The 138814-nt window shown below is 47.9% G+C and overlaps 25 protein-coding genes across 25 annotated transcripts; 13 read left to right on the forward strand and 12 right to left on the reverse strand.

Annotated features, from left to right (window-relative positions):
• Positions 1–10133: 10133 nt before the first annotated feature.
• Positions 10134–10766, forward strand: EV420DRAFT_1279281 (uncharacterized protein; the record flags this gene model as incomplete). The annotated part of the gene is made up of 2 exons (XM_060468132.1): positions 10134–10273; positions 10355–10766. Coding segments are annotated over 2 exons (552 nt in total), but the record flags the coding sequence as incomplete, so codon positions are not given.
• Positions 10767–12001: 1235 nt separating this feature from the next.
• On the reverse strand, positions 12002–14499 carry EV420DRAFT_1135516 (uncharacterized protein). The gene is made up of 4 exons (XM_060466004.1): positions 14118–14499; positions 13744–14062; positions 12310–13688; positions 12002–12226 (listed from the first exon to the last, which is right to left on the reverse strand). The coding sequence occupies exons 1-3, from the start codon at positions 14135–14137 to the stop codon at positions 12324–12326; spliced, it is 1704 nt and encodes a 567-aa protein (XP_060323503.1). The 5' UTR covers positions 14138–14499; the 3' UTR covers positions 12002–12226; positions 12310–12323.
• A 478-nt stretch (positions 14500–14977) lies between these two features.
• Positions 14978–16738, reverse strand: EV420DRAFT_1486007 (uncharacterized protein; the record flags this gene model as incomplete). The annotated part of the gene is made up of 6 exons (XM_060470334.1): positions 14978–15121; positions 15175–15212; positions 15274–15414; positions 15449–15569; positions 15619–16243; positions 16515–16738. 6 exons carry the CDS (start codon positions 16736–16738, stop codon positions 14978–14980), a joined length of 1293 nt encoding a protein of 430 aa, XP_060323504.1.
• Positions 16739–19300: 2562 nt separating this feature from the next.
• EV420DRAFT_1486009 (uncharacterized protein) lies at positions 19301–21508 on the reverse strand (the record flags this gene model as incomplete). Its single annotated transcript, XM_060470335.1, has 7 exons — positions 19301–19739; positions 19798–19820; positions 19880–20367; positions 20426–20550; positions 20597–20744; positions 20935–21062; positions 21495–21508. 7 exons carry the CDS (start codon positions 21506–21508, stop codon positions 19301–19303), a joined length of 1365 nt encoding a protein of 454 aa, XP_060323505.1.
• A 1099-nt stretch (positions 21509–22607) lies between these two features.
• Positions 22608–24415, reverse strand: EV420DRAFT_1486010 (uncharacterized protein; the record flags this gene model as incomplete). Its single annotated transcript, XM_060470336.1, has 9 exons — positions 22608–22885; positions 22941–23013; positions 23318–23365; positions 23430–23456; positions 23482–23565; positions 23753–23835; positions 23970–24095; positions 24152–24187; positions 24355–24415. The coding sequence occupies 9 exons, from the start codon at positions 24413–24415 to the stop codon at positions 22608–22610; spliced, it is 816 nt and encodes a 271-aa protein (XP_060323506.1).
• A 605-nt stretch (positions 24416–25020) lies between these two features.
• On the forward strand, positions 25021–25946 carry EV420DRAFT_1752747 (uncharacterized protein). The gene is made up of 3 exons (XM_060480419.1): positions 25021–25121; positions 25241–25325; positions 25498–25946. The coding sequence occupies exons 1-3, from the start codon at positions 25029–25031 to the stop codon at positions 25749–25751; spliced, it is 432 nt and encodes a 143-aa protein (XP_060323507.1). The 5' UTR covers positions 25021–25028; the 3' UTR covers positions 25752–25946.
• EV420DRAFT_1582048 (uncharacterized protein) lies at positions 25947–27972 on the reverse strand. The gene is made up of 5 exons (XM_060474687.1): positions 27914–27972; positions 27814–27862; positions 27707–27764; positions 27309–27656; positions 25947–27255 (listed from the first exon to the last, which is right to left on the reverse strand). The coding sequence occupies exons 4-5, from the start codon at positions 27637–27639 to the stop codon at positions 26123–26125; spliced, it is 1464 nt and encodes a 487-aa protein (XP_060323508.1). The 5' UTR covers positions 27640–27656; positions 27707–27764; positions 27814–27862; positions 27914–27972; the 3' UTR covers positions 25947–26122.
• A 7239-nt stretch (positions 27973–35211) lies between these two features.
• Positions 35212–35506, reverse strand: EV420DRAFT_1650575 (uncharacterized protein; the record flags this gene model as incomplete). Its single annotated transcript, XM_060478472.1, has 2 exons — positions 35212–35378; positions 35431–35506. The coding sequence occupies 2 exons, from the start codon at positions 35504–35506 to the stop codon at positions 35212–35214; spliced, it is 243 nt and encodes an 80-aa protein (XP_060323509.1).
• A 1333-nt stretch (positions 35507–36839) lies between these two features.
• Positions 36840–37127, forward strand: EV420DRAFT_1582071 (uncharacterized protein; the record flags this gene model as incomplete). The annotated part of the gene is made up of 1 exon (XM_060474688.1): positions 36840–37127. A coding segment is annotated over one exon (288 nt), but the record flags the coding sequence as incomplete, so codon positions are not given.
• Positions 37128–37438: 311 nt separating this feature from the next.
• EV420DRAFT_1752751 (uncharacterized protein) lies at positions 37439–39350 on the forward strand (the record flags this gene model as incomplete). Its single annotated transcript, XM_060480420.1, has 9 exons — positions 37439–37696; positions 37818–37958; positions 37988–38134; positions 38213–38227; positions 38359–38375; positions 38431–38483; positions 38597–38655; positions 38945–39213; positions 39278–39350. Exons 1-9 carry the CDS (start codon positions 37661–37663, stop codon positions 39348–39350), a joined length of 810 nt encoding a protein of 269 aa, XP_060323511.1. The 5' UTR covers positions 37439–37660.
• A 459-nt stretch (positions 39351–39809) lies between these two features.
• EV420DRAFT_1582073 (uncharacterized protein) lies at positions 39810–40689 on the forward strand (the record flags this gene model as incomplete). The annotated part of the gene is given in 2 exon segments (XM_060474689.1): positions 39810–39846; positions 39866–40689. The coding sequence occupies 2 exon segments, from the start codon at positions 39810–39812 to the stop codon at positions 40687–40689; spliced, it is 861 nt and encodes a 286-aa protein (XP_060323512.1).
• A 292-nt stretch (positions 40690–40981) lies between these two features.
• Positions 40982–41571, reverse strand: EV420DRAFT_1769282 (uncharacterized protein; the record flags this gene model as incomplete). The annotated part of the gene is made up of 4 exons (XM_060481019.1): positions 40982–41202; positions 41260–41397; positions 41454–41493; positions 41544–41571. The coding sequence occupies 4 exons, from the start codon at positions 41569–41571 to the stop codon at positions 41088–41090; spliced, it is 321 nt and encodes a 106-aa protein (XP_060323513.1). The 3' UTR covers positions 40982–41087.
• Positions 41572–42052: 481 nt separating this feature from the next.
• On the forward strand, positions 42053–42679 carry EV420DRAFT_1650578 (uncharacterized protein; the record flags this gene model as incomplete). The annotated part of the gene is made up of 1 exon (XM_060478473.1): positions 42053–42679. One exon carries the CDS (start codon positions 42053–42055, stop codon positions 42677–42679), a length of 627 nt encoding a protein of 208 aa, XP_060323514.1.
• Positions 42680–47777: 5098 nt separating this feature from the next.
• Positions 47778–49020, forward strand: EV420DRAFT_1250426 (P-loop containing nucleoside triphosphate hydrolase protein; the record flags this gene model as incomplete). Its single annotated transcript, XM_060466720.1, has 3 exons — positions 47778–48134; positions 48183–48866; positions 48922–49020. Coding segments are annotated over 3 exons (1140 nt in total), but the record flags the coding sequence as incomplete, so codon positions are not given.
• Positions 49021–49210: 190 nt separating this feature from the next.
• On the reverse strand, positions 49211–49771 carry EV420DRAFT_1279251 (uncharacterized protein; the record flags this gene model as incomplete). The annotated part of the gene is made up of 1 exon (XM_060468129.1): positions 49211–49771. One exon carries the CDS (start codon positions 49769–49771, stop codon positions 49211–49213), a length of 561 nt encoding a protein of 186 aa, XP_060323516.1.
• A 3249-nt stretch (positions 49772–53020) lies between these two features.
• EV420DRAFT_1731251 (uncharacterized protein) lies at positions 53021–54668 on the forward strand (the record flags this gene model as incomplete). The annotated part of the gene is made up of 2 exons (XM_060479923.1): positions 53021–53351; positions 53403–54668. 2 exons carry the CDS (start codon positions 53021–53023, stop codon positions 54593–54595), a joined length of 1524 nt encoding a protein of 507 aa, XP_060323517.1. The 3' UTR covers positions 54596–54668.
• A 3102-nt stretch (positions 54669–57770) lies between these two features.
• On the forward strand, positions 57771–58678 carry EV420DRAFT_1752755 (uncharacterized protein; the record flags this gene model as incomplete). Its single annotated transcript, XM_060480421.1, has 4 exons — positions 57771–57842; positions 58003–58182; positions 58368–58453; positions 58600–58678. 4 exons carry the CDS (start codon positions 57771–57773, stop codon positions 58676–58678), a joined length of 417 nt encoding a protein of 138 aa, XP_060323518.1.
• A 2965-nt stretch (positions 58679–61643) lies between these two features.
• Positions 61644–64040, forward strand: EV420DRAFT_1582093 (uncharacterized protein). The gene is made up of 6 exons (XM_060474690.1): positions 61644–61698; positions 61758–61815; positions 61869–61921; positions 61982–62320; positions 62373–63843; positions 63902–64040. The coding sequence occupies exons 4-5, from the start codon at positions 61990–61992 to the stop codon at positions 63545–63547; spliced, it is 1506 nt and encodes a 501-aa protein (XP_060323519.1). The 5' UTR covers positions 61644–61698; positions 61758–61815; positions 61869–61921; positions 61982–61989; the 3' UTR covers positions 63548–63843; positions 63902–64040.
• A 6807-nt stretch (positions 64041–70847) lies between these two features.
• On the reverse strand, positions 70848–72418 carry EV420DRAFT_1136281 (uncharacterized protein). The gene is made up of 10 exons (XM_060466005.1): positions 72405–72418; positions 71976–72351; positions 71878–71926; positions 71691–71831; positions 71570–71638; positions 71469–71516; positions 71285–71340; positions 71133–71232; positions 71075–71082; positions 70848–71022 (listed from the first exon to the last, which is right to left on the reverse strand). Exons 2-10 carry the CDS (start codon positions 72231–72233, stop codon positions 70990–70992), a joined length of 762 nt encoding a protein of 253 aa, XP_060323520.1. The 5' UTR covers positions 72234–72351; positions 72405–72418; the 3' UTR covers positions 70848–70989.
• Positions 72419–83017: 10599 nt separating this feature from the next.
• On the forward strand, positions 83018–84116 carry EV420DRAFT_1582136 (uncharacterized protein; the record flags this gene model as incomplete). Its single annotated transcript, XM_060474691.1, has 2 exons — positions 83018–84038; positions 84095–84116. Exons 1-2 carry the CDS (start codon positions 83295–83297, stop codon positions 84113–84115), a joined length of 765 nt encoding a protein of 254 aa, XP_060323521.1. The 5' UTR covers positions 83018–83294.
• A 2889-nt stretch (positions 84117–87005) lies between these two features.
• EV420DRAFT_1650587 (uncharacterized protein) lies at positions 87006–90157 on the reverse strand (the record flags this gene model as incomplete). The annotated part of the gene is made up of 13 exons (XM_060478474.1): positions 87006–87644; positions 87700–87831; positions 87891–88096; positions 88148–88351; positions 88410–88510; positions 88563–88644; positions 88705–88714; positions 88766–89377; positions 89426–89735; positions 89791–89821; positions 89870–89938; positions 89986–89997; positions 90040–90157. 13 exons carry the CDS (start codon positions 90155–90157, stop codon positions 87006–87008), a joined length of 2526 nt encoding a protein of 841 aa, XP_060323522.1.
• A 19526-nt stretch (positions 90158–109683) lies between these two features.
• EV420DRAFT_1279273 (uncharacterized protein) lies at positions 109684–112334 on the forward strand (the record flags this gene model as incomplete). The annotated part of the gene is made up of 3 exons (XM_060468131.1): positions 109684–110402; positions 110473–110922; positions 110999–112334. Coding segments are annotated over 3 exons (2505 nt in total), but the record flags the coding sequence as incomplete, so codon positions are not given.
• Positions 112335–122581: 10247 nt separating this feature from the next.
• Positions 122582–124667, forward strand: EV420DRAFT_1650595 (P-loop containing nucleoside triphosphate hydrolase protein; the record flags this gene model as incomplete). Its single annotated transcript, XM_060478475.1, has 2 exons — positions 122582–122766; positions 122831–124667. The coding sequence occupies 2 exons, from the start codon at positions 122582–122584 to the stop codon at positions 124665–124667; spliced, it is 2022 nt and encodes a 673-aa protein (XP_060323524.1).
• A 1761-nt stretch (positions 124668–126428) lies between these two features.
• On the reverse strand, positions 126429–127040 carry EV420DRAFT_1731295 (uncharacterized protein). The gene has a single exon (XM_060479924.1). The coding sequence runs from the start codon at positions 127016–127018 to the stop codon at positions 126470–126472; it is 549 nt and encodes a 182-aa protein (XP_060323525.1). The 5' UTR covers positions 127019–127040; the 3' UTR covers positions 126429–126469.
• A 1153-nt stretch (positions 127041–128193) lies between these two features.
• On the reverse strand, positions 128194–129272 carry EV420DRAFT_1650599 (uncharacterized protein; the record flags this gene model as incomplete). Its single annotated transcript, XM_060478476.1, has 3 exons — positions 128194–128459; positions 128511–129079; positions 129133–129272. 3 exons carry the CDS (start codon positions 129270–129272, stop codon positions 128194–128196), a joined length of 975 nt encoding a protein of 324 aa, XP_060323526.1.
• Positions 129273–138814: the final 9542 nt, after the last annotated feature.

A 138814-nucleotide genomic window follows, 5' to 3' on the forward strand; every position in this document is an offset into this window, starting at 1 on the left:
ACCAAGTGGTAGTGATGCTGTGCAGTAAGAAGGAAGGAAACAACCTCAATTAGCGCTCAGAGGCCCAAACTGTTGAAACGTGACATTGCCATCAGCCGTGTTGCCGACAAATAGACGCTGAAAGATAGCGTGTACATTTAAAGCAGCAAGATGCATCTATGCGTCGTTATCCATTCACGGGTCCTATTGTCTCAGATAGGTAAACCTGAAGACGTGCGATTTGTCGGCACAACAGTGGCTTGACACTGACTCTCCTGAATTTTCTTTTTTTATTCGCTGCGGAAAAGTACGAAAACTTAGAGGATATTCCGAGTAAGCATGTGGTACCATGAATGATTTTTATAAACCTTACTCGCATGGGAAATAGTGGTCAATGACTACCAAAACGCCTCGATACTGGTCTATTTTTCTTTATTCAACGCCCATAGGAACGTTAAAGTGTAGAATATTTATGGTATGGCGGTCGTCCGAGACTTTCCTCCGGTCTGCGACACATAGAATTTAATTAACCCGTGTCGATAATAATCGCTGAACATGTACAGATATCAATGATGGCAACAAATAGGAACCGGTCATCGAATTTTACAATCAGTACGCGCTGTTCTGTACCAGCAGCATGCCGCAATTGGTTCTACACCTCGAAATGCAGTGACCAATCGAACAAGAATATTATGGATGCTTGTGGACGAATACTGTCTTTCAAAGCAGATATTTCCTGCGAAGCCGAGAGTGCTCTACCTTCGGCGGGAAAAGAATTCAGCACGCCATACAATCCAGCTGTCAAGATAACGTACCCTCCATATTCTGTAATCTTGCATTTACAGTAGCCTTCAGCCGTCTACTGCGAAGCGAGGAGGAAGGTGTTCAAGCCGGGAGGATCAGTATCAGTAACAAGACGAAAATGACTATGCAAACTGATGAGTTCGACAACTTTAGGGAGAAAATGAGCGTTATTCACGATGTGCCTCATCATTTCACATAATGCATAACCCTTGATCAAGTCCGTAATGCAGTCGGCGGACAAGAGATTGAGGTTGGGCGGTCCGACTACGACGGCTTTAAAATAGGATGGACCCTGAATATCCAGGGGTGAGGAAGAACAAAGGGAACGAAATAAAAGAGTCAGGACGCATTTGGATCCTTTGCGACACAAGTCCGGTGCGAGGTGTCATAGTATAACTGACTCTCGACTATCTCTTATTGCGTGTCCACACAGATTTTCTATTTCATCGACAGTAAGTGAATGTTAGGCACATTAACGGGAATAGATCTCGCTCACCGATGTGGCTTTCTTCAGCCGGGTCTGCATGACCGAAGACGATATACAGGTCATCCTGGTTCTTCTCCTCTCCTCGGGCACGGGGCAAATATGAGCGTAATGAAGGGGGCGACATGCGGCGTTTCCTCTTCATGGCTACTTCGAGCTTCCAAGACAATGCCGCAGAGCTGTGGGAGGTCATGTTAGGTGAATCGGACAGAATAAGGTAAGTAGACGCACTAAAGTTTCTTCAACAATCGGTAGCCTAGGTCGCAGATGTGGTGTTGGAATTCGAAAATTGTGGCCGGCGTTCAAGACGCCGAGGACAAGAGGTCGTTATCCTACGTCACCACAATGTGGTTCGAGCTTGATCCGCTCATGCAACGTCTTGATGATGATTATAGGTCTTCGAGGGAGCCGAGCATGCCGATGAAGTTGTTACAGCGAGATTTACATGTACCGAGTCAAACCAAGGCACATCGAAAAGTGTTAGATTCCTTGAGAGGGTTAACGTTAACAGCAGTATTAGACCCGCGCAGAGGAAGCAGGGAGTAGTCGCATCATGTCGAGTAGTGGGATAATAAGGCGGAGAAGAGTGAAGGTCCTTCGTTGATGCGGATGTGAATTCTTAGTTCATGGATGCAGGCGCATGAACACGAAAAATGGACGGCTAGGACTCGATAACGCAGTTGTTTTTAATTGAAAAAAATATATATATACAAACACGACGTAAACTGTCCCACAGTCAGACAAATCGTCGTTCAGCAAGAGCATACCAACTTACAGAGAAGTAGAAAAGGAGAGCTGGCATCGTAAACGACCAATCTTCGTCGAACTTGATTTTGGGTTCCATGAGTGAGATATGGATTAATATGAATGGAAGGGAAAACCGACCAGTAACAGGCTATTTGGCCGGACTTTGCCTGACCAATCCCTTGCACAGTGATCAATATCGGTCGTATTCATGGTTAGATCAGACGTCGATGGTTGTCTTTGTGACTACGTCGAAATGAGAGACAAAGGAGGGCTGTCGACAACTGCACAGTATTCTGTCCCAAAGTATTGAGGAAGGCAACCTGCGGAAAAATGAGGAGAAGACTTCGGAATTGATAATGACTCACTATCTTCGAGATTCCATCCCGGTTCAGTACCAAGGGTTCGTCCCTCTCCAACTCGAGTGGAAACCTCAGTCGTACGGGGCTAGCTACAATGATGACTTCCTGCGAGAATTACTGCCACTAACGTACAAAGGATACATCAGTAAAGAAATGGGAAAGAGCTCGACGACGCACCTGGAGTGAAGTCCCTATTGTCCCAGGCAGCAGAACTCTGTCGGCCTCTGATATTCCGGTTGCAGAGCGAAGCACAGTATCCAAGTCCCTGGTAGAGTCAGTGATGCTAAGGAATCCATGGCAGAGTTACGCAGGTTCGAGATTGGCCAGTAAAGCGGGAGCGTGATGGCGTGATGGTGGTGAAGAAGGAAACCACGCGTCAGACCCTCAATGACAGCAATGGTACCCCAGACACCTTATGTGCAACGGCCCGTAGCGCGATTCTGTGGGAGTACAAACACGGAAGTTCAAAATGATAGATACAGGTACAGGTAGAGAACGAAAAAAGGAAAGTCGGCACATCGATCCGAAGTATTTGGGATTATTTGGCGTGCTTCCTTCCCCACTACCACCATTGCGCTCCTGCTCTACTGGTCGATCTCGAAGGGCGTGGCTCGTTCTCATGGATTCCTCGACCGAAATTCTGCAACTGAATACCACACAACGCTCCGTCTTGCAACCGGTGTAAGGGAGGCCAAAAGAGTTCTGTCGTCTAGGAAGACTGGGGCCGTACGTTCTAGGTGAGTCTCGGAAATCTACAAGTCCCGTCCTCTCATGGATTTTCTTACCTGAAAGTTTTCCACGTGACAAAGACCTAGACGAAGGCGCTTCTCCCACCCCGAGAAGTGAACAGCCTCACTCTTCCTTCGTCGCGCACGTCATCCTTGCATTCGCTTGCCCTCCCATGTCATCAATCCCGTCCTTTTTTTTCCCTCTGGAATACTTTCAACGGTGGTCTGCGACTGCAGAGACGGTCAACGACGTATCGCTCTCGACTGGAACCGCTTAATACGAATATGGAATGTCCCACAGGACCGTCATCCTGCCGCTCTGTTCCAGGTGAACCTCCGTTTGCGGTGCTTTGGAGCGTTTGTGCCGAGATTGGTACGTGTATTGAAGCTGAACAGAATGTTGTGAATCTTACGCTTCTCAGATGTCTTAGCTCATGATTCGGCACGACTGTCGTCGTCAATAGATCTCGACAGGAAGGATTCATGGAACATGTATTCATTCTCTCAGGTCGGTCCCTTTTTTCCTCATGGTATCGTATAACTCACCTCCAGGATACAGAACCTGCCGAGAAGGACTCTTTGGGTGCGCCATCAACATTGCATCGTTTGCATCATAGGTGGGTAGTCCCTGTATTCTTGGACCACAACGATCAGGACAGGAAGAGACAGTGAACAGTGCCGGTAAGACCTTTCCCCTGACCGTTTGCTCATACTTAGATGTTGCAGATCCAGATAACCGAGTCTGCGGGGTCGTTTCCATCAAGAGTCATGCCCTCGTACTCGCTTTTCAATTTCTTTCCCAGTGGTTCACCTCCACGGACATCGCGCGCACGTAGGCTTGAGGTACTCGTTTTCCATTTCTCTGAGCCCAGTTTAAAATTTGACTTGTCACATACAGAATGCTCCGACTTCTATGTCACTAAGTATGGTGAAATGTCGGTACGGAGCCACCAACCACGAGCTCATTAGCTCCCAGTTCGACACATATATTGTATTCGTATGGCGCGTAATAAGACACTACGTTCTCCCATGCTAATTTTGCGCGACTGCTATACGATATGACAACAATGCAATCTGTGCTAGTAAAGACCATAGCTCCCTTCTCCACAAATTTTTCCCCCGTATGTCTCCTACCATTTGAATGATCCTGAGGCGCTGGGATGAAAATCGTGCATTTACCTTAACAATTTCCGGCACATTTACCGTCGACAGAGCACCCCTGCTCGGAAATACGTCAAGCTCGAACAACCCTCGCCATCCATGGAAGGCGTGTCCTTCCTCCCTCCGAACCTAAATCCCTTGGCGTGCCAGAACCAATTGCAATGGTTTCTACGTTTACGCATAGCAGTGTGGCACTGCAGAAGCCCGTCGCACGCCCGTGTGCACGTAGTGTCCGGGGGTACTGCTTCTCTGATCAAGCTTCGACGCGGGCTTCGCCACCTTCATTTCTGATGCCCATCACCATTGCACCCATCGCTCTCCGACACTTCACTGGTCCATCTCGCAACTCTCTTTCTCTCGTGGATCTGACTTTGACGCCGCACATGGCCTGGTACGCGTAACCGACCATAACCAGAATGATCCTTTCTGATTGTTTGTATTTAGTCATACAAAAGGAGCAGTAATGAACCAAAACAAGTGGAACGAGAGCACACTGTGGCCATATCGAAAAGACACGAAATATTTGCTAAAGTGGTCGCATATACCAGAGAAATCATGTAACATCGCAGGTCGACGGCAACGCAAGAAGACGAGAAGCGGCGGCTCGGAGGGGAAAGTCAAAAAATCGTGTCTGAAAACGCGTCCGCACACATGACAGGGTGATGTTCAGGATCGCAGCAATAGTTTAAACGAAATATGGATAGCTCGGCTAGTCTTCACGCTTAGATGACGCGTCGTTCAGCATTATCGTTGCGTTAACGAGCGCGTAGTCCTAACGAAAGTTGACGGTGGCTGGGCAATTCGGGAGGCCCGCCGCGCCGGTGCCGGCCACTGAGGACAAACATCCACAATCTTTTCATTCGACCATCCTGTCGTCTATTTTCTGCCTCTATCCCCGGTCTACTTTTCTAATTTGCGATACTCTTCTTTACATTGTCTTCGTATCCTGTCTTGAGCGGGGGCCTGGCTATTCGCGCAACCTGGGATGGAGGATGGTGGGAAGGAATGCAGCTCCGAGCTGAGTGGCGGTCGTTTCAAGTAGCGACGGAGAATTGTGCTGCTCCTCGATGCCCTACCATCAGAAGGCTCAAGGTACGACGCGCAAATCAACTATGCTGAACCTGCAACTTAGTAATTGTCTTTAGGTGCATACCAATGATGTGAGTCGCTTGAGCACGACCTCGTGGAAGGATGTGTACAAGCCCAAGCAGCGGTATGTCGGTCACCCCAAAAGATCATTTATCTCCACTGATATCCCTGCAGTGTTGTTTGTCATAGTCAAACCTTGTACCTCTTCCGAAAAGGCAGAAAATGTCGGGACTGCAAGTCATGGCAGACGTTATGAAGATTCGGTTCGCAATCCATGCCCCCACGCCGCATTGAAGCTCATCAACCTCGTTCCGCCGAAAAGTACGTTACTTGTACGGAGAGAGAGGACTACAGGAAGAGTGCTCGTAGCAGTGTGCTTACTAACTCAGGTGGGTGAATTTCTGTTGAGTCCGTACTTGAAAAGTCTCTTATTTGGTGACGGTAGCAAATATTACGGAAGCCGTCACAGTGGCCATCTTCCTATCAGAAATTTCTTGTCTGTCCACAGCAGATATCGTTGTTCCAGCCTCGACATGATATCCGCTACGCTTCTTTCCCGTTATTTTGGTATTCTTTGACTCATTTACGAAGGGCAAAGCAAGCACTCTTACGTCTCTCTTGATTGTATTGATACCATGTCTACAGAAGACTACATGCTTAGTCCTCACCCACAGGTGACACACAGACAGGGATTTCGAATGCCCCAGAGGTCGTGAAAGGATTTTATTTTGGCGTCAGTACGATTGCCCCGCATCCATGACTGTGCTATTCTGAAACAATAATAGGTGGATTATCATTGCCTGTGCCGACTCTTGAAGTTTCGTTGCGATGGACAACGAGGACGGAGTATCGTCGTGGCATTCTCATGGCTATGCGCCTCTTCAAGGTATGACTTTTTCCCACTATGCTGGGTCGTCCGTTGAGCAGGTTATCTAGGATCGTGGATCATTTTTCAAGACGTACCGCCTTTGGGAGTGGCTTGAATGCGGCAAAGGGAGCACCCATCGTTAGATGGAACGAGGTACGCTTGTCGTTCAGGAAGACGTCTCTCCACTACTGAAATTTATCCAGTATTGCATTGTACATTGCGATCAACAATGGTCACCTTTCATGTTGTACCATTTCAAAAATGGAAATCTCTGTCCAATTTCCATTCTGCAACTGTTCCGTGAGTCAGTTTCTGGCGGATCTCTGGTTTAAAATTTAAATCATCTCACAATCAAAAACAGCATCAAACGTCGCGGCCAGCTTCAGAAGATGCGTTTACGCTAGCTGGAGTGTCATTGGCGCACCATCACAGGTACGTTTATTACTACCTTCTGAGTGTCTTTGGTTGGCTTATGGAGGATCATATAGGTTTGCTATTGATAGCTTTCGCCGCGATGTACTTCAGAGTACTGTTGCGCCAATACAGAATATCATTGCCCTGCCTCGAACGTTAAGTGTTCCCCTCATTGCAAGCACCTGAGGGTTCCGTGGTACTGGTACTACATTCTGTGGGACACGCGTGAATGTATGGGAAATACCGTTGATAGTCCCACTCGCCGAACTCACTCACTACTTCACTCCAGCCGAGTTTCCCGCGGATAGGGGAGGATGTTGTACCGGCAACACGGTATGTTGCTGCGATTAGCATACTCGTCAACCGTGCGTTCTGTGAACGAAGCTTGCAAGCAAGTACACCAGCTTCTCACACTTGCGGAACCGCCAGATGTACACAAGTGACTGTTACCTCTGGAATCAATCTCACAGGGATGAACCCCCTTTCTCGAACTGATATATATGTAACCCCACGGGACGTCTTTTTCCTCCGTATACACCAAACGCCAACACTTCCATTTCCACTTTGTCCAGACTCCGTGGAACGTCCTTTCGTCACTATACATCCAATTTACGCTTTATAATTATCGGTCGAGTCTTTTCTGCACATCTGGGACGTATACTTGGGTGGCAGAGTCCAGATCATTGCATCGCTAAGCATTCTTTCCCTTACCCGCACCCCCCAACTTGACAGTAAATTCGTTCACTCCCTCTGTATTACGGACCGGCATGCGGAAGACGTTCAATGTCATAGTAGGAGGAAGTTGAAGGGGTTCCTGTCTTCTTGTCGGAGAGGGCGACCTTGCTGGCCTGGCGCGGTGAAGTCGTCTCGGAAAAAAACCTGGTCGAGCGGTGTTGCCAGGCTGGAATTCAGATCGAGGGTCTGAAGCTCGTCATCAGGCTTTCTTCGATTCCCATCAACCTTGCATTGCGATGGTACTGACTCAGTCTTCCTTCGGACCTACACATGCCTGGCGCCATCAAGGCTGACGCGCCTCAGGAGCAAGCGCCTATGCTAATGCACGCCGTTTTTTGTGCTCCATCCGTGGCTCCTCCGATCCTCCTCTCGTTATACAGGAATTACCTGCCTGACGAGGACGAGTCACTAATTGATGTTGGCGACTGTCTGGTTCCTTCGGAAGGAGAAAGAAACCCGGTAACAGTCATACGCTCAAACAGTCGCTTTGATACTCATCTCCTCTCAGATGCCGGATCACGAATCACCAGGCTGGTGGTTCTCATGTGCTGGATAATGCTTTCTGTATCCTTAGTTTCCACGGGGGAAATAGAATTTCCGAGTGAGTCATCGAGATGTTCTTTGTTCTCTTAATACTGACGTTCCCTTGTAGTTCCGGCATCATCAAATCCTGACACATGTATCATCCTCCACGTATCATGGGAATCCGTCTTACTCCCTCACCATCAGTGGAGGATAGTCCGAGAGTTCACGCATATATCCAGCTCAATGTCCTTATGCATGTGCAATATCCTGGCATTACACCAAAACGGCTTGTGGGTCTTGCGATGGTGATATGATGCTACGTCCGTCCGTCCATTCTACTGATTACTGTAAATCTTTGTAATGCCTCCCTGGCGATTAATTGATTGCACAGTAAATACTTCGTTTCAGTTATATCACAGATCTAATTCATTCCAGCCTGCCAATTGATAGTCGCCATGAAGCATTCTTTCTGACTCGGATGATCTTCGACGTGCCGCAGCAAATTCATTCTCCCCAGCCTACAACACCATTACTCTCAGAGGGCGGCAATCCTTTCTCAGTAAACGTTCTCGTCCCGGAAGATGATCAAGGCGTCTATCAGCTCCCGAAACAAGCGCGCGTGGGTGTCAGAGAATACTGAATGCTGTGCCTACATGCGTTCCGTCTTCTCGATGATCATCTTCGATAGGCAGTGCTCGCTCTTCCCTACATCTTTGGCCTACAAAAAGTCACATCTCGTATCATTTCCCCTCAATCCCAATGTACATGATATGGGATATCACAGGTACTTATTACCGCCCCTCTCACGCCGCCTAATCTGACTCTTTTGCAGTACTTCGAAGTGAGGGCCTCCATGCTCTTCGGTCAGAAAACTCCTGGAGGCCTGTTATCACCATCGAGGATGGCCGGTCGTCGATCGTACATGAGATGTGGCTCGGGTCGGATGGGCAGAATCCTGACCAGAAGGCGTCAGGTTTTCGATTGTAAGTTGTTTTTCTTTGTTCTCTGGGTATTACTTGACATTGATTGTCGGCAGATACGAAGACACTACGCCTACGATTATGATTAGGGCTTCGCACCGTCACCGTATAGTACGGTTATACGGGTGCCGTCATACGGATACCGTACCCATTCTGTCTGACAAAATAACTTGCCCAGAGACGGACGGTATATGGACATCCCGTATCCCGTTAGCAACCGTATAAACACGGCCGTCATACGGTAATCGACGGCCGTGTATGTATCTAAAAATAACCATCATCAGATCATGCTGTACGCGTGTTTGCTATACACTTAACATCGTACCACGATGTGCTGGCACCGCAAGCTCTTCAGCGCTACCACCCGATCTTCTTTCACTCGCTCTACTCAAGCTCTAATCTTACCAGCATAGAATACTTTCTATTTCCTGCTTCTGCTGCCTCTATTCTACTACTGTTTCATCCTTTGAGTTTGACTACCCGCACATATTGCGCAATAATTTGGCCCTGCTGGCCTGTGCATCTGTCAAATACTGCTTAATTTTAAGCCAGAGGAGTTCACGAAAGAGTCCTTTTTTTTCGCAGACTTACGACCGCATTCTGAGCATCATGACAGATAAGTGTGCCCTCGATGCCAACGGAAACTTGAAATCCCCCTCGAAAATCAATTTTATCACGATGCAGATGACGACGTGCCCATGGCAAGACCTGAAGCTGCTCCGAAGCCCCAAATATCAGGTATGCGAGCCTTGAGCCCAAGCCCGCTCAGGCTCAGGCCCGGCTCGGGCTCAGGCCTGGGCTTTGTACCCAACAAGAAGCAAGGGTTTTTTGGGTGCTGGTTTGGGTGAAAGTCTCTGAAAGAAAAGGTTGTTAGTATACATAGAGGATGTATCAACTGAATACTTGATATAGCATGCATCCAGAACGAAAAAATGAGTCGGAAATATATTACTTGATGTGTTGTACAGTTGTTGAAGTACCGCGACAGTGCTAGTGTCATCTTGATTGCGTTGATATGAGAAGGTAAGAAGCATGAGCAAATCCTCGAGCATTGATCAGGGAGTGATCGCCTGTTATCCCTCTCACATATCTGCGCCGAGACCATGATAATTTAGATCCAAGAAGCCCGGGCTCAGGCCTCAGGCTCAGGCTTTCAGATAATGAAGCCTGAGCCCGAGCCCTCACCAAGCCCACCCCCAGGGCCCGGCTTTTCAGGGCCGGGCCCTGTAAATCACTAAACGTGTGGTATCGGCTTTTACGATCTATAGGGAACTCAAGTGTGCTAGGCTCGAGAAAGACTTCGAGCAGGCGTTTGGGAAACAACAAGAGGAGTGGACTTTCGCTGGTTTGGTGGGTCGTTTGTTTTGCTTTGTACTAATTGCGGAATTAACACTTGTTCTGTCTCGTAGCTCCTAGCACTTGTCGCGTACGTTTCCATCCCAAATACTCTTTTTTCATCACTAACGCCTCCCCTCTCACAGCGTAAACACAGCCGTCTTCGCCATCACCCCCGATTCCAAATTCACTGTGCCCTCCTCCGCCCGACTAACCGTAGCTGCCTCCGCCACGACCTCAGGCCTCGGACTCGTCTGCGACATATGGTTTATCAGCCGATATCGGTTCGGCCCTACCTCGACGCTCACTCAAAGGTCCCTCGATTTATTCAGGACCCATTTCTTCTTTGCGTTCTCCGCAAGGATACCGATGATTTGCCTGCTGGTGTCTTCGGTGTGGTTGTTGGTGTTTTTGGGGATTATGGCGTGTGTGGTGAGTGTGGATGTTGTGCTGGTGGTCGGGCTGATTGTCGGGCTGGGGATGACGGCGGAGGTGTGGGTATTGGTGGGGTATTGGTGTGCGAGGAGGGTGAGGAGGGTGTTTGGGGGAGATGGGTGATGTGCGGGTGCAGGGTTTCGCATAGTAGGGCATATACGTACTGGCCTCTTTCCTGTAGTTAGTAATTTATCAAGATGTATCTAATACAAATGTATTCCAGAATACACGCATTTATCACATTCTATGACAAATGTTATAGTACGACTGCATTGGAGAGTAAGCAGGATATAGAACCTTTCCCTTTTCTAATGCCTTGCACCAGATTCTACCACTACCAAGCTAGGCAAACAGCTGTTTATTATAGAAGTCGTCGCCACTGGGCCCTTCCTGGAGAATCCATCCTGTTCCTATGCGAAGGTTCGATCGTCGAAGGGAATTTCGAGCGCAATTGTAAGCATGTGGTGGAGAACACGACATGGTGCTAATTCCATGAGAGAATGGAGTTGCAATGCGTTAGAAGTTTTGGCTTAGCCGGCAGGGTTCAGCGTCGTCCAAAAGCTTTTTGAAGAGACTGAGCGGAGGAGCTAAGAGTCGGATGAGGCTACAGCGCGACAAGAAAGACTTACGTCAGAAGGGTCGTAGAGGCCGAAAAGAAGAAACAGTCCAAAAATAAACATGCGTGGCACTACAAAGAAAGGGAAAAAACGTACCTGGCAGTTCAACGAGAGCGATAAGCGTTCTCGCTGAGACTACCAGGTAGATATAGTCCGGTAAAAAGAGAGACATGGCAAGGGAGCTAGAAGCCTGTTAGCTCTCGCGATACCTCAGGACTGTGGCTCGTACTCACTGGTGAGACGGCTGAGCCTCCCGAGGGGAGGCTCCCGTGGGGAGGCTGAGACCGCACATCATCGATATGGGAAGACTATGCGCTGTGGAGCGGCCGACGCCTGCAGAAAAGCATGAGAAGTGAGAGGAGGCCTCAAATGGCGAGATCTCGTACCAATTAGACTTGTGTAAATAAAATTCTTTAAACCCGATAAAAATCCTTCCATCAGGTTACACTGCATCGAATAGTGATGCTAACTAAATAACTCAGTTCGAGTAAGTTGCCTGTCGACATAATGTAACACCTCCAATGACTATAAGGGAGGACATTGGCATCGACAAAGAGTGCGATTCGAACTTTGCAATTCCTTCTAGGTCTCTTATTCCTTCAGCTCCTTTGCGTGCATTACCATGGTAGTGAGCAGACTTCTAACTTTAGGCATCATAATTAAGGAGTCTAATAAGTGGCCATGACTAACCTTATCCTGGTTCATAACGTCATTCTCCTTCTCTCGAAGTAAAGGAATCAAGTTACTTCATTCTACTAGTAGCACCATGAGAGCCACAACGCCGCACCGAGTCCATGGGAGCCAGGCCTAAGAGATACCAAGGCCTAGTCTCAAAGCTCTGTGACTGAGATATAAAAGCGATTACGCAGGGAACGATGTCCTGACGATAACATTGCAAGTACCATAAACCTATCAAATGCATAAACTTGGAATGTAGATTAAACAGCAAAATAGCAATTGAAACCGCTAAATAAAAAGGTATCAGAGTGGTAACCAGTCGGAAAAGGATCAACAGAAGCTCGAGACAAGGATGAAGGATCCACGTACACTATATCGTAATCAGTCATCGATGATCGCTACGCATCCTGTGGTCCAGATCCACATTCGTCAGCGCTCTCCCCATCCTTCTTCTTGCAATAATGGCCCTCTCTAACAAACTGACATTCAAATCCACGTCTCCACGGATACTCAGACTCATCATATTTGGCCATACTGGCACGTGATACCCATCATCTGTCCTCTCATCCACTAAAAGGCGGCAAAGCGCACTCGAGTAGATCCCGTTCAGCGACAGATGTGTCAACTGTGGGAAGGCTCGCACGGCACTCGAATCTACGGAGATTAGCCCACGAATGCACGACAGCCTGAGATGGCGCAAGACCGGGTACGATGTGCAGTTGACACGAAAGTACACGACAATCCTGCACCAATCCGACGAGGTCACTTCTCGCAAAGTGAGGCTCTCCAACGCAGGTATGGAGAATATCTGGAGGAAAGGACAAATAGTCGGTAATCCCTGGCTGAATAAGCGGATCTCGAGAGACCGAAGGGAGGGGATGCTGATCGCAGCACGACCGCGCCTGTTAAGAAGCTTAGCGGCAGTGTTGTCGATGTGGAGAACGAGATTCTGGAGGTTCGGCGAACCGGAGAGCATTTCCGCTAGGTGAGGGAAGGTCGGCCAGATGATGAAGCGAAGGTCGAGGGTCGTGAGGCCTTTAAGCGGGAATGCGAGCCAGGACAGCGAGACGCGGTTCAGGCGTACGTGGGACAGGTTGGGTGAGAGTCCGCCCCGGAAGAAGGAGGTGAGATTCGGCGCAATAGAGTCATGGTACTTGAGAGATGTAATTTCCAGCGTTTCAAGGGCAGGTGCAGGGATTTTTTTGAGACTGGATAGGGCATTCGGAAGGTCTTGCACAGAGGGTATAGTGATCACGAGACTGCGCCAGCGATGACTCTCCGGTATGAGCTGGTTAAATACGGATTTTATCGAGATGTGCCGACAGTCGAGGCTGATGTCTAGAGGAAGGCACTGCGACCGCATGAGGTGCTCGGTAACCCAAGGCATGGGGTTGCGAAAGTCTTTCACGCTGGGGAGGTTATCCAGCGCCTTTCGAGACCTGGAGATGTGCAAAGTGGTCCATAGTGCTGGCGTGTGAATGGCTACTTGCCGCCACCGGTGACAGACATGCATCACCATATTCATGAAGGACGAGACCTTCTTCACTGTGATAGGCACGAAAGGCGACTTCGGTTCGACGAGCGAAGGGTATGTGAGGACCAAGCCCGCCTCAAATATGAGTGTTAGAAGTTTATTAGGGAGAGTGTGTATGATATTCGAGGTCGCGACGTCTTCCATCTCCGGTGAGGCCATGCAAGGTTGACCCCTTGTAAATGAGGAGTTGCTGTCATACCGCTCTTCCTGGGCGCTCTATGCTCAGCGATAAGCCTTCCAAGTCAATACTGAAAATTTCGTCCCGACTCACCCTGCTTGTGGCCCCGAATGTACTGCTTCGCCGGGCCTTCTCCGACAATGGAGTCGACATAGACGCCCTCTCCGCTCCAAACTCCTCATCGTCTGATTCTGAATGGGCCAACGACCGAAAGGAATGATGGGTCTGGTGACCGATAGGAAGCGATGTCTGATGAGCACTTGCGACGTTGATAACGGAAGGCGAGATGACAGAGGCTGGGACGGACCGACGAGACTCCAGATTTCGCAGTGCTGTATTGGAAGCCTCGAGTCTGTCTTCTTCGTCCTTGAGGTTGAGCCGTCCGTTTCTGCGTTTCATTGTTGTTGACATGCTGGTACGAAATCATTTATGAAAAGTTACATCTGCAAGATGCCAGGATAACGCACCTCTTTTCGCTGCTCATCATCAGGATCCGTTACTTGCGCTGGCCGAAGTGCGTGGACAGGGCGTTTACTGACTGCAGAGTCCAGTGTGCTGGAGGAAGTGACGAATAAGGTACTTGCACGGCGGCAAGCGGTCAGCTATGACACCACCACTTTGTCGTACCCACACCACGTGTAATCGGAAGATCTCAGACAACAATCGTACATAAAAGATTCGGCTTTGACATTTGGATGGCATCCTCGGCCACCGTGATTGACATGAAACGTGATGGAAGAAATGTTGGATTCTGCGTAGAGCTGGCGGCGGCATTTTTAGAGACAGGACAGGCAAACTCGCATTTCAGTTCGATCGTGTGAGTGAAAGTGAATTGTTTGCCATCGCATACCACTCAACTGGTCTATTGTTCACTCTAAGCGCTCTATCGCCGTAGCAGGCCAGTCAACAATGACATGCGGGCCTCGAAAGTTGTATACAAGACGTGTAGCAGAAGAGTTGGCGGTGCGAACAGGTATCAGACGCAGATGCCATCGAAAGAAAAAAGCCTTACTTTCTTCTACTTCCGATCACAGCATAGCGGCAGTTGGAATAGGGCGACGTGCATGGATGAACAAATGACAGCATACCGCAGGACTCATCGAAGGGCATCAGTTGTGTAACCTTGCCCGAACATAGTCAAGAGAGCAGGTCATGGGACAGAAGGGAGATAAGCCTCCCGCATTCTTTAATTTCTCGTGTGACAGTGCATAGATGCGAAATTACGTAGAAAACGCTGAAATTGCAGCAGCGAGGGTGCAAGCTAATACTGTTTGGCACGCGTCGGTGCGCAAAGGAAATTACACCATTGGCAAGAGCTCACGAGGAACTACGACTTGTCTCGTCCCAGAATATTCCCACTCTCGCTCACCAACTTCTGCTTAACCCCAGCTAGAACCTTCTGGCGCTCCTCGAGAACAACGCCATGAGAATCAACTTGCATATCAAAGGTTGCAAATAACTTGAGCTTCATCTTGCGGCATCACAGGGTCAACAAAAAAATTGTATGGAACTAAGGAAGCGTACGTCATATGAGTCTTGACAAATTCGAGGATCTTTGAGTACTTGACCATAACTTGGGGGCGAATGAGGTGACATAATGCGTAGCGATACATGAATGCTTACCATCGGCCCCAGCAATCCATTCGTCCATAGTGCAATTCTTCCACTTCAACTCTATCAGGGCCTCGTAACTATCCATATGTTCTTCGACGAATATGTTGGCATCACGTCCAAGAAGTTTATCGAGGGCCCCTCGTTGTTGCCCTGCGACAAGTTGTTGGGGTCGTAGTCATGGAACGATTCGTTGTCCGCATGTTGACGATATCCACGATTTGAACTTGTAGGGCTGTTGCGGTATTCCGTGTGGCCCCGCGCAGCGGACTTGACAATGGGGCAGGGGAGAATGGACCAGGATATTTCTAGTATAAGACCTGAGAACGACACAACATCAAGAACGCTATGACGTACGTCTGGACCATCCATCTTGTATCTCTTATTCTGACCAGAACCGTAATCTGCATCGTAGGTATATGTTGCTTCGTCTTCGCCGAACTCACTTCTATGTTTATTCCTGTTTTCGTTCGTGCGCTGAGGACCGCCAAATTGAGGCTGAGGCATGTGTTGGAATTTCGTATTCAGCTTTGCAGGAGATGCAAAAGAGACATCAGGAACAGAAAAAGAGGCGGGTATATGCGCATCCTTTTCAGTAGGTGATTGCAGAGTATGAGACTGGGAAGGATCAGTTGGTTTAAGAGCGACATCAGCGCCAGCATAGAGTGGAGACATCGACAGAGGTGGAGGCAGAGGGTGCGAAGCAACAATGTTGGGATTCGAGGTCTGAACGCGCCTAGGAAATCCAGGTAAAGGACCTTTCTCCTTCTCCAGCACATGTTCTGAAGCCGAGGCGCGTCGTCCAGGTGCAGGGATGGAGTTTTTACCGGGTATGAGAGACTTCTTTTTCATCAGATTCTGGAGATTGAGAGGCGGAGCGTTGCTAGAGTTCCCATTACTGTCTGCGTTCGAGTGAAGCGGATTGGATTTGTCAGGAGCAAAGGAAGACTTTTGAGAGGAGATGGAGGAGGGGAGGTCAGTACTGGAAGAAGTGAGCGCGTGTGATTATCGACCCGGGTAGTCCCGGTGCGTTATTACTAGCTGTTCGTGTACAGCCCACTCAGCACCCTATTTTCTTTTATAGACCTGATCTCCACCTCGTTGACGCGCAAGAGGATGCTGGTTCTCGCGCGCGCTCACTGACCCGCTGTATCGGCTACTTCAAGAGGGAGGGTTGAATCCGTGTGGCGCGCACATCCCCGAAGACAATTATGCATGCAGTGACATCACCCTCTGCTTCAACTCCTGCTTACTGGACTCCAAAGCCATGATCTCCCCTTGGAGGTGCGGATGACTTCGGCACGCGGAATGTCTGATAAACTAATCCGAATCGGTTCCCACATCCTAGGGTTTGGCGACGACCTGCCCATCCACTCCCTACCAGCTCGAAGCATAGTGACCCGCCGACTACCCAACTCATCTCTCGCCGTTTATACCACCACCTCTCGTGGCCTAGCATGTAACTATCTATAGCCATGCTCCAGGTTCGATTCCTGGGGGTAAAATTATAGATGTCGTCTAGACTCTAGAAGGTTTTTGCTGCTCCCACCACCTAGGGAGGCAGGGTTCGTTTCCCTTTTGCGTTGTTTGATTCATGTTACTGTTACTGTTACGTCTCAGCATACTAAGCGGAATGGCAGGTCTTACCTTGAACCTTTCAAGGTCAGGTCATCAATGAGAAAAATGATTCTGAATCACTATCTCACATTTCAGCTGTGACCCTTCCCAACCATCGTCATCCCGGGCTCAACCTAGGCTGCGTGAATAATTCAGGCTCCTGCTACTCAAGACAGGTTACGACGACAAGTTTGAGAAGAGTATTGTGATTACGGAAGGCAGATCGTGTAGGAAGGGAAATGAACGACACGGTGGCCGTTGAATGAAATGATTGTGGGTATTTGCCACCGGCCCGGGATCGATGGACCTCGTGAATTGCACAGCCACTTTGTTTTTCTTAGTACGCATTTGTTGACGCGACGATGATGCTAAATGACGCGTCGTATAAACTTGAAAACTAGTTCCAATATTTATATTTGGTTTAAGCACCTGCCGCAATGCTGAAAATTCCCCTATCATGCGCCAGACACGTGTTCATTTTGACTTCCCCTGCCTCGTCTTCTCGCGCAACCGTCGAGTGCGATAATACTGTATAGGCCATGACTTTGTCAGAAATTTCGTGTTTTTTCATATGGCTTCTCTTTCAACTCCATTTGACTCATTACGGGCCATGGCTCCTCTTGCCAATCATGTATACTAATGAACGTACAATTTTCCCGAAGAACTCTCACAATTCCCAAAATCAATGGAACTATGGAAACACCTACCTCCATTGTGCGTAACAAGTTCTTTAAACGCATGGATACAGATGGAAAATGCAAGTATTCATGATCATCTTTTCCTTTTCCAGTTTTTTTTTCCAATATTTCAAAAACATAGTCTCTCCGTTCTCGATCAGCTGATTCCTCTGTAATCTTCTCCATCCATTGCCGCAAAGTACGCTTGCTGAACCGCAGTCAAAGCTATCAACCCCAGGCGATATACTAATACGACTTAGTAGATAATCAAGTACACGGTTGTTATACGAGAGTGTTGGCGTACCAACACCATGCTATCTACGCCAGGTGTCCAACGTGCCTACCTACCCATCGTAAACTGACCGAAGATTCCAAGGCGTACTTTGAGTGAGGGAAGAGACACTCTTACGCCTCGGACATGTATATTTCAAGAGGGGTGTTGATGCCGAGGATGAAAGCAGACAGCATGCTAGGTGACTGTTAAGGAACGGCTTGAGGATTTCAAGCGTGGATATGGGGACGGCAAAGACATCGAGGAAGACGGGATGGGTCACCCTCTCGGATTGTCCGTCGACTCTCTGTATGCAGGCGTTTGTTGACATTCTGGGATAGGGAAGAATTTGTGCCTAACGAAGAGCAACAGGAAACCCGGCAGAAAGAGCACAGTATTCAGTTAGTTTTCCCTATTGCTTCTGACCAGGTTTAATATTCTCCTACTAGAATCGAAGAGCCACCACGGAAAAATGCACGGAATTGAGGAGGTAGTTGAGAATTCCGTCCGGGAGAAGCTCGACACCCGATTCAGCACCAACAAGAAAGAGATGGCAGACGCTGTTAAACCTGTAGTCTCGCGTAAGTTTCAAGTCTATCGACACCTCGGAGCCATCCATAACTGTAACCCAGCTGCTGTTCGGAAGATCAGGCCCCCTACCTAAACGCGCCTGACTCAACAACGTCCGAGTCTCGGTTGCCATGACCGAAACGAGACGTATCGATCTAATACTGCTTCCTAGGCTGGCTCATCAAAAATCCATGTTTTATCATCCAAATGGTAAAAAGTGGAAAATCAAGGCGCATGAAATGATCAAGTTTTCGAATTACGAGAAGACGAATGGGCATTTTCCGTCCAATGTAATGCGTACGGGGGGCCCTCGACTGCAAGGAATCTGAGCCCATCGAGCGCGGTTTCAGGATATTTGCGCACTGGGAGCCTAAGGAGAGAGAGGGACAAGAATTTTGAGATTAAGATAGTGATGTATAGGTGAACCATTGCAGGAAATGTTTCTCGACACTCAGCATCGTAAAATTACCTTTGCTGGCAAGCAGACGTAAGTGCGTCGCGGTTCGAACCAAGGAGGGGTCGGTGCCGACACGGCAGGCACCACGCTTATCTATTTTTAGTTCCGGCCTCGACTACCCACTCTTTGTCTCATCTAATGTGCAATTGCGCCTGAAATTCCCGAAACTTCGCACAGGAACAGGATGGATTCTTCAGGTAGGGTCGAGTGTCGATGACTTGTAGAACAAATAGCCTAGTAGTCTAGCTTGGTGGCAGTGGAATCTGGCGGAAAGGGGCATGAGGCATTAGAAAAGGGAGAGGTTCTCTCTGTAGCCTGCTTACTTTCGATGGCAGTCGCACCACAACCCCCGTCATAGAATGCAAAAATGTGTGTATTCAAGGATCCGTTTTATAGATACATCTCTATAAATTACTATCTACAGGAACAAGGGCAATATAACCCCTACTACGCGAAACTGCACCCGCGCACGTCACCCACTTCCCCCCAAACACCCACCTCACCCTCCTCACACACCAATACCCCACCCCACACCCAAACCTCCACCGTCATCCCCAGCCCAACAATCACCCCCACCACAAGCACCACATCCACACTCACCATACACGCCATAATACCCAGAAACACCAGCAACCATACCGAAGACACCAGCAGGCAAATCATCGGTATCCTTGCGGAGAACGCAAAGAAGAAATAGGTCCCGAAGAGGTCAAGGGACCTCTGCGTGAGAGTGGAAGTAGGGCCGAACCGATATCGGCTGATGAACCAGACGTCGCAGATAAGTCCGAAGCCAAATGCGGTAGCGGAGGCTGCTATGGTTAGTCGGGCAGAGGAGGACACGGCAAATTGGGAGTCGGGGGTGGTGGCAAAGACGGCGGTGTTTACTCTGTGAAAGGGAGATGTTAGGGATGGAGAGAATGAATGAATGGAGGATGGGGACGTACGCGATGAGTACTAGTGCTAGGAGCTACAAGACGGAACCAGTGTTAATTCCGCAATCAGAATAAAGCAAAAGAATGGACGCACCAAACCAGCAACATAAGTCCACTCCTCCTGCTGCTTCCCAAACGCAACCTCGAAATCCTTCTCCAGCTTTGCACATTTGAGTTCCTGGTAGATCGTAAAAGACAAGACGACGCGTTCCGCGAAGTTGAACTCTGGGAGAGGCTCGTCTATATCGCTGTATTGGGGGAGCGGGCTGGGGACCGTCAGTGGGCTGAGGAGGGAGCTGGATGGTGAGACGAGGAGGGGCTCGAAGATGTCGTCGTAGCCTCCACGGGGAGTGTTGTTGCCGCTCCCACTGCCACTGCTCGGCGTCATCGAAAGTCCCAGGATGTTTGGGCTGAGATGGTGGGGATCTGGAGACGGTGGTAGGGAGTGGACGATGTCTGGTACTGGTAAGAGTTGGAGGGTATGCGTCGGGGAAGAGTCGGTCACGGGATTTAGGCGGAGGAATATGATAGGTGATGAAGCTGAGTCAGCGCTGATGTTGTTATGCTGAGGGACGAGCTCGACTTTGATTCTAGAGGTGTGTGATTAGGACTGAGTGGTAATCGTATGACCAGCACATACTATGTATCTCAGCATCGAGCTCGACCAACGAGTATGTAGCACTTCCAAGCAGTGTCTTCTTGCTCTTCCTCACGACGGGCTGATACCACGCCTCGATTGTAATGGCACACACATTTTCCTCGTATCTGACGACATTCAAAGTCAAGTCATACTCAAAGAAAGACCACTCACAATTGGAATCCTGACGCCTTCTGGTCAGGATTCTGCCTGTCGAACCCGAGCCATACTTCATGTATGTTCGACGAACGCCCATCCTCGATAGTAATGACGGGTCTCCAGGGGTTTTCTGAACGAAGTGCGTGGAGGCCTTCGCTTCGAACTACTGAAAAATTCAGATTAGTGTACTGATTTCCAGGATCGCGTGAGGGGTCCTATATCCTGTACATTGGCAAGACGGAACCGATGGGAAGTGAAGCAAAAAATGATTCATCTTTGATGTTAAGATGTAGGGAAAGGAGGGCACTGTCTATCGAAGATGATCATCAAGAAGACGGAACGCATATAGGCACAGCATTCAGTATTCTCTGACACCCAGGCACGCTTGTTTCGGGAGCGGATAGACGCCTTGATTTTCTTCAGGGCCGGCGTTTGCTGAGAAAGGATTGCCGCTTCGTGGCTAGGCAGAATAAATTTGGTGCTGAATGTCGCGCAATGTACGAGTTATGGCGAAGTAATTGATAGTATGTATTGACTAGTATGGTGGAGTGAATCAGATTCGTGCTGTGAATGAAACGGATCGCCTACCGACAACGTATTGATCTCCAGGGAGGCATTACAAGGATTCGCAAGAACAAGAACGAGTGTAATGGGTGAACAAATGTACGTAGTATCGTCCAGAGAAACATAACACGCTTTGAATTCAGCATGTCGGCGGACAGGTTGAGCTGAGTATATGCGTGAACTCTCGGACTGTCCTTCATTGATAATCGATAATCAATAGAGAGGGAAAGACAGCTTCCCATGATATGTAGGAGGATGACGAAAGTTGATTCCGGAACAGCAAGAGGCGATACTACATGGGAATATCGTTATTAAGAGAAGAAAGGACATCTCGATGACTCACACGTACCTCAGAAATTCCATTTCTCGCTTGGAACTAAGCTGCCGGAAGCATTAGAAATAGTCGAGGAACATCAGCCTGACAATTTCATGTTGTGTTCCTAGACTATGAGATAAGTGTAAAAGCAACCGTATGAACCGTTTGAGCCTCTTACTGAGTTTCACTCTCATCCCAACAGAATCCGAAATTCGCCAGCACCGGTCATGGACTCGTCCGCGTCAGGCTGTATAATGAGAAGCGAGTGTGATTTGATATTTGGAGAGCCAGAGGAAGCATGAGCAGAGCACGAAACACGGCATGCATTAGCATAGATGCTTGCTCTTGACGCGCACCTTGCACGTCAGCCTTGTTGGTGCTGGGCATGGAACATATAGTAGTTGTAGTGCCGAAGAGAGTGAGTCAGTACCATCACAACGCAACGCTGATGAGAATTGAAGAAGCCTGGTGACATAGATGATGAGCTTCAGACACGATGGGGCGGCGCGCCGTGTACTCAAGCATAACAGCGCCAAATCGCATCACACTCAATATCGCAATTCTCGCATTTTTCCGAGACGAATCCCGCAGGCCAGCAAAGTCGTCCTCGTCCACTAGCTCCGGCTCCAGCTACGGTGAAGAGGCCAGACAGGTACCCCCTTCAACTTCCTCCCAATTATGAGAATGGACGTCTTCCGCGTGCAGGATTCCCGGGTCCGTAATACAGAATTCGTCAAAGTTCGGAGTGCGGGAAAGAATGCTCATGCGATGGTCTTGACTCGACACCTAATTATACGTCCGGCTCCCTGTGCAGAAAATATTCGACCAGTAGTCTTGATATGGTCGATCGTTGTCTGGTCGCATTGAGTGCAGGTTCCGGTCGAAACGTTCGCTTTTTGTGTATGAAGGGGAAAGACATTCCTGTAGGGGTATATATTCGAGCTCGAGAAAGGGGGAGGAGAATTTGTCTCCATCTCTGTGAGATTGGGTAGTAGTTGCCGATCTACATTCATGGGTCCAGATGAAGGACTTGGGGGTCCGTAAGTGCGAGAAGCTGGTGTACGTGCTTGCAAGCAGCAAGGATTCCTTCACAGAATGCAAGGTGAACGACGGAGACGAGCATGTTAACAGGAGTAACGTACCCCTTCAGTGGTCTGTCTTGCCAGTAGATGCATTCTTCCCTATCCGTGATACCCGCGACTTAGCTGGAGTGAAGTAGCGTGTGAGTTCGGCAGATAATACTAAAAGCAAACTGAAATACTGTACCATCATGCGTGTCCCTTCGGCTTTTGCGCAGAAGCCGGTACCACGGAACGTGGCAGGGCAATGAGCTTCTATACAATCTTCGTCCGCTGCAGTAGCAGCAATCCTAACGTGTGCGTACTGAACCGCGGTGAAAGTTATTAACCCCAACCAAGGAGCACCTAGACAATCTTCGTAAATGGACAGAAGACCCCCACAATGCCGTAATACACGTACTTGTAATATTATACTGTCCGTGGTACGCAAACGACAATTCGCCTGATGTTACGGCATCCTCCTGCGACGATAGCTGTTTTGCGTTGTGAGATGACTTAAATCAGAAGTTCGTCGAAAACTTCCTCTGCAGCGCGCGCGCATAGCCCTCTATGCTTATCTTCACTGTAGAGGACGAGATAGTTGCAGCTGCAGATACAATGAATATCGAGGAGCGAGCAGGATGACGGGAAGACTTGCCGTAGCTGATCGCAATGTACAGTCTGATTCTGCTGATGAGAAATTCAGTGATGGCGAGACGTTTTCTTGAACAATGGGTGTTGGAATTACTGTGGCTGTACGAGCCGTCGGAATCAACCGGCTCCGAACCCGTTACGTACCGTACCCGCAGTTTTCTTTTCTTTACCGTTTACCACCATGTCGACATACTAGGTATAAACGAGTTGCTCATTTTCGTTCCCTCCCGTGCTCGAATCTCAACAATGGGCGTACCTCATTTCCATCTAATGATGGCTGCTCCTTTTTCCGCATTCAAGCCACTCACAATTGTGGTAGATCTTGAGAAAAGATCCAAGGTTCTGGATAAAGCGTTCAGTGGACGACCCAGGATATTGGAAGAAAGCCATACCTGGGAAGGGCGCATAGCCATGAGATTGCCACGATGATACTCGGTCCTCGATAGTTATCCCAATATAACTTTAAGCTTCGATGTGGACGATGGTTAGTCGCTGTGACATTTCAAAATAGCGTGGTCAAGGATGCAGGGGCGTATCGGCGACAAAATGAAATCCTTGCATGACCTCCGGGACGTTCACCTTTGTGTGACTGGCGGGTGAGGACTGAGCATTCCCAGGCGTAGTCTTACGTAGATCTAGGGCCAGTATAATCGTGAGATCACCTGCATTGTCCTTCGTAAATAAGCCAAAGAATACGGATAAAAGAGATATAACGAAAAAGACGCGTACCGGAAATCAAATCGAGGCTGAAGGGAAGTCGTTAGTAAGAAGCTGACAGATTTATTGACTATATTACCTTGTGAGAGAGACTTTCCAAGCACGGAAACCCATTCACCCGAGCTAGCTAGCAGAACATTAATCGCCTTTTCCTGCCTTCCAGAGGAATGCGGTAGAGCGTAGCAGCATGGATTGTGAGCAGAACCTTCGTAGCTTGTGGCATCACAGAATGGTCATGAGCAGTCATAATTCGTGGCTCACACATCTTCTGTGTTTGCCGGCCTTGCACGGAGAACACTATACAAGTCCAGTAAACAGGAGAATTCCGACCTTGGTGTGACGGCCATACCACATCATTCTTGAACCTGTATGCATCCTTCTACCAGAGTGATCCACTGAATCGGTATACACCTAAAGGAAATTCCTCAGTTCGAGGCTCAGCATAATCGAATGGCAAGTCGTACATTGATCCTTCCCACGGTAAAGCACCGAGGAGCAGCACAACTCTCCGTCGCTATCTGACATGGTCGCCAGCCTTCAGTCCTGAGTTGTGTCCCTTCCCACCATCCATCGTCCCAGTCCATGCGAATAACCAAGCTCTTTCCACTCAAAATGGGCCACGATTACAAGAGCCGATAAGATTGTCATAAATTGGAGGGGCGGATCGTGAGTCGAGGACGGGAGACGCGCGACACGGTGGCCGTTGAATGAAAAGATTGTGGATGTTTTTCCTTGGCCGGCACCGGCCCGGCGGCCCTTCTGAGTTGCACAGCCACTATGGGGTGAATCGACTACGCGCTCATTGACATGACGACGAAGGTGAATGACGTGTCATTTAAACGTGAAGACTAACTGAACTATACATATTTCATTTAAGCACCTGCCGCGATACTGAACTTCCACCCTGTTGGAAAACGGGGTATCGGTTCGTTCCCAGTGTCACATGCGCCGTAGCAAGCCAATAGTACTGCGCTTGGCTGAGCTCTGCAAACGCATGAGGATCTACCCTAAAGTACCTACTTTTATACTAAATGTACTTTTACTAGAATATTCCATGCTTTTCCTAAGACTTCTACCTTAATAAGCAACTTCGGCATGATGCCAGATTGCCAAATCCCAACACACCCATCATGTATTCATGGGGACAGACCCTTTCTTGGCTGTCATTGTTTTTACTTCCCCCTCTGAGCTGCTGCTCCTCGTTTTCTCGTGCTGCCATCCAGCCTCAATAGTACGAGATTTCTCTGGTACAACGTATTCCGTAGTACCCGCATTTTCGCATTCTAGATGTTACTTATAATGCGACTGCGGTGGAGGATGCAGAACCTGTTCATTCACTCCCTTTCCCAGTACCTCGTGTGCAAATCTATCATCATCTGCGAGTATCTCGTCTTCTACAACGAAAATAGGCATAGAGGGCTATGCGTTTGCACTTGTGAGTGAACTTTCGATGAATCTCTGATTTGAATCATATCATAACGGAGAACAGTAATCAATATTGCGGCCAGTTTGAGAAGACGTCGTTACACTATCTGAATTGTCATTGGTGTACTATGGTCAGTATAACAAGTACAGGAGTCGTCTGTCATTTACGGAGGATTTCATAGGTGCTGCTTCCCTTGGGGTTGACAGCTTTCACTGCGATTCTGTACGCGTACTTCAGCGGCGCTGGCATGGACGGAGAAGTTTTCATCGCCTTTCTACGAAGTTTGACGCATTCTCATCATTGTACGCACCTGACGTTTCCGTGGTACCTGCTTCTGCCAGTGTGCCAGTCGACAGGATATGCGAAGCATGGATACGCTATTGGTACATTGTACTAGGGTCTCGCAACTACGGAGGCACCAAGTCGCATCACTAAACCTTCTTTTCCGCACCACAACTTTGACAGGAAGTTTGTCCACTCTCTATTACTGAACCCACGCATACTGCACGTGGAAGACGTCCGTCTCGGAGTTGAATAAAGGATTGCTCTTGGTCCGGTTGATTGGAAGGCTTATGGAAAATTGAACGGGAGCTGGTACTACCCGGAGAGGTAAGCTCGGCCGTTGAATAACCGAAAGTCGTGAATGCCGGAGATGAGGAATCTATAACAACGTCGTTACCGGCGTCAAGATAGAATATGCACTACCTAAATAAAGCAGGAGGATCCAAAGGAGGAGATTTAAATACTACTTTATAACGAAGGAAATCATCAGGACGTGGAATATGGAAAGTGCAAAGTAACCGAAACTATATGTGAGGTATGTAATTCGTCCATTGTACTGTATGAAAGGCTAGCTGTGGTAGTGAACGTAGCTGTGTAAAAGCGAGGACGATCAGTATAATCCGCCCAACGATGTATATGATGCCGCCAACAGCTGATAATGAAAACGAACAGGGCTTCCAAACGGTCCCCCAGATAGAAGAGTCCATCCACCAATATGGAAGTAGACGTCGTAGCTTCAACATCCACTTGGGACAAGACCCCCGGACAATGAAAGCAGAAACGGCTGTTAGGACTCCAATCATGACTGCCACAGACGAAAATCGCCACAGTACCATTTCGGTGTGGGATGGAAAGTAGGATGACCAAGCCATGCAATGGAAGGCCCCGAATAATGATCCTACACAAATCCCGACCATAAGGCGTATCGGGCTATCATTGGAGGTACCTGAGGAAAGTGGACAGGCGCCTTCTCCAATGTTGCGATGTGCTTCTTCCTCTAAGAAAAAGAAAAAATCTGCAACCACCCAGCAAACCCATGTCAATGCATTTATTACCCCACCTATTGAATAATCGCCCGAGGAAGCCATTGGGGAAGCAGATTTTTTATGACTTTTTGTTGCCAATGTTCGCATGAGTTCACTTGAGTTCAACGGATCCAAAGATATATGATAACTAACATTGAGTGGTTTATGCCACCACAAGCAGTAAGTCATGATACTGAGGCAAGCAAATGCAAGTGCTGCCATTTCAAGGAGCGTGATCGGGAGACCCTGAACGCCTCGAGCGATGCATTGCACGATGAACCAGGATATTTGGAGGATAGATATAGTTTTTGAAAGTGCGTCGCCTTTGCTTTTGTCCTCTATGGTCTCTGCACTGATTGTTACCAGGGTCTTGGCCAGCCCTGGGTGGGATTTGAGCTGGCGGAGACCGACAATGACTCCTCTGATATTCTCAGTTTCCCAACTGCAGTCGGATAGGAGTAGAGAGTCCGAATCCGTGGTACGATTCAACAAGTCTTCGTAGACTGATTCCGGCATATGGGTGTAGTAGAACCCCCCCATGCTGAGAAAAAATCCATGAGCAAGTGTTGGCTTTGATTCATCTGATTTCTCTCTCCAAGCATGGATCACTGATGCAATAGAGATTTTCTCTCCTGTTGATCTCCACTGTAAATCTGGACAGCTTCTGAATATATGAAATACCCACCGTGACGCACCTTCCAAGCAACCATAAACTGTGCTGTAGCCCATGCAACAATCACCTCCGGTGCAAAAATTGCAGCAATCATAAGTCTCATGCGTTCAATAGCGCAGTAAATTGCTCCCTTAGTCGTGATGTTACGACCTGGGATGTTCGGGTGTATGGCAAGCCAAGTACATGCGAATATTGTTGCGAGACAGCTCCATATGATATTCAAAACTGTTCGTTGATCTTTCGAAGATGCAGGCATGCCTTGGTCATCCTCGGGAGATATAGGTTCTCCATAGGCATGAGAGGTGAAAAGGAGAAAAGGAATGGGCATAAAAATTCGGTTCATGGCAATGCTTCGAAGGACTTTGTGAGGCATTACGCTGGAAGACGACATGTGAAAAATCAGGACGAACCTTTTCTATATTGACGGAAGGAACAGAGCCCGAGAAATTTGTTGTCGCTACTCGAGTTCTGCATATAAGTTAGGTTGTTGAGTGGCAAATATGTTAAAGATAAATACCAAAACGTCAGGCAGATGATTACTTTCACGAGCTTGAGAATGTGAGATCCTTTGTCGAACGTTAGCTGAATGAATAAGTGATATGGAAAGATTCAAATACAAGGAATGCAATGAACGGGTCACAGTGAAAGGGAAGTACCGTGGAGAAATGGATGGTGGTTGTTAAGCGAGAGGAGAGAAAGCTGTATGCCCGTTTATAACACATGCATACCTGGACCACAGCATTTGATGTGGATCATCATTCCAGGGGTTTCACCATATCGATCCAATCAGGATGTTGGGAATTGAAAGAACATCACTCTTGGCAGGTGCTAACTTCGGCATGTCAAAATGCAATGAAGGATTGAAACAGATGTGATTTCGACACATTCAAAGGAGCCGAATGAACAGATTCCTTAGTCTGCTTATTTTCGACAGTGCTTCATTGATTTCCTGACAAGAACGTCAATGATGAAAGTTGTTCGCTTCACGCAAGGCTGTCTACGGCAACAGCAGAACGGATGTCGGAGATTGGCACTGGTTTCCAGATCAACTCATCCAATGCTCATCATAGTGCTGTTCGAAGGACCGAGATCCTGACGGCGATTTGAACCCGACACTTGCTCTAAGACCCTCGAAAACCCGTCAACGATGGAACATTCATGCACGAACATGATGGAGTCTCCAGGTAGTGCCGAGTGTCAACGACTTGTACAACAAACTACTATCTAGCTTGGTAGCGGTGAAATTTGAAATTTGGCGCATGTATCCTGCTTACTCTCGATGGCAGTCGCACAATAACATCCGTCATAGAAAGCAAAAAATGTGTGTATTCCGGGATCTGCTTGTATTAGATACATCTCTATAAATTACTTATCTACAGGAAAGGATGCAGTATATACTATGCGAAACAACCCTATCCTCCTCGCGCACTAACACCCCACCCATACCCACATCTCCGCCGTCCTCCTGTTAAGAACCAAGGTATTTCGAGCTAATACACAAAGTAATGAGTACTCGAGTAAAACCCAAGTCGTGAGCGAGGATATCCGTAAGCTGAGTTCCAACCACCAAGAGGGATCCGTAAGGGTGCTAACAAGCGCTAGGCGTAGTTAACGGGGCGTCAGCAAGCGCTAGGCGTAACTAACAGGGTTTCCGAAAAGCGCTAGGCGTAGTCGGGAAGCAATTGATTGGCAAGCGCTTGGCGTAACCGATCAGAGATGCTTAGTTCACACAGTTAAGTGGACTTCGAAGATGAGTAAAAGTAGCTTAAGATTCTAATACAATGGTAAAGACAATATTTATATGCTACTAGTAAGGAATTGAGTCATTATAATTATACAATGTTCCGTAGTATTCTAGTATCAGCAAGAAGAATAGAGAAAATACCGGTAGGCCGAGGTCAAGGCCGAGAAGGCCGAGAGCAGGCATATGTTGACTCATGCTCAGTTCGGAAAAGACCCCGATATCCATAACACATCCCCAGCCCAATAAACACCCCCACCAACAGCACCACATCCACACTAACCACACACGCCATAATCCCCAAAAACACCAACAACCACACCAAAGACACCATCAGGCAAATCATCGGTATCCTTGCCGAGAACACAAAGAAGAAGTATGTCCCGAAGAGGTCGAGGGACCTCTGCGTGAGCGTGGAGGTAAGGCCGAACTGGTATCGGATGATGAACGAGATGTCGCAGACAAGGCGAGGTCTGAGGTTGTGGCACAGGCGGCCACAGTCAGTCGGGCGGGGGAGGACACAGCGAATTGGGAATCGAGGGTGATGGTGAAGACGGCGGTGTTAAAGCTGTGGGAGGATAGGGTTAGGGATGGGGAGAAAGAAAGCATGTGGGATGTCGATGATGGACAGGCGCCGGACAGGAATAGATCATTCTTATTTAGGAACCGGGTTCATTGAACAAAGGGGGTCCTGGAATAGATTTTGCCAGGAATACGATAGGTGATGAGGATGTGTTCGTGTTCATGTTGTTACGTTTGTTGAGATTCGAGCACGGGAGGGAACGAAAATGAGCAACTCGTTTATACCTAGTATGTCGACATGGTGGTAAACGGTAAAGAAAAGAAAACTGCGGGTACGGTACGTAACGGGTTCGGAGCCGGTTGATTCCGACGGCTCGTACAGCCACAGTAATTCCAACAACGTTGAGGGACACGAGGGACATCGATTTCTAAAGTTGTGTGATTAGGAATGAGTGGTTAAAGTGTGATAGCACGTCCTATGTATCTGAGCATCAAGCTCGACCAGCGAGTACGTAGCACTTCCAAATAATTTCTTCTTGCTCTTCCTCGCCATGGGTCAATACCACGCCTTGATCATAATCACAGGCGAATTTTCCTCATATCTAATGACAGTCAACGTCAAGTCATGTTCAAAGAAAGGTCGCTTACAATCGGAACCTCGACGCCTTCTGGTCAGGATTCTGCCCATCGGGCCCGAACCGTACTTCATGTATGTTGGACGAACGCCCATCCTCGATGTTAACGATAGGCCTCCAGGGGTTCTCTCACCGAACTGCATGAAGGCCCTCGCTTCGGAGTACTGTGAAAGTCAGATTCGTGTAAGGATCGCACGAGGGGTGGGAGTAAGTACCTGTGATATCCCATATCCTGTACATTGGGATCGAGGGGAGGTGAAGTGAAAAATGGGCCGTCTTCGACGCTTGATGAAGGGAAACACGGGCATTACCTATCGAAGATGATCAGTGACAAGACAGAGCGCATATAGGCACCACATTCAGTGCTCTCTCACACCCACGCACAGAAGCTTGCTTCGGGAGCTAATAAACGCTATGATGTTCTTCAGGGCCCGCATTTTCTGAGAAAGGATTGCTGCTCTCTGACAATAATATCACTGCAGGCTGGGGAGAATGAGTTTTTCTGCGGCACGTTGCAGATGAATCAAGTCGGAACGAACACTTCAAGGCAAGTATAGATCCGCAGGCTGGAGGGGAATCAGATTTGTGACTTAAATGAAACGGAGCGCGTTCCGGTAATCTATTGATCGCCAGAGTGGCATTAGAAAGATTTACGGGAATGAGTGGAACGGACGGACATACGCAGTAGTATTGCTGTCACGAGAACCTACATCTCTCTTCGGAATATGCTTCCTGGCGTAATGGGATATCGCACAGGCGTAAGGGCGTCCAGCTGGGTGTATGCGGCAATTATCGAAGCATCCTTCGTTGATGGCAATCATTAGAGAAACTTGGGTTTCCATGATACGTAGAGGATGATGGAAATTGATGCCGGAACCGCAAGAGGCTATACACAGGCGGCTAAACCGTTACTACACAAGAACATCGGTATTGAGAGAAAAACGGACACCTCGAAGACTCACCTCGGAAGTTCCCTATGTCGCTTGGTGCGGCACTTGAAAACCGTCGTTTGGTGAGGTCGCAGAAACGCTTCATTCGTGGAACAAACAGCCAACAGTAATAGCACCTGCGGTGATGCCTGGATTGTCCTAACGAAAGAATACAGGAATGACGCGTATTGCATATCACATCGAGGTCGGAATAGCGATGGACACTGGCATAGTTACAGGATGCCGTTGCTGTGAACATTATTTGCTACTATTACCGTGTGAGGGACTCTTCGAGTAGGATTCGATGAAAGTTCACGCACCCGAGCTAGTTAGCAGCACATTGGTCAACGTTCTCAGTACAGGCTGGCACAAAGAGCAGGCGCCTTCCATTCGAGCGTAGCGGCATGGAAATCGGAGCAGAATCTTCTTAACATGTGGCATCACATAGTAGTCGTAGGCGGCGCCGACATCCTCTGCCTATAAGGCACAACAATCGGCCTCATGTGGAGAACGCTATACGAGCTCAGTAAGCAGAAGAATTAACCTTGGATGAAGGGCGTACCACAACCTGTTTGGACCTATAAATCCTTCCATCTTTTCACCAGATTGCGCTCGAGCAACTCGCGTTATTGGTATGCACCTAAGGGAAATCATTCAGTTCGAGGCTCAGTACAGCTGAATGGCAAACCATACCTCGGGCCTTCCTTCCAAAATCAGGCGTCAACGAACAGTATCATCCCGCATCGCTATCTGACTCGCCAGCCTCTTCCCAGCCTCTTTCATCCCAGGCAACGCGAATATCCCGGCTCCTCCCATTCAAGACGGTCCACAAGGACAAGGTCGAGAAGCGTGAATTGGAAGGGTAGGTTGTGGGTTGAAGAAGCGAAAAGAGCGAGATGGTGGCCGTTGAATGGAAAGATTGTGAATGTTTGTCCTTGGCCGGCACCGGCCCTCGTGAGTTGCACAGCCACCGTCAGCTCTCATTAGGACTACGCGCTCATTGACGCGACGATGACGCAGAAAGACGCGTCATATAAGGAGGATGAATAACTATAATGTTGAACTTTCATTAAAGCATCTGCAACAATAGTCAATCACTGGAACGGTGGCAAAACAGACCAATGTTAAATTTCATTGCACGTAATAGTTCTCAGAATGCATGGATACAAAGAATGGTGATGGAAGCTATATCAACCCCAAGCGAGGAGACATCCGTACAATCCTCTGTAAACTAACCCAAGACCAGTAATACACGTACTTCTTATACTGGCCACCGTACGCCAATGACAATTGCAACTGGTCTCATGGCATCTTCTGAAGCTGGCCGCGACAATTATTGCTGATTTCCGCTATGAGATAGTTTACAAAGACGATTCATCGGAAACTCCCTCACCGAGGCTAGTTAGCATAAGGCAACTGAATACCTCTCGCTATCTATCTTCGATGTCTCGGCTGCCGTGGTTATGGTGGCACGGCGCAAAGAGCGGATCCATGATCCTAGATAAACCTCCCAGCGAACATCCCAGCATATTGAAACAAAGACATACCTTGAAAATGCGCATAGCTGTGAGAACGCTGCCAGCCCTTGTTATCCATCGCAACGAAACTTCAGGCCTCGATGAAGACAATAATAATTCACCTATGACATTCCAGAATAGCACGATTAATGAGGCGGGGTGTACTGACGACAAAGTGAAATCTTTTTACAACCTCCGGGGCATTTGAAACCCTTTACCTTTTCGTCACCGGCAGGTGGGACTGAGCGTTCCCAGTGATAGCCTTCTGTAGGCCTGGTGTCATACAATCGAGAAACGTAGGATAATCTGTATTGTCCTTCATAAATGAGTCAAAGAATACAGATACAACGAAAAAGATGCGTACCGGATATCGCATCGAGACCGGGAATACAATATCTGTTATAGACAGATACCAGCGTACTGACTCAAAGTCGTTGCTACGAAGCCATCCGCGTTATTAACTTCTACTACCTTGTGAGAGAGAGACTTTTCAAGTACAGAAATTCACTCACCCGAGCTATCTAGCAGGCCATTCATGGTCTTTTCCCATTTTTCTGAGTAGGGCTGGCACAGATAATAGGTACCTTCCAGCAGAATGCACTCGAGCCTAGCTGCATGGATTGGGAGCAGAATCTTTGTAGCTTGTGGCTTGCGCGGTCATAATTGGCCGTTCACATGTCCTCTGCGTTTCAGCTCAAGGTAAAGGTCTGACCGTGATATAAAACGCTGTATGAATATCAGTTGAAAGCAGAAAAAAAAAATCTGGGACGTCCGACATACCACGTACTGCTTGCTCTCGTATACATCCTTTCACCAGATTCTACCAGATGCGACTCGCGTTATTGGTATTCACCTAGCAACATTCACTCAGTTCAAGAATCAACTTAGCCGATTTGCGAACGTACCTTCAACCTCTAGGGTTAGACCGTTGATAAGCAAGATAATTTTGCGTCCGTACCTTGGGTCAGCGACCATCTTCATCTTGGGCAGCGCGAATAGACAGGCTCCTCCCTCTCAGGATGGACCACGATTATAAGGTGGAGAGGAGTATCGTGAATTGAAGTGGTAGCTCGTGAGTCGAGGACGGGAGACGGGCGACATGGTGGCCGTTGGAAGAAAAGATTGTGGATATTTGCCGCCGGCACCGGCTTGGCGGCCGTGAATTGCACAGCCACCATCGGTCCTCTTAGGACTACGCACTCATTGACGCGACGATGGTGCTGAACGACGCGTCGTCTGAGCGTGATGGCAACTGTAATACTCATATTTAGTTTCTACAATGCTGAACCACTGCCCGTCACGTTCTCAGCCACCATTTTTGTATCAGTTCCCCCTCGCCGCTCCTAGTCTTCTCGCGCTGCTGTCGAGCTGCAATAATTTGATCGTCAAACGGGGCCGTCAATAAAATTTCGCGTACTCTCAAGCTGGCGTGATTCAACTATGTGTGGCAAAAGCTATTTTTATTCGGGGCTAAGCAACGAGCAGGATCAGAAAGGCTTGGAAGAATGCGCTTGATTTGTTTGCGCCCAATGGCCAAGTCAAGATGACGGAGGAACGCAGGTAAAAATTCTGACTGGAGGGAGATAGATGTGATTGACTCGGAAAGGTGTAACGCAAGTACGGGAGGTGCTACAGACCGGGAGAACAGGCTATCAAAATTGAAGGTCGGTTAAGTGTGTGATCGCTACGGAAGATACCGCTTACTTGTCTGGATAGATACAAGACGAAACCTAGAACGGAGAGCACTTTTCCGACGAAGTTACTGAAAGCCAGTGCTGGGGTCGGTGAAAGATGCTGGAAGACCAAGTCGCACTTGTATCGGTTTAAATCTGTGCCACGGAAAAGCCGAACTGATTGATGTGGCGTTTGTGCCAAGGAGGCTCTTTCCTAATGACTGAGAAGATGAGACGATATCTACCAGGGCAGTCAGAATCATTAACGAAATGAAAGCGAAGTAGCGGTAAATTTAATGACACTTAGATCACCACCCAAAATAGGAGCGTGAGATGAACGTACAGATCGACAGCACTGCCCACTGCCTGCGATCAAGACGCCGTTTTTTGGTGTTCCATTTCTAACAATTTCCTACTCGATTGCGGGGCTTGACTTCCTCTACGAGGGAACCAGGCTTTTCAGATAAATGCCAGTTAATTGTGTAAACAACACGGTGCACACATTGGTGTGAAGGCGTAACGACGTTCCCACAACTGCGGGAGAAGACAGAAAAAGAATAGCCCCAAGAGCCAAGACAAAAGATGGCCAACGGGGATGACAGGAATAGGTACCTGGGAAACAGAACGAGCCAGACGGGCTATGCTTCCTGCTTCAAGGAAATATTAATATCCTGATACAGAGGAGATGCGATGAAAGGTACTAGGTTATCGGTTATCTATCCATCGTATTCATCATTACGCAGTGATAGAAGCGTGGCGTAGAAATGCGCAGTCGACTTCGTCGCTTCTTTGCCCCTGGTAAATGATGTCGCTGTGAGGCTATTCCGGTAATTTGAACTTAGGCAATGGGATCAAAGGAGCAGAAGGGTCGCCGGCAGGAGCAAGCGCTTCTTCAAGCTCACTTCTGATCCCTTTCGAGCTTCTTCGATCCATCTCCTGGGGCACCTTTCGAAGTTCCAAATGCATACGCCGCAACGTCAAGATGGGTCTGGAGACGATGATGAACAGTAAGGTCCACATTGATATATCGGTGAGCTATTAACAGCAAGCGGACTTCAGCACGATCTGTCCACCATTGTATTGAGATAGTATACGGAAGAGAAACCATGATTCTTACCACTGTCTGGGGAAAGAGTGAGAAACAAGAGTGTCCAGAGGTTGGTAGTCGAATAATACCGGAAGACGAGAAACATGTGTCTGGGAAAGAAAGGATTATGTATGGCAGTATAAAACTAATGTGAGAACTGTTCGTAGTCAGCATCAATGGTAAATAATCAAAGTTATCAGAAGACATACCTTGAATATTTTACGTTCCCCGATAATTCCGTGTTGTAGAATTTGAGACTTTACTCGACGTTCAGAACGACGTCCCTCTCCTTGGTGTCTACCTCGAGGTATTCATCATCTGAGAGAGCTACACGTTAGTATATCGGTAGCAGAAAGTGAGAGGACATTCGCACCACGTGTTAGCAATTCCTTCCTCAAACGTTCTATGACGATCAGATATCGGCGCCTTCTGTAGCGAGATAGCAGTATAATTCAATATTCATGCTGAAATTATGGTAAAGCATCGGTAGGTTCGGTATGGTGTTGAAGATCCACTAGCACATCTGGAATATGTGAACTAGAAAGCGTAGTTGGAATGAGAACGCTTTTCGTGCTCGAAATGGGCGTACCATTGATTAGATAGCGACCGTTGCTGAAGCTGCTATGAAAGACTTTATCGGAAAGGGAGAAAGAATATAGGACGGAGAAAATAATCCCAGAATCGAAAATGCCATGAGCTGGATTATCATCGCGTAAGAAAGAGCCAGCAGTTTGATGACAGTCCGGAAGCGATTAGTGTGCGGTCCGGGATGCCGGATTCACGTTGATAGCTCCCGGATTTGTGCTGATGCCTTTCTTGCCTTACTACAAGGTCCGATTCATCATTCGAGTAAACCAGTGTCAGTCAAATGAGTACCGTGAGCTTGCGTTTTATCGTAGCTCGCTTATCATCTAATTACATGTTCGGCACAGGCCGACACTATAGCGAACTTGTCCTTCCAACGGACGTCAACTTGGATACACCGTTGGAATGTTATCTTAAGAAGATAGTCTTGGGCGCTTAGGTATGTCATGTATTGTTTGTTTACCACATTTCCGTTCAGTCGCCTGCAGCTGCAGTGTTGCCAGGAATCAGTCGTCAAGACACCATTATGCAGCCCCCTGGATTGCACGCAAAGAGACGAGAATAACACCGCACATCTGAATATTTATTCTTTTCAATGACTCGCTGCTCTCAGTCGTGTTGCTCTTGCTAACAATTCCATAAACAGACCGGCCAGAACATCCTTTCCTGGGCAAGTGCGGCCCTGCGCCAGTACCCACTTCTACAATCCCAATCCTCCGACGGTACTGATCCTTTCTCGGGCTTCCCCTAACCACGCGTTTACCTCGTCATTTCCCATAATATTGCACTATCCTGGCAATCAAGAACAAAACTGATCTACCTAAAGCCTCTGCAAGAAACCGATAATGTCCTTCAGCGGGGCGAAGAGAATTCTGCGTTCGACCCTTGCGTGCATGCGTTCAACTGCGTTTGAATGCGTTCAACTCGGATGCGTTTGCGTTCCTTCGATGCGTTCACATGCGTTACCTGCTAATGGCTACTCTACCTTCAAGAATAATACTATCATGTGTATTTACATGGCGCACTTACCTACTTTTGATGTATTTCCTGGACATGTATTGGCAGGTTTCTATGACTTAGAACAGTGTGAGACTCTCTTGGAAAGCCATAAAGGCATGGATTTTAATTGTTACATATCTTAGAATATAATCCTCCTACTTCAGTATCATTTCGCGTTGAAATAGTTGTGAACCCTTGCATTTTTTGGACTTTTGGTAAACCGAAAAACTCGTGTGCACCTCTCGAATCGACGCAACTCACTTACGCAACTCAAAAATAAGTCACGCATGCGTTAATAAATCGAACGCGAGCGTCGTTGTAATAAACGCATGCGTTGCCCAAAGTAACGCATGCGTTCGAGACAAAACGCAAACGAGAACGCAAATGTGACGATGGTTGTGACGGCATGTCACGTTTGCGTTAGGCTGCGTTGAACTCGAGTTGAACTGTCGTAGCTTCTGCCGTTGCACTTCATATGTGCTCGGCTACATTCTCCAAGCTTAAGAGAGATTCTCCAATGGATTTCTGCTATATATATCTCACTATAATTTGCGGAAACCTACCAAGATTTAGCTGAGACCCCTTGAACTGGTTCTCTTTCCTCCGATCTGTTTATATTTCTCATACTATTTTCATACCTCTAACATAGTCCAATATCCCTGGAAGCCCTCAAGACATGTTTTCCGGAGGGAATATCCACATGAGTGATCAGGTGGGTTCACACTTAGTCGGGGAGAGTGTCCTTCTATGGGATGAGACCTTGTTGGCATCAAAGTACGGTGCTGAGATCTTTTACGAGTACGTTATACTGTTACATTCTGTCTATTTTATAGCTAAAGTACATAGAAGTATTATTACGCACGAACGCATCTTTGTCAAGTTCGCACACGCAAACGCGAACGCAGAATTCACCGTGCCCTCCTTCAGCGTTGTTAAATCTCCTGAGCCGGGCTAACTGCAAGAATTTCACATTAGTCAGTTTCCGTTTCCATCGATTTCGTAGCGCTCGCCGATCGCCTTTCGATCCCTGATAAGCATCCATTCCACGACGGCTCGGAGGAGGAGAGCCTGGTATGGTGCGAGTCATGCGTGTAAGATCATGGAAAGTAGTGTGGACTATTATGACACGATGGCTGAGGACGGGTCCACTGTACGTTTTCAATCCGCCTACCTCTTTGATAGTTTACAAATCTCAAATATCAGACCTCTTTTGTGCCGAACTCGATAGCAATTCGCAGGCCATGTATGTGATGCGATGCGATATGAGAAGAAATCATTTGCGCACTGCGATCTGTGCTAGTGGAGGCCACGGCATTCCCACATCCCTTCTTCGCAGCTTTTTCTTCCATGTCATCTCCTCTGCTTAACTAATAGCTTGGATCTCAATTCTGGTAGGTTCGGATTCAAATCTAGAACGTGATTTCACAATCTGCCATGTGTTTACAGTTGGCGCAGCATCGATAGTCCCCGCGCCTTGATAAAGATCTTCTGGACTTGCGGTGAGAAGAACCTATCGAGCCTCGTTGTCGTCAGAGTATGCCGTGTCCCTTATCTTACCTTTCTTTGTCCCCTGATATCGACATTCCACTATCTCAACGATTGCTCTTTACAGGTCACTCATTGACAGATCCCGCGCTTGTGCATTTCTCTATAAATCCAGGGGAATATGAGGTCTGTATCTGCTCTTCGATAGGGTTATATGTCCTGAACTCGCAGATGCAGTTACGTATGGAAACGTAGGGCTGGGTCTATGATCTTGTAAACCCTCGCCGTTGCTCACTCCATCAGCAGCACTGGAAGCCTCAAACCTGGGTCTGAACCGGCACTCCTCCCCGATCACGATTGTGTGGATTACCTCCATTGATCCAGAATTCAGCTAGCCAGTCATAATAGTGATCACGCCGTCCTTCAACGTTCAACCTCGGTCCTTTCTTGTTGGATATCCCACCTCTCGGTGCAGTACTTAAACGTGCTAGAGCTTCGGGTTCACAAGAAGTGGGTGCTCGCCTCGGATGAGCTATCGGCACCAATTCGAATAAGAGAGCTCAACCGAGACAGAATAGGCGCCTTGCAAAGTTCCACTTTGGTACTAACCAGTCCATATGGCGCAATTGATAACGAAGAAGGCATTTTGGGCGCTACTTGCATGCGGAACTGCCTGCCATGTACATTCTTCCTGTCTTCGGTATTACTGGGCGTCGGAAATTTCTGTCTGAATTTCCGTGCAAGGTATGACGGCGACTTTCTAGAGTTAAAATCTGAAAGTTGGTCTGGCTCCCAATTGTGGATTCAGACGGCGCCTATCAATATACTGGGACAAAAGAATTGTAGGCTGTGGTCCCGATGTACGCATGTCAGAGTCCTAAATGTACGACAACCTTGTTTCGCACGCCTAACAGACATATATAATTTTGGAAGAATCCACATCTCGCGATTTTTCAGTATCAAATCTACTCGATATAAAGGTATTGAAATACGTGTTAGCCTGTGCACTGAAGGTGTAACTGCCTAGATTGAACTCACGAGGAAGGTTATTCTCGAGTGAGCGGCTATGTGGCTTATTGCCCTGAGATGTTTATCATTTGGCATTACGGCTCCTGGCGTCGGGTGATGCTTTTTAAGCGCGGTCAGAACGTGATTCCCATTCTATATCCTTGCTTCTTACCACCATGCCAATAGAACCGAAAATTCATCGCCCGCCTTGGATGGTGGATGTATCTGGGGATGCCATGATGTTTTGTATGTGTTGTTGCGCTCTTTTTTTGCTTCATACCCTCATTCTTCCATGAACAGGGGCACCAGAACAACTATCTGCTTATCGAGCGATGTTGGAGTACGAGGAATATGTAAGCACGCCAAAATGTAAACAGAAGGGCGATAGTTAACATATTTCAGTACAAGCTGGTAGAGCATTATGAGAAGCTCCCGGAGGTCACTCTCTCCGCCTTCGCTGAGACTGGAATCGAGGAATCAAGTATTCCAGTGCTAAAGCAACGGTCGTACACTGGCAAGAAGCCTGTCATATCATCGAGTCTTGCCGACACTCCCTGCATCGACATCGGCGTCGTCGGATTATTGGAGAAGCTCAACAATGTACTGGGCACGTCATACACTCTAGACCCAATAATCTTACAACCTCTTCTTGATTCCTATGTTACACAAGGATACGACTTTGGCACAGTCTTTGGTTTTTTGCGCCCCTTTTGGTACGATATCACCACCATCGATGAAAAATTACGTACCCGGGAGGAGAGGGGCCAGAAGTTGCGCGAAGAAGGGATTGATGATTGGAGCTTCTCAAGTGATGGGTCTGGCACTAGGGCAAAGACACCTCCCCGGCGCATTTGGGATCTGTACGCTAATCGGGTATTGCCGTACTGGGTGACCTATGAGAAGTTGGTAGCAATGTCCCATGCATGGATGGATGAGGTTGATCGCGTGGATGTGTGGACCCCTATAAACGGACGCGAATGGCCGGTGCCCATGCCGAACGATGCCGACCTTAATCTGATCCGCATCGAAATGTTGAGCATGAGAGCGGAGTATGTATGGTTGGACGTCCTATGTTTAAGGCAGGCCGGCGGACGGGGGGAGCATCTGCGTGCAGAGGAGTGGAAGGTGGATGTGCCAACGATCGGATGGGTGTATTCTACTTCACCTGTGGGGTGCTATTTCAACGGGCTTGGTCGGCCGCTGAAGCTCTGAAGATTCAGCTAGGGTACTTTGAGAGTGATCGATGCTGGTTCAACCGAGCATGGACGCTGCAGGAAACCAAGGCACAAATGGTCATTGCCGGGGTGACGGGCGATGCCACTATGGAAGCGGACATACGGAGGAGGTTCGACGAACAACTTGCGTCGTTGCAGCAGCTGCGGAGTGATAACTCAGCCCCAGTGAAAAGTCGGTCGAGCCACACTGAGCCAAATCAAGCCCAGGGGAATGATCGCTGGGGCTCTATTCCGCTCGCCATGGCTTCGAAATGTGAACCGTTTACCAGCTCAAATCGAGCTGTTTCGAGCTCGGTATGTCGTTACCATAGGGTTCCGTTAGGCTTCGTAGGGCTCGATTTCTTTGCTATTAATATGTATAGAACCACATCGCTACTACATACGCTGAGTAGCATAACCCTTTCCGTTCTGCCCACGGCTAGCCCTGCCCTGCTCGGATACCCCAACCGCATTTCGCAACGTGAAGATAAAAGTATCGAAATAGACTGCACTAGAAAATGTTAAATCAGTCTACAATGACGGAAAAGATGATTCAAGGGCTACTCACGAAGTCGAAGCCAGCTGGAATGGTGGCAAGCGAGACCTGTATAAGATTTGGCTTAGCGAGCTCAGAAATACACGCATATATGGAATAGAACATACCATGGCTACACCCATAGCGATGCCTAGACGGCTTATGGAGCGACTGTACACATGCTAAACATGAAAAAAGAAAACATACAAGAGCGCAATGAGACGTACCTCAAAGATATCCAGATATCCTGCAGCTCAAACCAGTCTTCTGAGGACGTATTGCTAATGCGGGTGTCCAAACAAGGCGCATATATCCACCTTGCGCGGCAGTTTCAGTCTGTAGCATCGTATCTGCAGGTCTTCGCATGTGCTGCCCAGTGAGAGACCAACAGTAAGAGGCTACGAAAGCAAGTACGAAGCCACATCCCAAGATAATACAGGATCTGGGTGTAGAGCGACAACGAGGACGGCGAACAAGCTCGAACACGATGGGTATGGTGGTGGTAGAAAAGAGAGAGGCGTTAATCACGTCACTGGATAACATGCACGTGGACGGAACCGTTGACTTTAAGTTTAAGTTTAAGTTGCCAATTTTGGCTCACGATATTCGGCGCGTTTCAGTCAATCATCGGATTCAGAGAGATTCTACTCTGATAATTCTTGGATGTGCGAATGGAAGAGGCGAAGGTTTGGAGTTCAAAGCCTTCTTGTATGACGCCGCTTGATCCGGCTCGACTACGCTATATGGTAATTTCTGCAGCTTGATTTGGCTCAAACCGGCTCGACGGAATTTTCACTGGGACTCAGCAGTAGGCTTTCTGTCAGAGATGCAGAAACGGGTGTCAACAAATCCTAGGGATAGAATCGCAGGTTTAGCGTACCTTGTTGACACAGTGGCTATCCCGACATATGACACCACACAATCGGAAGAAGACGCTTGGCTGGCCCTCATCAATGCCATGTCATTCAAGTCTCGAGCGGAGCTGCTCTTCCTATACCCTAAACCTGGGAATGGAAAGAAACATTGGCAACCTTCATGGGAGCAGGTGATGACAGAAATGCCCCTGCGTCATGACGAATTAGGAGCACGGATTTTTCGGAAGGACGAAACTGATGACGACTGCGTGTGTTATTCCAACGTTATCAACTCTGACGAAGTACGGGGACTTGCCAAAGAATCAAAAGGTGGCCCTCGACAGGGAGAGCTGATTATCGAAAAGGGCACTTCAACTAGGAGATCCTGTCCTCTGGAGATCATCGCTGACCATGGATATCCAATACCGGATGGCTCTTATACACTCCTAGCCAGCAAAGGATACAGCCATTGGGTCATTGGAGAAATGCAGGAGGGCAAGTTTAAGAAACGGTCAGTGTTTCGCATGGCGGACGATAGTGAAAGAGAGATGCTTGAGGTCCTTGGAGTTGGGGAATACGGTGACATATCTCTATGCTGATCCAACAGGGGGTTCTATACTTGCATGATGCAAGTCGAGTCCAATGGCGGTGAGTCGGGAAGCAGAAGAATGTTGTTCAGGCTCTCGAAAGGACCTTAAAGCATCGTATTTTCTGTGCATTCCTCCTTCTGTATTATTCGTATGACGTTGTTCCGAGATCTATAGTTACAAGCTGTTCATTTCCCAGTTAACGAGCTCCAAGTACAGTACGATGTTTGCTCCTAGTTTTTCTGCGACTGACGTCAGAGGATCCTCCAAGAGAAGTACAAATGGTCGACAGTCGACAACCAGTACCACACACCCTAGAGTTATACCTTCCATAGAGTCGCAAAGTATAATAGCATATCGATGAGTAGTGGTATAGTCCTAAGTAGTCTTAAGCGTACTTCGTGTCTTCGCCCAGAACGTAGCGTGTTGTGGGTTATCAATCCAGACCTTCATCATCATCGAGAGAAACCATGTCTCTTATCATCGTGAAGGAGACAAGAGAGAAAGAAAAGTACTGGTGCCGCGGTCGGTTTATTTTTCGAAGTCGGATAATACCGGAAGACAAGGAATACGCGGCGGACTAAAAGAGTTATGTATGTCCTTATAAAACTAACATGGGCACTGTTCGTAGTAAGCATCGATAGTAAATAAACGAAGTGACCGGAATACATACTCCAAGACTTCACCCGAAGGATGTCCCGTCCCATCCTCGAGATATTCATCCTTTGAAAGAGCAAAAATCAGTAAGAGAGGACATCTATACCGCGCCATAGTAATTCGTCAAACGTTGTATGATTGAGATAATACACTCAGATATAGGAGCCTTCAAAACCCAGATAACAGCAAGAGTCAATATTGGGGCTAAACGTATGTATGGTACAGCGTTGGTACGGCGCTGAAGGGCCACTAGCACATCCGTAATATGGGATCTAGACAGAGCTGTTAGAATTAGGACACCTTACAGGCTAGAAATTGGTACACCATTGATTACACAGCGATTGTTGACGAAAACTTAGCTAGGAAATATGGCTGAGCAAGGACACAATTAGCTTGCGGCCCGGAATCCCGGAATCCCGACTCGGTTGTCGGTCGGCATTCGTTGATTCCGATAACTGCCCGTCCCCGGATGCCTTACCACGAGCTCCGTTTCAACCAACCTGCCACGCCGGTCAACTGAGCACCGTGAGCGCACATTCTCCCGTCGCTCGTTTATCTTCTAGTTACATGTTCGGCGCAGGATGGCACTTCGGCATCCCAATCAGACGTGAAGGATACGCTGTCGGAATGTTGTCTTGAGGATATGATAGTCTTCGGAGCTCAGGTGTGTCATGTTTCGTTTTCTTACTACCTTTCTGCTGAGCCGTCTGCATCTGCAGCGTTGCTTTGGACCCAGTCTTCAAGACACGACACCAACATGAGGCCTCCTGGATCGCACCTATCTTCATGTTGCGCTTGCCGAAATGACAGGAGAAATGCACGTAGCCGATCGCAATGCAGGGTATATTTGCACATTCTACCAATAAGACGGAAGCGACGGAATTCTGGATAAAGTTCGGTAAGCAAGACACACCTCTTTACGCGACAGGCGTACCTGGTTTCCTCCTAACGATGACCCCTGCCTTCCCTGTATTCAAGACACTCATTGCACTGGCACATCTCGAACGACAATCCACAATCCTAGATAATCCGCTCAGTGGACGACCCAGCCTAATGAAAGAAAAGCATACCCCGAAAAGGCGCGGAACCATGTCAACACGACCAGGATAATCAGTCCTTGTTATCCGTCGCTGAGTCCTCAACCCTTAGTCCTCGATGCAGACGATGATAATTCACCTGTTATAGTTTCAGACTAACACAATCATAACCTGGAAGCAAACGCACTGCTCACGAAATGAAATCCTTTTACGACCTCCGGGTCTTTCGAGACCCCTTTGCCTGTGTCACCGGCAGGTGAGGACTGAGCGTTCCCAGGCATAGTCTTCTGTAGACCCGGTGCCAGTACCATCTAGAGAAACGTAAGAGTACCTGTATTGTCCTTTATTAATGAACCAAGGAATACATATGTAACGAGGAAGACGCGTACCCAGTATCACATCGAGGATGCAATAACGATATCCGCTGTAGACGGAAAAGAACGTCCTGATAGGGAGATGGCCACTGTAGAGATTTCCTCATTATTTGCTGCTGTCACTGTATGAGAGACTTCTCAAGTATGGATTCGACGGAAATTTACTCACCTGAGCTAGCTGGTAACACGTTAGCGCAAGCATTCCTCCTTTTGCCATATCGGTACGACCTGCCAAGGAGAAAGGTTGGCTTTCATCGGAATGGGATCGAGCCAGCTGCATGGATTGAGAGTAGAATCTTCGTAACGGGTGTCATCGGAGAATAGGTAGCTATGGCTTGCGGTTCGGACATCTTCTGCATTTCAGGTAACATCGGCCTTGCACAGAGGGAGCTATGTAAATTTCAGCAGAAAGAAGAATTGACTTTGGGCAACCGGCGTACCGTATCCTTCTTCAATTTCTATAAATCCTCGCACCAGATCGCGCTCAAGCAGCTCATGCTATAAGGACAGTGACTCAGTTTGAGGCTCAACATAGTTAAATCGCATGTCTTACCTTGAGACTTCCATCCATCCGGGGCTAGGCCGTCCGCGTCAATGAGCAGGGCTATGCGTCGCTACCTGGCTCGGCCTTCAGCTTCAGCCACCAGACTCAACCGAACTGGCATCTTCATCTCGGGCAGCGCAAATGGCTAGGTCTGCGCTCAAGACAGGTTGCAAAGGCAAGGCCAAGAAGAATATCGTTAATCTCAAAGATGGATCGGGGGTCGAGGAAGGGACATAGACGGCATGATGGTTGTTGAAAGAAGAGATTGTGCATGTTTGGCACCGGCACAGCCGGCCTCCCGAATTGCACAGCCACTGTCGGGTTTCTTAGGACTACGCGCTCGTTGCCGCGACGATGATACTGAACGACGCGTCATGAAAGCTTGAAAATTAGCTGCAATACTTATATTTGGTTTAAGCACTTGCAACAATGCTGAATATTCCCCTGTCATGCGTGTGGACCCATTTTCGTACACCATTTTGTGATTTCCCTCCTCCCAGCCGCCGCTCCTCGTCTTCTTGCACTACCGCCGACCTGCGATAACAGGAGATTTGTCTGGTATAGTGTCTCTTTAATCATACTGTCACGGTGCACTCTCATTCGACTCGCTTTGGTTCGTTTCGACTCCTTTTTTATGGCTGCCTTTGGGCCGCCTCTTGGATGGAAACTAATATAACGAGAACCTTATTCATGGTAGCCGTTTCAGTTTTCCAACTAGCACTTCCCCCTTTTCCTCATCAACAGCTTAATCTCTAGTTTGGATCCGTTCTCAATCAACGATTTCCTCTGTACCTACACATCTTCGTCTTCCATTGCTGTGGAAATGCTCCTGAAGTACGCGTCCTAACCACAGTGAAAACCATCAGCCTTGAGCGAGGAAGCACCTATAGGAGTCTCCGTAAATCGATCAAGGATCCCTGCAGGCAGGAATACGCATACTTGTTATGGCGCGTTGTGGAGATGTTGATGAACGAGGAAATGTTCTCGTGCTCGGGGACTTTGCGAGGGGGCCGGGGATCGAGGCTGATGACGATGAAATTACTGGTACTACGAGGAGGTAGGTTAATCGGTGTAGCGTGGCATTTAAGTAACTATGGCTGATTATTGTTTGGTTTTAGCCAACAGCTTGATGCAATGGAGCACGAGTATGGAGATGACGATGAACCAAAAAGGTCTTTGACCGAGACAAACGGCAGGCATAGGCCCTCCGGGGGACTGCGATGAGTCACCTCCCGGTATTTCCCTCTCCTTGCAGGCTTTTCTTGACTGGGACAGGGAAGAATCTGTGCCTAACGAAGAGGAACAGGAAACCCAGCAGCAAGAGCGGAGTATTTAGTTGGTTTTCGTCTCGCTATCGTTCTGACCAGATTTAGTTTTCCTGCTGGAATCGAAGAGCTACCGCAGAAAAGGCACGAAAATCTGATGTCTCGCCACGGATTAAGGAAATAGCAGATATTTCCGTCACGGAGAAGCTCCATATCCTATACAGCACCGACAAGAAAGATACAGTAGATGCTGTTCAGCCTGCGGCCGTTGCGTAAGTTTCAAGTCCATTGACGCCTTGGACCCACAACTGATAACACGTAATATAGCAAACCAATTCCTGTTCAGAAGATCAGACCCCTACCTAAAGGCGCCTGACTCACACCGACCGACAACATCTCGGTTCTCAAAACTGAAAACAAACTTATCGACTGATTACAGAGAAAATGCATCTTAGTCTAGCTCGCCAAAAACCCATATTCTACCATGATGGTAACGCATGACCGACTGTAGTTTCTCCAAATGCCCAGCATCGGTAGCGCAATTTTCGGCGTGTGGGTGTTGCATGGTCCGTGATCCTCGCAGTCCGAAAGGGTATGATTTGAGCCCAGTGTGGATAAGGCATAGAACGAGCAGCTTGAGTACAGAGGAACGGAGAGCGGGAGAAGATCTTGGAGTGTAGATTTGGAGTACATAATGATCTTGCGGTGAGTAGATTGACTATTTCTCGACACTGAACGTAAGACAAACTGTGTCCGGTCGTTGCTCGCACCAAAGAGAGGATGGTGCCGACACTGCAGGCGCCACATTTGTCTATTTTTAGACTATCTTTTCCTTTCGACCTCGACGATCACCCTATTATTTTATCTCGTCACCGACAGCTAGACCTGTAACCGATCGTCTTGAACGGGAGCTAAGCTCACGATCAAGACGACCTGTAAATCTGAGCTCAAATTTGGCTGATACATTTTCGCTTATCACATACCTTCCTAATTAGAATTATATACCTAATTGGGAACGCGCGCTCTGTATTGCTCTTCCACGTCCTACCATCGTCGCGTCGCGCTTTTCTCGCGCCTGGCTGCGACAACTGTACAAGATATTTATGAGTTCTTTGCCTGCATACTATGTCTGCAGCTGTATACCCTCGGACTGTCTCTGAAGCGCTTGCAGATGTCCGAACAGCATCTTTGGATCAACTTCTAGTTCTGATATGATGTCTTCCATGGCACAAGGTTCCTTATCTTTGGCTGAATACTCTACCGATATCGCGTCGCATCCTCGCTTACAGATTCATACTTCTCGGCTATTACGCATCTCGTGGATCACAAGTTCCTCGCAGATTTCAGATCGAGGCAGCAATGGAATCATATGAGGATCACGACTCTCTGGTCATTGCAGGCACTGGCTCTGGAAAAACTCTCATTATTGCACTTCTGATTCTTCTCAATGGCTCTCCGGACGGCCTGACACTCACGATTTTGCCTTTGAAACGACTCCAAATCACTCAAGTTGCTACATTTTGCCTTCACTACAGAATCAACACAATAGCAATCAACGATGACATGCCACATGATGATAACTACTGGAATGTATGCTGCCTATGTGCTCGCTAGTCTGATACTCATCTCGTCTGCCAGATGATGGTTCATAATTTGACGACACGCACAGCTGGCACTGCTCGACACCTCATTATTACGACTGAACAACTGTTCAAGTCTAAGACTGGACATCTATCTCGCCTCTGCCGCCTTGTATGTGATACTCGCTTTCAAAAGCGCATCGATCGTGTCAACATTGACGAGGTTCACTTTATCTATTTTGCTGGAATGAAGCGCCATGGACTCGACGCGTTCCGTCCCGCTTGGGGATGCCTGAAAGAAATCAAGGCCATTCTTCCTTCACGAATTCCATGGCAGGGACTCACGGCAACTTGTCCACCCCATGTAGAGTGCGTAATCAAGCAATCTATCTTTCGAGACGACTATTCTGTCACCCGACTTACTTCTAATCGCCCTAATACTATTTACGCAACTCACAAAGTTGTTGGCGGCCTCGACGTTCTCGATAACTATAACTGCTTCCTACGACGTTCGGATCCAGCATCGCAGCCTCGTGTCCTCTTGTTCTTTGATCTCACATCTCTCACGCGACGTGTTGCCTTGCATCTGACTTCGCTTCTTCCCATTGAACTTCGGGATAAGGGAATCATTCTTCATTATCACAGTTTGATGTCCCCTGAATACCTCGTTCATGCCCACGAGCAGTTCACCTCCAAGACAGGCAAGTGCCGAATTCTGTGTGCAACTTCGGCTGAGTCAACGGTATGTTAAATCCAATAACTATTGGTTGGCATGGATAATCATCTTTGTGCTTCAGGGTGTTGATTTTCCGGATGTTGACATCGTGGTTAAGGCAGGGCTCCCCGAGAGTCTGGCTTATAGTTTGCAGTGTGGTGGACGTGCCCTTCGCTGGGAGATCTATTTGCCAAGACTTTAATGGTATTGTATGCACCGGTAAATGATGTTGACAGGCTACATCGACTCAGAAATTCGATCGCCTGGCGAGAACAGCCACTAGCCCACGCAAAAAGGCCAACAATGGTTTGAAACTTGGCGCAGTTGGCAGAGCGAAGATGGAGGACCTGCACCGTAACAATTTTACATCCCTAGACGATGCAGTCAATATTATGGACAATGAATACAGTTTGTGAACTTGCCAGCTCTGGAGTTCGTATGTGGTTCTTCTCCGCCTTTTTACTTTGCGTCGCCGCCTCTAAAATCCTTGACCAAGTTGGAAATAGTCGCGTCATATTCACTGCAGAGAGCACATCCTGAATATTCCATGATGATAGAAACTCCGGCGTTACAAGGCTGGATGTCATACTGAAGTGCTCCTTCGCATTGTCCATCTCATCATATACATGGTCCAACACAAGACGAAGACCGCACGGATACATCCAGTTCATGAACTTTTCGTTTGCCTTTGGGTGCGACCACAGCAGGTCAAGCAGACCCTCAAAACGTTTAGATGAGGAGCGAAAAAGATGCTTTTGAAAATCCGTGAAGACGCTTCCGGAGTTCCGCGGGCTCACAAGAGCAGAAAAAAAATCCAGCGGTGTCAAGTCAATTGAAGACAAGAAATCTAATGTCTTCTTCACCTTCTGTTGAAGAACAGAAGCACTTTGAGCTTCGAATTCAGCCGCTTTAGCTTGACTCTGACCAGGCATCAAAGACGGTGCAAGCCGCGATGCTGTAGCATCTGCTAGCTGGTGTATTTCATCGAGAGTGGGACCAGACGTGTCTGGGAAGAAGGCAGGGGAGTCATCAGGTGCAGTAAATGAGGTCAATGATGGTGAGATGGGACTGGGTAACCGCATAGTCTGCAAGAATGTATCTATGGGATTGTTATCGAGTCGGAATGGTGTCAGGAATGTGCCTTCAAGGATGTCCCCAGATGTAGGGCTTGGTGGAACAAAGGATGAGGAGACAATACTAGGGGTATGTGGACTGGGGAGGGAGCTCGAACGGGTTAACGGTGTTGGGGGAACATGGAAAGCTGGAGCAAATGTTCGTCTTGGTTGCCGACGGCCAGGTAATGAGAATACTGTGCTAGATGACGCTACAGGGGTAACAGGGGAGGGCTCAAAGCCGAAACTGGTTTGGAAGACATTGGAGAATGAATTCGCTTCCTCGTTGGGGGAAGACATGCCTCTGTTGTTGGTGAAAAAAGAATTAACACGAACGCGACGCGGTTCTCGATCAAGGGACAGGCAGTTCCCAATTAGGTATATAATTCTAATTAGGAAGGTATGTGATAAGCGAAAATGTATCAGCCAAATTTGAGCTCAGATTTACAGGTCGTCTTGATCGTGAGCTTGCCTCCCATTCAAGACGATCGGTTACAGGTCTAACCGACAGCCTCATTGAAATCTTCTTTTGTCATTATTTGAAAAATCTCTCGATTGATGTCGATCCCTGCCGACCAAGCCGACAGTCAGGAGCGAGAGTATTGGTAAAGTATATCTCCGCTGACTTCAAGAGGACCCATGATTATAATTGGCATATCAAGCCGGAATTGGAATTATGTTACATGTAAGCAAATTATTTCGCCTTTGAAAAGCCCCAAACCATCGCCATGGTAGTCCGTTGCTATTATCTTAGGTCTTAAATCTTGCTCTTCCTCTTGGGTTCGCCGCTTCCACTATTCTCGTGCGAGGTAATTCAGCGTTCTCTTAATGTTGTTAGAATATGGATTACTATTTTTAGAAGAGCGAGCTTGCATGAATATTCTCGCTCGTTCTCCCCATATTCCCCGGGACGCTTACTCATTTTATTAGTGATACATTACTCATTTATTCTAGTACATTCTACGTATTCTGGTAGTATAAAAGCTGTGTAGTTAGTAGGGCATCGCTAGCGCGATTGCCGTGAACATTAGTTCCTTTGTGCTTACCTGTGAACCGCGAGTTCTTACACAAATGTCTCTTCGTATCTCTCACGCAAAAAATGGACACACTGACACAATCCCGCACATACTGAAGTCAGACGATGATTTACCCAAATTGCGGCACACCTCGGCATCTTGGATTTGCCGGAGGAGGACAGAGCTAATGAAAATATGTCGTCATATCCAACGCTTCAGCTGTGCAAATGGTACTTTGTTCACTCGAGTACAATCCAGGTCATTCTCCTTGGACATGCCTCGACATTTTTGAATCGTACTTCCGTTTAAAGGCGCTATTGATTCGGATGAAAAGACTGTTTCTCATCGCGTTCGGCATGGGATAATACCACATGTAAAAGTTTCCCTTCCATCTCCTCATTGATGCTGTCCTTCGTTGACTAATTTCTCAATAGTTGAATACAATCCAGTTTTGATGCAGGTCAGTCGGATGATCCAGGTTAGTAAGGAGTACGTTTTCTTGCTTTTTCGTCGATTCTGATACGGACTCGCAACTCCTAGTGGCCACGTATCTTACAGCAGAGCTCCACTGTCAATAACTCGTGAGCAATACGGCAGGCAATGCAGACTATATGGGATGACAAGGATAGACTTAAGATGGGTACGGGTGCAGCAATATTCTGTAAGAAGCACGAGTGGGAAGTTGAGATCGAGACTGGGACCCTGATAATAGATGACAGAGATGACTAACCTCGTGCTTTACGCATTAATAGAAGACCAAAGGGCACGACAAACGCACCACAAGACATGGAAACACGATGACCAAGCCTGTGGCTACTAACCCAGCACAAGGCCAACATGGGGGCTATTACGTTCCCGTCTATACCGTGTCCAAGTGCCGTCTTGAGCGGAAGCATTTTCATTGGGCAAAAGCTGTAAGAACTCGTGGTTCACAGGTAAGCACAAAGAGGAACTAATGTTCACGGCAATCGCGCTAGCGATGCCCTACTAACTACGCAGCTTTTATACTACCAGAATACATAGAATGTACTAGAATAAATGAGTAATGTATCACCAATAAAATGAGTAAGCGTCCCGGGGAATATGGGGAGAACGAGCGAGAATATTCATGCAAGCTCGCTCTTCTAAAAATAGCAATCCATATTCTAACAAAAGCTGCGTATTCCATACCAATGAGCATATCACGCCTACATGGCATGTTATATCCCCATATAGTACTGTTCCGCGTACTTTCAAGTCAGTGATGAAGCACGCATGTCGAACAAATGAACACATTTCACTTGACGCCAACATTTCTCCTATACATCCACATTAACACAAAAGCAACGCATCCAGGAAGCGTGAAATTCATCACAACCTTCAGTCAATCACCTACTAGCTACGGTACGTCTAGCATCCACTTCTGACTTTATTTTTTATTTTTCTGCTATTCAATAAAGTACGGGTGCACGGATGAGGAACTTGCCACAAAATCCCTTTTCGAAAGGATCCTTATGAAAGGATTCTGTAGTTGTTCCACGCATCCGTCCGCATCACAGAAAGTTAATGATCGTGTTCTGTTGATGTCCATTTCGGTTCTGTGAAACATCTGTATCGCATTCTGTCAATGTCCCCACACTGTTATTTGATCGGAACAGTGAAAAGCCCGGAATATGGCATAGTATACTCACAACCGACTTGATAGTGTCGTGGTATGCGACGTGCAGGCAGCCCGCTTTCTTCTCTCATAACTAGCCTCAATCCTTGATCCCCCACGATACGTTCCCATCAGCGCATCCGTATGTACATCTTTTTGGATGATTTATTCATTCTGCTAACTTTCAATGAATGCTTTCAGGTGCCGTGCAAAAGGAATCCTCTGCAAGATTTTTGGGTACGCATCTTGGTAAGTTTATTCACGACTCAATAATCTAAAATAAATGTAGGAGAATTCAAGTAGCAACAACCAGTTTCTGAGGCTTCGTTCCTTCGGTCAATATAGAATGAGTTCGTTTCAATCCTTCACATTTCGTCTTCTTGTTTAATGCTTCCAAAAGCCTTCCTGGTTGCCGCCATGAATCAAATTTTCATGTTTTCTTTCTTTCTCTCTTTCATCTCTCATGTCTCTGGGGCACCTATATATCTCGAGGATAACGAAGGCCTGTCTGCATCTATAGAAGATCGACGAACACTTTTGAATATAGTATGGAGCTGCCTTGCGACGATATTTGCATGCACTTGGCTTGCCGTACATCCCAACGTCCCGGGTCGTAACATCACCGCAAAGGGGTCCATTTCCTGCGCTATTGAACGGGTGAAGATCATGACTGTCGCAATTTTGGCACCAGAGGTTATCGTTGCATGGGCGGCAGAGCAGTTTATGGTAGCCAGGAAGTTGCGCCACGGTGGGTATTTCACGTCGTCAGAAGTTATCCGGCTGACAGTGTAAACAACAGACACGAATATACCGATGGCTCATGGTTTTTTTCTTAGTATGGGCGGGTTCTACTATACCGCAAAAGAGGATATCGTTCATCCAGAACCCGACGCCCATAAAGCTACATATATACCACCGTCTCCGTCGCCACCACCATCAGCCCGGGATGACTTGTCTGAGCAGACCATGTCATCCAACGCTCTACTCTCACCAAACGGTACACGTAGTTACGAAACTGTGGATGTCCCAGGAACACTTGTTGATATCTGGGCGCTGGAAGAGGAACCAAGCTTGGTGAACAACCTAAAGGCAATCAGGTCCGAGACAATAGAGGACAAAAACAAAGGTGATGCGCTTTCAAAAATCGTTTCTATCTTCCAAATATCCTGGTTCATTGCACAATGCATCGGTCGAGCTGTTCAGCATCTTCCTATCACGCTCCTTGAAATGACCGCACTCGCATTCTCCGGCTTCAGCATGATCACTTACTGCTTGTGGTGGTATAAGCCACTGAATGTCAAATATCATATCTCTTTGGACGGGTCAGTCTGGAGTGAATCCAGACTGACACCAGAAACAAGAATTCACGAAAAATCTGCTTCTCCCTCAGCCAAAAACGCTATGTCTTTCTGGAGCCGTCTTTCGATGAAACCAGTAATGAATGGGCTATTACAGTTTTTTGGGGGGGCAGCGTTTCTCGTTACTGGGCAGTATTCTTTTGAAGGGCATAACACCATTGGAGATGGCACCTTTCGATTTTCCTCTGGCGCCGACCATGACGAATGGTCGAAACGCCTTGTGATCATAGTTGGTGTAGGATTCTTATTGGGGGTCTTCCATTGCGCGGCTTGGTCATTCTACTTTCCATCACACGCTGAAATGGTACTATGGCGGTTTTCGTCTCTGGGTGTCGTAATTGGACTCTTTGCAGTAGGATTTTTCCCTACTATACATATGATGGATGTCCTGGACTGGGAATTAAAGCTACGACAGTCACTTCCACGTTCATGGATAGACTCTTGGTTTCCGATCGTCTGTGATGTCCTTGTTTCGTTCATTTTTTTGGTTGCGGTGGTTGCGTCGGCTTTTGGTGTAGTCGTATATATAATAGCGCGGATTACGTTGATCATACTTGCTTTCATGCAGCTACGTTCTCTGCCATCGTTAGCCTTCCATACCGTACAATGGTCCACTTACATACCTCACATTTAATTTTGATTATACTTTACGCCTTCCCTGCAGGCCTTGAAGACTTTCCTTAATATTAAATAGTGCTCGATTCTTTGTCTCCGGATTTCACAGCCCTCCACGGGCACTCGAGGAATGCAAACAGCCTCAAGGATGGAAATCGTATGACAAGTGTGCTGCTTGGCTGGATTGAATGTCTGTCAGTGATGTATCAACAAGAGGCCGGAGAAGAGCTCACATTAATTCATTATATAGCGAGACGTGTTAGGACGGGATACTTCATGTACGGTCAAACGGGAAACGTCCAACATTGAAGGTGTTTTGCGTAGGAACCCACAAAATGGAAATAAGAACTGGAAGAATTGTGAGCCTATCATGGAATCAACGGTCTTAGAGAGCAGACGATTCGCATGTCAGGACATGAGCATTAATAGAACATATCCTCACCGCGGGGTGGTATCTCTCCTATCAAGTCCTCGCAAGAGTGAAACACCACTCCGGCGTTGGAGCCTTCACAAACTGCCATGATTTAGCTTCGCTGTAGAGATCTCAAACATCTATGAAGCTAGCAGTGCGAAAAAGAGTAACATACCCTAACACCGTCGCTTGCATCGGGAAGGATCCAGATTCTAGTTGGAAATCAGCGAGACCAAAATAGTATGAAGGATCCATTGTGTTGCAGTAAAATCTGACCATATTGACCTTGGGCAGCGTCCGTATCACGAGATGGGAGCTACAGAGGCCTTCGAACAGAGACGGTGCAGGAGGATGTACTCCGTTGACAGTGAGACAATTTTGTTGCAGGACGATTTAGACGAGGTATCTGCAGGAGTATTACTACTGAAAAGTAATGCTTAGGATAGAGAATTTATTGGCGGAGTATCGGACAAGGAAGCGGGTGCAAGGTTACAGCATTGCTCTGACTCTGAAGACGGGGGATTCTTCCGAGGACAGACTGCCAGTTTGCTGTATATTCAAGACGGCTCAACGTTGGTTGATGGGAACTGGGAGACCAGGTTTGACCGGCATCGTACACAAATGCCGTAACCCTCAGATCAGGATGGGATAGTAACAGTTTTTAAAAACAGGGATCTTGACGAAGAGACCATTCTACGCGAGTCGGGAGCTCTAACATGCTCGTGATTCAACTCTGTAACCCACCTCATACAAATAAACTGCATGCAGGATTCTTTTAACAAAAGGAAACGTGACGCGACGCATCTAATCACATGCCCTCTGAGGCAGTGGGTTCGAGAGGCTTCCCCTCATCCATAGTGCACGCCGCCTTGTACCACAGCATCCATTGAATATGCAACACGTGTCCGGCGAGAGCGGTGACGTAGCATAAATAGACGGTCTCTGATGTCAGGCGCCTGAAAAACGCTATCAACAAGAAAAAACGATTATATCACAGTATATTCGTACCACTACTATAATAGCCATTACGAAGATCAATAAAGCCTGCGCGATTGAAATTCAGTGATGCATATAATCACTACCGAGGATATCACCTACTTTTCAGGATAAGCAACGCCCATGTACAACTGCACACCGAACGACGACCCGCCGCTCTTTCTTTTCCCGGAATTTAGCAAGCCAAGAAGTATGATATTGACCATAGAGATTACCGGTATAGGTGTATCGGTAGCTTCTACGTGTTATGCTTTAGCTTCGAAATATGCAAACGGACCACTTTAGGTTACCTGAATAAATAGCTGGTCGGTAACTCCGTTGGCGATACACGGCGGAGCTTGCAGCAGCTAGTATGGCTTCTCTAGAGCCTTGATAAATCATGCGTGTTTTCGATGAATGTCTATGCTGGCATCTACGGGTTTCCTGCGATTATCAAGATCAAAGTGAGATCGTTGTTTCCAGCTGGAGGAATAAGCAGTACGGAATGATAGATCCTGAGCCCGGAGCGGAGAACGCTGTTCTGATAAAGATGACGCCGTGATGGAGGAAGCTGGTAGAGGCCGATACAAGGTAACGAGATAGCGAAACAAAGAGTTATCGCATCATGTGATTATGATGCGTAGGTAGGGGCATCTACTGTGGATGCAGGCGTCTTCTGGATGTGTAGATGATGATTAGCGGAGATGAGAGCATCGTATTGTCGGTGTTGTAAATGCAGGAGCGTTATGCACCTGTTCGAAGCCATGCGGTGGAAGAGTAATGACTGACTGACAATCCTGTAAAAAAAGAGGTGAGACGGTATCCATGTGTAAGGAGTGATATTCACCTCGACATTGTCTTATTCCAGGGTAAGCAACAATCTCGACGCAGGCCGACTGTCCGAGAAATGGTGATTGATAGCTAGATCTGGACGGGAAGAGTAAGTCCGTGTTTGTCACTTTTCAAAGACTTATGCCATACCTGGGGTTCTGGCTTCATCTGAGGTTTCCGACACAGCAGCGCCCATTTCGCCTTGACCTTGACACTCGAGCTTTTATTGCCGACATCGCGGAGGAGAAGAGAGTGGCAGTTTCTTTAAAATCCTTGAACTAGCATGGTGTTCGAACATAAGGTCAGACAAAGCCAGAGACGACATCAGCGTGTGAGAATGGACACCGTTCACGTCAAGCTGACAAGCTATTTCTTCGTGATACATATGAAGTAAAGCGTCAGCAGAAGAATCTCTGTGAACTGTACTGATAAACGTCAATATTCATTTATATCTATCGCCTGAAGTGAAAGGTTTGAGGGATGATAGCGAATCTCCAGAAGAGATCATCCTCAACTGTGCCGTCATCGCAATTTGGGGAAAGATTGGGAACTGTCCTGTCGCTTTTGAGAGAGAGGTACGCAGAATTCAATTCCATAGCTCAAGCCCAACGGCGGTAAAAAGGTAATTTCGTTCAGTCGGGGGCAAAAAGAACACTTCAAGACGAGAATATCCAGTACTCCCTTATTCGAGGTTCTGTGTTTAACGTTTAACTATGAATAATAAAGCAGGACGAGACGTACTTTGACGACTGCAATATAACCACTCAAAGCACTGCACGTTCCACTTTGGTTCGATTTTACACTCCGTGCGATATGGTATACGGCTGGTTGTCCGAGCTAGTTTCATAATCCCTCTGCTTGTTAATGGCGCCGGGGCTATATGTATATATTGCATAAATTTGAAATAAAATGAAACAATACGAACATAAATGGAGTAGAGGATATTCACAGAAGTCATTCCCATCGGAATATCGTGATGTCTCTCTCTCTCTCCGAGTTCAGCCAGGTCTTCAGAGATTGGAAAGGACATGTAGCTCGCAGTGAGCTAGTGAGTCATACATCTGAGCAGGGATAAATCGGTCAGACATAGATGAAGTCCAAATTTGAGAAGACGTACGACGAGGAGGTTTAGAGGCATTGCCTTAGGAGGGGCGTAGCAACCGACACATGCCGAGGGTGCTGACCAACGACATAGCAAGACGACATAGATTCAAGTGCATCGAAGCTGTGGCGATGCTCCGGCGCGAAAAGCGAAAATACTGGTGCGAGTCAAAAAGGGAGGGAGGGAGCATCATGGTTCGGGCCAAGAAGGCGATGCCGAGACGGCACTCGCCTCATTCTATTTTTGGATCACTTTGATCTTTGACCTCTACTCTACCCGCGTCTTTGTACGCTGTACTGCATTGCCTCTCTGCGGTTCCCTATTCTCTGCGTATTATAATTCGTCAATATGTGCGCATTTTCTCACAGATATGCACTTCATGATTGACATATCTGGCCACAGTATCGAGCAAAAGGCATATCCAGAAGTGTCATCTCACGAAACTTGTATTGACGCGAATTCCTCCTACAGTTCATGAGATTCATTCCGCGACAGAAAGCTGAGACACAAATAACGGTGCTATGGCGACCTCTGCTAGGCTGGAACTGCAATGATAGGTATGTGATGGTGTGCAGGGATGGTTTACTAGCTTCTTCCTAATTCGACATAAAAGATGAGGCTCAGTTCTCCCGCACCACTTGACATCAGGAGCTAATAATTGTTGTCCTCAAGATCTGCTTTGTTAACTATCCTGCCTTTCCAGATCGTGTTTCTCAGAGATGTTGGTGGTAGCCATCAAAGAATCATTCTGGATAGATGCCCTTGCTCTTATTACTCATTAAAGGCCTTATTTCTCGCACTTCTGTTCTTTCGGTCATTGAGAGAGATGATAGTTTGGACACCACTCAGTTCAACTGTACCAAATGTAACAATTGTCGCTCAGAAGGTAAATGACACCTTCATCTTCCTTTTCAAAAGCTCAATTTCCGTTGAACAGCCATACCTCGTCATCGGAACATTTTCCCTTCTACCCCTGTCTCTAATGGAAAAGGTCAAATCTAGCAAGCTCTCCATTCTAGCCCAGTTATTGCTATTTCGAAAAATGATGAGATTTTCAAAATAAAATAAAAAAGTTTTGGTGCGACCAAAACTGTCAAATACCAGCCCGATCTCAGTGCGCGCCATCTGAGACGACCTATGACGTCGATCGTCATAAGCCTCTGGGTGCGGGTTCGGAGGTTTTTTAGTGTGGCCAAAACTTTTTGATTCTTTTTAGGAATCTCATCATTTTTCAAAATTGCTATAATTTGCGAGGAGCTAGGGAATGGTGGACGCTCTGTCGAATAGTTTTGCCACGCACTTAACAGTCCGTTGAAAAGGGGAATACCGTGAGTATCACAGTCTTCGATCGTCCTTCGTATTACCGCTAAGTTGAAAAACCAGTTCACAGGGTAGGCCCACGAAGAGGATGAAGGTAAAGAAAGGAAAATCCGTCCCACTTCATAGGTAAGCTATTCGAGTGACTTCAAACGCATGCTCATATTCGTCTCTAAGCAGCGCAGATTTTATTCACGGCCTCGAAAGCATCCCTCCATTGGAGAGGAGTCAGACGATTCCTTGGGATAAATGCGTTACAGTACGATCAAAACGATGCGTCGGTGGATGTGGAAAGGTTTTATGTGACAAACAGTCTGGTCCCTCCTGAAGATCGTGTACCTCCGTTGTCTTGCTGATGGAGGTGCTATGTTTCACTGGCTTGGAAGGTTTTGGAGAGTGCGGAGGTCCGAAAGCTGGGGCACTGTGTATTCAAAAAGACGAGTAGCACTGGTCGAGAGGAACTGGCAGGCCCGTTTCCTCGCTGATGATACGACCGGCATCAAACGAAGGGATCCACGAAGGGATTGGTCCGCCTCAGTTAGGAGCGAGACTAGGGTAGCAAAGCTTTAATATGCTCATCTTTGCAGTCAGGAAGAAACCCACCTCGTACAAGCAATATCATACACAGTCGCCTTACCCACCAGATATAAAACTTACATAGTTCAAAATTCCGGAAATGAATGGCTCGACACGTTGCGCCTCATCTTCATCTTGGAGGCTGCATTGGAAAGGAAAAAAGGAACTCAAACGGAATCCGGATAACGGGCGATTTGACCCTTAGTTGATTGTGAGTTCCGATATGCAGCTTCTTCGAGCAAAGAAGGATCGATTTCAGCAAATACTGTAGCGGTGTCAGCTCATATTTATTGCGCTTGACAGTATGTGCTAAGACAGTAACCGGTGTCGTAAAACCTTCTCAGCCATTAATGTACTGATATGGTCTCATGAAAATGTGATTACAATTATTCAGGATTGATAAACGATGCTGATACATGTATATCCAGTTGATACCTTGCAATGTTTTTAAACAACGACGCGAAAACGTGGGGCAACTGGGCTCACCTAATGATAACTGATAGCCTTGAAAAAATGGATTTCATGGCTGCTCAAAATGACGATGCGGCAATTCAGCCTCTGTCTACTAATCCTCCAATACCACGTAAGACTAAGAATTTCATATTTGTAGATTATCCTTCCAAATTTGATGGAAGTGACGGTAAATAACAAGCAGAGACCATAAAACGTCGATCACTGCATTAAAAAATGTGAGTGAGAGAACCAAGTAACAATACCTTGAGCAGAGGCACTACTTAAGCGCCCTCGAAGAGAACGATGTAACATCATTGCTAATCCTATGCGTAGCCGTTCCTTCTAGTTTTTTGTTGTTGGGACCTTATTCCCAAAATCTCCGAAGAGAGCTTTTGTTCAATGATCTCTGATAATGCTAGCTTCAATCAAGGAAGCGTGAAACACGACGGAAAGCAGGGGAAATCTTCTGAGAAACATGGACCTAACCGAAGGAAACAGGGTCGGAAGAGTGGGACTGGGCCTGGCGCTAGTGTGCATGGTATCCTCGTAGAAAGCTGAAATCAACAAGGTTGCCAGGAACTTGATTGCAGGATACGTACCTGGTCCCAAACAGTTCTCCAAGGGTGGTTCTCTTAGGTCGTAGTCCTTGAAACAAAACACATGCCGCCTCGCACAGCAGGGGTGACGGGGAGGTCGAAGCGGGAAGAGAATCGAATTGGAAATTGCTATCACCCAGTCACCCGGGCCACAGCGCATGGTTCGCCATGTCAGGGCTGTGGACCCGGCCGTTCCTTATTGGGACCTGGCGCCGGTAACACCACCACCCTCCGGTCCGGATGAGACTTTTCCCGCAACTCTTCCTTTTGCCACCTCGCAAAAATATTTACTTTGCTTGGTATTCCTCTTGATTCATTCCACATTTCCGTGAATATCATTCATTATACTCCTCAAGGCGTCATGGCCTCGAGCTCAAGCTTCGGGTTCTATCGTTATCCTGAGCTTCGAATAGACGCTGAGAACTTCTGAACTGCCTCACACCTCCTACACGTGTCTCATTTTCGACAGCACTGCACACGTTCACTCATAAAATAGCTGTTGTCATTCCGCTTCTTCCACCTCATGTTGTCCATTATTAAACTGCTTCAAATGATACGGGCTACACTAAGCAATAGCACCCGACGTTTTGGCATCCCTTCATTTATTCACGATAAAGGTCTTCCAAGAAAACTCTTGTTTTCATTGTGGTGCCTGTAACTGCGAACATCGCCTCTTCATGTCATCGTGAACAGCTGTGATGAAAACTCCGGAACACAGAATAGTCAAACACGAGTTGTTCACATGGCAATGCCGTGAGATATGCATGTCCTCATGGACGTCTCGTTTGAACCCATGGCGATCTCTGCTTCTCCCCGCTGTGGCAACAACAAGTTGCCCTCCCCGCATTCATGGGCCACTAGTTATCCAGTGCATCCGCTTGTCTAAAGAACCCATTATTTGACTAATTATAAATGAAAGCCCCTACTTGCGTTCTCAAGCTCAAGTCTAGAAAAGGAATCGTCCGCACGGAATTCTGGTGCGCATCTGAGCATATTTCATTCACCACTCATTAATCTAACACAAATATAGGAAACTTCGAGTACCAATAAGGGTTTCTCCAGGTCGGCTCCTTCCGTGGATAGGTGTGTCCCCAATGTTTCGCGTTCCGCCATGCATCTTAATATTTTCCGAACTCATTCCAGTTGCCAAGATGTATCAAATTTTCATGATCTTTCTTACTCTCCTGTGCATCACTCGCGCCTCTGAGGTGGAGATATCTCCCGATGGTCGTGATGGCGTACCCGTGTGTTTCGAAGATCGCCGAACGATTTTGAGTATCGTATGGAGCTGCCTTGCCACAATATTTGCTTGCACTTGGCTCGCCGTACATCCCAATGTCCCAGGTCGTAACATCACCACAAAGGGGTCCATTTCCTGTGCTATTGAACGCGTGAAGATTATGGTCGTCGCAATTTTGGCGCCAGAGGTTATCGTTGCATGGGCAGCAGAGCAGTTTATGGTGGCATGGAGGCTGTGCCACGGTGTGTATTTCAAGTTATCGGATGCTATCCGACTTACAGTGAAAACCAATAGGAATGGATATTTCTATCTCCTCAGTGATCCGTGCTTGGAGAGGAAAAAAAGCGGACGACGCCCCAGGTCCAACGAGGGGGGAAACAGAAGACGATTCCCCAGATCTGACCATGTCTCATGGGTTTTTTCTCAGCATGGGCGGGTTTTTTTATACAAAAATACGTTACACCGAAAGATCTGCCGACGATAGCCGCTCATACAGGATGCACAGTAATCTACACTTTCCAGGCGGCCCTTCTGATCGTCGCACGGTCCACAAGGTCGAAAAACGCCTCCTTACTCTACGTGATCTCAAAAATCAACCGGACTTGATGAAGAAACTAAATGCAGTCAGGGTTGAGACAATCGAAGACAAAAGTAAAGGCGATGCGTTGTCAAAAACGTTTTCTATCCTCCAAATATCCTGGTTCATCGCACAGTGCATCGGTCGAAGCATTCAGTATCTTCCTATCACGCTCCTTGAAATGACCGCACTCGCATTCGCTGGGCTTAGCATGATCACTTACTGCTTGTGGTGGTATAAGCCCCTCAATGTTAAGTATCATATTTCTTTGGACGGGCCCAATGCGAAAAAGTTACAACCAACACCGGAAACAGACCCTCTCCATCGCATTCTCGCAGAACCTTCTGCGCTGGGATTGGTGCTGCGTACCATTTTAGGGTTCGCTGTTACAGACGACTGTCTATGGGATATCGACATGTATAAGGACATCACATACGGCGCCTTCAGATTTTCATCCGGTACCAGCAATCAGTCGTGGTCACGTTTTGTGATCCTGGCTTGCGTAGGGTCGCTATTCGGGGCCTTCCATTGTGCGGCTTGGTCATTCTACTTTCCATCCCCCACTGAAATGATGCTATGGCGGGTTTCATCTTTGGCAGTCTTAATTGGACTCCTTGCAGCAGTACATTACCCTGGTGCTACTCTAATTACTGAGGGGCAACGTCCCGGGTGGATGTCGAAGGTACCACAGATATTACCACACTCATGGACAGACTCTCGCATTTGGAATCTGTTCTTGTGGGTCTGTGTGGTTATATTGTCAAGCGTTGGAGCAGTTGCATACATTATAGCGCGGATTATGCTGATCGTCCTTGCCTTCATGCAGTTACGTTCCCTGCCACCATTAGCCTTTCATACGGTACAATGGACCACGTACATACCGCATATATAGTTTCGGTTATACATTCTACGACTCGAACCTCCTTCTTCGACTCACGCTGTTGTGTTGAACGATCACCTACTTATCTATCTTACAGCTGCTTGTGGCATTGTTCTCGACTCCTTGTATTTAGCTTTCATAAGTCTTGGAAGACACTCGAGGAACGCAAGCAGACTCAGGGATGGCAAGTGTATGGCAAGTGTATTGTTTCGCTGGATCGAAGGTCTGTCAGCAATGTGTCTACGAGACTACGGAGAGGAACTCACGCTGATCTACCATGCAGCGGGATACATTAATATTAGGGCGAGGTGTGTCGTGGTTCACTTTGTGTGTTCAGACTGAAAAGGCTCAAAATTGCAAAAATATTGTATGGATGGGTAATGGGAAGATGGAAATTGGAAAGAAGAACAGCAAAAAATTGTTAGAGATAGGATTAAATGGAAACGGTAGTCGGTTGATAGGAGGATCCGTACACAGCGATCAGGTGCATAGAAATTTATCTGGCACAGAAATCTACCTAGATGATAGCACATATGGCCTCCGGCGCTATTCCGTCTCTGTATCCTTCCGCTAGTATATAATAAAGCCGGACTTGCCAGGATAGCGCGACGCGTTCGGCGCGTTGGGGTCATGTGATCTATGAGGGAAGCCGATTTCAGAGGCTTCACTTTGTTCATAGCGCGCGCAGTTTTGTACCAGGGCATCCATTAACTTGGTGCGTGGTGTACTATATATTCAAGGGCGGTCGGTGCTGGCCAAGGAGAACTGACAGACCATTTTACCTAGCATCGAGAACAAACCTAACGAACCTCAAATCCGGAGGGGTAGTAACGGTTTCGATATACAGGAACCCTAGCAAACAGGTTGTTCTGCCCAAGTTTGGATCAGGACTGGGGTATTAATGTGTGAGCATGCTTACCGCGGTAATCAAGGCGACAATCACCTGATACAACGCTACACTGTTCAAAATACTAGCCTGGAAAACCGGCTTTATTATATACTCGCAGTACTCATATTTGAAACTGGCAAATATTGGACCAGTAGCGAGTATGGCTCATCCGGATATTACGTTGGCAGCTTCCATAAGTCCTACGCGTTTCTTGTGTCGGCATCTGTGATCGCCAAGTTCAGGATGAGAAATTCTCTTCCATTGAGGAGAGGGTGATTATGATGATTATCACTTGATTTGTAGTCGAAAATATATGTACAAGCCTGCATTGTGTATATGTCAGAACAAATTGAAGAAGGCGAGCATTAAAACGTACTCATCTGGATGAATACGAACGGGAATGACCTCGCATGAGTGGGAACGTAGGGAAGTTCCAGTGGTATCCAGCTGAGAGAATCTATCAGCAAGAATGACGATCGTAGCGAAGTATATTCATATCATCAGTTACCAGGAACGTGTCAGGATTGGACTTGCCGAGGTACAAGGGTACACCGCAATGACCGTTGAGGAGCTGGTTCTTTTTCTCCAGTTAACAGGCCCTGGATACCCGTGCGAGCATAACGAACCAATGAGTTATCGCTTCATGTGATTATGACGCGTAGGTAGGGACATCTAACACGCACAGGCTATGATATGGGCATGTTCTGGATGCGATTGGCGTTGGAACGGGTATGGTATTGTTGATATTGTTAATTCAGGAGCTGTGAGCACTGGATTGAACCTACCTCTGGGCTATGATATCATGGTTGACGAGCTAGGGAGATCGATTAATGATTATGCTAAGGTTCTCCACTAAATGAAGAGATGAGACGGTATCCACGTGTAAGAAGGCACGATATTCACCTCGACATCATCTCATTTTAGGATAGCAATCGCCATGCAGGCCGAGTGTCCAAGGAGTGGTCACCGACAGCCAGACCTTGACGGTAAGAGTGAGTTCCTGCTCGTCACTTTTCGAAGGGTCATGCCTTACTTGGGGTTCTGGTTTCGTCTAAGGTTGCAGCTGCATGACCCTCGATCCATTGTCGTCAAATCGCTGAGGAGAAGGAGAGCTGTCCTCTCATTCCAGAACTTCGTGGCGAGTTGAAAGTAGAGCAAGCGAATCGTCATTCGAACCAAAGAGCAGACGACGTAGAGACAACATTGATGGCTGATTGAATTGAATTATGTTAAGGAAGAATATGGTATCGTCGAACTTGGTACTTACCAAGGCTCGACAGGATTACCGCATCAAAGCATGAAATCATATGCCGCGGAAATAAAGTGTAGGCTTTTATTCATTGACGGCCAGAGCGATGATACAACTCCTATTCCATCAGCTGCATTGCACTAATGCGAGGATAAGATAACTTCAATGTAAAAGAAGGGGCACTGTTCACCTCGACATCCCAAGTTGGACAAGTTAATTCTCCACGACACGGCTGGAGTGAAGTGCTAGCAGAAAGATCTCCTGTGAAAGGTGTCGGTGAATGGGAAGATTCACATATCGCGCGAATTGAAAGGCTTGAAGGATGATAGCGAATCTTCGGGAGAGATCATCCTTCACTGTGGCCATCATCCTAATTTGGGAAAAGATTGGGAACGGTCGGGGCGTAGAGAAGAATGCTTCAAGTCGAGGATATGCAGTACTCCATCCTGAGGGGTTCCGAGTTTACATAACTGTTACTGAATGCACAATTACGTCGGATGAGACGTACTTTGACTGCTGAAATACAACCAACCAGATCACTGTACGTCCCACTTTCGTTCGGTGATACACTCCGTGCGATGCGCTATATGGTCGTCGGTTGTCTGAGCCTGTTTCATAGTCCGTCTTCTTTTTTATGACGCCAAGGCTATAATAAACAAAAATAAAACAATACGGCATAACGGAGTGGAGGATACTCACAGAATGGGCACTAGAAATTCAGCGTGGTCACCTGCGTGGTACCACGCGTGCGTGGTGCGTGGCCACGTGGGCCACGCAAAGTCCATAGTTGAACTTGAGTTGAACTTGCCTTGACTGTACATATATACTGCGCAATGATAAGAATGCTTCATTAAACATATACTTGTATGTATTTCTTATTCATTGGTAAATTGTCTGCAAGAAACAGACCTTTGTTCGAAAATGTTTCAATGCTCAATTGTTGCCCATTAAAGGTTTTAAACCTTCAAATCTCGGATTTGTAGGTGCCATTGCATCTTCAATGCATGTATCTATGATTATGAGAAGGATAAATATCAAAATTTAGCTACTCTCTCATTTTCCCTGCATCAAGTCGTTAATCCAAAGATGTTATGACACTATGAACATTAATTCAATGTTGACATCACGTCAATTACTCCTTGAATGCTCTAATACTAACCAAATTGGTCATTTAATTCTCCCTAGAATTTTCGTTCCTTATGTACTAATATACCGTGACCACGCAAGTAACCACGCTGGCGTACCACGCAGCCACGCAACCACGCAGCCACGCAGGCACACCACGCAGGCTGACCACGCACTGCCACGCTGACAAACCACGCAACCACGCAGACCACGCAGGCACCTCGCAGGCACCACGCTAACCCATATAAGTTTGCCCTCAGAAAGTGTATCATTTGTATAATTGCCTCTTAATTCGCTTGTTTCTTTGGTGTTGTTCATATCAAGTGTAGAACTCCGTATTCTTCTCATCATGTCCGCTCAACTGGGAACCCCACATTGTGTACCTTATTACTTCTAGCTTGGCAGATCACCTCTAAGGCCTTTTTATACTGTTAGGATACTCATAAAATTATTTACTTCAGCTACAATACTTTTGATGTTCTTAAACTTAGCAATCCAGTTTGAATGATATTTTCATGATATTGACCATATTTTGAAGCATTTCAATATCACACTAAAGCTGTCATATTTAAACATTCAGGAATTCACAATCCAGCTGATTCTATGCAAGTACTAACAGAAAAGAACGGAACGCGTCGACTCAAGTCGCGTTTGATGGACTTGATCAACTTTTGATCGAAGTCCCGTAATTTGTCAACCACGCAGCCACGCACCACGCAACCACGCAACCACGCAGGCGACCACGTCGAATTCTTCTTGCCCTCACAGAATCCCCCCGGAATATCGTGACGTCCTCCTCTCTGAGCTCAACTAGGTCTTCTGAAATTGCAAAATGGTCATAGCTTGCCATGAGCTGAATATTTCTACGTTAGATAAGGGATAATCTATCAGACAGAGATGAAGTCCAAATTCCAGAAGACGTATTATGAGGAATTTTAGAGGCGTTGCCTTACGAGCTGTGTTCTAACCGACAGATGCAGAGAGTGCTGACCAACGACGTAGCAAGATGATGTAGAGGCAAGTGTCTTCCGATCTGTGGCGATGCTCCGACTCAAAGAGCGAAAATACTGGCAGGAGTCAAAAAGGGAGAGCGCGAGCATCGTGGTTCGGGCCAAGGAAGGGTGATGCCGAGACAGCACGGCACCCACCTCATTCTATTTTTGGATCACCATTATCTTTGACCTCTTCTCCGCCCGCGTCTTTGTATACTGTACTGCACTGCCTCTTTGCGGCTCCATGTTCTCACGGGTAGTATCACCCGTCGAAATATAGATATATCCATTGACAGTATTGACCGATTTTCGGAAGACTGGCATTTTCAAATCTTGAAGCTTTGGCAGGGGATTATCGGAGCACCCGATTCGGTTTCACTGCAGAAACAGATCTTGAACAGATCACTCTGTCAAGGCTTCATCATATCATGTCCATGACATCGTTCTCATCCCACGCTACTCGTCACTATCAATCCTTGCCTTAGCTGCCTTTGGTATCCTTGTGGTATGCCACGTAAATACCATATGGATGACTACGCTTTCTGCATCGAATTCGTAGCCATGCAGTTGCTTTCACATGCATTTTATAGCATGCCGACGAGTTGGGACTTGCAGAGAGGTATTGAGCCCGAGGCGGACTAAGGGATCCTGTATCGGCATTGGTCATCCCAAATCTTCGTCGTGGTGTTCAGTCTTCGGTGTATATCTCCTATCTCCTATCTAGCCTTCTCGAGATACCCATATCTCGTTCTTAGGGATGTGCACCGTATCCGTAATACGGTGGATACGTACGGCACATACGGATACGGGTCCGTACCGTCGCGAGTGTGAGACTGCAAGGTACGGTACGGTTCACGGTACGGTCAGTACCCGTAACAATCGTACGGAACAAGCCGTTACGGCCGTATACGGCAGCTGCAACTGATATCAAACCGAAGCCGCTTTTGATGGTCCATTCTCTCGCACTAATGTCGATAACGGTGCGTATGGTGTAGCTACTCTGGCATTCCATACTTCGATCCGTTGTTCGTCCCATTTGCATTGAAGGGCATCTTGGTCTTGTCTATACAGACTATTTGTACTCCCTTTTCGCTTTCTCATCTGAAAATTGCTTGCCACTGTAATCTGTCGAGTGTTTCAACTTAGTTCAACCTGGTACAAGGTACGCCAATTACATGCGTAGTCCCCCTCTCTCAATGACAATTTGCATTTGTCTCAGCAATGTGCAAGTTGCCGTCGTCAATCTGTTTTTTAGTATTTTATAAATGAAACATTACTGTATCACCTGGCACGATGCAATAAACTCTGGAGTATTAAATGTGCATACCTCACACATTCTTTGCTTAGGTTTCCATTGCTGTCCGCACTCACTGCCACTCTTACGATACAGATCACCAAAATGACTTTGCCCACGCAATTCATGAACACAAGATGTGTACGTCTCTTTGATTCCCTGAAAGACTTCGAAAGTGACTGTTTTTATAGTGGATCTTCTTTTGTCTACATGGAGACGACGATGATTATTAGTATTATGCTGCAGAGAACATGCAGGTCTTTTGAGTGTATTCTACGACCGTAATACGGCCGTTACGTCCGTATGTATACCCGTACGTACCGTGAACCTCGCTTTTCCTGCTCCTACGGTACGGATACGGTCCATCCGTATCCGTATCCATCCGTCAAGGGTACGGCCGTATCCGTAACGGTACGGTGCACATCCCTACTCGTTCTTAGCTCGTCTATAGAGGCCACTGTTCTCCATCGGTCTACTGGAAGTTATACATGCAATACAAATCAGCGCTGTCATGTACGTACATTTCGTAGCGTCCGTATTGTCAACCAAGTCGACGCTTTCTCGGGTATTGAGTTCTATTCCACAGCCTACTTCGTATCTCCTGTATTCAACAATGAGTAAGATGTATCTCTGAATTCGTGCCAACGCCCGAAGGGTGTAGGATTAAACTGAACCGTCGTCACTGACAAGATCACAACGGAAAAAACAACAACTCAGCAGACGAAGCACTCTACAGTTGAACTTTAATTGGTGGTAGCGTTCTTTCCCAAGTATTGGCTATAACAATGGAAGGAGGCTGATGCCAACGTGCGTGTAGGCAAATTAAACATCTAACGGCCGATCCGACGGTGATACAGATATGGACCAACGCTCACTTAGTAAACTGTCCTTTACAATGATGAACTGCTCCCTGACACTATTTACAGAAGAAAACCTGCCGAACTCCTAATTCTACTCTATGCTCGTTCCAAAGCATCGACGCTCTTCGACTTGGTCCCGGCACATTCGCATTCTCACCTGTCACATCGTCACTGAGAGTATTGATCAAATTTCGGTGTCATCCAGCTTTGTCAATGTGGAGACCTGGCGAAACGTCCGGAATAAGTGTACAGTTTATATCTGCACTGACAATGATGCCAGGTTGGTGGTAATATAGCCTACTCGGCGTCGTATCTTACTTGAACTCGTCCAGTTATACCGAGGAGAAATTCTTAGCTTCTGTTGCCTCTTCTTATATTGCGGCCAACGGTACCAATTCTATGCACGTGGCTTAGTTTGGAAATCCTACAGTTCGTGGATGTCGTGAACGAGGCATCGAATACAAGGACGTATCTCATTCCCGCTGGTCACCCCTATTCAACTTCCTAAAAGAAAAATCCTACAGAAGGGATGTTTGTTTGGCGGGTGCCATTGCCTATACGGTCCAGCCTTCTACACACGACTGACTGATTGCTTCATTTGGCTAGGTTTACTTCTGCAGAGGCGTTTGCAAGAGGTCGATCTTTGACTACCTGAACATTCTGAGGTACGTGGTTTTTTCTCGACATCACGTATTGCCGACCAGAGACTTCTTACCCATGTCAAATTTCAATGTAGGTTACGTGTGGTTGGGGTGTGATATTCCTTCGCGTCTCAGGTTTACCTTGACACTCATTGCTAGGAACGGCGTCACATACAGCCGTACTCAGAAGTCCCTGAACTTTCTCGATATTTCATGTGAAAGACCCAGTTGTCTCTCTACATAGTTGCGTCTTTCGAATCCCTACAGCTTAGTGATATTCGCTCGTGATTGTTCTCAGTCGTTGCATTACTCGCAAGGGAAAGCTATGAAATGCGTGATGGACGAGACAGTCATATCCAGCACTACTGGTTTACAGCTTTGTTTCCTAAACACGCGGAAAACGCTCAAGTCATGTGTAAACCCCCGTTCACAGAGATCTATGCGACATCCCGTCAGCTCTATCTCCTTTAAAAACATTACATCGCGTACCGTCTGCCCTGTGTCAACAATAAGCATCCCGATCAAACATAACAAAGAAACTGCTCACCAGTGATAAACCTCGCCTCTTTCGATGCGAGAAACGAGACGACACCAGCGACATCCTCGGGCGTACCGCTTTTCTGCGCTAAAGGTGTTCGGGTGTTCACCTAGGAATCGAGGTAGGTAGGGTACGGAGTACTTAGTAGAGGGAGGACGTACGAGGTTGGGAACGTCTAGCTGGGAGTTTTGGTGGATCTTCTCGACTGTGGTGCGATCTGTGGAGGTTAACGTTGAGCACAAGGTTAGGGGTTGGGGAGGATAGCTACGCTGTTCATTTTTGATGGATCCTTCCCAATGAAGATTATTGAGTGATATTTTAGAGGGGGGGTATAGCCCTGCCTACCTGGGGCGAACGCGTTCACTGTGATCGCGTGAGGTCCGAGTTCGAGTGCTTCGTACGCAAAACGTCAGCTCCGATAGCTATGCAAAACTAGGATACCTCACCGGCGCTTTGCGTAAGCCCGCGGATAGCAAAGGCGTTGGCGCAGAAGGAGGTGAGGTTCGGTACCCAGGCTATGATATTTCAATGAGCGTTGTGTGAGCAAAGGGGAAGGATGAGATTTACCTTGCAGCCCTGATGTGGCGGAAGAGCCAATGATACTCCCGCCGCGGCCTTGTTTGATCATCTGGATCGCGGCGTATTTGTAGAAAAGGAATGCGCTTCGAGTGTTGAACTCGAATGATTTGTCCCACGAGTCGATGGATGCTAGAAAAGCGGTGAGAACGTCGTATTAGATAGGGAAGACATCTACTATCGATGAGTGGCGAGACAGACGAAAAGTGCAACAAATTCGCGACCATCTAATTCAGATCAGTATCCAATGTCCAAGGAAATCATCAGGATACCTACGACATCGAGGCTGCCAAAGTGATTTACAACAGAGTCGATCACTCCCTTGACGTCTTCCTCGCTAGTAAAGTTTACGATGTACCCCCGGCACTGTACGCCCTTTGCGGAGACTTCTTGCTGAAGGTCGTCCAACAAGGCTTTGTGAGTTTGTGATCCACAGATGGCGATATCGAAGCCATCTTGTGCGAGGCGGAGGGCGATACTCTTGGAGTAACCGCCCTGGGCAGGGAAAGTCACAATGGCGGTTCTTTTTTGCATGGTGGACGGAAATTGGGGAAGAAGGGGTAACTTGGCACACGTTAGCTTAAGAGGTCATCGTGCGTGAACGAAGGACGCGTGGTTCGTCATGAGACTTCAATCAATGATCCGGTGCAGTCTAGAGATCACATTAATATGGTACGGAGAGGTGAGGCCAGGGTTTTCACTTGCTTCCTATCACGACTTCCCGGTGGAATCGATAACGTTCGAAAAAGGTGACTTGGACAGGAAGTGAGCAACAATTGAGTCTAGTCATTGGAGCACTTCACATGAACATCGATATTCAATCTAACTTTGACAGCGAAGACCTGTGGTTTGTCACGGTTGAATACGGTGGCTCGAACTTTGAAAACTGACGATTAGCAGCTGCCAAAGCAGTTGACAATGCCGCACATAGAGCACATCATTCTTCCGATATAGCGTTGTCCCCGGGAAGCGCAGTGATTCGGTATTCTCCCGCTCTAAGTAGCGGTTGTGATATTGCACTGAAGAAAAGTCGATACCAGCTGAGATACGTGTTTCTGGCGTATTTTCGCTTGATAAGCGCTGAGGAGTCATCCAGTTCATGCAAGTAGAAGATGGAAGTCAAAATTCAACTGGGCTATCCGCGGAGCTCAGTAAGCTTGAAGGAACAGTGGCAAACACAGGCGAAGTTGTGATAAGAGGGAAGAAGGGAAGAAGGGGAGTCCGAGTTGCCGTGAAGTGTGAATATGGAGCTTCAAAATAATTGTGAAGTTCATGATGTAAATTGGGAAGAAGAGAAGCTGGCGTGAAAGGCCAATGAGAGGCACGCGCTCGGCATATCGATCCGGAGTACTTGTGTTTGTTTGGCATGCGAGGGAAATCACGTCGCGGGCCCGTGCGCACCAGGTGTCCGGGGTACCGATGCCGTAACTGAGGGTCCGACGTGTGGCTTCCTTCTCCATCGTTACCTCCACTGCGCTCCCACTTTATTGCTCGATCTCGAACCGCGTAGGTCTAGCTCTCATAGATTATTCGACTGAAAATCTACCACGGACTTGGACACGACGTTTCGCCTTGCAACAAGAGAGTCCAAGAGAGTTCAGCCGCTTGAGATGACTGGGGACTCGGGAGTTCACTCTAGGTGAGTCTCGGAACTCTACAAGTCTCAATCTCTCATAGATTTTCTCAACTGAAGGTTTTCCAAGTCGCAAGAGCTTTGACGAATCACTTCGCCCTACGTGCAAGTACTACGAAAATCCGCAAAGTGGAGAGTCCGATTTACTTCCTTCTTCACTCATGCCATCTTTCTGCTGTCATCAATCCCATCCGTTTTCTTCCGTCGTGAATCCTTCTTCGGCGGTCGGCGACTGCAGCAATGGTCGACGACATAATTGCTCTCCGACCGGACGCATATGGAACGTCTTGCAGGACCGTCATTTTACCGCTTTGCTCTAGGTGAAATTTCCCAAATCTCTGCGTCATATGTACCTTATTAATTTCTGTCCTCTGATTTCTAGTAATACTTTTCTGCGACAAGACCGCATAAAATCCAGGTTGCGGTGCTTCGGCGCGTTCATGCAGAGGCTGGGACGTGTATCAAAGCAGGACAGAGTGTGGTGAGTCTTATGTTTCTCTGACGCCTTTCTTCACTCACGATTTGGCACCACAGTACCTATCTTCTGCTGAATTGACGTTCCCGATGGGAAGGACTGTCGTCGTCCATAAATCTCGATAGCAAGGATTCGCGTCTTTCCTAGCAGTTCACGTCATGGATATCATGCGCGCGCAGATTCTCCAGTTAAGAAGGCTTTTGGTGTTCGCTTTCTCTTGATTGGAGCAAAATTTACAATCTGACTTCTGAATCCAGAATGTCGCGTACTTCTACATCACAATACTGCCGTGGTTCTCAGTATGCGAACAGCCCCAGGCAAAATGGCGGTATGGAGTCCCCGACTACGAGGTCAGTAGCTCCTAGTTCAAAGTATACATTGTATTCGTATGGCGCGTAATAAAACAGTGCCTTCTCCCATGCTAATTCCTGTGTGACTGCAATGCGATACGAGAGTAAACCGTTGCGATCTGTGGAAGTGAAGACCATAGTTTTCGCACATCCCTTCTCCGCAGCCTTTTCTTCCGTGCCGTCTCCTCCGCCTTCGACCATTTGTTCACGTCCAACGGTCATCAGCTATGATAACATCTATCAACACTTTGAAAAGTGCTATCGTTTGCAAATCGAGGTCGACATCAAATTATATCGCACGGTTCGTAAGCCAATGGCGAAGAGCTAGGCTACGAAAAACGGCAATGTCCCCGGGTCCTTCCCGACCCCGTTGTAGCACCCTCTCTAATAACTCCAGGAATCGGTGTTGTTTACGTCTTTGTACATGCGTCTCGGCTTTGGCTCTTCAGATATCGTCGGGAACACTGATTACTGACACTGGGGTGAGCGGTCAGACTAACCCTGCTCTTCGAAGTCAGAGACATCCCGTGCGATCCCTACGAGTGGTTCTGAATTAATAGATACCCTCTTTCAACGGTAACAACTGTCATTCACAGATCGGATGCGCAGCTTGTCTTCCTTTTAAAAACTCAACAGTTATACCTCGTCGTCAGACCCTCTTTCCTGCCATACCCCTCTCTAGAAGGGGAGCTTCAAATTTATCAAGCTCACTAACCAGGTCTCCTTAGGCTAAAGACGCGAGCACGGTGAACTTTCTTCCGTTCGTCGAATGGTTCCGTCCTAACAGTTCATTCAGGAGGGGAATGCCGTCAGTATCACATTCTTCAATCGTACTCAGCTCGCAGGGCAAGATGAAGGCGGCAGATGGAAAATCCATCTCAGTCAAAAGGTAAACTCTCTAAGCCAATTCTATAAACCATCATTCCAAACAGCACCCACTCGAATGCATCTTTCTATCTATCCTGGCGAGCGCGTCTATCTTGTGTTCATGGGCCTCAGGCAATCTTTCAAGTTGGAGACTAGACGTATACTGGATACACCAAAATCTATACTCTCATAAAATAGGACCTTCGCTTCCCTTGTCAACGTCCGCTTGTCTAGCTCTATGAATGTCATCCTCGGTTTTCTCCTGTGATCCACCGAGAACGATAACCATTTGATCTTCTTCTGGAATTGATGACTTGAACTGAGATGACAGCGCCGACCGCTAACCATGGCCCTTAGTAATGAATCTGATAGCGACTGAGATGACTAGGGAACCATCGCGCTTATGAACACCGTCAGAAAGGATCCGGATAACAGATGTCCTGGCAGCAAAGATTACTAGATCGATAATCTACGAAGGATACAGAAATTCATTCACAGAACGTCCAGTCCGTTTACCCCTCAACTAATCGTCTCAGGAATGGGAGAAAATCAAGAAGTCTGTTTGCGTTGGTTCGAACCCAAGAATACGCGTTAGCGCCAGATATGCCTATTTCAGATCATCTTTTGACGTATCCGACCTCGACAACCAGTATTCTTCCCGTCATCTTTTGTCGCGCTCGTATGCAACCACCTTTTTGTGCATCTGTCCTTTATATCCGTTGATCCTAGGATAATAGATCGTGAATCTCATTCCTGGGTTGCAGAAGATCTCGGCATCTCCGACTCGACGCCGAAGAAGGGCACTGATGGGGCACCATGGGGTATTGTGGCCTACTCACCCTGCTCTATCAAACTTGCTAACTAGAGCATGCATACGCGATGTAATTCAGATTCCTCTCGTACTAAATTCAACGTACTGATCTTACTTCCGCTCAAAGGTGCCATTCAGTCAGGCGCAAAGAATGTGTTTCATCGAGCACGGCATGATATAATACCACATGAAAAGTATTTCCCTTCTATCTCCTAATCTCTCGCTGACTGACCTCACGATAGCTGAACATAATCCCAGTTACTATACGGCCCTGTCATCGGATGATGGCGGGTTGCGCTTTATGGCATCGGATAGCGTCATCGTCGATGATGTCTTTCAATTCTGTTACGGGCTCACAACTCCGGAGAGGCACGACGCTCTCCACCGTCGTATCGTTGGCTAGATCTATCTTACAGCAGAGCCCCACTGTCAATGTGAGCAATACGACACGTAACGCTATACAAGCCTTGATCAGTAAATGAAACGGTATGATGAACCCGCGTTGCTAGGTTAAAGAGCGAGGGTAGCGGATCGCTTGTAATAGTCGCGGGTCATGCTAGGAATACACGGGTTGTCCAGCCCTAAAACTCACGTGGTCGCGGAGGAGTGCAGACCCCAACGTTCCCAGGTTTCACAGACATTTGTCGACCAACATCCCCTGGTAGGTTTCGGTGCGAAATCTTTATTTTCATTCTCAAGCGTTGAATTGTTTGAAACTGAAGGTGGTTATTTACACTTTGGAAAGTTCGAAAACCGACTGAAATTTAAACGGATGTTCCCAATCGCTCGGTGATGGTTCATTGAACTCTAGTAAGCTGGATGGCCAGCCTACACGGACGATTCTGATAGGTTAGTCGGCGAAGATCCCCGCTCAGCGATGACTGTCAACTGAAGAAAGACAGGGTCAACAGAATCCAGGCAAGTGAGCCAATGTAATCTTCCGCGACAGCTGCATGCTTTGATCAAGGTACTTGAGCTCCTGGCTCTAGCTAAGTCGTTCATCCATATGCCCTACTGGTACCTGTCCTATCGTAAACAGCTGCGCTTCTCTGTGATTTTGTTTTGCAAGCTCTTCTTCCGCGACGGACTCGGAGGATAGTAAGCTTCTCATTTTCTTCGTGAAACATTCTACAGATCCCATGCGGGCCTGAGTGCTTGCACTCGCTACCTGTCATAAAATTGATGTACAGTAGTCGCATGCTGCCCATTTTAACCTTGCCGAGCGATTCGAGTCGTATTTCCTAGTAAGTGTCGCGTTTATCAGTCAGTTAACATCAGGTTTCTAGAAGGAAATGCTTCCTTATTTATTTCATTCTGCGCTCTAAAGACTTGACCCACTGCATTCCGCTCGAGACATGGAAAAGCCACTTGATGCGATTAGTCGTGGACATATATGCTGCGTTTCTCCGACGTTGCTGTAACGTAAGGTCAACTATTCCTACGATACTCGATTCCTTCGACGCCGAGAAGACGTTGAATATGATAGAAGGTTCTAACATGACAAAAGACCAATCGAGCCCTCGTCTCTCAGCAATCAGCAATCATATTGTCCTGTACGTATTCCACATTCCGCTCCTCATGGACCTCGGCATAGGAGGTCATAGGTCAAAGTGAATTTCGTTCTTCTATGGCACGTTGAACGGGTGAACTATTCTTCCACCAGGAACGAGTAAAGAAGTAGCTCGGGAAGTATCCCGTCAGAAAGAATAATATCGTACTTGTCATTCTCCGCTCCGAAAACGAAAACAATATGATTTTCGTCAAGTCGTTATCCCGTCTAATCAAGTAATGGACGTTTTCTATTGACTCTCACAAACCTCTCTCCCGAATAATTACAACTTTCTGATGCTAATATTCATCTTGCTTTAAGAATGCTAATTTCCTTATTGAAACAGATAGCATGTGTCTCCTTCCCACTGAATGTCCAATTCCGCAAATATCCGTTCTGATCTCTACTATTCCGGATTGTCAAACTGTAACATTTTAAGGGAGAACCCGTCGTGTACTAAGCCTGACTCAGCTCTAGGATTCGTAAGAATGCCGATTCACCGCGGCCGGGAATTTTGACCTTGAGAAAGGCCCAATACCTCGACAGGGCCGACGCTTCGATCAAGTGATGGTTGATTTTGGGTTGTACTCAAATTCCCTCGGCATCCTCAGGGACTCCCACGCAGCACCAAGTCGGCTGTCATAATTTCGTTCCGTCGTAGCTGGCGATAAGCAATAAAGAATATGGAGAACTACTTTTCCTTGCCTGGTCCAGAACGATCCCGTGTCGGGAAGCCCCCTCGCCTCATGAGCAACGATAGTGAGTCGTTCTCAAGGAACTCGCTGTTATTACAGTTGAAATCAATACAGGAGATGGAATTAACACCCGGTCATAGATGGCCGCATCGTGGTTCGAACCAACGAGGGTGGGAAAAAAACATATTGAAATCCCTCATGTGGTTCTCGAGTCCTCATTGTCTTGGTTTCTTCGAAGGAATCCCAATCCCGTCAAATTCCAGACCGTCCCTCCTCGTCCGACCATTTGAAGGGTCGACGGAATGTCCAGTGAATGAATTTCTTGACCCTTCGTAGACTGTCACTCTAGTAGCCCTTGCCAAGATCCGTATCCTTTCTGACGGTGCAACGGTTTCCTAGTGATATCATTCGCTATCAGATTCGTTACGAAGGGCCATAGTCAGTGCTTAGCGATGCCATCCCATGATTGATTCGACGAAAAGTTCAAGCCTTCAGAGATCAGAAGGGAGCTATATAGCGAAAGATCAACGCGCCAGTTCCGCAAGTAGGGGGGGTCCATAAATGGAGCGGCTAGAACCACCACACACATATTACCGGAGAAACGTGGGAATAGGAAAATCGACGTCGGGAGCGCTCGACACTAGGTAGGAATCCAAAGAATAATTTGTCCTCTTAGAAAGAGGAAAGCTTGGCGCGACTGTAGTAACACACGATGACTGCATCTTTGGGGGGTATAGCATTCGAGACAAAAATTAGAATGCTTAAACTGAAAAAAGATTCCTCCCGAAGATTTGTCTTCCTAGGTTGATATACACTCCTATGTCGCACATGCATCAGATGGCATTGAGCCAGACGTTCATTAGAACGTGCCGGTTTTGATAGATATGAGTAGAAAAATCCAATCTCGAACAAGAACATAGACGGACTGGGGCGTGATGCGTCCTGTCAGCAAAAATTACAGTCAGGATAAAGTGAGTATATACATTTTATTTACCGGACATGGTAGTTAAGTATCCTTTCCTCAGGGCAATGAAACTTATGTGATAGTCAGTGAGAAACTCTGCAGAGGATATCGCGAGCTTCTCAGAATGGGAGCCACGATGTACACAATGGCAAACTTCTCTTTGATTTTTTCCGAGATTTTCGTCCACGAAGGCGCATGAAAGGACACGTGCATCTCCGTTAATATTACCTTAACATAGATGAATACATTTTCCATACTTACAGGGGTATCCTTCCTGTCGTTTTGGAAGAGATGCGCACTGCCTGGCGTTCTCAATTTTTACCCAGAGTTTTCCCTTATTCAGGTTGCCGCATTTATATGTAATTGAATACTTCGAGACATAGAATGTAAAGGAAAGTACGGACTTTGCAACTGATTTTAACATCATCGTTCGAATCGCTCCGCCGTCCGATTTTGGGTTGCTCTCATTCCTGGAAGGCGGTGTATTGATATACGATGTAACCTGATGGCGTAGAGGTAGGTATTCCAAGCCGTGACAGCGCGAGTCAGAAATGTAGCGAGTTCATCGTGGTTCGAATTAAAGAGCCGACGATGCCGGCGAAGACCGATCTGACTTCTATTTTGGGTTCACCGATGACCTTGGCCATTCGCGTCCACCGATGTTCTCTGATCTCTCCGATACAGGAAATGCGCGTGTTTACTCACAGTTCCGCCTCGAATCTCTATTCTGAGCGTCTCATACTGGTTATTGTTGATGTCGCTATTCTACATTGTGGAATAGTGTATTGCTCTTCATTATTCTCCTATAAGACGACCTCGCAGGACTACTTCATGCTCCGCACTATGCAATACTTACCAGATCACCCAACCATAAAATAGGTAACACGTTCTGCAATGTTCGCCAACAAGCTCTCATTGGTCCCGCCCAAGTCTATTGGTTCCCGCTGGATTGTAAAAAAGGCCGATTCCGAAACCGCAGCCATAAATTCCTTCTACGCAGCAGGACAATCATCGAACCACAACCGCTGTCATATGGAATGACTATTGTTCCATTCAAGTTGGAAGGCGCCGTAGGTAACGTCACTGAAGGAGGGCCTTGCTGTACAGGACATGATGGTTGCGAACTCCAAGAATACTTCTTCTACCTCACTGCTGTCATGGAGCTATCCTTTCTGCGCTTTCTATTCACTGTTCCGCTGAAGATCACAGTCGATCAAGACCGCAGCTAAAATACAGATAAACAATCCATTTCTACGTCCCTCAAACCATTCCTAATCCTGGATTTGGTAGTCCTCTTGAAGATCAGTCGCAAGTCACTGCATTCGTTTGAATAGACAACCACCGCGTGTAAGTGTGGGTTTTAGGTCGAACGTAACCCTTCCGCTCACAATAATCAGTCAATGGTTCGTTTCACTCACACTTTTTTCGCAAAGGATTCGTCAATATGGTATGTTGCAAGAGATCATCATATGGAATGGAATGATATCACTTATAGCTTCAGGCACTTCGGCTCCGATCGAAAAGAAACCTAACCTAATTAATCCGATGCATAGCGGTACGATCACTTAATCTGGATGGAAGGCTTCATAATGATTTAAGTTAATCAACATACAGCACGAGCACATATTTGCAGTTAAAAGTAAACATTCAAAAAAAGAGTCGATCGGCATTCATATCCGCACCATTCAACGTTAGCCAACGCTTTGGGCTTACTTTGTTTGACTGCGTGACTCTCTTATTATGGCACCAGGATGTTTCGTTCTTCGAAATGTATAGTCTTCTTTTTATTCAAGGACTACAGTTTCTCCGAGATTAATGCTCACCAGACCAAGGAAGCCTTTCGGGTCTGGGATGTCCTCCCTCGAGTTGTGGGATGACTATCCGTATCTTACTACACAGAAGGATCTCTCTGCGCGTAATCGAGCTTATACTCTCATACTTGAATGCCCGGAGATACGAGTTCTGCGTGTTCCCGATCAGAATATGATGTTTACTCTTGGGTCTTAAAACTCCCTTGAATCCTCATCATGGCCGAGAACAATTCTTGTGCCAGGAACGAGTAGCTCGGGGGCCTTATCCGTACACAAGTCTATGCCCAGACGCACCAAGCTCCTATTAGTGGGCGCACATACTAGAATCTCCATTTTCTAGGTACGATCCTTGATGTACATCGAACGTTGATTGTACTCTTGAAACGTCAGGTAACATGTGCCACTTTCCCATTCATTGTTTTCTATTCTATTCGCCAAGTGAATTGCAAGTGAAGGGAGACCTGACAGGGAAAGATTAACCGCAGTTCCATAAGAGGATACGAATCTCCCGTGCCTTGGATTCTTTGCTATGAACAAGTGCGTCTTCTTGCGCGTCAATGTTTTGGCGACGCCGCCTTCCCAAGTAACATCGACGTGCCCTCCTCTCCGTATTTGGAAGCCACACCTTTATGGGGAATGAATTCTACGGATCCTCGCTGACTGGAAGATTAGAAATACGAGGCTTTAAATAAATTCTTCGATGTTCGTGAGTTCGAACCAAGGACGATTCCGAAACGGCCGGAGGCCGGACCGGAAGGCAAGTAGCGTGGTATCTTTTCGACTCTCACCTTGTTCAGCGCTGAATTGAAGAAGCCATCGACATAAGGCTAGCGCTATTGGAATTCCGTGTTTTGCCTACGATGTGGAATTGTATGATCTTTATCTTGTGACCAGTCCCAATCGTGACTCCTAATAAGCTTTTTTCCTTCGACCAATCCTTAGCTCTAAGTTCACGCATGGGCCATTCTCGGTGCACTCTCTCGCTCATAAGCATGTTGCTGTAAAGTGGCTTTATTCGACTTGCGATGACTGCCAGACATAGACCGTAAATCTCCAAGTTTTCCTTCACTCGTGTCCTGTTACGTGCTTCCAAGGTCAAACACAATTCTTTCTCTTCTTATACTCAAAAACTCACGCCAATATAGTACGATATGGACTACACTGCGATATCTTCCCTGACAGGGACGTGTCGTTGATTGCCTCGGTGTTTGCGGGTCGTTCGCATGTCGAAGAACCCACCGCACTGTAAAGTCTTAACAACGTCGCTGAGAAGAAAGATCTCTGGACGACTGATGGGGATACGGTGGTCCTGTACGCGCTATGGTTATTGTGTATCTTCGCCCCTGGTGAAGTTGGTAAGTTCAACAGTTCCCTAGTTACCTCGGTCTCTATCTGACTCGTTCCCTCCAGCTATCAACTACCCCTAAACCTACCTGCGCGCGCCATTCCCTCGGGCTAGATAACACGTTCCTCATGTGATCTTAGAACGGTACGAGAGAAGAAGATCAACTTGTGAATATGGTATATTCTTCTAACTCCTCGTTGTCGCAGTTCTCCGGTGGTCAATAACCAACATCTTCCGAGGTCGTAGTATCAAGATAACCTACGTACGTATGTTGGTATTCTTGATCTCGGCCATGCTCGCATCCTCCGAGTGGGCTATCGGGGTAAGGGTACCGGATGGTGGTGGTGTCACGTACTCCTTGTCGGTGGTCGATTGCTAAAGATAAAGATACTTTCCAACTCCAACCAGGTTGATTACCTATCGATACGCCACCGTATCACGCCCTGGCACCATCCATCTTACAGCAGAACATCACCGCCGCAGCTGGAGCATGAGTTACTTGGACGTGAACAAGGTTGTCTCGTCTCCCTCCCCAGTCCTCGTTTCATTTGTTCAGGCAGCTCCAGTTCTAGAAGCCGTCTGATCATCGTCAGTTGGCTGCATTCGGCTACATTAGTACATCTCGGTTCAGCAGCAGTGCACGGGACAAACGGTACGAATATTTGAATTTCGTTTCCGCTTCGCATCGCATTTGAATTCGACCGTTTTGTAGCTGGACAAAGGTTAATCAGGTTGATCGCCTCATGCCTCGAGGGTCCCATTCTCCTTCTGTTACAGCTGGAAATCTCCTTGGTATTTCATCCGAGATGAAACTTCGCGCTCGGGAATGGGCTCCACGAATCGTGTTTACTGTATAATCCCCTCGGTGACGCATTAGGCGTGTCTTCAGGTAATATGCTCCTACTGTAGTCTTGGGTCAAATTCGGCGACAATCTCCGTCTCTGATTCCCTAGCAACGCGTCAAGTTGCGGCACATACGGCAATCAAAGGAACGACTTTCGAATTTCCTTTTGGAGATAAGCCTTTGTTTCTCTGAACAGCTCCAACGGACCCTGTTTGTTATTTGCACCGTACCATTACTATCGACCACTTCGTATGTCAGTCTACCGTGCTTCTCCTTCTACGGCTACTCGACATCACGCACCCCAGAGCCGTGTTTCAGATCGAATACAGCACTTGCCTTCACATTCTCCCTCTCATGCGTCTTTCAAGGGTCCTCCAGCAGTAATTTCGGGGAGCAAAGTGGGGAGCTTTGTTCCGCCAGCACCCTCAGCTGCACCTTCCCATCATTCTTCGTCCCGTTCTCGTGCCTTCGCGCCGCCTTCGCATGTATCGAGCGCCGCATATCGGCACAGCTCTGCTGGATGGTCGATGGCACCCAGTACGGTTCTCCCCAGTGATAGCGCGTCACAGGTTGGGGGAAGCGTCATAGGTTCTCCTCCAATTGTTCCTACTCCATCTGTCCATCACTCGTCGTCACATATCTCTCGGTCTTTGTCACACAGCGTGTCGGCGTCGCCCGCTGTTGTCCCTGCGCCTATACCGAGCCACGTGTCGAGACACGTTCCCTCCGTAGCGCCCAGCCATTCTTCATCGCATTCACGCGCCCTGTCAGCCCCCAGCTCTTCCAATAACTCGAAGGGCTCAGGATACAGCGTTATCCATGCCAAACCTAGCCAGATGGTTATTGTCCCTCTCGCTCACGGAGGGTGTGTCATTGTTCCTCCGAAGGGGAAACGGGTTACGGTTAGCAAGGTATGGAATTTTTTCCCCTTCTTTTCCCATGGGGTGCTAGAGCTTATTACAGTGATCCCCGCAGGTTTACGGCCGTTGATATGGGTAACACGCACTTCATTAATCTCTGAGTTGGTGTATTTGATGACTCAAGGTTTTAGGGAAGTCGTTCAGCATCTTAATTATTATTATTATTCACACGGATTCCATTATTAGACTGTTAGATTGTCTCGTTTCCTTCTCGTCTATGGCTATATTCATTGCATCCTACTTTTTCTTCGCGATGTTCTGCAGGGCTAATCTGCCTTTTCAAATAATAGAATTATACGAGTTTTTGATAGTCATGCGTCATAGCGTACCGTGGTCAAAAATAACTCTGCGGTCAACCGCACTCGTCAAGAAGGTTCCAGGGGTATACACGTGAATGATGGGTGATCGAGGGCGGCACAACTTAAGTTCGGCCAGCGAAAGATAACTATCTGGTTACAAGGGGATGAAATGTCTCTTGGCCTCGTAACATCCATGTCCATGGGAACAAAATCAGCGGAGGAGAACACTGGCTGTTAATCAAGAATCTATGCTTACACATAAATCGCGAATAACAGCAAGCGGAAGGACTGAGGGAGATGGATTCGGGGTTTTCGTAAATTACAGGATCGCCGGCTCTAGACTGGCGTATGAGGAACCCCACAGAGAAGGGTTATCGCCGTACTCTTTCACGGAACAAGTGGGGGGGGGGGAGGGATGTGGGTTTACACGTAAGTTGCATGTTTGTGATCTTGACTGCCTATGACCTCCAATAGTACAAAGTTCCCATCGTAATGAGCGAAGCGGCTCAGCCCGAATCAGAATGAATGGCGGCGGAGGATACATCAGCCTATGAATAGAAGCTGGAGCGACGACTGATTATAGGCCGCCGGGAAACAATGCAGAACACGTAACAAAGGGGCATAACGTCTGAAGTAGTACGCATCTCTTAGTGAATGTGCCCTTCAATGGCCATCTCTAAAACGGCAGCAGTAGTAAGCTGCGATGCGCTCTAAATACCAGGACGATTCAATACAGTGGCTACCTCAGCGAACTTGAATACCATTCACAACATTGCCGTCATATCAGTCAGAGTCCCTCGTCGAAAGATGTTCTCAGGTTCATCAATTGTATTGATATTCTTATTGGTATTTACAGAATGAGTTGTGGTAATCACCCATGCGCACGCATGACCGAGGACGCACCTGTGGCGCTAGAGTCCTCAAGATCTAGTGATGGCGGAGGTATTTCCCTTGCGGAAGGGGTAAATATCGACTGTCAGTATTTGAAAATTCTTTCGAAACTTGTTAAGTGAATACAGAGTCATCTGAACAACAGGTTTGAACCACATGAGTGTTGTTTGAAAGAACCTTGGACGAAACGGCCTTGAGATATGAATTCTTCCGGGGTATCACGTTGATATCGCCGGTAAGGATCGAGGTCCAAGAGATTCTCTGGAGAAATCCGAATAGCATTTGCGTTCTTGACAATGATATGAGACGGAGAGATGCAATTTTTTTTAGGAAGGAGCGTGTTGTAACCTGTTTTTGGAAAGTCCAGTCACAAAGAAGTGGCTTGGCATCATACAACGTACCTCATGCTTCGGAATGCGGACCGTGATATCAGCGCTTATATGGGACAACATTCCCTCGCCTCGAACTTATCTTTCGTGATCTGTAGTCGAATTACTGCGCGGCCACCCTGTAAGACTCTGGATTTTAGCGAAATTTCCCCGCCTTCTTGAGATTAAGGCATCGAATAGGGTGACTGCGTAATAGGAACCATCTCGCTGAAAGGCGCGACACCTTTTGAGATACCTTTGTTGGAGTACTAGTGTGAGAGGTCCCTCGCACAATTCTTTCTGCTACCGCCGCTGCCATAGTTGTAACGGCATTTGCTTCTAATCGGTCTGTGCGGATCCCGTCGCAATAATAGAGCTTAATTCTGCCAGTATAAAACAAGCATTCGGATCAGTAGTCCATGCGCTTACGCTGGAATAACCCGCGAGGTCCAAGCATTTCTATTCAATTGGGCAACTTTGACGTCGCGGCGGCAATTATTCAGCTCGGAATCATATTACCGTTCAACTAATCATTATTAAACAATGCTTATCAATGAAGTAGGAAAGCTTATTAACTGACACCGTTGACCGACTACGGCGCTCCCGTGGAATATGTTGGGAATATGATGTTAAGTTGGTGGATCCTCCAGGTGATGATGAAGAGCAGATGGTGTTCCAGTACTCAAGGTCAGAACTCGAAAGCGCAGCCAAGGTACGAACGATCTGGTAAACGGATCGCGATCTTGTGATCGGTTCGTAATTCTAAAAGACTTTCTCTGGTGGCTGTTATTTTCATCGGAGATCCGTCTATCGCATACCAGCGCAGTTAAACATTGAATCGGTCTCTCGATGAAATAGAGTTCCCATTGTCATGGGGTATTTAGTTCGAGATGTATTCTCATAGCTAAGAATATTTGTTCGGTGTCGAGGGTCCAGATTGCGGTATTTCTATTGATCTGCGAACCTTAAAACAAGCAAGGTACATTTATGCTGAGATGGGGCGAGGGGTGGATATGGCCGCCACCACTAATCACAGGTACCATCCCAAAGGTGATGATAGAGCCGTCCTCGAAAGGCACGAAAACGAAGCACAGCGAACAATCGTGTAATTCTCTGGAAGCCGTGTTGAAGATTGCCGGCTGCACTTCAGTTGTCTATTGGTGGCTAGCGATTCTCTCACCGCGGGAGACCACTAGACCATCCAGTTTAGAGAAGCGTGATTCTCAAGTCACCAGCCAGAATTTAATTGAAGACAGAATATATTTCAAAGACCAGTATCATGTGGTGAAAACAAATGTGATAATTTAAATACCCTCCGCAAAGGCAAGGGCAATAAGTAAGCGATAAGAATACAAAACAGCTACCCGAGTACAAGCTACAGTTTGTATACTACAATCCGTCGTCCATGGTGGGTAAAGCGTCGCCAACAATATCTGAGAGATGCTTTATAATTACAACAATACATACGTGCGCCTTTGAAGATGTCAATTGAATGATTCGTGCTCCATTACGCCCGAGTTCTGGAGAAACGAATACCACCGCTCCTGAAGACAAGGCTCGGAAGGAACTGAAAATGTAGGGAGGCTAACATCCGTTGATGGAATATTGCCTAACGGAGACGACGGCGGCATCAGATACATCTCCCGCGGATGCTCGGGTCGATCTGAAGTCAGTAGCGGTCGTGATAGACGCCTGGGAGGAACACTCGACGTCGGATGAGGGCTCTGATGCTGATGCTCTTGTGCCCAATCGAACGCAAAGTTAGGATTCGACATGGTCGACGGTGGGCCGGAGGGCCGGCTCCGGTCGTAGGAATACGAATAATGGGACTGGGATGTATTGGAATGCTGGTATTCTGCGGTGAAAGGAGGCGTACGATCGGCGTCATAATAGTGGAATACGTTGGGGGGAGAAGAGGCAGACAAGTCGCGCGCCATCATCTTGCGCTTTGCCGAAAGGAACCGGGTATGTCCGGCAAATATCAGAAGATCTTCATCCGTGGAATCTTCTGCCTTGATAGGCCACAATGAACCCTCCCTGTCTCCTGAAGAAATAGGTGTGGCATCATTTTGCGCAGCTGCCAGGGCGTGATGGGCTTTTTCACTGAGTTTGGTGAGGACCGGCTGTTATTGAGATGTGAGAACAAAGTCTAACACGTCGGAAGTAAACCATCCGTACCAGTGCTTTTTTCGCATAAGAGCTGTGGACTGCGGCTTTCGAGAATAGAACACAAGCACGATTTAGTTCTGACATAGCAGAACCGGCAAGTGGAGACCGAGGAGCTCCTGTGACGACGGTACCAAAGACAACCTATTCTCCAAAGTGAGTAGAAGCCTACGGGACAGATACTTGAAAAAAAAAAAACACACAGCTGCGGAAAAGGCAAAAGTCCACATGGTCCAATATCTACCACAGGCGCTATTCCATTGGTTGAATTGGTCTCGAACGCATCTAAGAATAGTCGCAGAGGACCGCATTGTAACCAGCACGGATGTCGCGTAGTTACTCTTCAGCGGATTGTCGGGCTGTTCGATCAGGGCCTGAGCGAAGTAACTTCTGTGAACATACATCAACACTGCATGCCAGAAATTAGCTTCTGCGAATACAACCAAGAAGTCGGAAATACCTGACTCCCGAATATGATCAAGAATGAATCGTTGCCAAGAAGTCGGTGTATCGCCCTGCGGGTACAGAGACTCAGGTAGAGGATATTCGCGAACTTTGCGATCCAGCTCCAAAATGGTCGCATAAGTGGGAGCCTCTGCAGTAAGCGTATGTGATAAAACAGAAGAGACGCATTCTGATGCGAAGCGGAATTGGAAGATGCAAACTGAAGGACATCATCATTACACGGATAAAACACGGAGATAAGCGGCGGAGCAACTTACACTGGACGTCGTTGGGGCTTCCATGACTCGAGTCGTACTCGGGGAAATGGCAATCCGAATATGCCATCGAGAATGAGGGCGGGGCGACCGGTGTGAAGACTCTAAGAGGTATCATTCAGTTTGGGCGAAACGACTTTGTTCGGGGCGGCGTACCTGCCAGGCGTCTGCCACGTAAAGATCAACGAACAGGTTGCGACGACGTTGAACCATCTTGTTCGAAAGACCCCAGCGTTCGCTGTCGCGGTCTGAAAGGTGTTAGAGCCTAATGTTGGGGTGCGAAATGAAATTAACGTACGAAGACCAATCTAAAAAGGAAACGTCAGTGAATAAACAAAGAAAACGAAAAGAAGACTGACGGTGTGCGCCAAGTGGACAGCTAGGTGAGTCAACGACCAGGTTGTCTCCATAGTCGTACCATTTGCCGCATCACCGCCATTCATGGCATTGTATACACTCATGAGATGAAGGCACTGAACAGTGACAATTGACGGCTTCTCCAAGACTGACTGCAGACAGATCGCCGCCTTGGAAACTTGATGGAAGCGTGCCGCTTGTTCAGCGCCGCGTTCCCCATCCACCAAGGACCCAATTGCAAGTACAACAAAGAGAAGCGCAAGATCATGAGGACCCGTGTAATCCTCATCTGAAGACGGGACACTCTGCTTTCGGTAGATGACCGGCAGCATCTCGTCAATCTGATCGCGCGAAACGCCGTGGAATATCCAAGAAAATTGGCCAAAGTACACGTTCGTCAACATAAGCGCCTGGTCCCAGACGGGCAGATGGTCCCGGATGACCTCGTGAATATCGTCGCCGTTTCGTGTCACGGGGAAAGGAAAGCCTTGGGAAAGAACAGACAGATCGTTCGCTGGGGAGACCGTAGACGTTGGGCTTAGGGAGCCAAGCCGAGAGTCCGGACTATGGGCCTCGCTCACCGGTGACGTACAGGAAGATGCGAGGAAGTAGCTCTAGAAGACTGTTAGATGTATGGCGTGAAAAGAAAACATATAACTCACCTCCAAGCCGCCGGTAAGCCCAAAGAATCGAGATACACCATGGTCTGAGACAGCAAGGGTACCGTGCATATCCGGGACCTCGGTCATCGAAGCCATTTCCGAGACATCTAGAGGTACATCAGCGCAGGGTGAACCCTCGCTTTCTGCGAAGTCGTCATGCAATAACGGATGGGGAGTGTCGGAGAACTGCGCCTGTGTCGTCGATAAGGCATCTTCTAATTGGCGAATTCGCCCGGTAAGACGTGCAACCTTTCGATGAAGGTGCTCGGTTGCGGCTAGTACAAAGCGTGTGCCTTGGCCCGTCGATAAACTACCTTTGTTGAGACATCAGTATCGGAAAAGAAAGGGGAAATGCGGTGTATTACCGTTTGGACATAGGGACGCGCACCCTCGACGCTAGAGAACGGTGTTAGCACATACAGCATCTGCAAACAAGTGCCTCACCTGGCAAGACTGGCATGGTATCTGTTTGTCGCACTTGATTTTGAGTCTCCTGCATTCCGCGCAGCTCACCTAACGCTTTTCAGATGGCATAGAATAAGATCACGGCAGGTACACACCTCTCCTGGGAACTGACGTCAGCGAGTGATACTCAATAATGGCACAGGACGAACCTCTGCTGCGTTTGTCTTCGACTTCTCGAGCAAGAGCACTGTCAAACTTGTAGAAGTCTTCAGTACCCTTTCGTCGCGTTCGTCGTTTCATCTTGGAATCCGTCAATTCAGCGGGCATGAATAGTAGGAGGGTCGTCTAAGGGAGTACCTCGGAGGATTTGCATGGCATTTAAATAGTTGGGAAATTACACACGATGTCCCGATACAGTAATCGCAGGCGGCCGAGGAGTGATTTTTGCAATCAATGTCATCTCAAAGTGAATCTGTCAGTTTTCGTACCACCGATCACTGTTGTAACGAACCGTGGTTGCCATTCATTGCAATAATGCCCTCGTGTCCATCCACGTCCTCTGAGAAGACAAGACGCTACGTGGCCCTCCACGTTCCAGTGCCCTGTTATTGTCCAATTCCCTGATGCTTTCGAGCCTGTCTTATCAGAATAAGCCACCAAAGAAGCGTCACTCTGACCTACGGCAATAAGGACCGTTATTTCGAACCTCTCCTGTGAATAAACTGCCGGCCCTGCTCCGGTATTGTACGCGATTGGTCAACGGCTCCGAAAAAGTCGATCCATGTGGCCCCCCCGGCCTATGCTTCTTTTGCCCGACATTGCTCAACTTCAAATGTATGTACCTCTCATCTAGAATAGATAGATCTGTAGGGGCTGCGGATGAGATAATGCGCCGCTGGAAGTAGGAACGGAACGGAGAATTTCACTCGCCTTCGAAGGCGTTTCAACAGCAAATTAGTCCTGGATGTGCGGCCCGCGTGTACCACCCTGTGAATCGTTGGTCATTCTTGTCTGTCTCGCTTAGAAGCGGTTCGCCAGATCAAAAAATCCAGTCTTTCGGCGCTCTCCTTCTTCTCAGTTGGAGATCATTGTCCTGATTGGCTCTAAAGGAGAAGGATAAGTCATTTGTTCATCACAGCGTAACTTTCTCCTCTGTCGCCTGTGTTTAGTTGCCGCATAGGCACATCATAACGCCTGCGGCAAAGCAGTTAACAGCACAGCCTGGTCTTCGACTAGATCAATCGATAGCGGAGCAGACGTAGGTGGTACTCGCACTGAAAGACATCGTCACTGAGCTACCATCTCCCGAACGAAGGGATAAGCATATAACGTACACACACCTCCTTCACATGCATTCCACACCGGCGATGCGGCATATCAAGAAACACATCCGGAAGAGTACATCCAGAACGTTAATTCAGTCCTGCGGCGAGAGCAATGTGTCAGGATTGTCACGTCAGTGGGTCCTGAACGATGTCGTAACGGCTTACGATCACAAACGGCATGATCCATTGAGTGTACTGAATGAAACAAACGCCAAAGCATCAGCGGCTCTGATGCCTAGTTGTTAGAGCGGAGGAAAGTTACAAAGAAAGTCTGGCATGATATTTCGGAAAGTAAAGAGACGAAATCAAGGAGAGCACGATCTACCTTCCCCTGCGGATCAAGCACCGATAATACGCCTCGCAACCGATCCTGGGACCGATCGTGAAAGCCCCCTTGAATAAGAGCTAAGGGACGAGTAGGCAATATTCAGTCAGGTTGAGTAACGTACAAGATAAACAGGGATCCTTCAGACCAACAGTGGTTAGCATATTATGTCAGGAAGGGAGGTTACGATGAATTCGTTCCTTGATGAACGCCTCGAGATCACAATTATGGCGAATTTGAACTAGGAACAGTCCCTAATGAATATGGCAAGAAACAACAAAGGGAGACCCACCACCACGAGCGTCGGATTTCATTGATCCAGTGAACGGAGACGCACCCTATAATTGAGCGGCATAAGACGCTCAATGCATACTCCGATATCCGTATACCCGATAAAGAGGACATTCACTCAGACCACGGCGGCCATGGTCGTGTAAAGTTGGGGCCTGGTGTCGGTAAGCGTGAGACTCGCATATCATTAAATTAAGGTAGACGTCAGACCTTTAGACATATAACCCAGCACCCACATACCACGAGAAATTTCTCAAGGCGCCTCCCATGGACCCGGTACAAACTCCAGTGCTGGAAAAGAAAGAACCACTGCCATCCTGGGGGAATATCATCGTTCCTTAATTGGTGCATAGCCACGACCCTTCTCACGTAGAGCTGCGTTGGGAGCAATCGATTGCAAGAAAACTCCGATGATGTCAGGACAAGCCAATGTCGTGAGATTTTGGTCCATTAAAGATGTCAGACATCCACAAAGCCGATAGGATAGGTGTTTTTCAAGTTCATCAGATGCCACGAATGACGGAAAATTAGTCAAGAGGTCGGTCAGCCCAGGTCACGGAATTGCGATAGGAGACCGTACGCAGTCACGTATCATTAGTTATCCAATGGTACCGGCAACGAATAATGCAGAAGGATGAAGCTGGAAACAAGCAACGGTTTGTGTCTTGTTGTTTACTTGGGGGGACATCGGCACGTGGCCACGTGTTCAACGGCAATCATTCGGCGTCTTTCTTATTTTCCCTGTCGGAGGGTACTGTGGGTGCTTGCTTAATCGCTGAACTTCGCTTAGTGACAGCCACGCATTGCTACCCTTCCGAAATATCATGCTCTTAATGTAAGCACTTTCCTGGAACAGCGCTGGTGGTACAGCCTACTGCAATTTAGTACTAATCACTGAAACTTTCAACTTACTCTCCGCTGTACGAGACTCTCGGATGCAGAACTTCAACTTCAAAACCAGTAGCACGTCTGATTAAACAAACTTGCTTCAACAAGAATTTCTATTTCTAAAAAGATACTATTTTTCTATCTAACAGTTACGGGAAGTCCGCCCCTGGCATTATCCTAAAACAGTAGCACCGTAGCAGCTTCGTGTATTTTTATCAACAACGCTAGAAGCAATATTAAAGATCAATAGATATCGAATTCCACAACGTCGGCGCTATCTATCAAAAATTCCCATATGCCGATCCCGACAATGAATAAGATTAACGATCAGTGAAGGACAAGGTAAAAGTACCCGGCGATCTAACTGAACCCATGCTTATTTTGAAAGCAATGACTCGGATAAGGCTTACCGTCAAGGAACAAGAAGTGTTGAAAATAACCTACGGAGCTAGCTCGACCATTTCAAGCTGGGACTTCCCATGACGCTGGTTCAACCTGAAACGGATTCGAATGTATTGATATAACAGCATGTAAAGCACTCCTATCACTGTGTTCCCCCCTTTTCTGGCATCGTGGTGCATCTCTGTAGATGCCATTGTTTCTCTACGCATGAGTCACGTAGGCAATGGCACGGAGGAATACCCTCTCGCAGAGGTACATATTCCCCGCATCTTCCTGACGCTCCCATGGATCATCCTCCGGTCTTAATGACACCTGCTCTTTTTTGAAGGAGATTCTCCCCACGCCTCACCCTAAACTATGCCCTCGGCGCTCGACTCTCATGTCCCATCAGGAACGCTTTCAGTCTGACTCTGCTCCATGCTGCGCGAGGCTGTAGGGCGTTCGTTTAAACCCAACAAGAACTTTCAAGAAGCGATGGCATTCAAACGAGAAAGTTGTAAAGGTGTGTGCTGACTACTCGCTGGACTTCCACGGTCCAGGGATATCTATTCCAAGCGGAGACTAGGAACAATTGCCCCCCAACGCCTCGTGCCAACATTGATGACTACGTAGGTGGAGATATACTATATGGGAACTACACCTACCACGATGCTACCTTCCTTGTCAAAGAAGCCAAGTCGTATAATATATCTCATCTTCAAGCGAAGTCATAGAACGGCAGGTATCTGTGGGATCCACCTACTCACTACCATCGCGGGCGGGAGTATCGGCCGACAGCGTTCCCGGGTTCTTAGATTCTCCCAGACATCAAGATGTGCGTTCGTCTTTGCCTGCTCATATCTTGACTATGCACTACAGAGTTAAACACACCACTTGCACGGAACCGCTGTATATTCCTACCACACCCAATTTTGTGATAACCTTTGGTGGGCACTGTGATACTTCGCTGCTAACCCGAAGGAGACGAGAATTTCTTCAGGGCCAGTCTCACCCGTTATCCGCTGTTGATTATTCTGATAAGAAGATATATTTCTGCACGAAAATACTCAGCACCATCAAGGATTGTCGGTAAACGAGAGAAGTGAATACTACTCAGATGCCGGCGCCTGAGGATATATCCGGATCCCGGCACGTAGACTTAAGCGCTATCCGAAATCAACATCACTTGATCATGGGAAAACTGACCCTATCAAAGAATTCACTTCTCAAGGTCAAAGACAAGGCACAGGAGAACGGAGTTCGTCTCCCATTATACACGTCATTTACCCGCTGCGCATGACAAACGTTTTGACTTGGCAAATAGAGTACACATCAGAACGAATGGAACCTAGTGGGAAAACAAACACTGAATTACACATGGTCCTGTCAGCTCGAACGACAAAAGCGTCATTTAAAGCACAGGCTGAATATTAGTGTAGTCCTTTCCTGAGAAGGATACAATCTAGGGACGACAGCGCATCGGATAATATAGTCATAGGTGATGACTGCGGACAACCTGGCCGTGGTTAAAAATAACGGTGCAGGGCCTTGGGGAAACAGATCACTCACTGTACGCGCAATGGGTTTTCTGATTGTGACTGTACGCAGTAAGTAGAACGCGAAGAGCCCTTGAGCGGGTTTCGATCCGCTATAGGAGTGTAATCGATTTCGCGTCAACAAAAGCATCATGACCAAGTGTCCTTGACCCATGGGGCTCCGCGACGAGCGGGATATGGAATACCCCCAATATTGTAAGGTCAACCCCGAGAGTTACAAAGGGATCATCACCTGCTCTTCGTCATGTCAGAAGTAATGACCATATCGATAGCAAGTAGTATCATAAACCTGCACCTTATCCCAGAATATCCTTCGATATGAAATCGACATCGGACTGGAGGTTGGATCTATGAGCCCAGTAGGGATACAGAATTGCACGAACGACAGCCAGAACGAGAGTGAGTCATGCTTATCTGTGTTAAAATGATAAAATTAGAAGCCATTCATCAGCAGTACGGGAGATGTGCAGCATTCCTATTCCAATCAGAGAGGCTTTCCATTAATCAAAGGTGTAGCGGCAATGGAGTATGGCGTCTGAGGTGGATGGTCAAGTTGTACACCGACCCCGAGGTAAGGCCTAGAACCTTGAATATCCCACGCACGGACCACCTAGTTGTAAGCTTCTAGACCCTGAACACCAGATTCTTGAGGCGAAAAACAGGAGACCCTGAAAATAAGCACGGAGCTTACCGCGAAACCCCGGGGACGTCGATCACTCGACTAGGACATTATGCGACGTCGAAGTGAACACTTGAGTGGCGAGTGCGGGTACTCGTAGGCCCGCAGAGCATTCTGAAACATGAACTCAGTCAACGAACTCTTCCTCGTGTACCGAAAGAAGTGGCTTACCTTGAAGATTTGTTGTAGAAGCCAATTTCTCTTCGTCCAACTCGGGCTAAACAAATCTCGGAAATTGGGTCAGGGTATCTCCAACCCGATAAGATACGCGCATACAGGGCCAAGCTCGTACAAAGGCCCTTCGGATGACCCTGATCAGAGACGAAGTTAGCCCATAGACCAATCGTTTCCTTCCATTTCCTTATTTCTGTAATGAATGGTTGACGTCGATGGCCGTCGGTAAATGGCTCTCGCGGCCGAACATTGTCTACGGTATGATGAATCGGCGTAGAAGATATCGCCAACCGATAAGAAGCCATCAGGATTATCGCCATGTCAGTTTCATCTGAAATCACCGGTGATACGATGGCGCATCATCCCCAACGCCGATCCTTGCTGGTGCAACCGAAAAAACTCCAGCCTGTGGGGCAATTGGAAGGGTCGTCGAGCGATGTGATCGTTGATTTCCGTACTCGAAAAGCCCCACCCGTATCCGTGCTGTAACCTAAAATGAAGACCGTGATGAAATCAAATTTCCTCACCGTTACGTCCGTGATCAAATGTGCACGTCTTCCTTTGTGAACCGAAAGAAAAACGCCGGCGTCCCTCGACCGCTGAGCAGGTCCAATCAAATGCGAATCCATAAGACATATCATTCCATTCGCTGATCTTCTCTAGTGTGGCGCTCCTGCACCATGTTGCTTCAGTTGATGGAACAAAGAAAGGTGGGAAGAAGACGAACCCTTTTGTTCACGGTGGACTACTGCCTCCGCAGGTCTGATGGAGGACGATAGAGCGGAACAGGAATTCTGAATCGTTAGCGGGTGAGGTTTTAGGTTGAGGTGAGCGTGCGCATGGATTAACTCATCGACTGCGATCTAATTAAATGCAGAGTAATACACCCGCATGGTTTTGAAATTCGGCCAACGGATGCAATGGCGAGCGGGAAAATCTTCGCATGATGAAGTGTAGAGACAAATATGATGCCCGAAATTGAGGATGAAAACAGCAATCATTGAAAATGCATACGCACTTGGCTCGCCGTACCATGTGAAGCACTTGAAAAATTCCTGCTGTTTTGATCGACGGAGACATCGCAAAATGAAAATGCTCAAAGCCGAATTGCGTCCAAGATGCCCGGGAGGAGCTAGCTCGGTGAGAGAAGGTGAGTTAGACAGTAGGTCAGGATAATTATATTATCTTGAAGGGTGAGCGCCTCGAGTGAGAACTGTCGTTCCATGTGATAGTCAAGCGGTCAGCTCTCAGAAAGTTGATGAACTGCCAATGGACAATGCGCCAAAGCAATACTGAAGTAGCAGTGATAGTCGGAATCTCGTCAAGAATGGTTGCGTTGCGACGTGAATCCAAATAACATTGTCGCAGCCAGGACGAGGGTCAGGATAGACGAGGAGTTGCATTGAACCCCGGCGATGGACGGAGGAGAGCCTGAGAAACGAGCGATGCAAATGCTGCGCACAGTAACGCAGAGAAGATAGCTGCGTTCAAATAAAGGTGGAATGTGCGCTCGATAATGCGTGTAAGTATGTCCGTCTTATAGGTGGAAGTGAGTTCCAATGTCGGTGTTTATCAAGGCCGGTCACTTGAAGAGCAAGGTCCCATTCCGGTCACGTTCAGCATCAAGCCTACATCCATAATAGCCGACAAGAGTCAAAGAGATTGTCGGATCCTCCGCTCATCGCAAGAAGGGAATAGTAGAGCGCCTATTTTCGAGCGTACCTTGGGGAAAGAAGCTGCATTAAGAGGTACTCGGACTTACGAACAAAACTGGAGGGAGACCTACCACTAGCAGTAGATTATCATCTCATCTTAGATGTGGGATCGAACAATACGGAGTAGGCGCCACCAAAGGAATACTGAATGCTTCTGCATGCGTTTCTGCCTCCTGAATCCCAGATGAGCATATTCGGAGCTGGCAGTATAGTGTAAATCGAGATTGGAGCATGTCTAACTAACTTTGAACTCATACGAGAGTGAAAAGAAATCCAGGACTCCCCCTCTCTATTCTATGTTCAGAAAGGCAAACCCGAGACGCGGTCGTGCGTGATGGTCGAAAAAATCAGGAGCCACGTGGTTCCTGGTTGTCCAAAAACGGACCTTTCCCCATTAAGTACAACCATAGCGCCAGTGACAAGCAAGCTTCGACCACTTCGACTAAAATCTCTTAATTTGGTGTTGAATGTATGCAGTGAGATATCTTGTTTTAATCCAAGTTCTGAAGTGTTTCTCCCGAGTTACTTGCGAAACCACTCCTCTGAAAGATACAGAGTACAAGGCCGGCCGCTGAGGTGATTCCAGCAACTCGCACGGCCGTGGCGAAGCCTTTTCTATCACTGCGTGAGTCACATTACTCCTGGTCGTCGTAATGTAGAATTTATAACAACTGCCCGCGATAAAGATAGTCGACATCTGTTTTCTTGGCTCTCATCCTCGGATTTCTACCATAGCACCGAGGGGAGGTCACGATTTTGATGCTTGCTTCTCTTACATCTGATATTCGAAGATTTTGTCTGAATGAAGCAGTCTTTCCTGTGAGCGGGGTCGTCCGTTAGCGTTAATGAATGAGATCCACATGCACTAAGGGACCTTACTACGGCAAGAAATCAGTTCGTATGAATCATACTGATAAATCTATCCTACTTGTTATTCATGCTACCATTTGTCTTTGTGTATTGATAAACAACATTCGATTGGAGCAGCCTCGTAACTAGAGGACCCTCGGTACCCTATCCGTATGTCCTATTGACACCATTCTTTGCTGACCTGCCGTGCTCTTCCTTCTGCTGCACAGCTCCTTTGCTCCCAGAATTAAGTCGGTACTTTTATGGCTTATTTCATGAATCTTTGTCGACAGTTTCTGATATTAATCATGATAAAATGACGCTGAGCGCCAACGACTGACCCTTAGTAACGAATCTGATAGCGACTGAGATAACTAGGGAACCGTCGCACTTACCAACAGCGTCAGAAATATCTCGGATAACCTTGACATCAAGGGATAATAGAGTGACAATCTAACGAGGATAAAGAGATCAGTGCACAGAATGCGATAACTACTTCATCAACCCTTCAACTGGTCCTGTGCTGCGGCGGGCAGTGCGGGACAACCTGTCGTACTATAGGGTAGCGATTTCTTTCGAGAGTCACACTTGAGAAAATAATCTGCGGACACTGAGTCAATCGGCTACTCGAAACTCACATCAAGAATTTCAAAGGAGCAATAATGTACGTTCAGAGCCAACACATACGCTTTTTCTGCCCTCGTTGGTTCGAACCACGTTTGACCACTTCACAATTTTACGTGCCCGGGAGTTATTTCCTTTCTGTGATTACTTCAGCCATAATATTAGCGGAAGTAGTAGTTAATTCCTTGTAGAACGATTTGGAAGGCGGCTCATGGGGCGAGATGGAAATACAGCATACGTTTCTATACAGCCGATCGTTCTGGACCAAGCAATTAATACTACGCCTAATCTTTATCTCTGGCAGATGGACCGATATACTTGAAACACGGCTGCTTCGGAACCAGACTGATGACCGCCAATTTGGCGGTGCGTGTTAGTCTCACTGGCAGTGTAGCCGAGCGAAACTGAACACCACCCGAAATCAACATCACTTGATCATCGAGCCGCCCCTATCAAAGAATTAAGTCTTCTGAGGGTCAAAAATTCTAGGCACGGGAGATCGGCATCTCCTTGGGGCACCCTCAGGCTTACTTGATTCCAGGGCTGGTCCTCCTTTGAACTTTTACTCTTCGTGCATAGAATCAGAGATCAGAACGGAAACTTTCAGGACGGAACATTCAACGGGACGGCAACACATGCTACCTGTTTCAACAGTGAAATTAACCTTCTAAGCACAAGATGAATAATATCATCAGAAATTTTGCACTTATTCGAGAAAGAGACTTGTGGGAATCCATAGAAAACGGCCATCACTCGATTGGGCAGGAGTACAAAAATCCTTGTCGTAGTTCGACATCGGAGAATGGGTATAGTGATGTTTTGTCTAATGCGACTATGTCTGTCCACCTCCCCAGCAACTCCACAGCTTTGTTTTCTTTGTTTTTCTTTTTTACTGGTTCCTGGTGGAAGAATGGTACAGCAGCTCACCATATCACAAAATTACGAATGTACCCTGACCTATGGAGCTTTCGGCCGGATTCCGTGACGAGCGTGTTGTGGAAAAACGTACATAACAATATCAAGTAGCGCTCTCTGATGTCAGTAGTCTTCCATCATATGAAGCGCGAAGTAATCGGGTATCGTAGGAGTAGGGGACAATCAGAATGATTTATCGCAGTGATACGGGAGAAGTGTAGTATTCACGTGCGCAAGTGATTAGACGCAGACTGTTCCGTAACTTGATCGGATGCAGTGGGTCGAGTCATGTATTGACCTCAAATGAGAGTCCAGAACACCAGAAACAAGGGAAATTTTCCTTCGAGAAACCTAAAGTTGACCACCTTTTCAAGAGTCAACAGAATCAATGTCAATCAAGAAATACTCGCGTGAGAAAAAGACCGAGATTTTACCCCGCATCCAGGAATTACCAATTACCAATTACATGGCAAGGTCACCGTGGGCAGCATGCAACTTTGAAGCCAATATCTGCTTGATGATACATAGCAAGTGCGAGTATTTCTGGGCCCACATGGGACTCTGTAGAATTTTCGCGTAGAAGGAAATTAGAAGCTTGCTATCCCCCGGGTCCATCATAGAATCAAATTTGTTCTCTTAGCCTCGAGCGAACACGAGATAATCACGTCGGGAAGGCGCAGGAAACACAGATACATTGAGGAAGGACTGTGTGGGAAGCATGGGTTAAACCATTATGATCAAAGCATGTAGCAGATTTCTCACGTTCATCGTCTGTCCACGCCATTTTCCTTTAGGAAACGGTAAATGGTAAAGAACCCTAACCAATCCTCTGCTTCGAAAAATTTGAGGTCTGCCGCTTAAATATAGTCGAAGTTGTGCTGCTTATTCTGTTGCCAAAGTTCAAGTCGCAGCCCTCTTGAAGACCTTCATCGAAATGAAGTCTTCGTACCGAAGCATACTGGATTTCCCTGTCGACAATCGTCTTTGAAGATTTAAGTCTTATCCTATCATTCTTTGCTACGCATTTTGGGTGTAGCGTTCTGTTCCGTATTGCTCGCATTGACGGCTGTGCTCTGCTGTAAGATAGAAGGCGACGATACAGTGGCGGATCGCCCCTCGTCGGAATTACGAGTTCGTGAGAGGGTTAGATAGAGAAGCGGGAAGATAAAATGCTCTATGACGGTATCCAATGTCATAAAGCGCAGCCCTTACCGTAAAAATAATTCTGACTAACCGTCGAGGAACAAGTGAACGAAGCGCTATATCACTGTGGAGATTGAATGGAGATAGTATTGCAGGTGGCGGTCTTCGATGAGCACGATCTTTTGCCGACTGAATGACGCCAGTAGTGGAAGCGGTAGAGCATCTCAAATGAATTGAGGCTAACGAGAAAAAATTATATTCAACTGTATTCGTGAATAGGATGCAATACTCCTTAGCGTGGTGTCCCCTCTCCGCGGCGAGTCGGGGGTGCTGAGGTGTTCCGCCGCTCAGCCTGAGCATCATCAGACTTCTATCAGGCTATTCTCCCCAGGCGTATTCATGAACCTGAAGTGACATAAAACGAACTATGAATTACCTTGCGCGAGTGTAATAGAATGCAGATTTAAAAGGAAGATGAGATAACTGACAATAACGGCGGACAACCATGCCCAAGATTTAGCTCTTTTAAAATGTGAAATAACTTACTGAAGGAATCCCAATGCTAGCTAGGGTGGTTAGAAGCGTAGGCCTCATTGAAGTCAGCAGAGATATACTTTCCTGTCCCGATACGGTCGGGCTCCTCGATCGGCAGAGATCAGTTGAGATATTTTGTAAAGAACGAGCAAAAGTCACCAACACCAGAGGACTATATATCATGATCACATTAGAGGATGCGTTGCGCAGACAATGGTGGTGGTTGAGATCAACTAGCCAGAGATGATCTAAAAATAGACCTGCCGCCGATGGCATGCTCGGTTCGAACCAGGATGGATGCAGTTTGGATGCAGTGCACGATTTTTCTCATACATTTTGTCCAGGCACTTGGCTAATTTATTACAAGAAGGGAAATTTTCGGAAATGCTTTATTCAAATTTCCTTTGTCCATATTTACATGAGGGCAATACTGATCCTGCCGGCTGAGTGGTGCCTCCGAGTCACTATCAATACAATCGTTTTGATACAGGCCAAATTTCTCCTCACGAGCGTACACGCACTGATGTGTTCTGCATTCTTCCATACTTGAAAAGTGTTAGGGAGCGGAGAGATATTAAGATGAGCTTCTAAGGTAAACTACACAGGCATGTGAAGAGAGAAATAAGAGGACATATAGCGAAGATTATACTGATTCTTACATTAAAATACGAATATACGAACGAATGTCGTAAATGCATCAGCATTTGTATTTTACCGACCACCTTTTTTCCTATGGAACCACGCGTCGTCCGTCTCTCCCTTGGTACTTAACCACGCCAGCATACATTTTTACAGATTCTCCTATGCATCATCCACGGCCACGGATTGTACGCTCCGCTCCCACGACGGTCAAGCTAGCATACCTTTCCACATGCTGTCCAACGCACAGACGTCGGGGAGAGTACGTCGGTCCATTCCTCATTCTCGAAGAAGTCGAAACGTTCTTTCACGGTAGATCTCCTCTGGCAGCCATTCTCGGAGTAGTATTTCTTGGCAAATGAGAGCTGGGATATGAATTCTGCTTGGAGATGTGTGTCTCGGGTAGGGAGAGTAGAAACGGAATGTTCGTAAGGTTGTGTAAGTGAAGGGAATTCGAAGTCGCCGTTCATGTCTGCCCTTCTTAGAGATGACTATGACTATGACGCTTTGTGAATCGTTCAATTAGCTCACCCATGGACCGGGACAGATTTTCCATATTTTCCCTTCATCCTCTTCGTGGACCAGTCCTGTAAACTGTCATTTGATTTAGTGATGGTACCAACCATGCTACGAGAAAGAAGCTGACGGTATTCCCCTTTTAAATGGACTGTTAGGCTCATGGCAGAACCATTCGACGGACGGACAAGGATCCTTGACTGGGTTGTCTTTCTTCAGCTCCTCGCAAGCTAACTGGGTCAGAGTAGCAAGTTTGTTAGACTTGTTGTTTTAAGGACTGTACATTTGAGCAAGAGATAGCAGGAAAGATGGTTCGACGACGTGGAGCTGCTCAAAGGAAACAAGCTTTTGAAAAGGAAGACGAGGGTGGCATTAACCGTGTGAGCGACGATTGTTACGTCTGTACCATTGAAGGGGGGTTCTGTTCCAACTATGAATTAGTTCAATGTCCAAAACAACAGCATTTCAAGAAAGAAGACCTTCGTGGAGTAATGAAAAGGGTAATCTATCCGGAATCATTTGTAGAGATCATACGCAATGCCTCTGGCCATTCACTACAACGTAGGCCTCGGCTAGTAATAATTTCCTTATCACCAAAGTCTATTCGTGACTACAAATGCGTAGGAAAGTCCCATTCAACTGGTTAATGGGCCGCTATCAGAGGTCTCTGGAGTCGGGAGGCATATCGTGCAGGATTCGGGGACATCGCCGTAGTTTTCGTTTGTTCGTGGCATGGATTTATTACATTGCTTTGATCTGGGGAACAACCACGGGACACGGTTCTGATTCTGGCGTTCGCCTGTGTGATGGATGGCTGAGCGCTGCATATTCAGTCAGCCATTTGGTCTCGCGTGATGACAGAGCAGATCAGACAATTGAATAAAACTGTTTTGAGTGTGAAGTAACGTACGTCTGAGAACCATGAAACATACTGTATATCCAAAGAATACATCACTCGTACAGAATGGCCTTCTCGAAAGCGGCGACTTAGGTAGACTCCTCCCGTTGGAGTTGACAGGATGGAACCAAGAGGAGCGGGATTCAAACGGTAAGTCAGAAGGTTTACCATCCATATCCAAGGTTTATCTCTTCTGACGTACGGCTTACAAACAAATGCAGCCAAGTTCTGTCACATCTCACGAGATTTGGATTATCGCGAGGATCACATGTCAGCGCATGCACCCAGTGTTTACCTTTATTATCAAGAGAATTGTGGGGCAACTATTTTCGACGTATAATCGAGAGAGTTCAATCATGAATTTGCAGACCCTTGGAAAACTCGAGGCACTGGACGATTGTGAGAGTCGCGATGCCACAGTTCACTTTCGATGTCCAGAAACTGACTGGGGCCTTTTCCCGTTCATTGACATAGCTCCCAACAATTGCCCTCCCGCAAATTCTAACCTCCGCGCTACGATGCTGCTAGAAATATAGTTCAACCACGTCACATTATTTTCATGCATACTTGTTAGGATTTGGTAGTTGAGCTTACCCAAGTTAATGACCTTACGACGCAAAACCCAGTCGTGAGCGAGGATGTCTAAATAGTGCCTATTCAACCACCAAGAGGGATCCGTAAGGGTGTTAACAAGCGCTTGGCGTAATTAACGAGGGCGTCAGCAAGCGCTAGGCGTAACTAACAGGGTTTCTGAAAAGCGCTAGGCGTAGTCGGGAAGCATTGATTGGCAAGCGCTTGGCGTAACCGAACAGAAAGCTTAGATCACACAATTAAGTGGACGTCAAAGAGGAGTAAAATTAGCATAAGATTCTAATACAAGGACAAGTACAGTATTTATATATGAATAGTAAGGCATTGAGTCATTGTTATTCTAGTATTAGCAGGAAGAAGAAAGAAAGTAAAAGAAAGTAAGAGAAAATGAGAGAAAATACCCGTAAGCCGAGGTCGAGGCCGAGAAGGCCGAGAGTAGGCATGTGTTGACTCATGTACAGACCGGAAAAGACATGAAATCCATGACAATACTATATGTCTGGAGCTCATCGATTCTGGCGACTTTACGGCTCTTGACAGAGGGCGTCTTTTTATCGCTATCGCTACCTCATTTGCTCTTCGGAGATTCACTCTATGATAATATTTTGATCCTGTATAGAGAGCATATCGGCACCTGCCTTTCACCCTTCCGCAGTCACCTTGGAACTCTATGCTATGGATGAAGGTCACCACGTCTAGCATTCACACTCTGTTGACTCGAGGCATGTATAATGACCAGGACATATATTAAATGGTCATTTTTACACTATGACCGATAAGCTTGAACCAGTATCGATGATATTGCCTGCGCAATTGGTATAGAAAAACATTTCGTCTGACAACATCTAATCCTTCACGGTAGTGTTACCGAAACTTTATGAGTTCATCATTACCATGAGCCAGACATCGCTTCAAGTCTCTCGATCTGGCAAACAGTCGTTACGTACGTCCACAATCTCTGAGATCTGCGCGCAGCATGTCACTTGCACGATATACCCTCCTATCGCGCTTTCTGATTCAAATTTTTATAAAAAAAACTGTCTTCCCTACCGAATTACTTGGTCTCCGACTTCGGCTAGCTGACAGCTTGAACATTTCTCGGAAGGCGTTGAAATCTGTCATAGGATGATTCTCGTAATATACCGGATTTTCTTTGCTCGGCGACTGTCTGACTCACGCGTGGCACCTATAGAAGTACGTGTAAGCACCTATACTTGCTAACTGATCTAAGGACAACATCAAGCCTCTTATGCTCACCCAAGGGAAGCGATTTAAGGACATCACAGTAAATTTCCACCTCATCACCCTCTTGTCACGAACGAATCTCGACTGGTATCTGCATCACCCTGGTAGGAATTCCACGCAATAAGGATGCAGCCTCATCTTTTTCTCTTGACCTTGTACTCCGGTAACTAGTCTTACCCGAAGGTCGCTACAAGCACGTCTATTGCTTAATGCGTAACATCGTGATGCCTAACGTCAGGTAGACGCATCCGGCCATTCATTGAGGATGTTATAAATCACGCAGTCAGTAGGTTTCGCGAATGGATCAATATATGGATGAAGCAATAACATGTGAATGAGACGTTAAGGAGGAAAGAAACATGCCGCATTAATGGATCCAAGTCGGTATACAAACAGAAATCACGTATCATTTCACCTTTCTCATTGGCTATGAACTTACATTATCCGAACCAAGGAAAAACATGAATGTATATCAGATGGTACTCAAAATCAGCGGGGAGCTGCGGTGTTGATATAGAACATGTCTGTATGGGGTTTAATCACACTCTCTGCGGAGGGACAGCGTAGTTAGGAGAAGACGTAACGAATGCTTAAGGAGCAATTGCTTAATGGGTATTATTGTCAGTTCGAATCGGATAGCAGCTGAGGTACCTAAGGAACTGTCCGTGTCGTCGGGAACGTCCATCAAAGGTGTATTAACAAAACCACCAATGCAAAAGTCAGAAATAAACGCACAGAATGAAGAGAATGAGTTATTTCTGTGGACCCTCAGATTCTGCTGCGGCAGGCAGTGAAAGATGATTGCTAGGAGCCTGCGGAACCACGGGAAGGAGGTTCTTTTTTTAACAAAAGTGACCGGCAAACGCCGAAGCAAGTATCGATTCAGTGACTGCGGCAGTTGAACAGCCCATTCGAAGCAATAATTGTCCACATCTAGACATAGTCTATGTATATACTCGCAGCCGCACTTGAGAGTCGTAACCTCATTCTCTTGCTAGCGTGGTTAGACAGACGTGGGTAACATTCAAACCAGCACACTCAGCCAGCCGTGAAAGCGTAACGCCAGGTGATTCTGTGTTTGGTATTGCCGGGCCAGGAGCATGAGTTCAGGTCTCATCGAATAAAAACCATTCAAATCTCGTTGGTGCCTTTGCGTCTACAAGCGCGTTACTGTTTTATCTCCTGGCTCCTCATAGTCTTTTCTTCCCAGATATACTACAACTGAAACTGGATCAAAGCGAGAATTGAACATTCGACTTCTCCGATACAAAAAGGCAGTGTGAACGTGAACACTCTAAACGAACGCAAGCCGCGACCGCTAGACCAACGACCTGCAGCACATATGCATCCAAAATGGTTTACTGCAGAACTGAAAAGAAATTTCCCAGGGAGTACTTTTGTGAACATTTTCACACTTAAAAGGCACCAATCGGGTAACCAGGGCCGTCCCGCTAGCTGTATGTAGATTCACACTTACGAACCCATATTTGGTCCAGGCAATGCATTATCTCCGGAGCAATCCTATGGCGGTTACACCGAAAAAGAATCATCGGTGGCGGTACTTGATGAACCAAGGTCATTCGAGATGGGAAATGGACGCATATCGTTCGATATATGTGGTGGCGAGGTTTGTTTGATGCCAGAGCGTCAGTAAATGCGTGGCAGATCATCGCGGTAAGTGCAGGTTTTATATGCCGAGCTCCCAGGAGTGAGAATCACTCCATCAGTCGAACGGTTTAAAGCGGAGGAGACGATGAGGAAGAAAAGGCCGGGAAGAAGGGTTGTGGGAGAAAGCCATGGTAGTCGCTACCACAGTTCACTTTCGTATCTACGCCACACAGAAAGTAGCATACACGGAGGTGGTGTTTTATTACGGGCTATACGAATACAGTGTATGCTAGGAAGTGGTGGCCGGGCGATATTGTCACAACGCCGGGTCGTAGAAATATACACCATCTTAGATTCGGGAAGTTAGACGGCAAATTATCCTTAGCGCAAGGGAAAACTGACACAATAAAAAGCGCATTGAATTCCCTAAGGTGGAAGGTCTACTGTGCGCGCGTGATATCTGTGAACGTAGCCCTCCAGGAAAAGCGAGGACCAGGGTACAACCGTACAACCGTTCTTGAGATGGCCTACTCGTGCTTGTTCATCGGTTGCGCAACGCAGCAAAGGTCTGCGACTTGGAAGTATGAGCAAAGGTTCTGCAGGAAGGGTGATAATCAGGACTCACCGGTCACCAACCGAATCTCGTGGTCCAAGCATACAACGAATCACCCCTGGGGAGAACGTACAGAAGCAAATGACGGGATGTTTCACGTTGCTTTCATAGAGTACCTCGCAGCAAGTCGTTCTATATCCCAGAGGTGAGTTATAGTATACTTTGAAGCAAAAAGGGACTTGACTGAACACGCACCCCACGAATCCTTGCTGTCGAAATGGAGAAAAAGCGAGAGCCAATATTTGTGGACTACCATAGCCCCTCGCTATCCGGAATGTCAAGTGAGCGCAAGAGAGGTTCTGCAATGCGAGCTCAATCATGACTGAGAAAGACATCTGGAGAAGCGTAAGACTCACCACCTAACCCTATTATACCTGTGGGGCTGGGGGCAGCCTCCCCGGAGGCGTGGGAATTTTATCGAGGGGTGGGAAAAAAAAACCTAACTGGGAAGCAGGGGGGGGGGGGGGCTCCATAACCGATCGTTTCCATTTCCTCTCTCTCTCTCTTCCTTACCACCACCATCTCTAGAATTAGGGAGGGAGACCTAAAAAAAAAAAAAACCTAAGTCCTCGAAATTTTTTTTGAAGACTAAGGAGGAAGGACACCCTTCTTTATCTTTCTAACAACCCTAATACCCATCTGCCCCCCCCTGACCGACTGTTTCACCCCCCCCCCCAACTCTTTGCCTTTGTTTTTTCTGCCACCATAAAATTCTCTTGAAGCCATGCCTGAAGTGTGAGTCTGATCTTTTCTTTTTGGGAGAACCTGGACTGTTCCTCCTTCTCCCCCCTTCTTTCTCTCTCTCTCTCTCTCTTTCTTCCTCCCCCCCCCCAATCGATCATTCGATTAGGGGGGGGGATCCATTCAACTATCATTGTTATTTATCTTTTAGCACTCTTTGAAATCAAAGCACATACTTATTTTTTTTTGTTTCTTCCCCTCCCCCCTTCTCCTCTCTCTCTCTTTGTTTTTAAAAAAGGCCTCAAGAAGATGTGGGCATGGACGTCTGTCTGGACTGCGAATACGAGGCCAGCAATGAGAAAAAGATGGAAAGCCATGTTTTAGCACGACATCACTTTAAATACCGCTGTATCATTGGTGAGTAGTCTCATTTACATGTGCCCTTTTTCTCTTCCTCCTTTTCAGAGAGAGACAATGCTGACTAGTGCTCTACCCCTGTCACTTTTCACTTCCTCCCCCCCTCCCCCCCCTCCTCCTATCCCATATTCCTCTCATGCAGATGTAGCACCCTTTGGTTGTGGTCTCAGATCCAACTCTGAACATTGTCTTCTGAGGCCAGATCGTTCAGGGGGACTTGAATGCCTTGTTCCCACTTGTAAGCATGAGACATTGACTTATATGCAACTAGAGAAGCACATGCGAAAGGCCCACTCATTCAGGAGGTTCCTGTTGGAGCCAATTACGGATGATCCGGATGAGCAACCACCTTTGGACTCTCCATCAAGCCTTGTAGAAAAAGAGAAGGAGCCTTTGCATGTTGTGGTGAGTGCTGCCTCTTTGTTTCTCCTCAATTTCATCAGATGAATAAACTAAGAGTGTGCTCTTTGCTGCCCCCCCCTCATCATAGCATCGCTCTCCTCTTCCTTCAGCAAGAAAATCATTGAGCCAGCATCATCCTTATGCTCCCTCTCGTGGGAAACGAGTGACGCTGTCCTTGCGAAAGACCACATCCACATCATCTGCACTCTCCAATAGCAAAAGTGGTCTCTTACCATCTCTAGTCTCCGTTGAGTGTCCTGTTCATTTCTCTCTCTCTCTCTCTCTCTCTCTCTTTTTTCTTCCATGCCTGGGCATTCTCACTCTCTGTGCTACTGCCTTTCCGGCTTCCTTTCTTCCCTCTCCTCAAATGAAGTGCATCACCTTCTAACTTGTGTTTTCTTTTCTACAGTCCATATCATCACTTTCACCAAAAAAAGCATCTGTGAGATTTCATCCCTACCACCACCCTGAGGCAAAGAGTCCCTCTCCTGTTTCTCTGCCACTGTGCATCACTCCCACAGAAAATGATCACATGATGACTGAGGCCGATGATGAGCCCTCAGCATTGGGTGCTATCACTGCTCCACCTGTTTCTACTGTTTCTTCCCTGCCTCTGCCTGCCACTTCTGCTGAAGCGGATGTCACCCCTCTTGATGAGGCAGATGATCCAGTTCCTGCACTCAATGATGTTGATGTTGCTCCATCTGTGTCCACTCCACCTGTGTTTATACCAGAGGATATTCCTGTCCCATCGTTGGATCCTGAGATCTGGCATCTCAAGTCGTCTCCTATTTTGGATAAATGCGGTCTCCGTTTCCACCCCTTTTATCGCACTGTTCATTGCATGAATAGTGCATGCCAGATAGCTTTGGTTCCCACAATGGTCATCACTCATCTGCGAGACCAGCACAGCATAACTCTTTCCCCTGCTGAAAAGAAGGACCTCTTCCATACTATGACAGATTTCCATGCATTGACAGAGTGTTCTGCACTGGTGACCCCTCCTCCTTGCCTGGCACCAGTGGAGGGCCTACGCAAGGTCCAAAATGGCTACTGCTGCAAAATGTGTGACTATGCTGTTCCTAAGTTCACCACCTTCAAACGTCACTGGAGCAGGGAGCACAAAACGGAAGCTCACAACCTGTTTGCTAATGAGGGGTGTACAACAGGGACTATCCAGCACTTCTTCACTGTTCCAGAGCGCTGGTTTCAGGTCGATGAGTCACTGGAATCTTCTGTGGGTGAAGAACCTTTCACTGTCTTCTTAAGGGACATTGCACCCACTTTGGCAGCCGAGTCTGAAAATGTTTTGATGGAACCAGTGAGTGCACAGGAGGTTCCTCCTCTCCTGAAGATCACGTCGTGGCATATGCATCTTGCAGACCACATCTCCGACCGCAAAAAGGTCAAGTCACTATTGCACCTTACCACCCTGCCAAAGATTGCAGAAGATTCATCTCTTGCACGTACTCAGGACACTGTCCAGCAGTACATGGAAATTATTCGTGATTTGACCAATGGCAGTGGTCTAGGGGTCTGTTGTCTGCTCATGGACTGTCAACGGTATGTACCCCTTCTTTTAGGATGGCTTGGCTTGGGATTCACTGACAGATGGTTTTTGTTTAACGTTCAGCGCTGAACAGAACGGAAAGATCTTCTCAGCACAGAATGAACCGAGCACCCTCAAGGCCTATGGCACTCTCCTCTTCCACTTTGTTTATGCTATGCTTGCCTCTCTTAAGACCCCTGAGGATTGCTACAAGTTTCCTCTCACTGCCTCAGACAAAGCTCATGCGGATGGGCTCATTGCCGCAGTGGAGACAGGCACTGGGATGGAAGCTGTCCAGTCATTGCACAAGTTCCTGCTGCCCCTCCTTTCCCCTCGTGTCTCACCTGGAAGACATGACAAGTGGCAGCTTGTAATGGAATGCTTTGTCGCAGTCTTTTGCGTGCGTCCTGATGGGCTCTTTGAAAAGCCTGAAAACACAATGCAGACCTTTGCAAAGATAAAGTACTTGGTTAGGGGAACCTGCCTCTATGAGGCAGTACAGATTGCGGGCCAATTTAATGACGATGCATACAGGTCTGTTACATGCTTTTTTATTATTATTAAGATATGCTCTCCTTTCTGACTTGTTTTTGCCTTAACTCCTCAACAGGGCCACAGAGTATCAGGCAGGTATCATGCTCCGTGTTGCAGCCTCACTGAGTCCTTACAACATGGCTGTTGACTATCAGCGCATCGCATCACATCTTGCATACAGCCAGTCATCTGCTCCAGCCACCCGTGTGTCAGATGATGGGCTCACAATCTTCTACCGTGCACATAATCTCTACATTCCAACCTGGCGTGCAGGACTCCGCCAGATTCTCGACGAGTTGAAAGCTGAGCTGGATTCCCTCATAGGTGATGCAGATGCTATGTTGAACATCCCGGACAAAATTCCGGATGACTGGGTGAATGAGACTAGGGGGTACTCCTGGATGAAGAACACGGACTTTGGTGTGCACGAGCATGCCTTGTTGAGAGCCCTTATGCAGGATGAGAGCTCTTCCTTTGGTAAGGTTGATCGAAATGGGAAGCTCATTCAAGACATTGCAGAGTACCGCAAGGTCCTGGACCGGATTAGCCACATCACCTGGCTGCTTGCAGTCCTATGCTACACCCTTCCTGGGCAGGTCAGTAGGGCCAGTGAGTTTGTTGAGCACAAGATTTTGAACTCCACACGGCCTAGGACAGTCTTTCGTGATGGAAAGGCCATCTGGCTCGTTATCCGTCGTGCTAAGCATGAAAACAATATCAGAAAACCTGTCTTTTGTCCAAGCAAGGTTCCCCCAGAGCTGTGCACTCAGCTTGAGCGGTTTCTCATTTTTGTTCGTCCCCTCCAGAGGGTGCTTGGAGCTGCAGTTTTTGGTCCCAAGTGCATTCATCTGTACGATGAGTATCTTTGGGTATCAAAAGGCAAACGCATCACATCAGAACAGTTCCGTGACCAGTTTCCTAAACTGTTGCTCAAGTACTGCCATGCCCCTATCGGTGTTCATGATTACAGGCAGTTTGTGGTGCAGATCTCACGGACCTATCTTGGCTCTGAGATTGAGATGGATGATGAGATGGAGACTGATAGCTATGCTGCCCAGCGTGGGCACTCTGTGCAGACTGCACGCAGAATATATGCCCCAGAGCTTGGCCGTCTTCCCTCAATCTCCAGTGAAGCACTTCTCCGGTTCTCTTCAGCATCCAGGGACTGGTGGACTGTCACAGGCTTCATGCCAGGTATACCTCCCAAGCTCCCACTCCTTCATCGCCGCCAACTTTGGGAGGAAAACCAGGCATCTGCCCCTGGACCGGCTGCAGGACCAGCATCCACCTGTGCTGAAGGAGCTCAGATCCCCTTTGATGCTGTGAAGCTTGTAGAGCAGCTGACGGCAACATTAGTGGACCAGATCACCCGAGCTGAGGTACGGATGGAGGAGAGGATCAAGAGCATTGTTGGTGAGGGCATTGCTAATGCAATGGTCCGGTTTGGCATGGGAGATGGTGGTGAGCAGCAGTTTACAGCACCTGTGCATGCTCCATCACCTGCATGCCCATACTCCCCTATTCCGGTAGTGCAAGCTGAGGGGAATGTGGAGGCTGAAGCTGCAGCTCCTTCATCATATCAGGAGCAGGCAATCACACCTTTTGTAGTTGATGTTGACATGGGAGACTTCTATGTGAACCCTGGGGATGCCGACTACGTGGATCCTAACTTGCCGGCAGAACCAAAAGCAGCAGAAGGACATCCTGACAAAGAGCATGACAACGATGACGATCTTTATGATGATGAGGAGGCAAGCATAAAACAGATTCTCGAGTATGATGTCCTTGAGACGCTCAAGAAGATGTATCCTAATGATGCCTCTCCCTCCTTCAAATCTGATGCACAGAAAGAGGTTGTCATGCTCTCTGCTAGGAGGAACCAGAACTTTATTGCTATCTTGCTGTTAGCCACTAACTTTAATCGACTTAGATCGTACTAAGGTCGCTACTCGCACTTCGGTAGGCAACACTCAGCAAGTCAAAGGCGACGCGAGTCAATGGGACAGATAGTCACGAAACGGGGAGCTCTGAGTTAGGTAGATTAAACCTTAGCCGAAGCTGGGGTTTAGACCAGCTGAGGCTCTACTTAAATACACGTTGCGTAGGCTAAAGATAGTGCCGCAGCAGCGTCCGATCGAAATCGCAGCATAGGGTAAGCGTGAATACGTAAGAAAAGAAAAAGAGAAAGAAAAGGAGAGAAAAGAAAAGAATAACCGTAACATTACCCCCTTCTTAAGACTCATTCGTCCCGAATGAGAATATGTCTCCTTCCTTCCACACAAGCGAATTGAGGGGCTCCCTTCTGCTTTAAAACAGGATTGATTGGACCTCCGCTACCCCATAAAGAGTCGCAACGGTGGGTTCGGCCTCAGACCCTCTCTCCCCCTGGACTCAGGTCCCAAAACTTCCTGAGCCACCTTGCGCCGGTTAAGCCTCAATTGTCTGTCGGGATCCGCGATCCCTAAGGGTTCAGTGCTCGTGATTGAGCGGTGGAAATCCCCTTCTACACCGTAGAGAGCGGCTGCTTCCTACACCGCGCTCGATTGGAATGAGTCGTTCGACTCCTGGCTTTCCTCCCCGCTTCGTGCTGATTGACTGTAGAAGGACCATGTATCGTCATCATCGTTGTCATCATCTTCTGAGTCGAAGTCCCAGTTTTCGTATACTTTTTGTAGGTTTTCTAGGTCCAGCTTGGAGTCTTTGTCGTCTGTTGATTCCTGTATGATGGGTATTCCTTCCGCTCCCTCGGTGGTAACCTCTCTTACGGCGACTGATGATTGTAAGTCGGAGTGTCTTGGGTTTGTGCACTCGGAAGAGTGAACAGTCTCTATGTCCGTGACGCATGGAGTATCCGGGTCGTGGTATGGCGTTCGAGCCTCCAGGGGTAACTTGTCGTCTCGCCCGACTGTTTTCCCGTACTTGTTGACCTCCCAATGGATCTGTTGGAGACGCGCTTCGTACTCGTTCACGAGCTCCTCTGCGTTCGCCATGTCGGACCGTTTAACCCAGGAGTTCTCCTCTCTTGGGTACCCCTTCCATTTCACTAGATATTCCGTTATCGCGCGACGAGTTCGTCCGCGACCTACCACTTTGTCCCGTTGTTCCACTATCTCTTCGATTTCGTATTCCTCCTCATCATCAATTAATTCTGGGGGTGGACGTTCGGGACGTGGCTGATTTGGAAATGCAGGGGCGACGTAGGGAGTAAGAAGTGATTCATTGAATCGATTGTGAATCTTCCATCGTGCGGGTAGCTTTAACTCGTAGGCGGAGACCCCTTTCTTAGCGATAATGTCGAAAGGACCGATTCGTCGATCTCCGAGTTTTTTGGTGGGTCGCGGCAAGTGAAGGTTGGTTGTGTCGAGCCATACCTTGTCGCCCGGTCGGTATTCGACCGCCGCCCCTTTGTGCTTATCGTAGCTCCTCTTCATTGCGTCCGCCGCTTTTTCCAGAGAGTCCCTTGCTTCTCTTTGGGTTTTTTCCATCTCTTCTACCAGCTTTCCTGCCGCTGGAACTGTCGCTGCCTTTTGAGGTTTCTTAATAACCTCTCCATCTCGTCCGAAGATAACTCGGTACGGGGAGTATCCCGTAGATGAGTGTTGGCGGTTGTTATGGGTAAACGCCGCAAGTGGTAACCAATCGCTCCAGTCATCTTGTCGGTCATTAACGAACATCTTGAGATACTTCTCGATCTCCTGATTGACTCGTTCAGTCTGCCCGTCGGTCTGAGGATGGTAGGCCGTCGATGGATTTCCTTTGACGTGAAGGAGTCGATAAAACTCCTTCATGAATTTGGAAATGAAGACTGCTCCCCTATCGGATATGACTTTTTCGGGCATAACACCGTAGGGCACATAAACATAGTCCCTCAGGATTTTAGCAAAAGCCAGGGACGTGAGTTCCTCGGTGCAAGGAATGGGGATGATGGCCTTTGAGAAACGGTCCACTATGACTAGGATGGAGTCGAATCCTTTCGAGTTCGGAAGTTTGGTGATCATATCGACCGAAATGTGGGTCCACGGTCGTACTGGTACCTCATTTGGGTGCAAAGGGGCCTTCTTTGGGCGACGGTCAGCCTTCGTTCGTTGGCAAACTTCGCAGCCTTTTACATAGGCTTCTACATCCCTTCGCATGCGTGGCCACCAATAGTCGCGAAGTACCAACTCTTTGGTCTTCTCAATTCCCGGGTGTCCAGCTGTTACGTGGTCGTGTTTGAGAGCAATGATTTGCCCTCGGAGGTCTCGGTCCACCGGCACATAAATCCGTCCGTCGTACCATAAAAGGTCCTGCTCGCGGGAGATCCCCTTTTCATGGTTGAGGGAGTCCGAAATGCCTCTGTCCCAGTGGCGGGGATCGTGCGTGGCCGCCTTGATTCTCTCGTGCAAGTCCTCCGTGGTCGGCATTATTAGGGCCCTGAAGTGTTCCGCTTTTAGGACCACCACGTCCCGATTATCCTCCTTCCCTTGGTCGTGATCTGCCCTTCTGGATAGGAGGTCGGCCTTACGGTTTTGAGCCCCGGGCTTATGGTGTAAACTGAACTGGTACTCCGCCAACTCCGTTACCCAACGGGCTTGTCGTCGGTTGAGTTTCTGGGGTTTGCGGAAGTACTGGAGGTTTGAATGATCAGTCCAGATTTCGAAATCCTCTCGGGCCCCCATGAGGTATTGGCGCCATTCTTCGAGTGCAATCATAATTGCGAGGAGCTCTTTGTCGTAGATTTCATAATTGCGTTCTGTGACTGAAAGAGCCTTGGACAGAAACGCGACTGGTCGCCATTTCTCGTCCTGCCATTGTGAAAGCACAGCTCCTATCGCTCCCTCGCTTGAGTCTGCTTCTACCCGGAACCGTCCCTGATCGAGGGGAATGGCCAGTACTACATCTTCACGGAATAACTCCTTGAGTTTCTCAAACGCTTTCAGCTGGGTCTCCCCCCACGTCCACTCCTGCTTTCCGGTAAGCATTGTTAATGGTCGAACGTGCTTGCTATAGTCACGAATGAATCGCCGGTAAAAGTTACAGAACCCGAGGAAGGACTGTAGCTCTTGCTTTCCTCCGAGGAACCGGCCAATCCAAACAGGCCCGCGATCTTAACGGGGATCCATGCGAATTCTTCCCTCGCTGATGATCACCCCCAAATACTCCGTTTCTTCCACCTCGAACTCGCACTTCTCCGCTTTGAGGAATAGGTGATTCTCTCGCAATATCTGGAGGAACTTTTCGTACAATCCTCTTATGCTCCGTCTTGGTTTTGGAGGCAATGAGGATGTCGTCCAGATACACCGATACTTCCCCAGGCTGTGATGAGATCCTTAAAGATGTCGTTCATCATCCACTGGAAGGTAGCCGGGGAAGTTGGTGAGCCCGAAGAACATGACGAGGGGCTCGTAGAGACCGCGATTAGTTCGGAAGGCAGGCCTTCCACTCGTCTCCCTTCTTGATTCCGCACAGTTATTGTACCCCCACCGGACGTCCAGCTTGGTGAAAGTACTTGGCCTTTTTCAGCCGGTCCATGAGCTCCCCGATAAGCGGTAACGGATAACGGTTCTTGATGGTCATCTCATTAAGCTTTCGGTAGTCTTGGACAGGTCGCAACTTCCCATCCTTCTTTTTAACGAAGAAGAAGGGGGAGGCCATTGGGGACTTCGAGGCCTGAATGTGCCCGGTGGCCTAAGTTCTCGTCCAAGAATTTATCCAGCTCCTCTTGTTCCGCCGGATTAAGTGGATAGACCTTGCAGTCAAGGTTGGCGTTAGCGTTAGGATGAGCTCGATGGCGTGGTCCCAGGGTTTACGCGGGGGAAGTTCGTCAAAGTTTTCCTTATCGAAGATATCTTGGAAGTCCCGATATTCCTCGGGCACTATGTCCTCGAATGATTTGACGTCCTTCTTGGCGTTAGCTCGGGCCGCAAGTTCGTTGGCCCTGGTGCCCATGGCCCGTACATGGAAGGCTTCTTCGAAGTCTATCACTAGGATGGTATCCCCTTCTTCATACTCGTCCCATCGCGCTGAAGGGTCGGTGTCGGGAAGAGAGAACGGGATTTTCCTGCAGGTACACCGAGGCCAGGGTGACGGCGCCGGTGTCCCAGTCAATGAGTGGATTATGGCGTTGCAGCCAATCATGCCCGAGGAATAGGGGGGTGGAGCCTAGATCGACTACGGCTAGTTCGATCCGCTCCACGTGGTCTCCTATGCGCAGCCGTACTTCGGCATACTCGGTGATATCCCCTCCTTATTGCGGGTGCCATCGGCATTGTAGACCGGGACGGGTCGGGCCGCCTTTTTTAGGTTGAGGTCATGGGCCTGAGCCCAGGCCCGGTCGATTGAACTCCCGGTAGCGCCACTGTCTACTAGGGCGCTTACCGCATGGATCTCCCTCGTGTCCAGCGTTTCCAATTGTACCTTTATTGACACATTACGCCCTTTCCTTCCCCGTATGTACATCGGGGGCTTCTGCAAATCTTCCATCCATTGCCACCGCTCTCTGGCCTGAGCCGCTGTTTCCGTCTGCTCCTCCAGCTGATGGCACAACTTATCCGTCACTTCCCCGCGTCGTCGCGGGTGTACCCATACGTTGAGAACGGCGCGAGCTGCCGCATCTCCTCGGGCAATTCGTAGGGCTCGTCGGGTCCATAGGATGCCGTGGGGCTCGTAATACATTGCCGCAAATACCTTCTTGTCGTTGGCATTCGCGGTGAGAGACACGGCGGGGGGACGAGGACCGCCTGGGGGTTACGACGGGTATGTCGGACCGTAGGTGGGCTTCTTCGTCTTCTACTTCCTCAACGGATACCTCGGGGTCTTGTACTCGTGCGCGGCAGTTGGTCGCCGGGCCGGTCGGAAGGCCCCTCGGCGGCATTTGGTCACCTTCCGACGAGTTGGTAGAGGAGGGCGCTCTGCCCTTTCTTCGGCCCTGGCCTCGGGCGCTTGTGCTCGGCGTTGTAACCTCTACGGTTGTCCTAGACTTACTGCTCTTCCTAGACCCGGCGGTACTTCGGGTTGCCCTTCGCGGGGGCACACATATTGGCTCCCCTGAGGGGTCTGCACCTGTTTGCCGTCGGGTGTCCCTTGGCTACTAAGGGCAGGTGGTCCCCCGGGTTCACGACCTCAGCTGCTTTTCCGACGCTTCCTACTGGAACAGACGCCTCCACAGACGAAGACGCAGGCCCAGCAGGCTGGGCTGACGACCTTTCTCCCTCTCCGGGCTGACCTCCCCTCGTCAAGGGTGCAGTCGAGACACGACCTAGGGGGCTCTGTCCTCGAGGGACTTTCCCTGTGCGGTCGGCCGGGGGTTCCTGAGCTGGGACGGCCCCTAGGGGTTCTTTTCCAGACGCAGACCGCGTCAGGAGGCGGGAATCCCCTCCTACGCCGTCTGGCTTTTGCGATTCCGATTCCTTAGTTTTCTCTACTGGTAACGCGGCGAAAATGTTCTGATATTGCTCAAACGGAGTACCTACATACGTAGTATAAGTCCAACTAGTATTACAGGGGTGCGCACCAAATGAAACTAAGTCCTTTGCCGACGCCGTCGAATCGCTTATTTCGACGCCGGCTGGTCTTTTGACGACTTATCGTCCTTGACCTCCTCGATCTTCGTCTCCTTCCCGTTCTCTTCTTTCACGGCTTCCTCAAGTAGTTGGACGGAGGCGGGCGACGTTGGGTTTTTTGCGTGGTGGGAGTTTGACGGGAAGCCACTTGGACTTGTCGTCAGGGCATTTGTGCTTGGGGTTCCACCCCGTGTTCCCACACTTAAAGCACCGCTTATCGGACCGCAGCTTGTCGATCTCCATTGGCTGCCCTGCTCCACCGTACGTAGTCCCCGTGGCGTCCTTCTTATCGCCACCGGATCCCTTCGATTGATTGCCTCGACCCGAACCGCCTTGGTTCGAGGAGGACTTACTGCCCAGTCCCTGGGCAACTCCGTATCGATAATTGGCGTCGATACGCAATACTCGTGCCTTCCATTGGGCATAGGTTGTGGGGCGCTCATTGTCCCCATGCATAACCGTATTGCGTACCGTTGGCCTGATTGCCGCTTCCACCGCTTCGAACATCTGCTTCTCATCTCCGAATTCTTCGCACTTATGTGCCAGCCGCTCGAATTTGGCAAAGAACTCGACTGCGGACTTGGAGTCCGACTGTCGGACTTTTTTCCATTCTGCCTTCCATATAGTCAACTCCGCTACTTCGCGGAACTCGCGCTTGAGATCCTCGGAGAATTCCGCCCAGGTGGGGAATCTCCAATGACCTTGCGGGTCCCGGTATCGGTAGTACTGGTCGACCCACCATTGTTGCGCGTCCCCTCGTAGATACCCTTGAGCGAATGTGATGCGATAGGGGTTGTGCCCCTGATCGTTCATGGAGTAATACATTGGGAACACCGCGAAGTAAACTTCGCAATGGTGTAGGAACCGCGTGATGTCCGAGAGAAACCCCGGTGAAATACTCCGGCTGGGTCACCAGCTTGGGTTTAACGTCATTCCACGGGTTATTGACGGCGCCCGGCGCGAGTTGCCAGGGGCGGAATTGGGTCTGGCGGGGATGGTACTGTGGTGGTACCGGCGGCTTTGGCGGTCGCGATACCGATCGTAAGTTTCGATTCTCCCCGGGGGAGGGTATCCTGCGGGGATCCGGATATGTTGATTGCTTTGGTGGGAACGGGGGTACCGTCGACCCCTTCCCCTTGTCCTGACGAGACGGCCCAGCGTCTGGGTCGTCCATGTCGTCGTCGTCTTCTCCTGCCCCCCCGAAGAAGCCTTCAGGGAAGAATCCTCCTACATCTGTAGGTGGCGGCATTGGTTGTGGTCGCCGATACGGTTCGCACCCCCGCTGGGGCGCGTCCGGGTTTACCATATTCCATACGATGGCCGCCCGGTGCCAATGTTTCTACTTCGAGTATGTTTTTCATGAGGTAGACGTCCCCCATGTTCTTTGCTGCTTGATAGTCGACCCCTGCGTCAGTGAATAACCACTGGGGGTCCTTTTCCATATGTTCCATGATGATCTCGTAAAGCCCGTGCCAGGGGAGGATATTAAAGATGTCAGGTCGCGGGGTCGGTCCCCGTACCATGACCTTGCGTTATCCGCCGCCATCACGGTCGGCTCGAGGGTCCGGTTGGGCGGACGACTCGGCATCCTTGGCCTCCTGCCTCTCTCGGGCGATTCGGTCAAGCTCCTTGTTTCGCCTCCACCTCCCGATGTCGGAGTCCTCATTGGAGATCTCCTCCTGATAGACTCTCCAGGCTCGAGCTCGGGCCTCGAGGTCGGCTCCTGCCCTCCGGGCGTATCCGGTGTAGCGAACGGCAGCGGCTCGTATCCGATTGTCGATTTCGGCGGGAGTGGCGTCGGGCTCAACGGGGAGGTCCCAAAATCCATTGGGCCCATAGAGGGCGTCCTCCTCGGCACGTCGGATGCGTGCATCGTGCGCTCGGCCTCGGTCCATTCTGGCCTGGACCTCTGGGGACTCCCTGGCAGCTCGAGTGAGTCGGAGGGACTCGACGTACGTGTGATAGAGGAGCGGCCAAGGACGCTGGGTCGCAGGGACGGGGTCGGCGAAGGCTCGCGATGAAACGGATGGTTCCCAGTCGGAGACTCCGGCGAGTCGCTCGGCGGCGGTAACTGTCCCAAGTTCCTCGGCGTCGAGGTCTGGGAACTCGCTCCAAAGCTCCCCACTCGTCGGCTCGATCGAGGGGACGGGGGAAGGGAGCGCTGGTGTCTCGGGCCCTTCAGGGATCGGGTCGGGGTCTCTCCTGGCTGACTCTCTGGCCACAGGAGCCTCTTCCCCGTCGTCGGCATAGACCCAACTGGTGTCGGGGTACCAGGCGACTGGGGGTCCTCTATCGGCTGGCCAGGCCCTTGGAAGAGGCTGTGGGTGAGCTGTACTGGTGGAAGCCGCGGAGGCTCCGAGGCCAAGCTCTCCGGAATCGCTGTCGAAGTCGTCTTTCTGCCTCTGTATAAATCTTCTGCGCTCTGCTCCGAGGTCGGAATCTCCCCACTGGGCTTCGACCCACTTTGTGGACGACTTTCCGGACCAGTTGTCTCCGGTATGGGTTGCATCCTCCTCCGTATTCGGGTAGAGGTCGTCGAGGATGTCGTCGAGGCGGGTTCTTTCCCACTCGGTGAGTTCGTCCCCTTCAAACTCGGTGTCAGAGCCTTCTTCGCCCGCGACCAGATGCCTGGTGCCTTGTCCTCGGCCTCTGTCGGGGCTTGACTCGCCCTCGACTGGAGACTGGTCGAAGAGACCTGGTAGGGGCGAGTCTCCTCTGTCGAGGAGTACGCTCCTGGTATCGGTGATGTCGACGGAGTCGGTTGACTCGTCGGTGGCGCTTCTGTAGGAGTCGGTGTTCGACTCTGAGGATCGCGAGCTGGGTCGCGACGATCCGTAGAGGGACTCTCCATAGAGAGAGTGTAGCTCTAGCCGAGGGGTTTCTGGAACTGGTAGGGTTTGTTGCGAAGCCGCGGGGATATCTATCACCTGCGGGGGATATGCGGGGGCGCTGGGAACGTAGTGGAAGGGAAGCTGAGGTCGAATCCTTCTCTGTTGTCGGCAGCAGCGGAGTGTGTAATACAAAGAAATGGACAAGAAAAAGGCGATAAAAGTTACGAAGATTGCAGGAATGGCGTCGGACCAGGGCATCCGTATAGGGATCTATCCTTTGCGCAGGTCGACGATTGACCATGCAAGCTGGTATACCGCAAGGATGGTGAGAACGATCAAGAGCGCGATGATCAGGCTGAGGTCGGTTTCGTAATTAGAACCGTTCATCAACAAGATCTCACACTCGTCTGAATCAGGGGAGCTCGTCACTATCAACAAGAGGATTGTTAATAGGGATGCGAGCTGGAGGGCGAGAACGAAGGGTTTCGTGTTGGGATACGTGGTTTCCTTAAACGAGACGGGGGTATAGTGCGTACAGGGCAGCTAACAGACCTGCTAGCACCACTGCCGATATTCCGAGTCCGATTAAGGCGAGGGTGAAGAATACAGTCACGAGGACTGCAAGGATAAGATCGTCGTAAAGGATGAATTCAACAATCAAGTCGATCACGAGCACAAGAAGGAGTAGTCGGAAGGGGATTACCCAAAGGACCACTGCAACGAGGAAGTGTATCGGGTGAATTTTGAATGTGAGTGCTTTTCCGTCGGTCCACTCGCTGTACGTTGACAAGCACCGGGTTGTCCACACGAACGTAGGCGATGACCTCTCTGGTCAAGCGGGGTAATTTCTCGTAAAAGAGTTGGGCAGCGCTCTTTCTCAGAAGTGACGCTGAGCAACGTAAGGCGAGCTTCGGCTAAATGTTAGCCACTAACTTTAATCGACTTAGATCGTACTAAGGTCGCTACTCGCACTTCGGTAGGCAACACTCAGCAAGTCAAAGGCGACGCGAGTCAATGGGACAGATAGTCACGAAACGGGGAGCTCTGAGTTAGGTAGATTAAACCTTAGCCGAAGCTGGGGTTTAGACCAGCTGAGGCTCTACTTAAATACACGTTGCGTAGGCTAAAGATAGTGCCGCAGCAGCGTCCGATCGAAATCGCAGCATAGGGTAAGCGTGAATACGTAAGAAAAGAAAAAGAGAAAGAAAAGGAGAGAAAAGAAAAGAATAACCGTAACACTTGCCCACAGGAGGTGGGAAGTCGCTTGTCTGGCAGCTGCCAGCATACATGGATCCTCCTCAGATGGTCACATACGTTGTGGTTCCAAATCGTGACCTTCTTCTTGATCACATGAAACACACAAGAGAGTTCAAAATGGAGACGTGCCAATGGTTGGCTAGCAAGCAGGACATTCACAATTCAAAAGTTGTATATCTTGCTTTAGAGAGCGCAGGCTCGGATTCATTTGAAGCGTATGTTTCTGTCTCCTGACTTGTTCTGCTGTGACTGACTGGAATGTTTCTCGCTAACCAACAGATACTGGACAAAGAATGAAAAATTCATCAGCCGCATTTGCTTCGATGAGATCCATCAGATGCTCTCTCATGCCGAGTTTCGTCCTGCCTTTAACAAGCTTCAAAGGCTTGCAAAGATGAGGGTGCCTCATATATATCTGACTGCATCATTACCTGTGCGTATGGAAGAACATCTCCTCCTGAAATGCGGGCTGCCATCAACCACTCCTATCATTCGAAGCCCAACCAACCGTACCAACATCAGTTACAACATCATCAGATGGGATAACCGAGTCACTACTGAGCTCCATCTGCTCACCAATCTCGTCAATCTGCTGACAGAGCATTTTCTGGAGGGGGGAGACATCGGCATCATCTTTGCTGAAAGCAAGCACAAAGTCAATCTCATCAGTAAAGCAATCACACACTGTAAGTCGCATGCAGACATGAACTTTAGGGAGCGTGCAGAGGACTTCAGAAACTGGAGCAAGGGGATCAGGAGATGGATAGTGGCCTCCACAACATTGATACATGGTATTGACCTCCCTAACGTTGGAGCTGTCATCTTTCTTGGGCCAGTGTTTGGACTTTTGAACATTGTGCAGGGTGGAGGACGCATACTGCGGAGCGGGAGGTTTGGACACTGCATAGTCCTTACAGAGAGCCGGACGGAGCTTATCCTGCTCACAGGACCAGAAGACCATGATTTTGACTGTGAATGGGAAGGGAGAAAATGGCTCAGGAACAATACGGTCTGCCGCAGGATAGAGCTGTCAAGGACTATGGACGGCAAGGTCAAGACATGCCATGATCTTCCAGGATGCTTCTTTTGCGACATCTGCAAACCAGATAGTGACCTGCTCACTTCGATTGATGCTATTATCAAAGATCCTGGTGTTCCTCAGGAGGGAGATACACCGTCCAGCAGCACTTCTTGTGCAGATGCTGGCAGTTCTGAAAACGATGAGGAGAATGACAGATGGGTACCTATCAGCTCACTCACAAACCGCACATCCACAACGGACCCTGACTGGCTTTCCAATGCTGATACCCCTTCGCAGGAATCTCACCCTGTCTCCTCATCAGCTGAGGTCTCTGCACCTCCTCCTCCTCCTCCGTCTGCTGCACCGAATGCGCTGTCACCTGCTTCCCGTAGGCCTGCCAAGGCATGTGCTGCTAATGTGATGACACAGTTCAGGCGGCAAGCAGTGCTGAACAATGCAAAGAAGGCACCCGTAACACTTCCAGGTGATGTGTCTACCTCAGTTGCATATGATGCAGCACTTGTGCAGGCGAATGAGCAAGTGAAACATGCAAAAGTGAAAATCTTATCAGAGGCCATCCAGAAGCTAGAAGGAAAATGTCCTATCTGTTGGGCATCGAAGAGTGAGATCTTCACTCTTGTACCGGGTGTCAAGCATACACCCTTTCTTGCATGCAGAGCAGGTCATTCTTATGTTCATAACGCCTTTGGATGGATAGACTTCAAAAAGCGGCTGAAATTCACCAAGTACCAATATTGCTATATGTGCGGTGTTCCTCAAAAGCCCTATCTTCCTGATGGGCATCCTACAGTTGGATGTACTCTTGAAGAACCAAACTGCCCCGTCCCAGACTTCATTGTACTCATCATATGGCACATCCGTCAATCTCCTGCAATCTGGTCACAAGCAATACGGTGTCCACGGTTTCTTGGATTGACTAAAGACATTGGTCTCACTGAATTTACGGCATGGTGCATGACCCTGAAGGACAATAGATCATTCCACAATGCTGTGGAACTGGTGATTTGGTTCCTGCAGGAGCGGGCTTCTGCAGACCGGCGCAGCCTGGAATTGAAACTGAAAAGATCTTTATAGTTATTAAGTTTTGTTGTGCACGTATCACTACTACTACTACTACTACTACTGGCTGTAAAAAAAAAAAACAATGCAACCGCAATTTCATGTTCAGGTTACTTGAATGTGCGCGATCCGCTTGCATTATACAAGCCTTGGCTCAAGTTAGTTTCAGGGCATCACCATAAATGAGACATACAACAGAAAAAAGGTGCTTCCAAATAACCGAGTGGTTGAAACAGCGATTGTTATTGAGGCTCACTTAGAGGTCGATGGTTCGATCCTGAGCCATGGTTGTCGGGGTCCGCCTTTAATGCCACATCACTCGGGAGTTGAAAACATGTGAAGGGATGGTGAATTTGTGCACTACGAACGGGGGTGCCGGAGAGCTGTTTAGTGTTAGAGACTCAAGGCGGAATGCTTTCTTTCTTACTTTTTTCTAATTTACCCTTGTTTAATTAGAGGCAAATGTGTCGGACCTGGGAGTTTTGGGCACTTGCCATGCATTGCTTACAATTTTAGGATGAGGTTTATACCTGGCTCTATATGATTAACTCACTTCTTATGGAAGAAAGTGAGTGATAAGGACTTATATTATCCAAGACAGCACGACACGACGACTCTGCTGAGTGTGACAGCACAGCCACACCGAATACGGCAAGTGGCCACCATTTAGCAGAGTCATCGTAGCGTCACACTCTTTTGAATAATATAAGTCCTTATCACTCACTTTCTTCCATAAGAAGTGAGTTAATCATATAGAGCCAGGTATAAACCTCATCCTAAAATTGTATTCTGTCCGACGTTCTGAAGGTAAGCGTCACTATTACGTCTGGTGCTTATCTATTTGCTGACTTTGTGACAGTTGTCTTTTTCTCCTCACTACCATGTCAATATTGATGACGACAGTGAGCACAACCTTTTCTTTTCCTTACCCTAGGATTTTACTCACTTTTCCTCTTTCAGACACGATCTGTGCCTGGTTTGAAGGAGGGCCTACCATTTGTGTTCTTCAAGGTACGCGTCATTTTTTAGGTTTATGCGTGGTTCTCATTCTTAATCCTATTAGGTCCAATACGCTTCAAGTTCGAACACCTCATTGGATGACGGTTAAGCGCTTAGCATTGGATATTTGAGGCGCAGAGGAGCTCGAGTCGAGTCGTAGCCGCGTGAGTATCAAATTTTTTCCTTTGGTTTTCTTTTACTCATCCTAGGGACTAGGCATTGTTTCAACTAAGACTGGCTGTCTTCTTACCAGACAGAACCATGCTAGGTCGAAGAGGAGTCTCGTTTGTCATTGATAGTGAGTTTTTTCTTCCTCTCTCGCTGTCTTCTGTTGCTTACTTGGGGCGCTTAGGCTCTAATACCTTGACCGTACTTCGGGACCAGCACTCGAATATCAACTACAAGGGCAGACGATTACTTCCGATGAAGGGCAGGCAGTGTTAGGAGGAGGCGGGATTCATATTGAGGCGATTGTTCCCTGCCGTGGTTCTTTTTGCTCATCCTCCGCACTAGACGTTGTACTCTCGATGATATATCCTTTCTCTGACCCTGTGCAGGCCTCCTCAAAGAACTCGTCAAAGCGAAATCAATGGTACGCGGTGTCATCATGTCCCGATGTTTTACACTAACAATTCCTTACAGCCCGGTATCCCGATTCACCTCGCACCCTGAGCCTCTCCGCAGAGCCGTCCCTCCTTTGTCTGACTCACTTTCTGCCTCGTCTCGTCATGTTTGAGTCATGTTAGTCCTTGTGAGTCATAATTCTAAGTATAGAGTCCTGTTTCCGTTCCAAAGCCCCCCCACGCTGTAATGGCCCCTTAGTCAATATCATCAAAGTCGACAAACACCTCTGGCAGCATGATTTCAGCTAGCTTAATCCTCTTCCAGCTCGTAGGGTAGGCGGTCTGTAGCAAGGATTGCCCGTAGTTGGAGTCGTCTTGCGTAACTCGATAGACATAAGTCAGGCTGTGGTCGATAGCGTACTTCTGGATATATTCCTTCCAACCGACTTCTGTGAGCACTTCGGCTGTCCTCTGTCTGATGCGGTCGAGGACATCCATAATTAAGTTTGAGCAGTCAGCCGTCCAACCATGCGAGTAAGGCGGGAAGTATTTTGTTAAAAGTTCGTCAGTGGGGATTAACGAACGAGGATATGCGTCAATCTGTTCCATGAATCCGTAGACTGCTCGTTCTTCTCCCATCGTTACCTGATCCTGAAGGAGACATTCAGAGTGCGTATCGTTGGGCAGATGTACTTGAACCTTGTAGAACGTATTGGCTACGATTGATGGTCCTTGCATCAATTTCTCGAGGATCCGTCGTCCTCCCAAAAGTTTAGCTAAGAACGCCAGCACCCCTCCCTTCATGATCAAAGCTCCAGCGTTTTCCCTGTCTAGAATCTCGTGTACGCTTCGTAAATATTGTTGATTAAGGTCAGCCAGCCCTCTGTAGTTGTTGATCTCTCGTTCACTCCATCCCGGCTGATGGGGGGGGGTAGCATGTGTTTCGTATAAAGGGGGAGTACGAGAATAAGTTTCGATGGAATACACGTAAGGAGTTGTCCGGTACAGCTACGGAAAATTGGAGGTTGTGTGCGACGCAGTGGTCTAGGATTCCGGCTGAACCTTTGAACCCTCGCGGACTGACATTGGCCATCGCCTTTAAAATGGCAGCCGCTCGCAAATGATGTCACACTCGCAAATGCAAAGGCAAATGCAAGCTCGCAAAGGTAGCTCGCAAAATTCTACGTGCCCCTCAGGTATAGCCCATTAACAAGCGGGTCTGATCACGAGAGTTCAAACTCTTCCTGGGACAATGAAGTGTCGGTCTGTAGGCATTCGCTGCTGTCTGTAGAGCTAGTTTTCAAGGAAGGGTTAGGAACCTGTAAGGCTGACGGGGAGAATTCTAACCTTGGTCCCTTTTCCTCCCACAGTATCTTTGTCGCTTTCTCCACCAGCCTCTTCGGGTTCTCTGGAGAGTAGGGAGACATGCGCCTACTGGTTCGACTAGGAGTCGATCGAAGGCTTAGGCTCATGGTTGACCGGGAGCCTTCCGATACTTCTTCTCCTAGAACGTCAACCACCGTATCCGTAGAGTTGATCCCAACCACTTCGAATAATGGTAATTCCAGTCGAGGCGCATCCAAGGGCAGGAAAGAAGTGACGTTTCCTGGCAGGGGAAGGGTTTCACTCGTCATGAACGTGTCGAAGGGGTACGTTAACTCTTCCTCCTTAATCTCGAATTTCTCTCTGGATTCTCAGGCTGAAGCGGATGGAATGGAGGCATACGACGAAGTACGCGACTCTTGGACTGCCAGGGGAACCTCTGGGCTTAGTAGGGCGTAAGGGAATCGTAGCCCGGGGATGATATCTCCTCGACCTGCCTCGGGACTGTGTGTCAGAGCGTATCTTTCGGGCAGCGAATCGACTTCCTCGAGAAGCCCGCTGCGCTTGGCAGCCTCCACCTTGGCATGAGCTTCTTTCGAAGCTGTGGTTCCTTCCGTCCATGTGAGTATATGTTCGTATTTGAATCGCACGACAAATCATCCGTCTTCTCCTAAGTAAGGGAGGATTGACGCTTCCCAAATCCGCCTCATCAGGAGCCAGGATCGCTTGGGTATGGGGATTGGTTGCCAATTCTCGATGTCCAAGTAGACGTGGGACTGAGGAGGGATGTAAAGGGGCGGAATAGCTCGAGGTAGGCGTAAGACGTTCTGTAGCCCCAAATCGGCCGCGCGTAAGTCATTGAGGAAGGGTCGTAAGTCCTTTACAGACTCGAGGTCTAACGGACCCGGACTTCGTTTGTTTGCTTCATAATAAAGGTTGAGTAAGTCACTATTGATACGTAGTAGACGCTTACAGTCTTCCGGTCTGTCCGCGCCCAAAACATAGGTAGGGCAATCGCACTTGATAGCTCTTCGGATGAAGAACCCATGAGACTTGTCCTTCGCGTTGAATACTGCGCCCCTCATCGGCAGTTTGGTGAGCTGGACGCGTCTAACGAATGCTGGCACTGCTGAGGAAAAGTTGGACGCCCAGTTCGAGCCTAGCATGACCCTCCACTGGTTGATGAACGCGAGCAATTCTCCCATGGCGATGATGGCCAATGATCGAACACTCCGAGCCTGCTCAGTGGATTGTACCGAAGAGAGGAGGATGTAGGTATTGAAATAGCGAGGTAGAGGTACTCCGGGGACAAAGGAAGGATGTGCCATAATAAAATTGATACAAGTGATCACGTCCTCGATATCGAGCTTGACTTCAGCGATCCAACTGGATTTAAAGGCGATACCATGCTTCTTCCTTCGTACCAATTCCAATGGTTGGTTGCCGGAGAGGTCGAACATCCAGGACCCTTTGTCCGAGTCTTCGGCAATACATCGAACACGATCGGTCTCTTCATTTCCTAAGGGTCCAGGTGAAGTCGGTCTACGTCGGCCAGAGATACGGGTTCCTCTGAGAATGAAGAGGAGACTGGATACTTGGAGTGGATTAAAGGTAAGGGATTGGTGTACTCTGGCGAGCAAAGGGGGGTGTGATATACTCGAATCTTGGGGACTTTGCAGATGATGAAGTTGTAAGGGATGGAGCCGTTCTCATCGGAAAGAAAGTATGAAGTCATGATTGAATAGAATTTCCTGTCTGTCAAAGGGGAGTTTCGCGTTGAGACGGTTCGCAGAGAACGAGAAGGGATAACCGCCCTTAAATAGGGTTTGACAACCAGCAATTCCCATCCTGGGGAGATTCGTGAGAACCCTTGAAATTTTCCCAGGGACTCGTTCAGCAAGATCGGATCCGAATGTCGTTCCCAGCGTTGGAGAGGTAGAAGAGAGACCGCTGGAACAGTTCGCCCTTCCAGATAGAGAGTGGTATCCGTGGGAGTTTGCACCGTGTTTCTAATTTAGTTACCGAAGCTTCTTATTTGATTTTCAAGATCTCGATTTCCTTGTCGAGATCTCGGACCCGTCATAGTTGATGATCCTTTTTGTACCTCCGAAGGATTTCCGGGGCGTTGCTTAAGTCAGAGCTTGGAGCCCAGGTATCGAACTGCGGGCAGTATTCCTTCCATCTAACAAGATATTCTACTCGTCCTCCCTTCCTACAATGGCCGACAATTCCTTCGACTTCATACTCTTCTTTTTCGGCGGTATTTCTGGTCTCTGGAAGCTTACTGCAAGGGTTCCACTTCTCTGGGCTTGTCTTGTATTCCTTCAGATGATCTATACTAAACACTGGGAATCCCGGATAGTTACTTCCCAGGTGTAATCGGTAGACTTTGGGATTAATTCTTTCCAGAACTTCAAATGGCCCCAACCACCGTTGAACGAGCTTTGAACCTTTGCCCTTGCTCTCTTTCCATTCGAGAGAGTGGGGGTTTACTAACACCAAGCTTCGGGGTTCGAATTCTGGGGCTGTCTTCCTTCCTCGGTTATAATATTTGGTTTGGGTTTCTTGAGCGCGTGCAATAGCATTCTGGGCGTTATCTCTGTGAATCTTAAGCAGCCTTATGAACTCTCCTGCTTCAGGACTTAGGGAATAGTGTTCCTGTTCTGGATCTAAGATGGGGGATAGTCTGGTTAGCGGAGACGAGGGTTGAAACCCTAAGAGAAGTTGGAATGGCGAGGTACCTCTAGAGGCGTGTACATGAGAATTGTACGCAAATTCTAGTAGGTGTAACCATTCTGACCAGGTACTTCGATCCTCTAAGACATAGGCTCATAACATCGTTTCTAAAGTCTTGTTTACTACCTCGGTTTGCCCATCGTGCTGAGGATGGTGCGATGAGGAAAGCGCCATCCTTGTCTTCAGGAATTTCGCTATACTTTTCCAGAAAGCCGAAGTCCAGCGGGGGTCGTGGTCAGATATAATGCTAGATGGTAGTCCGTACTTGGCGATGACTTTCTTGGTGAATAATCTAGCGAATCCATCGCATCCATCCCAGTTGTGGTAGGGATAAAATGAGTGTGCTCGGATAATCGGTCTACTACAACGAAAATGGCATTGTTTCCTTCTGACCACGGCAGATCGACTATCAAATCCATCGAAACGGATTCATAAGGCCTCGTGGGTATAGGATTCAGTATGAGCAGTCCATATTTGTTAAAGTTCGAATTTTTAGTCCTCTGACATGTATCGCAGGTCTTACAGAATTCTTCAATGTCCACTTTCATTCTTCGCCAGTAGAATTTCGAAGATAATTTGAACCATACTTGTTCCATCTGCAGGTGAGCTGTTTCCATTGGTGCTTCGTGGGCTTCCTGTAAGATTTCCTGACGAAGAATCTTAGGTACACAAAGACGGGGCTGGAAATCAGCGTTCATGAAATATAATAATTCATCCTCGCTTCTCATGAATTTCTGTCCCTGTGACCGTGAGTCTGATGATCTTTTTGGTATCCTTGAATGAATCTATATTTATATTTGGGACTCATGGATACATGAATCGAAGGTCGATTGGGATTCATTCCGGCCCATAACAACTCGTTCAGTCGATATTGTTGTTGATCAGCTTCTTTCCCATCCTCGTGGTTATTATTTAATTTTCCTGGTGCCTGGCTTACTGTGGGGTTTTGAGTGCTTTCTTGATCCGATTTTCTTTTTGATTTACTTGCTTGCTTGACTCCCCCCTAGCGTTCGAACTTCCACTGGTTTCTTTTCCGGTTCTCGTAGCCATGAAGGCTTCCAACATTGACCAGGCAGCTGCGACTTTTCATGCTGGAAGATCCCTCAGCGTATTTTCTTGTACTTCGGCTAAGTCATTGTTAGGTTTTAAGCTTTGCTCGTCTGGGTCCAATGGTGAATGATGGTTTGGCGGCGCTCTTGGTATTCCGGATAACGGATGAACGTTTGAGTGAACTCTCCCCAGCCGGTGTACCATCTCCAGAGAGGGAGCAAAGGCCGAGAATACCGTTCTCCAGGCTGCTAGTCTCCGGTTTGAATTTTCATACGTCTTGGCCCACTGTAGAGCGGAATGATTGGTGATTAGAGGTATTCTTTCCCCTCCTATGAAAGGTTGGAATCTCACCAATCCTTCTTTTGCAGCCAATGCTTCTCTTTCTGTAGCAGAATACCGTGTTTCTGGACCGCGGAATCGCCTTGAATAGTACCTGATCACTCATTCAACCCAGACTTGTGTATCCTCAAAGTTAGGTGCCCATTCTTGTAAATACTCAAAGGAATGCTTCGTGTTAATCTTCGTGTACAGTCGAGGGATTTCTGACTTCTGTTCCCATGCACTTTTCAAGGTCGTGTAAGCCTTCATGCTTCGAAGATCTTGGATCGCTATTTTTTTGAATTTGCTGAAGTGTACAACCACAAGCTTCGTCAGAGGCGTCAGTGTAGGGACGGTACGGTAGGCCTTCCTGTGCGTGCCCCAGTATAGGTGCCTCTTGTAGGGCTTTCTTTCCTGAGTTCCATGCCTGTTCCTGCTCCTTATTCCATTTCCAAATCGCGCCTTTCCTTAAGTTTTCGAATAATGGTCCCATCCTATCCGCAAAATAAGGGATAAATGGTTGAAAACACACGAGCATGCCTAGGAAAGTCTGCAATTCAGAGACTTTCGTTGGTCTATCTAATTCCAGTATGGCATTCACTTTTTCCCTGTGGGAAGTGAGCCCGAGATGCGATACCTTATGCCCTAAAAGGAGTATGGAAGAGTAGAAGAAGTGACATTTGGAAGGTGATAAAGTGATTCCACTTTCTTCCACCGCGCCCAAAACTTGATCTAGGTGTGTAATGTGTTCGTCGAATGTCTTTGAGTAGACGACTATATCTTCAATATAAACTAGTGCGAATAACCATAAATAGGGTGAGAGTATCCCCTGCATTACCCTCTGGAATATTGACGGACCGCTCCGTAATTCAAAGGGCATCCGCTTGAACTGGTATAATCCTCGATGAGATCGGAAGGCTGTTTTTTCGACATCTTCTTCGGCTAGCATCAGTTGCGTGAATCTCAACAACGCGTCGAGGCTGGATAGAACTTGGGATCCCGTTAATGCCGCTAGTATATCGGTCTGCCTAGAGATAGGAAATTCATCGGGGATCGTTAACGCATTTAGTCTCCGATAATCAACGCAGAAACGAGGTTTGCCGTTGCAGTAAGCAATGACAACCGGAGCGCCCCAAGGACTTTTAGAAGGTTTGATTATACCTTGCGCATACCACCCGTCTATTTGCCGGTCGATCACTTCCCTTTTTGCAGGAGAAGAGGCGTACATTGGTAAGCTCACCGGCTGAGCTTCCTCCATAGTTCGTATCCGTGCTTTAGCTGGGTAGTTCCCTAACCGACCATCAAATCCGAAGACTCCAATATGCTTCCTTAGCATAGACCACGCTTTATCTTTTAGTGTTTCTGGTAAGTTTCCTACGTCTAGAATTTCTTCTATTTTCTTGGAAGGGTAGGTCGTCGGATCAGGCATGCTAGACGTCTTTGGTCCTAATTCCTCATCTTCAGCTTCATTTGTTAGCTCGGGCGTCTTCTTCCATTCTTCGTCAATTATCCTCCTCATCAGTAAAGTGGTACGGTTCATCACTAATTCTTCTTCTTGATTCGCTGGTGATTGCAGACCTTCCGCCGCCCGTTGCACTGTTCCCAAGACGTCCCCCTTCCTGATATACCTTGGAGAGGAAGTAGTGTTAATGAGAGGTATCCGAGGATCGGTGGAAGCAAATATGACGTTCGGCACTGCAAAATAAGCAGTAGCAGAGTTGAAGATGAGGTTCCTTCCGATGAACCAGTCGTCTTGCTGTCCAAAAGGGCCTTCTATCGAAACCGATCTATAGCTTTCAGCAGGAATGAGTATGTCTTCCTGTGCACGCACTGTCCTATTTGCGACCTCTTCTTTCTTATTCCGTCTCTTTCTCCTATTTTTAGATCTTCTGTGATTCTTTGCTTTGACGAAACTTTGTATGGCGTGGACGCTAGCACGTAGGCGCTTGAAATCTTCTGGTTTTCCCACATTCACTGCCTTGACACTGAGATTGGGGTCGTCCCCATAAGAGATCGTGTTTCCTCTTTCCACGCTTCGTTTGGTCGTTGACTCATAGTTCAATTGGTAATCTTCCCCCAAGAGAATGCGGACTGACATCCCTGGTACAAGGTGCGCTTCTACTTCGGTTTCCATGAGGTCTCCTTTTTCAGTGGGGGCTATAATAGGGATTCGCACATATCCTTCTATTTTAGCGTCTTTATCCGTTAACTGCCATAGCTTAATTTTAGTTCCCTTACGAATGGCTGGAGGGTTATCTAGTGAGCGGTAGTAGTCCAAGGAGAGCAGGCTGATGTCGGCCCCCGAGTCTTGTCGGAGAAGAATGGGAGAGTTGGCTAAGCTACCTACCCATCCTTGGATGGCTAGTACTGAAATTCCGACTGCTGAGCTTCCTGTTTTTACAATTCGTTTTTTCGCTATTTTAATCGGTTTGCACTCTGATGGCGAGGGAAGGATACCTTTCAGCGATTCCTCCGTGCTGCGGGAAGTGGGATTTTCTGGGTCGGAGATTTCTCCTATTTCTATTCTCGACAGAGTATTGGAGTTACGCATTATGGCTAGAACTTCTACCGATTTGAAGGGTTCTACGCCTTGATATGCCGCCTCTTCAAAATCCGTCGGGACGGAGGATGTTTCATCCCTTGTTAAGGTCTCCTTAACTTCGTGATCTTGAACCAGCACTTGATACGCTTTTTGATAGGCCTTCCCGGGACTCGCACTCTCATCTAATTGTAGGCCCGCAACCATGGCCGTCTTCTTCTTTATCCGTTCAAGGTATTGCTCCCAATGGGAGCATTCCTTGTCCCAATGTTTCGGGCTATTACAGACCTTACAGGGCGAGGGAGGTGCTTTCCCCAATTTAGTTTCCTTGTGGCTGATAGGGAAAAAATACTGTTTCGGCGGGAGCCTCTGTCTTTTCTTTAGAATTTGAAAGGCGGAGCGTAAAAGGCCGTTAGTAGGATCTTCTTCATCGCTTCCTTCTGCCAGATATGTTTCTAATTCTGTGCTATGTTCAACATCTAACGCCGATTCCTCCGTTCCTGAAGCTAGATTCGCCGTCCTAGGAGTAGAAAATCGAGACTTATGCCGGGGTTCGATGCCTATCGATTTTAAGGCTGAGATCAATTCGGCTGTATGGATTTTATTGGCACCGTCAGTTCGTGCGGCTAGAGTGAGGGCCTTGATGTGTTCGATGACTCGTGCTAGCAATTGTTTAGAAGTAAAGATAGTAGACATATTGAGAATAGGTCTCCAGGCTATGGGGGCCTTTCTCATGACAATATTGATTTCTTGCGGCCCTCCGTCGTTTACTTGGGTCAGCATTCTAGTATAAACAGTACGCCGAGTGATGAACGCTTGAGGGGATTCATTTTCATGGCCACGTTGTTGGAAGTGCTGAGACTCGAATACGTCATTCATTAGGATTTGCCATTGGTCGCCAAGGAAGTCTTCTTTGATGACGTTAACGAAATTTGAAACGTTTTGTCGCATATAGTCTTGTTCTTCAGGTGCCAACGTGGAGAACCAAGCGTACACCTCAGAATCCTCCTTAAGTCCTCGCCACAGCCAGAGACCGAGATACTTGTGCATGCGCCCACCCAATCCTGCCAAATGTTTGACTTTCCAAAAATACGGTATGGCTGTGTACGGATTCCCGTTCCACGTGGGAAGTTGCTCGGGTTTAATTTCCCCCTTGATGATTGGCAGGGACGGATCCGTTCGATAGCCCGCCGTTCCTCCATTCCCTCCACCTGGAGGTCCTGCAGATCCGGGCGAACCTCGATCACCTCGTCTTCCTTGTGGCCCGGTCCAACCCTGTTCTCCTCTTTCTCCTTGTCGTCCTCGCGGACCTTCGTCGCCCCGTTCTCCCTTATATCCTCTTGGGCCTCGCTTACCTCGACGCCTATCACTTCCCTCAGAATCTGAACTTGAAGGAGAACCCGGAGGGCTAGGAGGAGGAGGAGGAGATCCCTCAGGATGCTTTGGTAGACCAGATTTTGGACGATCCTTCGAGGGTCACGAATGACGGGAACTCGGAGGATCGCGTCATCCCCTGAGCCGGGATTGGGAGGACTAGGAGGTAAGTTATCATCTCCTCTTTGTCGGCCGTGGGGGGACAATGACGGCAACGACTTGGTCTTTCGCGACCCTCCCCCTTGCTGTCTAGAGTCGACCGTAGGATCAGAAAACCCATACCATCCCGATGGATGTGCAGGAGGATTTTCGGTTTCTGGAATCCGTTCTCCCTTTTCCGACTGAGGACGTCGTGTAGATTTCTTCGATCAGATTGATGGTGAGTACTCTTGCCTGATCTCTTCAGAAGGGGGGAATTCTGATTCCTGGGTCCATTCAGGGTATACTGAGGGCTGTTCCTCTTCAAGTGGTTCCTCGTATTCCGGAAATCGATGCGAGGCAGGTCCCTGATGTCGTTCGGATTTAGATTCTTTCCTGCTGAATGGATTCGTAAATAGATGAGGGTCCACTCTCCCTTTCCCTTTCGGGTCTGACTCGCGTGTCGTGGCCTTAGCCGAATTCGCAGATCTCGGCGTCGGCGGCGGAATTGGTAGCGCAGGTATTTCCTCCTCTTCCATGACTTCCTCTTCCTCTTGAATAGGTGATTCCTTCCCCCAGGTCTTCCTTCGTTTCCATAAGTTGGCGCTCACACTGGACCCATAACCCGAGCTTAGCTTAGCTGAGTCCATTACAGAGGTTCGAGCTGTGAAGAATTGCTCAGCCGGGCTCTTGAACGGCACGAAGGAGGTCATCGATATAATCGGAGTGGGGGTTACTTCTCCTCCGTGGTGGTCTTCCGCTAGTTGAGGGCTGACTAAACTCAAAGGAGGGGATCTGACAGAGGTCCGTGATCCGGGTCTCGTCTCAGTTTGTTCTGACTCTGAAGATCTCCTGGTCGAATCGTCGGTAACTCGAGATGACCCCGAGTGGCTGCTAGGTAGAGGGCGGTGAGCGGCGCTCGTAAAGTAGCCGAAGCGTTGTTGCATCCTGGGATTCTGTGGTACGATCTTTTCCCACCGGAAGTCATTCCTACTGATAGCCTCTCTCCCTTCAGGTGTTAAAGCTTCTTGGTGCCATGGGAGAATCTTCATTGCTTGATAGATCCGGCCTCCAGGATCCTTTTCCTCGCTTATGAGATCGTAAACGCCCGCGTCCGTTGATACTGGAGACACAGGACGTTCCAAATTGCGGAATTGGTCCACGTATTTGTGTAGGAACAAGTCACCTCTCTCTAGTCGTTTTCGAAGGCCAGTCCAGGCTGCATTCAGCAAGTGGACGTTATTAGTGCTGTGGAGGACGTTGAGGAACATTTCTTTGGGGTCAACTTGGAATACGGATTCTCTTTCATGTAATAGGGAGGTCGATGATAGAATGACTGATTGCAGTTCCATGACAGTCGCACTAACGGACTCGATTAAGTTAGGTTGAAGAGAGTACCTCGGGTGTTGAGTGAAACGGTCAAATTCGTGTTCTACTATATCCTCCGGTGCTAAATCGTAATTGCTGTAGTATTGAACTCAATATCTCGTAGAGTGTTTCTCTTCGTTTAATTGTTCTTTGTACGAGGCCATTAATTTAGCCATTTCTGAATTCTCGTAACCATGTCTCATCCCGAGGCGAAATATGGGAGCTAACAGGCCGCCTGCGGTGTTGCACTGCGGAATTTTCTCTGGAGATGGCTCCGGCTCGAAGACTGGCATGATGATGGTAAGAGACTGATTTTAGTGCACGTCGATCGAGAGGAAGGTGGTTCCCAATATGTCCACCACTGTAAAGCGGTGAGAGTTCAGTAATTTCTCTTAGCTTTACGTTCAATTGGTACCACTTCCTTGTACCTCAATGGACGTTTGTCAATTCATTAATGGTTTCAGATGTGCTTGGATCCGAGGCCGAATCGAGAGTAATTATCTTAAGGATTGAGCGAGTGAGAGATGATGTTCAGAGCTTTGTACCTGTAACTTAACCAAGTCAGCGTTCCCTTAGGCCTGACACAGGTCTTTCAACTCAAAGGAGCCCAATTATGGGTAGAAAAGGTTACTTTCATTCATCTAACTACGCCTTTATATACTGGTAAGTCCATGAGTCATTACTGCGTAATTCCGTATCTACTTGACTCATTCTCATGTTTGAGTCATGTTAGTCCTTGTGAGTCATAATTCTAAGTATAGAGTCCTGTTTCCGTTCCACAGTGGATAATGAGAACAGAGGGAGAACGTACCTTGTATTGGAACCTTTCCTGAAGTCTAGAGCACACAAAAGACACAGAGAAGTCACGCCGGTTGATATGATACCACGCCACTATCAGACACTGAAAAACGCGACGTCTGGAAATTGGAAGATCTGAAAAACAGATTGCAAGGGTGAATTTAATTTCCCATGTCGCTTGGGGATTAGTGCTCCCAACATTGCAATGAATGGAAACCTTAGCATTTTTGAAAAAATATCCCATCCATCCCCTGCCATCTGCTCCATGTAGAACTGACCTGAAAGTAGGACATGCATCGAGCAGAAACACAGCAAGGCTCAAAGGAAAGTACGCACTTGAGAGAGTTCCAATTTTCAGCATCGTTCAGTACCAGGCACAGGATACCTTCCTGATCACATGGTGACCATGATCAAGTACTAGGGACGACCTTTGAAATGCGGAGATTTTTCTGTTGTCATCCTTCAACTGGTTAGGCCGTGCGAGCAATGCATAGACGTTGTATTAGTAGTTAAATTAACATCAGTAGCACATTAAACTGTCATTTTGAAGTGTGTAAGTACTTCAGGCGCTTTGAAAATGCTGGAAAACGTACCTTGTGGCCGGGAAACTGAATTTGAGATAATTCCGTGGACATCTGAAAGGCCAAGACCACGTAAGAAAAGGCTACCAAATCTGAAAATATGTGTTCAGTGTCAGATTCCCCAGTCCCAGAGCACGGAAAGCACGAAACTTGGGTATCGATGGTGGAGCTCCTGTTGAAGTTCAGGGACGACGCGCAACGTCATGATCTGACGCGTCGGCGGGCCGGTCCGAAGAGTCTCATTAGTAGTTGACACGTTGTTTAGGGTCCTATATTGTTCTTAGAGGCGTTGAACGTCGAGAGGTTGTACCAAGTCCAAGGGAAGGGGAGAAAACGTGTATTTACGCGATGTAAATTGAATCAAAGTAGCAGGTA

The sequence above is a fragment of the Desarmillaria tabescens genome (genome assembly GCF_030435595.1).
Source record: "Desarmillaria tabescens strain CCBAS 213 chromosome Unknown EV420scaffold_78, whole genome shotgun sequence".
NCBI lineage: Eukaryota > Fungi > Basidiomycota > Agaricomycetes > Agaricales > Physalacriaceae > Desarmillaria > Desarmillaria tabescens.

What these genes read in the sequence shown, in the direction of transcription:
- EV420DRAFT_1752747 (XM_060480419.1), top strand. Translation starts at nt 25,029, where the DNA reads ATGGGGACAGACCCTTTCTTGGCTGTCATTGTTTTTACTTCCCCCTCT. An exon ending in GCTGCCATCCAGCCTCAATA is followed by an intron (nt 25,122 to 25,240) that starts GTACGAGATTTC and finishes TCCCTTTCCCAG; the next exon opens with TACCTCGTGTGCAAATCTAT. An exon ending in AGGGCTATGCGTTTGCACTT is followed by an intron (nt 25,326 to 25,497) that starts GTGAGTGAACTT and finishes AGGATTTCATAG; the next exon opens with GTGCTGCTTCCCTTGGGGTT.
- EV420DRAFT_1731295 (XM_060479924.1), bottom strand. Translation starts at nt 127,018, where the DNA reads ATGAAGGGAGGGGTGCTGGCGTTCTTAGCTAAACTTTTGGGAGGACGA.
- EV420DRAFT_1582048 (XM_060474687.1), bottom strand. Translation starts at nt 27,639, where the DNA reads ATGAACCGAATTTTTATGCCCATTCCTTTTCTCCTTTTCACCTCTCAT. An exon ending in TGCTTGGAAGGTGCGTCACG is followed by an intron (nt 27,256 to 27,308) that starts GTGGGTATTTCA and finishes GGAGATCAACAG; the next exon opens with GAGAGAAAATCTCTATTGCA.
- EV420DRAFT_1582093 (XM_060474690.1), top strand. Translation starts at nt 61,990, where the DNA reads ATGTATCAAATTTTCATGATCTTTCTTACTCTCCTGTGCATCACTCGC. An exon ending in GGCATGGAGGCTGTGCCACG is followed by an intron (nt 62,321 to 62,372) that starts GTGTGTATTTCA and finishes GAAAACCAATAG; the next exon opens with GAATGGATATTTCTATCTCC.
- EV420DRAFT_1135516 (XM_060466004.1), bottom strand. Translation starts at nt 14,137, where the DNA reads ATGATGAGCAGCGAAAAGAG. An exon ending in ATGATGAGCAGCGAAAAGAG is followed by an intron (nt 14,063 to 14,117) that starts GTGCGTTATCCT and finishes ATTTCGTACCAG; the next exon opens with CATGTCAACAACAATGAAAC. An exon ending in CATTCGGGGCCACAAGCAGG is followed by an intron (nt 13,689 to 13,743) that starts GTGAGTCGGGAC and finishes CGCTGAGCATAG; the next exon opens with AGCGCCCAGGAAGAGCGGTA.
- EV420DRAFT_1136281 (XM_060466005.1), bottom strand. Translation starts at nt 72,233, where the DNA reads ATGCAAAAAAGAACCGCCATTGTGACTTTCCCTGCCCAGGGCGGTTAC. An exon ending in CGGGCTTACGCAAAGCGCCG is followed by an intron (nt 71,517 to 71,569) that starts GTGAGGTATCCT and finishes TTGCGTACGAAG; the next exon opens with CACTCGAACTCGGACCTCAC. An exon ending in AGCTAGACGTTCCCAACCTC is followed by an intron (nt 71,233 to 71,284) that starts GTACGTCCTCCC and finishes CTCGATTCCTAG; the next exon opens with GTGAACACCCGAACACCTTT.